We start from the raw sequence: 101,245 nt of genomic DNA, 5'->3' as shown, positions 1-101,245 counted from the left end.
TAAACATCTGAGATTCTGATTGGTATTTGCTATCATCTAAAATACTCCCATTCCACTACTAAATACAGACTGTGTGTGCCTGGTACAGAACGAGGCAGTGGAATAAAAAAAATATAGGTTCCCTGTGTGTTTTGTAATAGTCAGCTTTTGGAGGGGGAATACACACAAAGTATATATAAGTATTAACCATAATGCAGTCAAGCATTGTTCTTATATTTGAGAAAAGTTAGAAAATATATAAAATCAACGTGGGATGAAGAAATATTATCCATTTAGAATTGTAATTTGGAAGATTAAAAAAAAAAAAATCAAATTTCCAGTGGTTACTTAACACCAGACATAAACAAAGGACATAAACAACACTGACAATCAAATCACAATCACAATCACGCGGCACGGTGGACGACTGAGCGTCAGCCTCACAGTTCTGAGGACCCGGGTTCAATCCCCGGCCCCGCCTGTGTGGAGTTTGCATGTTCTCCCCGTGCCTGCGTGGGTTTTCTTCGGGCACTCCGGTTTCCTCCCACATCCCAAAAACATGCATTAATTGGAGACTTTAAATTGCCCGTAGGTGTGACTGTGAATGCGAATGGTTGTTTGTTTGTATGTGCCCTGCGATTGGCTGGCGACCTGTTCAGGGTGTACCCCACCTCTCGCCCGAAGATAGCTGGGATAGGCTCCAGCACGCCCGCGACCCTAGTGAGGAGAAGCGGAACAGAAGATAAATGAATGAATGAATGAACTCTTTAATACAGTCGGCACGTGCAACAAGGACCCAGAGCTCGTCACGGAACATGTGTCATTTGTTTAAAGAGGACGACATTTCTGAAGTACCGTGCACTTTTGATCTGTTTATTTCCGGTACAAGCGGAAGTGGATCCAAGGGGCTTGTGTAGGTGACCGAATGGCAGCCAGCTGAAGTATTTTGAAAATATCCCAGCACAGACAACCGGACTAAACAAATTAAAGTGCATACTATATAAAGGATACCATGGGCGCTCACCTGGTCAGGCGGTATATTACCGAGACCGACACCGAACCGGACCCGGCGAAGAAATTCGAGTTCGAGCCCCAGTTTGGGTTTCCTGAGAGGAAAGAGCGAGGTTTGTAGGAAGAATTGGTGTGTCATTTTTGTAATTCGATGGTGTCTGAAATTAGCGCACCTATATTCGCATGTACAGACGTATTCTCGCGATAGCTATTCAGCTCGGAAAGGGCCACAGGTGATTAATAAATTAAATCATATTGTATAACAATCCCCAGATAACAAATAGCAGAGGTGTGGACTTGAGTCACGTGACTTGGACCCGAGTCAGACTGGAGTCATGAATTTGATGACTTTAGACTCACAAGATGTGCAACTCGACTTGGACTTGAACAGCAATGACTTGTGACTTGGACTCAAGCCCACTTGAAAAGACTTGCCATTTTTACCAACGTATTGAGATACCTACACTTTGCAACTTTTTCTCTATAGCTCAGCATTCCAAAGCAGTGTGGTGTTCTCAAGAATCAGTATTGTATTTCTTTTTTTTATTCACTTTATTTACCAATCAGCACACAGCTAGCATCTATTTGACATAAAGCAACATTCTTCTTTGTGTCTTTTTCTTCTTTGCCTGTTAGTTATGTAATATTTTCATGTAGTGCCCCATAGTGTTCTGACTGAGATACCACAGTTTGATACAATTGTCTTTACAACAAGATGACAAACTTGTGTTCCATTTTTAATACTCACAAGAAATAGTGTTGATTATCCAAAAGAAGAAAACAATTGGTCGTTCATTATTAAGTGAAAGGTCTCATTTTCTCGTTTATTTATAAATGCTCTTTAACCAGGCAAAAATATATTTTAGGCGACTACTTGATTATTTAATAGAATTGTGAGTAGGATACTTGATTACTAATTGCAGCACCACTGGATGGAAATTCTCATTTGTGACAGGTCTGTTTAATGTCACCTCAGAAATAAAGTGCGGAAAAGTCATAGCCTGTTGTATAATATTTCATAGAATATCCCTCCCCCCACCTTGACTTTTGGCTTTGAAGGGGCAAAATCTTTGTTCAGCAACCTAGTTTTCTAATAACGGTTCAGTGGACTTGTTTTCAAATTTGTTTTGATAAATGAATATGGATTTTAAAAGATATGAAATATATAAATATATAAATTAAATATATAAGTATATCCATCCATCCATCCATCCATCCATCCTACCGTCCTACTTTTCAAGTGCGCAAAAGTATTGGAACATGTGACTGATGGGTGTTTCTAGTTGCTCAGGTGTTGCTTAAACGTTAGTGCTTGTTTTTGCCTTTGGGTTTCACCTGTGAAAACTGCATTTGCTGTTAAGCAAACATGAAGACCAGACAGCTGTCTATGAGAGAAAAGCAAACCATTTTGAAGCTGAGAGAAGAGGGAAAATTGATCAGAGCTATTGCACCAACATTGGGCATTGCCAATACAACAATTTGCAAAAGAAATTACTGGTGTACTGAGCAACAGACATCGAATAGGTTGGCCGAGGGTATCAACAGCAGTTTATGACAGGAAGAGAAGCAACAAGTCAATGACCCAAAACACACTGCCAACATAAAGGACTTCATCGGGGGGGAAAAATGGAAAGCCCTTTTACCTATGTAAAATGCATTTTTACAATGGATAATTTTGCTTCTACCCATATGCTGAAAACATGAAGTATTATCTGTATTTTGTTAGTTTTTTTCCTAATTATTCTGAAGTTAAGCACTTTATTTGAACACGTAATACTTTCTTTTTATTTACTTGCTCTTATTTTGAAATTCACAGCCGTGCTTTTATTTCGTAAATGAGAAAACACACAGTTGTGCTCATGTTTGATTACCCTGGCAGAATTTGTAAGATGGGTACAATTCTTTCAAGAAAACAAGGGCCAGGCGAAACAAATTTAGTTTTATTTTAATGGGATTCAAATTAAACTGTTAAGCATTTCAGAAAAGCATTATCATCAAACAAAACATTACCATTGTAGGGTATATTAGTCAAATAAAAATGTAATTAATTTAGGAGAAAAGAATAAGCCGGAGGCGACGCTTGCGTTACTTCCAGTTTACCGTCATTTTAAGTTTAATTGTTGAAATCAAACAGATTTTACCTATTAAAGGGGGCCCACGTCACTTTTTACCTCTAGATGGCGGCATACATTTATAAAATGGGCAAGTTCTTGTTTCATTTCCCCCTATACCCATGTATAATGTGCACCATTGATTTTTGACATTTTTTGGGAGGGCTAAAAATGCGTATTATACACAAGAAATTACAGTACTTTGTTGTTAAAATGACTCAACTCGAAACTCAAAGTGTAGGACTTGCGACTTGACTCAGGACTTGAGGGTAAAGACTTGAGACTTACTTGTGACTTGCAAAGGAATGACTTGGTCCCACCTCTGACAAATAGTATATAAATAGTTACTAAGCATGATAAATAATATTAAATACATAGTTAATATACATGTTCTGTTTTATTAACCAGCATCATAGTCCTGAAATAATAAATTTTTAAAATCTCAGCCAAACCACAACATTTCTCAGCATTAAGTTTAGCCACTAGCTTGTAGTGTTGGGAAGATTACTTTGGAAATATTAGTTACCCTGTTAAAAATGTAATAGTAGTATAACTATTTCAATTACTTTGACCATAACTAATCAAATGTCATTAATTTTGATTACTTTTCTTCATTTTGAGTGAATGCTTCAACAGGGCACTTGGATTTTTTTTCATAATCTCATACATGCAATTGTGTACTCCCCAACATTGCTTGTACATTCCTACTACATTAAAGAAGACTGATATTCTTGTCCCCATTGCAGAGATGGTTGCAACCCAGGAGCAGTTGAACCTGGCCCAGCTGCCTCTGGAGCAGAGGGACTATTGTGCTCATCACCTCCTCAAGCTTATGAAGTGCAAAAGGGACAACTGGCCAAACTTCCTTGCCTGCAAACATGAGAGACATGACTGGGACTACTGTGAACACCAGGAGTAAGTGTTTACCCCAAGAGTTAGTGTTTTGTGAATGGTCATTCTTGCTTTATAGAATATATTTGATTGACCAAAAAGGGAACGGTTTGATTATAGTGGAGTTTGTCTGTTATTTGTCAACACTAATTTACCCAAAACATGATCAGTTCTAATCAGAACTAGATTATGATTTTAGAGGGCCGATGTAATACCAATTATTAGTAGTAGAGGAGGCCAATAACTGACATATGAAGCCGATATTCAGTTGCAGTAAAAGGGAAAATATTGGTGTGAACCTTTTGAATAATACAAACTCCCAACACTTTGTTTAAATACCTTTTAAGCATATGTTTATTAAACAATTTTTCCGATTTGCAGCATGTTAGATAGGGCTGCACGATTATGGCCAAAATAATCATGACTATTTTGATCAATATTGTAATCACGATTATTTATCACAACTACTCCACATGTAAGCATCTCTAATTGCTTAGCTATCGTGTCATGCAGTCGCAAGGCATCGAAATAAGTGATTTGGTGATACAGTACACTTGTCACATAGGTCTGGTGGAACCACGTTCTCACAAAAAGTAACCCACTTTGAACAACAAAATAACAGGCCAATAAATGTGTTTAGAGATATACCTGTAAATATAAAATAATACCCGTCTACACAGGACGCCGCGTCTGAACCGGAGTCTCTTCTTCAGGGTTGAAAACAGAATTGGCAAAATGTGGATTAATCCATAGAAATGTGTTTTTAATGTAAATGCTTAAGCTTTGTATTTCAGGCAAAATGTGTATTTCATGTATTTGTTTTCGTCTCTAGCTATGTGATGCGGATGAAGGAGTATGAGAGGGAGAGGAGGCTCCAGCTGAGGAAGAAGAGACTTGAGGCCCAGGCTGAAGCTGCATAATAAAGCACATCTGTTTCCTCATCTCTGTATATAATTTACAATTTACACTGTTTCACATTAAACAGTGCTGCTTAATAACGTATCACAGTCTTCGCTAATTTTTTGGGGTAATGTCAAGCATTTGGGATTTCACATTGCCAATAGCGTTACCCTGCTCCCTTGGATTAACATGAAAGGTTTTTTTTGTGGATTGCGATCCCATTTTGGATGGGTCGCAGATAGCTAGTAAAAACGCGCACGTATTCAGTCATTTTTTTTCGGTACAGTACAGAGGTGTACCAGGTTCTCAAATGGAACATATTAGGTAAGTGACAGGAAATATCACTTGCTTGCGCTCTAGCCATTTGATTACTCCGTAAACAACCACATGTAGCTCAATCTCTGGCTAGTGGACGTCGTGGCTAGCAATATGCTTTTGGAGGTAGGTCATCCCCATTTGAAATGGTGTTTAAAAATATGTTGCACATCTTTTCAGTGGCTATTAAAAAAAAAAAAATAATCTTTAACTTTGATAGAAGTGAGTCACGACTTTACAACAATGGGAAAATGCGGGTCCCAGGGTGACAACAGTTGAGAACCAACTGGAAGCCTCTCTTCAATGCAAGACAAATGAAAGTTTGCATAGAGTTTGCTAAAAAAAAAAAAAAAAAACACCTGAAGGACTCCAAGATTGTGAGAAATAAGATTCTCTGGTCTGATGAGACCAAGATAAATCTTTCTGGCCTTAATTCTAAGCGGTATATGTGGAGAAAACCAGGCACTGCTCATCACCTGTCCAATGCAGTCCCAACAGTGAACCATGGTGGTAGCAGCATCATGACGAGGGAGTGTTTTTCGGCTGCAGGGACAGGAAAAGATGAATGCGGCCAAATACAGGGATATCCTGGACGAGAACCTTCTCCAGAGTGCTCAGGACCTCAGACTGGGCCGAATGTTCACCTTAAAAAAAGACAATGGCCCTAAGCACACAGCTAAAGTACCGAAGGAGTGGCTTCAGAACAACTCCGTGACTGATTTTGAATGGCCCAGCCAGAACCCTGACTTAAACCCAATTGAGCATTTCTGGAGAGACCTGAAAATGGCTGTCCAATGTTCACGATCCAACCTGACAGAACTGGAGAGGGTCTCCAAATCCAGGTGTGAAAAACTTGTTGCATCATTCCCAAAAAGACTCATGTCTGTATTAGCTCAAAAGGGTGCTGCTACTAAATACTGAGCAAAGGGTCTGAATACTTATGGCTCTGATATTTCTGTTTTTCTTTTTAAATCTGCAACAATTTCAACAATTCTGTCAATATGGAGTGCGGTGTGTACATTGAGGAAAAAAATGAATTTCAATGATTTTAGCTAATGGCTGCAATATAACAAAGAGTGAAACATTTAAGGGGGTCTGAATACTTTCCGTACCCACTGTATATGTGATTCCCACTATTTAAGGTGCCGAAAGTAACTTTTTTTAGTTGCAGCCACTTATAGCCTGAAGTCTGGAATGCATAGACATGAGCAAATGCTGGATTTCATCCCTGGTGATGATCTGCCAGGCCTCTACTGAAACTTTCTTCACTTCCTGCTTGTTCTTGAGGGATTTTCCCTTCAATTTTCTCCTCAGCAGGTGAACTGCATGCTTAGCCGGATTCAGGTCGATGATTAATTAACATTCCATTTTTTTGCCTTAAAAGATGAGTTCTGAAGCGTTTAAATGAATATTGAGCAGATAATATTGGCCAAAACCCTTCAGAATTCATCCTGCTGCTGAGCAGCAGTCACTTTGTTTTGGCAAATATTTTTATGACAGAATAAGTAAGGAATCAATCTTGTCTTAGTGGGTTTTTATTGCAAGAAACAAATCTTTTCAAAGAGAGGAAAAAGTCATGAGTCGTCATGATTTGTTACTCCTTAGTGAAGCGGAAGAAAAAAAAAATCACCTTCGTTATACATAAGTGCTGCGATTGGCTGGCAACCAGTTCAGGGTGTACCCCGCCTCCTGCCCAATGATAGCTGGGATAGGCTACAGCACGCCCGCGACCCTTGTGAGGATAAGCGGCTCAGAGAATGGATGGAGGGATGTATATACATAAGTGAGAGAGACTGAGAAGAAAAGAAAAATACACCCCTCATTCCCACACAATTAGCTTCGTCCAGCTGCACTCTTTATGGGAATGGGTGCATGCAGTGGATGAGAACGGAAGATAAAAACAGTGTGTAGTGAAAACAATCAATGACACACAAAGTACTGTGCTAAGAGCTATGGAACCATAAAATACATAAAGGTTATGTAAAACTAATATTTGATATATATGAAACAAATTTTCTTAATCAATAACACCATACCTACAGTGAAGCATGGTGGTGGTAGCATCATACCTCCAATCAATACAAGGGAACTAGTTCACTCACACCCATTCACACTCAGAGAGAGGAGACAGTCCACAGGTACAGTGTTGTGTGTAAGGAGCAAGACTGAAACAAGTCTTTGTGCTTCCACCATGTGATGTTGGTGACTGTTTTGTTCAGTCATGTTAAACTTCTCCGACTGTTGATGCTGCTGATGTGCCAAAATCTTGCGAAACAATTGCACTTAACGTGCTCTTATACTCATGTTACACCTCTGTTTGCATACTATGTCTATTCCTGTAAAATTCCGACTTCATTCTTGTAAAATTCCAACTTTAATCCCATAATTAGTATTTCTCTCTCTCTCTCTCTCTCTCTCTCTCTTCAGCCCTGCCCTAATACACTGTAGCAAAAAATCATGAAGCTTTGCTCTTTTGTTTCATGACAGGGACATGCTTAAGTCATTCTGTCAAATGTTTTCTAGCACTAACATTCCAGACAGACTAAAAAAACTGCCATAGGTTTGGTTCCTTTTAATTAATAAATTACCTTTTCAGATGAATGGATGTGAACAGCAATTTATAAATTTCTGAACATCAAAACAAAAATCCGACCTGTATGAATGCTATACTGTATGCCATTCAGCGCACATGGGCTCATTAGAAAGTCAGAACATCTCTGGAGATGCAAAATAATTCAAATAGCCAGGCATAATTGCATGGTTTGTTTAGCATGTTAAATAAAGAAAAAAATTAAAGCCAGTGATGTATTAAACATTTAGCATCATAGCGATGAAGGAAAAAATGGTTTAGGAAGGAAGCCAGCAGTCATGTTTTCAGTCAGTGGGGTTCCAGTGTAGAATTGGGAGTGAAACAAAGGGAGTTGATGCTCTTTTAAGGTTTGGGTAGAGAGGGAGGTTGCTACAATCAATGGAAGCTGATTTGGATGAAGGAGCGCCCATGAATGTGGTCTTCTAGAGGACAAATGGCAGGATGGGCGATCGGAGAGGGGGGTAATCACGGAATTCCTTCAGGTAGCTGCGATGCTTTCCTTTGGCCCACACGGTCATCTGAATGAAACCCACCAAGGTGAAGAAAGCCACGGGCAGACACTGAGTCATCAGCGTGAAGCCGAGCCAAGAGCCCAACTGCAAGAAGAGGAGGACCGTGGAAATTATTCTCTTTGTTGTATCACCATTATTATTAAGCATTCTAGAATACACTAGACTCTGACTTGAGTTAACAGTATAACAAATAAAACACACAACCTCGTAAGTGTAGTTGGGGCAAGAGACCAGCAGGAAGATCCAGGTAAAGGGATTCTTTGTTGGATAGGGTATCTTCCTGGTCTTGGAGCCTGAATACAAGGGTAGTGAGATGAAAGAACTATTTAATAGATGTGTTAAAAACATTTGTACAGTTACATCCAAAAGTATTTTATAATACAATAAATTTTATAGTAACACCTGTTAAATCTCAACATGTCCATATTAAATTTAAATAGGTGAATTAAATGAATTCATGTGACTTAACTTATTTTCAAACTTGTACCTTTTATTCATTATATATTTTAAGTAGATTTGATGAAGATGTCGTTTGTTCAATTTAATTTAATTTACACTTTTTGATTGAGAACTGGCGGCACGATGGGCGACTGGTTAGAGCGTCAGCCTCACAGTTCTGAGGTGCGGGGTTCAATCCCCGGCCCCGCCTGTGTGGAGTTTGCATGTTCTCCCCGTGCCTGCGTGGGTTTTCTCCGGGCACTCCGGTTTCCTCCCATATCCCAAAAACATGCATTAATTGGAGACTCTAAATTGCCCATAGGTGTGAATGTGAGTGCGAATGGTTGTTTGTATGTGCCCTGCGATTGGCTGGCAACCAGTTCAGGGTGTACCCCGCCTCGTGCCCTATGATAGCTGGGATAGACTCCATCATGCCCGAGACCCAAGTGAGGAGAAGCGGCTTAGAAAATGGATGAATGGATGATTGAGAACTTGCCCAGCTGTTCATTTCGGATACAGAAGATGAGGACTTTTGATGGATTTGTGGATGAGGATTGATAAAAAAAAAACGTGAATATATTGTTAAATACTTCAAAAAAATACAACCGATCTCAGTTTTGCTCCCGCTGCCTTTTTAAAAACATTGTTTTAGAAGTGCATGCATGCTACTGTATGTTTTAAGCTAGCGTATGTTTTTCCATGCCTGCGCCCAATAATACGGTGCGCCTTATGTATGTGTTAAATACAGAAATAGACCCCGTAACTGAGACTGCGCCTTTTAATACGGTGCGCCCTCTGGTTGTGAAAATACTGTAATGGGAAACATTCAAATCTAATAGGATATGTTTATGTTGCAGTGTTTACAAAAGATGGGACATTGATTGTGTGCTTTTTTTCTCGCCTGTTTATTAATTGTGCCAACACATGAACCACTTCTTGAAGCAGCGAGGCTTCATACGTCATCAGTGATGTCATTTGCCTAAAACGAATCATGCTTCGATACGCCCTTCATTATATACTTGCTGGATTTCTTGACAGGTTTGGAAGCATCGGCACAATTTGTCCCATCACTAATAATTAGCGGGAATAGAGCCCATCAAATATCCACAGACATACATTCAAGTTGTTGTCAAAATAGTCACTTTTCTACTGGGTGCTCAGGTGGGACAGCAGTGTGTGTACCTGGCGGACGGAGGTTGCGGAGCGCGATGTGGATGGAAAAGTTTCCAATTTGACAGAACTGAGGAAGAGAACGTCACTGATCAAAAACATACTATTGCTTAGGATGTCATACAGTGAGTGGAAGGATTCTTACCAGAAATAAGATAAGGGCCAGTCTGATCTGTTGCTCACCATAAACTGTAACAATAATTCACACAAACATGGGGAATAAAGTTCCAAGGAGACATGTTTGGAACTACAGTGTGTGCACACTCACTTGGTGGTGTATATAGCGGGTGATTGATGTAATAGGCCATCCATGCTGCAAAGCCCCAGTAGTATGTACAATTCTGAAAAGATGGCACTCTTTTAGTAGCGCTAAATCATGTCCCTCAACTTTGACTGGGCAAAGAATTCAGTGCATGGTAAAATGACTGCGCAAGAATGGTAGCATCAGTCTCACCTTGAAGATGTTGCGCAGTGGCATGGTACCATGAGAGAAGCGATGGACAAACAGTGTCTCCAGCAGCCTCTTGACGAAGTGGAAAGAGTGACACATGCAGGCCAGACTGGGAAAAGCAAAAGCTCTGGGTTAGCCGCTTATTAAAAAGCAGATGTGGCTCATGGCCCTATTGTCATGGCAACATAAAGCCTCAGCCATTCATATCATGTTCCCAGATGTCTACTGGTTACATTTTTATAGCCAAACATATTTGTTTTGTGGAACCAATTAGCTAAATGGCGAGCTAAGTGGTTCGGAAAATGGATGGATGGATGGTGTCACTGCACTGGAAAAATAACAACCTTCTCAAAAAAAGGTTTTAAAAAAATTCTAAAAACAAGACATTTTGTCTCTAAAATAAGTGAAAAAACTATAATGAATTTACTTTCTGTCTTGCTGAAATTGTAGACAAAAAAGTCCAAACTGTCTTAACTGGGGCGGTGTGGTGCAGAGGGTAAGCGTACACTCTGCAACCCGAGGGTAGCTTGTTCGTATCTCCCTGGACAAGACACTTAACCCACATTGCCTACGAATGAATATGGCTGGATGTTTGGTGGTGGTCAGATGGGGCGTAGGTGCTGAATGGCAGCCCCGGGGCAGCTGTGGCTACACAAGTAGCTTACCACCACTACGGTGTGACTGAGGAGTGACTAAATAATGCATCCATCCATCCATCCATTTTCTGAGCCGCTTCTCCTCACTAGGGTCGCGGGCGTGCTGGAGCCTATCCCAGCTGTCATCGGGCAGGAGGCGGGGTACACCCTGAACTGGTTGCCAGCCAATCGCAGGGCACATACAAACAAACAACCATTCGCACTCACAGTCACATAAGCAGAGTAAGATGTTTTTACTAGAAATAAGATATATTCACTTAAGATAGTGTGTGCGTATTTCTGATATATTTCCCGAGACACTTACTGTACTACCCAGTGTTTACTGGTGGTAAAATCATATTTGGGAGCGTAGATGAAGGGAACCCTGAAGTAGAACATCAGGTAAATAACAAGAGGCCCTGTGTACTCTGTCAGGAAGACCTGAAAGTCACAATAAGTCACATCACAGTGCACAGCGTAACTAAGCAAGCATGTATAATAAGATTAGGACCGTAGTTTGTGGTGTATTTAGCTTTTAAACTATTAAACCATACATTTTATGGAGGTGGGCGTAATTATTCACATCTTTTCGCTATTCACAACAGGGCTTGGTTTCTTTTACTGGTCTTAAAAAAAATCCCTCTCTCTGCTTTCCTTCTGTCCTGTCCCATCTTCCTCAGTAATGAGTCTCAGAGAGATTGGCCAACATTACCATTTAAGTCAGCCTGCTTGCTGTTACTCCCTCTTTAACTGGCTAATTTTAACAAACCTTTTATCTCTATGCAGATTACACTGAACAGACGCTCCCCCAACTCCCAAAAGAGTCAAAACATGAACTGTAAAATCATTGCTCAACTCCACTGTAACATTAAATGATGATGAAATTAGCTGCTCAGGTAGAATGTATTTCGGGAACCTTGACGAGTGGTTCCGTGTACAGTAGAGAGCAGAACCTGTACTTGCCGTGACCCAGCTGATTTGAGCCCCCAGGTCTCGGAAGTAAAACGTTGCTGTGGTTCCCACAGGAAGCTGCTGTAGAACATCCTCATCCTTTAGAGATTTCCCCTCTGAAACACACACACTGTTACTTAACACACACTACACTATAGAAAGAAATACACTTCCCCCGCTATAATGTGGTTCATCATTCATGCCCCAGCTATATTGCAGATGATTTCTAAGCGATCGTTAATGAGTTTTCACAGTATTATTAGTATTTTTGCTCCAACTTGCATGCCCCACACCACGTATGGAATCATTCTTTTGGAATACAAACTCTGTGTCTTTGTGTGTGCGTGCGTGCGTTACACACACACACACACACACACACAGAGTCTCCCTGAGCGTGCTTTAAACTGTTTAATGACACCCCAAGTGTTGTCTACTGTAAAACTAAACAAGCAAGAAAAATAATTACATACATTGTACATTTTAAAGGTCCCATATTTTGGCTATTTAGACCTCCATACATTGACTCTCTAACATGGACTTAGTATAAAAGTGTCAATTTCATTTAAAAAAAACACCTTGGTTTTGTCATACGAGTGTCCAGAAAAGGGCCTCTGACAGCTATTGCTGTTTGACCTAATTTTGTATCCGCTTTGTCCATATTTGGCTAAGACCGCCCCCTTTCCCCTGATTGGTTGCCTCCGTGCAAAAGACCCACTTGTGAGAGCACGCATGTTGTTATGTTGACAGCGCTGGCTCAGGAGTGGAGAGGCAGGCGGAGATATTCGCTAGTGACGAAGATTAGATCAAAAAATGATTTCAGATCTCTCGGCAAAAAAAAAAAACTCAAGAATGCATGGACGATTTTAATTCATATTTCACATGTTTACTGAGACACCATAGAGCCAGTATTACATCCCAAATACGAGAAAACGTCGGTCGGGTAAAATATGGTACCTTTAAGACAAATGATCGTTTTCGAAATCGCCAGCTTAATGATAATAGTCAATGGAAAACCCCATTGACGGGCAAGCTAGAATTAGCATTAGATCACTGGGGGGGGGGGGGGGGTGATTTACCTTCAAATAACGAACATTTATACACAAACTCCGTGGTAACACATACAGGCAGGTAATATAACAATACTCACATGCATATGTTCTTCCAAATCTGTGAAAAACGAGTTAATGTTTTATCGCGACGTTCTTCTTTTCTTTTTTAAGCTTGCTGCAAATGTGTAGCTCCATGCATGCATTACACCACACTGCCCCTAAGAGGCCGAGGCACGCACAGCAGGAACAGCAGATATTGTCATTTTTTTCCCCCCTGACTGTCTGACATGAAATCAGACAAACATTTTCCTGTTTTAGGTCAATTAGGATGACCAAAATTATTCATATTTGCCAAATGCTGAATAGTTATTGTTTTTTATGTTGTTTTTTTTTTGGTCTATTGGGAGACCAAGGCCAAAACTGTATTATTGTGCCAGTTATTAGTAAAATTGCATTTATGGCTATGACTGCTATAAGCTGCCAACCTATAGAAATTCACTTCCAGAACAATTTGTTTGAATTTCAATATTTTTAAAATTATGTCAAGAATATCACAGTGGGACAGTTATTGCAGTATATTATGTAATATGCTAAACAGAATTCTACATACTGTTCAACTGCGCAATATGATCATTGGTCTGGAATCGTAATAGTTAATAAATTATGGCTTCAATCGACTTCTTCAAAATTCTTCTGTTGCATGGTATTTTGGGATTTCATGTATTACTGCTGAAACGATGCAAATTTCCCCATTGTGGGACTTATAAAGGCTAGCTTATCTTACATTATTAATTAAATTAATATACAGTGCGGCGGGACAGCGGACGACTGGTTAGCACACCTGCCTCAAAGTTCTGAGGACCGGAGTTCAAATCCCCACCTGTGTGGAGTTTGCATGTTCTCCCCTTGCCTGCATGGGTTTTCTCTGGGTACTCCGGTTTCCTCCCACATCTCAAAAACATGCAGGGTAGGCACGATGAACGGCCTTGGATGAACATTTTAATGTTTAATTACACAAGGTTTTATGATCGTTGGTTTGATGTGTCAGTTTTACAGTAAACTTCAACTGGAAGTGACAAATAAACAGCTTGAAACAAGCTACAGAGTGAGAACAGGTGCGAAAGAATGCTTTAAAAGTGTTTTCATAGATTTTAATGCGTTTAATACGTGTGGGAGAGGTTCTGTAAAACTACAAAAAAAATATTTTTATATGGTCGGCCTATACAGTGGACCCCTGCTATTCGTAGGGCATAGATACCGGGCTGGACCACGAATATAATTGATGCTCATTATCACTGCATTGAATTTAATTTTATTTTTTTTAATTAAGCGGAGTAATAAATGAATAAGCAGGGATAAACCGCCAATAAGCATTTTGCCCCCCCCCCCCTCCAAAAAAAAAGAAAAAGAAAAACAAAACTAAAAAAATACAAATTTGAAAACAAAAGTAAGCAATTTTTTTTTTACATGAAAAAAAATTCCGGGAATACAGCGACTGAGTATAAGTATATAACACAGCACCATTTTTTTCACTAAACATACTTCCTAAGGTGCTATTGACCTGGAAATTTCACAAGATGTTGGGAACAACCCAAGTAATCCATACATACAAAGAAAGTAGAACAAATAAGATCAGAAATTAAGTTGTGTCTAAAAATGTGAAATGACACGGGGAAAAAGTATTGAACACATGAAGAAAGGGAGGTGCAAAAAGGGATGGAAAGCCAAGACAACAGCTAAACTCTATTATTAATCAAACAGCCATCCAGGCCCTTGTCAGTGCAAATGAATATTAGCTGTTTCAGTCCTAATTGATGGCCTACAAAAAGGTCTCATGGGCAAGGTGTGAGTCCAGACGCATCTCATGATGGGTAAGAGCAGAGAGCTGTCTCAAGACCATTGCAAACTAATTGTTGCATAACATAATGATTTCATTGGTTACAGACGCATAGCTAAGCTTCTGGTTGGGGCTATAACATGTAGACTTCACACCCATCTGGTCGGCCTGATCGGTATCGGCTGATAATTACCATTTTATGCTGATCGGCTTTCATGTCATAATTCGGCAATCCAATCAATGACGTCATCGATCGGCTCCGCAAAAGACATTTACTCCGCGTCGCCGTCAAGTATGAATCCAAAAACTAGTTTATTTTAGCCTTGTTCCATGTCTTATGGCGTAATGGGCCAAAATCACACCAGAGCAATGTATGCGACTAGTTTCTCCATATAGGAGGAGTCTTGAAGCTGTCGTTGCAAACAAAGGCTTTTGTACAAAGTATTAAATAAATACCAGTTGGTGTGTTCACTACTTTTCCCTGTGTCATTTCACATTATTAGACACAAATTAATTTTATATCTTATTTGTTCTACTTTCTTTGTATGTATGGATTACTTGGGTTGTTCCCAAAATCTGGTGAAATTTGCATGTCAATAGCACCTTTGAAAATCTATTTGAGAAAAATGGTGACGTGTTACATACTTATTTCAGCCGTTGTATGTGAATCCGGGGTTGCCGAACCGCGATTATACAAGGGTCCACCGTATTGAAGATTTTCACCAATTGTGGGTGAGTCTGGAACATATCCCCCCGACAAACGGGGGTTCACTGTAGACTGCATTGACGATGAGATTACATTGATGAAGCCATATAAACGACTTACTGGGGTCGAGGCGAATGGACTGTCTGGCTGGGTACCACTGAGGATCTAAAACAGACAGACAATGTGAATATTTGCTTGCTCTTAATTAATAAAATTAATAAAAGCAATAGCAAGAACACTCACGGCTCTTGTGGAACATAGACTTGATCTCCCCAATGGTGGCATTTGGTTCCACCTACAAATAACACCATGACAAATAATTGACGCAAACATACAAAGGAACAGACAACAAACCAGTTTTCCATTCATGACAGTGATTAGAGGTAAATTTAGCTCTGGCTGTGCCCACACACACCCCGTCGATGTGAGCAAGCCAACAGCTGGTATTCGGGTTTCAAGGATCCTAAAGCCACAGACAGCCAAAGCACACGGCATCATGCCAGGCCTTACGGGAACCAGCCTGACGAAATATGAACCCAACAATACAGTAGACGCATACACAAACACACAAATTGGGGATGACTATACACAAACTAATGGCCATACTGTGAATTGATGTTGCCATATTCCAGCAAAAAAAAGTAAAGCAAGCAATAAATCTACTGTCTCTACACAATAAATAATATCCAGACATACTAGTTCATTAATCAGTTTGGTGTTAAAGCATTTTCTCACCCCGAATCTTTGAATTCATAGCAAAACATTCTGAACCATCATATGCCTACAACATGGTGGAAGAAGATCCTTTTTTGTTCTCATCTATCTTCAGTATCTTATTGCATGCCATCATGACAGCTACAACATATGTTTCTGGGGACTCCGTGAAGTTTCATCACTCGTCTCTATCCTTACTCTATACTGCCTTGGCATGGGACCAGATGACCCTGTATCAGTTAATTAAACTGAATTGATTGTGTACATTAGAATTCGACTTACTTAATCATAAACTATTTAAAAAAAACTAATAATACTGCCAATCTAAAGAAAGTAGAGCTGATTTGAGTATTACATCTACTCAAAAGGTTGGCTTTTCCATGTTGGCTGAACTTGCAGACCCATCTCAGTAGCCCGGCTTTGAAAGACTAACCAGCTCCAATTCTGTCCAGGTCTTTCTGAATACCCCGCGCCATTTTCAGCAGGATGATATCAATTAAAAATATGCCCCTTTAACATTATGTGCATACAACCCCCGCACAACTATCTGGGCCACATTAGGTGCTCAGATCAGGGCTTTGTCCTATAAACCCTGACTAGACATGATAAACCATTTAAAGAAACAATCCCCTACCATTGTAACCCCCACCCTTTCCACAACCCCAATTCCAATGAAGGTGGGACGTTGTGTTAAACATAAATAAAAACAGAATACAATGATTTGCAAATCATGTTTGACCTATATTTAATTGAATAAACTACAAAGAGAAGATATTTAATGTTCAAACTGATAAACTTTATTGTTTTTAGCAAATAATCATTAACTTAGAATTTTATGGCTGCAACACATTCCAAAAAAGCTGGGACAGGTGCCAAGAAAGACTGAGAAAGTTGAGGAATGCTCATCCAACACCTGTTTGGAACATTCCACAGGTGAACAGGCTAATTGGGAACAGGTGGGTGCCATGATTGGGTATAGAAGCAGCTTCCCTGAATTGCTCAGTCATTCGGAAGCAAAGATGGGGCGAGGTTCACCTCCTTGTGAACAAGTGCGTGAGAAAATGGTCGAACAGTTTAAGGACAATGTTCCTAAACGTACAATTGCGAATTTAGGGATTTCATCATCTACGGTCCATAATATCATCAAAAGGTTCAGAGAATCTGGAGAAATCACTGCATGTAAGCAAGCGGCAAGGCCGAAAAGCAACATTGAATGCCCGTGACCTTCGATCCCTCAGGCGGCACTGCATCAAAAACCGACATCATTGTGTAAAGGATATCACCACATGGGATCAGGAACACTTCAAAAAACCAATGTCAGTAAATACGGTTTGGCGCTACATCCGTAAGTGCAAGGTGAAACTCTACTATGCAAAGCAAAAGCCATTTATCAACAACACCCAGAAATGCCGCCGGCTTCTCTGGGCCCGAGCTCATCTAAGATGGACTGATGAAAAGTGTTCTGTGGTCCGACGAGTCCACATTTCAAATTGTTTTGGGAAATTGCGGACGTCGTGTCCTCCGGGCCAAAGAGGAAAAGAACCATCCGGACTGTTATGGACGCAAAGTTCAAAAGCCAGGATCTGTGATGGAATGGGGCTGTGTTAGTGCCAATGGCATGGGTAACTTACACATCTGTGAAGGCACCATTAATGCTGAAAGGTACATACAGGTTTTGGAGAAACATATGCTCCCATCCAAGCAACGTCTTTTTCATGGACGCCCCTACTTATTTCAGCAAGACTATGGCAAACCATATTCTGCACGTCTTACAACAGCCTGGCTTTGTAGTAAAAGCGTCTGGGTACTAGACTGGCCTGTCTCCCATTGAAAATGTGTGGCGCATTATCAGAATCAGAATCATCTTTATTTGCCAAGTATGTCCAAAACACACAAGGAATTTGTCTCCGGTAGTTGGAGCCGCTCTAGTACAACAGACAGTCAATTTACAGAACACTTTGGAGACAAAGACATTGACGAAAAACAATTGTGCAAAAAGATGCAGAGTCCTCTAGCACTTAGAGCAGTTCGAATGACTAATATTGCAATAGTCCGGTGCAATGACCATTGTGCAAGGGGCGCTGAGACTTCAAGGAGTGTATGCGGTTTCAAGTGACGAGTAGTGCGATAATCTGGGACAATGTTGGTTGTGCAAATGTTACAGATACTCCTCAATCAGTGTGCAAATGGAGCAGATGCTACTCTGGCATGAGTGGCCAGTATATGCAAATAGTGCAGCATGGCGAGACAACTACAGTGAGTGCACGAGTAATACATAATTGGCCCCACAGAAATGTGACAACGAACTCAAGTAAAAAAATTGCCAGCTTGTTGTAATGGAATTATAGGTTAGGTGTTTAAGAAGTTTATCGCAAGAGGGAAGAAGCTGTTGGAATGTCTACTAGTTCTAGTTTGCATTGATCGGTAGCGCCTACCTGAGGGAAGGAGCTGGAAGAGCTGGTGACCGGGGTGCGGAGGGTCCGAGAGGATTTTGCACGCCCTTGTCTTAGTTCTGGCAGCGTGCAAGTCCTCAAGGGTGGGTAGGGGGGTGCCGACAATCCTTTCAGCAGTTTTGATTGTCCGTTGCAGTCGGAGTTTGTCCTTTTTTGTAGCAGCACCAAACCAGACTGTGATGGAAGAACACAGGACTGATTCGATGACCGCTGTGTAGAACTGTCTCAGCAGCTCCGGTGGCAGGCCGTGCTTTCTCAGAAGCCGCAGGAAGTACATCCTCTGCTGGGCCTTTTTGAGGACGGAGTTGATGTTGGTCGCCCACTTCAGGTCCTGAGAGATTGTAATTCCCAGGAACTTGAAGGTCTCGACAGTTGACACAAAGCAGCTGGACAACGTGAGGGGCAGCTGTGGCGAAGGATGCCTCCTGAAGTCCACGATCATCTCTACAGTCTTGAGCGTGTTCAGCTCCAGGTTGTGTCGGCCCCACCACAGCTCCAGCCGCTCCACTTCCTGTCGAAATGCAGACTCATCACCGTCCTTGATGAGGCCGATGACAGTGGTGTCATCTGCAAACTTCAGGAGTTTGACAGTCGGGTTCGCTGAGGTGCAGTCGTTCGTGTAGAGAGAGAAGAGCAGCGGAGAGAGGACACAACCTTGGGGCGCCCCAGTGCTGATGCTGCTTGTGGATGAGGTGGCCTCCCCCAGCCTGACCTGCTGTGTCCTGCCTGTCAGAAAGCTGTAAATCCACTGGCAGATGGCAGGTGAGACGCTGAGCTGGAGAAGCTTGGATGAAAGGACTTCAGGGATGATAGTGTTGAACACTGAGCTGAAGTCCACGAACAGGATCCTCGCGTAGGTCCCTGCACTGTCGAGGTGTTCTAGGATGAAGTGCAGTCCCATGTTGACTGCATCATCCGCAGACTTGTTCGCTTGGTAGGCAAACTGCAGGGGGTCCAGCAGGGGAACTGTGACACTCTTGAGGTGGTCCAGCACGAGACGTTCAAAGGACTTCATGACCACAGATGTCAAAGCGACAGGCCTGTAGTCATTCAGACCCGAGATTGCAGGTTTCTTGGGGACTGGAATAATGGTGGAGCGTTTGAAACAGGATGGAACTTCGCACAGTTCCAGAGATCTATTGAAGATCTGAGTGAAGACTGGAGCGAGCTGGACTTTGAGGCAGGATGGGGACACATGGTCCGGGCCTGCCGCTTTGTTAATCTTTTGTTGTTTGAAGATGCGTCTCACATCCTGTTCATGGATGGTTAACGCAGAAGTCAGAGGTGTGGTTGTGGTCACGGGTGCGGCCGGGTGGGTGTGTGGTGTGAAAGTGTCCTTTTCAAATCTGCAGTAGAAGGTATTCAAGTCGTTGGCTAGTGTGCTATTGTTCTCAGCTTGGGGGGATCGTCGCTTGTAATTAGTCAGCGATTGGAATGCATGCCAGACTGATTTAGAGTCGTTTGCGCTAAACTGTTTTTCCAACTTTGCTGCATAGTTTCTCTTTGCAATGTTAATTTCTTTAGTCAGCTGGTTTCTAGCTCGATTATACAGTCCCCGCTCTGAAATGCGTCCTTCTTAGCTTGGCGAAGCTGCTTAAGTTTAGCAGTGAACCACGGCTTGTTGTTGTTGAATGTGCGAAATGATTTTGTTGGTACACAAACCTCTTCACAGAAACTGATATAGGATGTAACCGTGTCTGTATATTCATCCAGGCTGCCAGCTGAATTTTCAAAGACAGTCTGTGCAGTCTAAACAGCTTTGAAGTTCCATCTTGGCTTCATTTGTCCACTTTTTCACTGTTTTCACTGTAGGCTTCGCGCATTTAAGTTCTTGCCTGTACGTCGGTATTAAGTGAATTAAGCAGTGATCAGACGAGCCCAGGGCTGCACGAGGAATAGCACGTTTTTTACCGTAGTGTAGCAGTCGTCTAAAGTATTATTTTCCCTGGTAGGACAGTCGATGTGCTGCTTGTATTTAGGGAGTTCGTGGTTGAGTTTAGCTTTGTTAAAGTCCCCGAGAATAATGAGGGGTGAGTCCGGGTGTTTTTTTTTCAATTTCGTTGACTTGTTCGGCGAGCGTTCGCAGTGCGGCGTTCGTGTTAGCTTGAGGCGTAAAATACGACAACGGAGACCCCGGACTGTTGAACAGCTGAAGCTGTACATCAAGCAAAAATGGGAAAGAATTCCACCTACAAAGCTTCAACAATTAGTGTCCTCAGTTCCCAAACGTTTATTGAATGTTGTTAAAAGAAAAGGTGATGTAACACAGTGGTAAACATGACCCTGTCCCAGCTTTTTTGGAACGTGTTGCAGCCATAAAATTCTAAGTTAATGATTATTTGCTAAAAACAATAGTTTATCAGTTTGAACATTAAATATCTTGTCTTTGTAGTGTATTCAATTAAACATAGGTTGAACATGATTTGCGAATCATTGTATTCTGTTTTTATTTATGTTTAACACAACGTCCCAACTTCATTGGAATTGGGGTTGTAGTTTAAATACATATAGGTACAACCCTCTCCTTGAGCCGTCACCTTATCGTGGTGGAGGGGTTTGTGTGTCCCAATGATCCTAGGAGCTAAGTTATCTGGGGCTTCACGCCCCTGGTAGGGTCACCAATGGCAAACGGGTCCTAGGTGAGGGAAACAAACAAAATATATGGATCTAGTTTTCCCTTGCCCGGACGCAGGTAACCGGGGCCCCCGTCTGGAGCCAGGCCTGGAGGTGGTTATTTTTGCCTATGCACCAGAGTACCCACCCTTTTTGGAGTCCTTAGAGGGGGTGCTGGAGAGCGCTCCCGCTGGGGACTCCATCGTTCTGCTGGGGGACTTCAATGCTCACGTGGGCAATGACAGTCAGAACTGGCTGGAAGGGCGTGATTGGGAGGAACGGCCCCCCGGGTGCTTGAACATGGTGTTCGTTATGGACAATCCGTGGTGAGCACAGAAGTCCAATAAAAGAACACCATGTTCAAGCATAAGGGTGTCCACACGTGCACTTGGCACCAGGACACCCTAGGTCGCCGTTCGATGATCGACTTTGTGGTCGTGTCATCAGACTTGCGGCCGCATGTCTTGGACACTCGGGTGAAGAGAGGGGGGGAGCTGTCAACTGATCACCACCTGGTGGTGAGTTGGCTCCAATGGTGGGGGAAGATGCCGGTCCGGCGTGGCAGGCCCAAACGTATTGTGAGGGTCTGCTGGGAAAGCCTGGCAGAATCGCGTGTCATTAGTAGTTTCAACTCCCACCTCTGGCAGAACTTCACCCACATCCTGGGGAAGGCGGGGGATATTGAGTCAGAGTAGACCATGTTCCGCGCCTCTATTGCCGAGGCGGCCGACCGAAGCTGTGGTCGTAAGGTAGTCTGTGCCTGTCGTGGCGGCAAACCCCGAACCCATTGGTGGACACCAGCGGTGAGGGATGCCGTCAAGCTGAAGAAGGAGTCCTATCGGGCCTTTTTGGACTGTGGGAATCCTGAGGCAGCTGATAGGTACCGGCTGGCCAAGCGGAATGCGGCTTTGGTGGTCACTGAGGCAAAAACCCGGGCGTGGGAGGAGTTCGGTGAGGCCATGGAGAACGACTTCCGGACCGCTTCGAGGAAATTCTGGTCCACCATCCGGCGTCTCAGGAGGGGAAAGCAGTGCATCATCAACACCATGTATAGTGGGGATGGGGCGCTGCTGACCTCGACTCAAGACGTAAATCGGTGGGGAGAATACTTCGAAGACCTCCTCAATTCCACCGACACGCCTTGCATGAGGAAGCAGAGTCTGGGGTATTTGAGGCGGGCTCTCCTATCTCTGGGGTTGAGGTCACCGAGGTAGTTAAAAAGCTTTTTTTATTCTGTTTGAAATTATTCCAATTGAAGATCTCAGGTGAACAGAATTGTTTTTGCAAATTTACACGATTTACATAAATTATTTCTCTACTAGGAAAATCCATGGAATTCCGCAGATCTGCGGATTTTTTCACAGTCCTGAACCATTCGCACTCACATTCACACCTACGGGCAATTTAGAGTCTTCAATTAACCTACCATGCATGTTTTTGGGATGTGGGAAGAAATCGGAGTACCCGGAGAAAACCCACGCAGGCACAGGGAGAACAAGCAAACTCCACACAGGCGAGGCCGGATTTGAACCCGGGTCCTCAGAACTGTGAGGCAGATGTGCTAACCAGTTGTTCGCTTTGCCGCCTGGACACAAATTAATTTGGAAGAAAAAAAATAAGAATAATAATTTTCTGTAGTTCTGACTTAACTACTGCGTTAGGATAGATTAGTGATAGACTACGGCATGTCCTGACATGTGTACAAATTTGGGCTATGTGGGTGCCGTAAACCGAGGAAGACCCAATGTATATTGAATCTGAACTTCTCAACATTGTGGATATCATCACCATGTGGCCGGACCTCCAAGCAGGCAGAGTTGGGTCACGTGTGAAGGTATGGGTTTACAGTTGCTCACTCTCTGACGGGAACTGAGGCAGCTTCACTACAGTATGTTCTCGAAAAGGTTCGACTCTCACTGACACAGTGGAATATTTTTACATTACAGAGGACCACCTCAGTTGTGTCATTTGCGTGCAAAAAGCATTAAAATACACAGGCCATGCAAACAATTATTTATGCACAGTGTTATTGGAGTGTTGTTGCTCACCTTGTCCAGGAAGCACAGCTTGTCCTTGGTCTTCGCATCAAGTATCTCCACCTCAAAGAAAACAACAGCCTTTTTAGCTTTTTTAGCAGGTTTGCGTTTGACCGGTGCTGGGGCCAGTACAGGTGCAGCCGCTGCACCGTTAGCTGGCTTTTTACCAATGGCGGCCTCGAGCGCGAGGGCATCCATGTCAACGGTCCACCTTCAGGACTCACTTTATTCCCTTCTCCCCACCACCCAAGTGTAAAACCAGAACCACTCTGAGCCCAAGAGGAGAGGTGCTGCACTCAGCAATGGAAATAAATCTGTCTCCTCCATGCTTGGTGCTGTGGCAGCCCCTCCCTCCTGCTCCTCTAACTCATCCAACCACCCCGTCCCTCCCTTGCTAGCTGCCCCAGTCTCATTCCTTCACTTCTGGCCAACGGGTTATTTTAACTGCCAGCCAACCCCTATTGAGTGGACATGTGTGCGCATAGTTACAGATTCAGAATGGCCATCTGCAAACATCTTGTTTAGGGAAACTTCTCGAGCAGGCACATGATTATGGAGTTAATTTGATTATGCAATGTACACTCCCCACACTCAACTCTACAATAAACAACACTCTAACACCACTCAGTCTAGTCTACAGCTAAGTGATCAGAAGGGAGAGGTGTTATGACAACCAACACCGTTCGACCCCATCTCTTCCTCTCCCTGCAGCTAAATATAAAATTTACTGCTAACTCTGCACAACCCCCTTGCCATGACCCCCTCATACGTCTATGTGGTGATGTCATTAGATTGGCACTGCCATTTGTGTCTAAAAAACACCTGACTTCTTCAACAGGTTCTGTTGGTTGACTGGTGGCTTCAAACCCTCTTTTCCTATCTTTCAGTCACACACAGAGGCAATTGCACTTTCCTGCCACCCAAGGGTGATAATACCACAGATTCTCCTAACTAAGTTAGGGCATTCCCCCCTTGATGAAGCCCACCACTGCCTCTCCACCCTCTAATGGTCAACAGTTGCTCATACAGTTGCCATTTCTCAATGAAAGACAGTTACACCTTGCAACATGGAGCTTCAGCTCAGACGTGTTTACTGTCAAGTATAAACTTGTCAATGAAAGTCGGATTTTAACGTGCAAGGGTATCGTCACATCATTCACAAAGTTAATAATAAAAACTACAATGGTACTCAGTAGAGTACGGATATCTGGCATGGTTGACCCGACAAAAGTGACAAATCATGGAGCACCATATTGTCCATCTATTTAGTTAGCACTAGGCTACTTTCTGTGTTATGGAAAATAATGTAAAATGTTACGACTATACGGACTAGATTACATGTACATTCTGAGGAATGTGTGAATGATTCCATTGTGGTTTTAACGGCAAAAGTGAGAAAGTAAATTCCTCAAAGGAGAAATAAAATTTGCTCTTTCATGAATAATGTTCCATTTTACGCTATTTAAGTCGAGTTTTTAGGGCAAGTGATACGGTTTGAAACATCATGGCAATTTTGGTGCTTCGACTTGGACAACCCCTCGGAATTTCGGCCTGTACAAGGTTAGTGGTGGATATTTTAACTGAAACCTCTCAGCCAATCGGAGAACGGGTTCTCCAAGTAGCAGACAAAACTAAAGGGTCGGGGAGATATGTTGAGAAATAATGAAGTTATAGTGTTTTACTCTAATTTGAAGCCACTTTTTGACTGGATTATCTATAGGCCATATCCCACAAAAACATTGCCCCATCCATCCATCCATCCATTTTCTGAGCCGCTTCTCCTCACTAGGGTCGCGGGCGTGCTGGAGCCTATCCCAGCTGTCATCGGGCAGGAGGCGGGGTACACCCTGAACTGGTTGCCAGCCAATCGCAGGGCACATAGAAACAAACAACCATTCGCGCTCACAGTCATGCCTACGGGCAATTTAGAGTCTCCAATTAATGCATGTTTTTGGGATGTGGGAGGAAACCGGAGTGCCCGGAGAAAACCCACACAGGCACGGGGAGAACATGCAAACTCCACACAGGCGGGGCCGGGGATTGAACCCGGGTCCTCAGAACTGTGAGGCTGACGCTCTAACCAGTCGTCCACCGTGCCGCCAACATTGCCCCAAAAGGCTTTTTTTTCCTATACAAAAAAAACCCAACAAATTTCTTTGGAACCCATTGTCTGATTGTATTGGGCTCAGTTTGAAGTGACCAACCACACTTAGCAATTTGACAGACAGTCATCTATCTTGTCATGTTGCTAATAAAATATATTAGGTATAGCCACACCAGACTACCATTAGCATTGGCGAAGGGATGGCAGTTTCAACATAGAAAATGAAAAATGACAAAAAATGAATTCCGCTTTAGCTTTTCTATCTGGATTCACACAAGATTTTAATGGACTCTTCCTTGACACATTTGCCTCCACTCCATAAATCCATTTTTCTATACCCCTTATCATAACCAGGGGTGTGGTGAGCTGTAGCTTATCCCAGCTGACTTCGGATGAAAGGCACACTCGACCCTGGACTGGTCGTCAGTCAGTCACAGGGCACATACAGTATACACAGACAACCATTAACTCTCACATTTATACCATTGCTGAGTGGGAACCACGCTGCCTGCACCTAAGTTAGGCGAAATTGCTTCATAGTTTTTATAAAAAATACTGTTCCTCTCTCTTTTGCGCCTGATGGAGGTAGTCATACTGTTAAGTCACTAACACATTTTATATATAATATTTTGCATTTATTTTGGTCATATTTTTGTCCAACAGCTTTTCTACGATTACTTCAATTGCTTGTTTTATTAATTAGACAGGATCTACTTTATATTGAAGAAAAGCATTTCAAATGGCAGCATAAGGGGGATATGGCCCTGTGATACTGTTCTCCAAGCCAAGCATCCAAGCATACCCATGGCCACTTTAGACCCCCCACACCCTCTCATCCTTGTCTATATAAAGGTTCAACTTAATAGCAACAGGCTGTCTCGCTAAGGCACGATGAGCTGAGGGTGAAGCGAGGAGAATTGAATCCAACAGCTCTTGGTACGGTGAACACAAGCAAAGATTGACTCATTTGCCAGAACCCTCTGCCTCGGAAGTTGCAAGGTAAGATGCTTATTGTCAAATATAGGCAACCATTAGACACTGTTGATCTATAGTGTAAGGGAGAGGAGAAGGGATGATATCACCCACTATAGCGGTCTGGGATACATTTTACAAAACAAGAATACAGTACCTACAAGGAAATTTAATTAATTTATCGTTCAGTATTATGTAGAATTGATTGCTTTCTGTTTTATCAACGGGGCAAAATGGAGTGTACTAATTAACTTCCACCAGCAGAGGTGCTGTTAATTCACTCTCAACTAGAAGGACAACATGGAGTCAGCTTTAAGTAGTTCTGCTCAGTACAACAATGAGATCAAAACAGGAGTTTAGAGAAAGATTCGCCATGAAATAATACTAGAAAAAAATGACGATAGTTCATTTCCATCATAGTACTTTAAGCAAAATTCACCACATAGTCCTTTTTGCTTCACGGAAGTTTATATTGCGTATCCCTGTTTTCAACAAGAAGTACAGCATGCGACATTTTGCACTTACTTTGTCCTAAATTGTGAAGGGTAACAAACTTAATGATCTGCACTGTACCAATTTTGGCACCCCTGCTCTTGTGACTAATTACAACCTTAAACTGAATTTAAATCAGTTGGGGTGAAACAGTCAATCCAGGGCAAGTAAACTGTATGTAACGGTATGTATCACTGCCCGGTGTTGACACGTGCATGGATGTCGGCACATAGGGTTGTTTCATGTGTTCAGTGAATGTAAACACAGTGATATTGGCTGTGCATCACTTGTACATGGACAAAATTGGATCGGCACTAAATTTGAATTTGTCATTTGCACCATTGTAAATCCATCCAAGGGATCTGGATGTGTTCTGTTGTTGTCCTACTGCATGCTGACTGTGACGCACTCCGCTTTATCCACGATTTACGCAGTTGATGAATAACCATTGTGCCTATGGGTTGTACTGACTCCTTGACTAGTTGATTTGTTGACTTTACTACTGACGATGTTCAGAGCGTGATGTTGACTAAATGCTAATCATGTATTTTTGGCTTGAAGAGGAAGCAGAAATGCGTACAGCAAAAGATGAGTGCAATGAATATTATTAACTTCTTCTACTATCTCCTTGATTGATTTGTTTTCTTTTTCTGAATGCTTGGCTTTGATAAGTGTGGGAAAACCAATAAACAGGGAAGCTCAAGCAAGACTTTGAACTACTTTTCGGTCCACACTATCAAATTGGAAGGAGAGCAGGGAATTATTCTACCACACACAAAGAGATTTGTGATTATTTGCAAACACCACAAATGCCCACCATGCAGAACACACTCCTGTGGTGGGCCGAGAACAAGAACAGGTTTCCCTCTTTGGCCAAGTTGTGCAAACGTTACCTGGCTGTCCCAGCGGCAAGCACACCGAGCAAGAGGATTTTTCTCTCTGGTTGAAAATGTCATCATGCCACCGAGGGTGAGCATTCATTCAGCCCGCACCAATGCAATGTACAGTCAGTACGGAAAGAATACACTCTTTTTTATATTGCAGCCATTTGCTTTTTATATTGCAGCCATTTCATTTTTTCCAACATTAATGTACACACAGCACCCCATATTGACAAAAAAGAAACGGAATTGTTGAAATTTAGCGGCACGGTGGACGACTGGTTAGAGCGTCAGCCTCACAGTTCTGAGGACCCGGGTTCAATGTCCGGCCCCGCCTGTGTGGAGTTTGCATGTTCTCCCCGTGCCTGCGTGGGTTTTCTCCGGGTACTCCGGTTTCCTCCCACATCCCAAAAACATGCATGAATTGGAGACTCTAAATTGCCCGTAGGCATGACTGTGAGCGCGAATGGTTGTTTGTTCCTATGTGCCCTGCGATTGGCTGGCAACCAGTTCAGGGTGTACCCCGCCTCCTGCCCGATGACAGCTGGGATAGGCTCCAGCACGCCCGCGACCCTCATGAGGAGAAGCGGCTCAGAAAATGGATGGATGGATGTTGAAATGTATTAAAAAATAAAAATTGAAATATCACACAGCCATAAGTATTCAGACCCTTTGGCTCAGTATTTAGTAGAAGCACCCTTTTGGGCTAATACGGCCATGAGTCTTTTTGGGAATTATGCAAGTTTTTCACACCTGGATTTGAGAATCATCTGCCAATCCTCCTTGGAGATCCTCTCCAGTTCTGTCAGGCTGGATGGTGAATGTTGGTGGTCAGCCATTTTCAGGTCTTTCAATAGATGCTCAATTGGGTTTAAGTCAGGGCTCTGGCTGGGCCATTATAAAACAGTCACTGAATTGTTCTGAAGCCAGTCCTTCGGTATTTTAGCTGTGTGCTTAGAGTCATTGTCTTTTTTGAAGGTGAACCTTCGGCCCAGTCTGAGGTTCTGAGCACTCTGGAGAAGGTTTTTGTCCAGGATATCCCTGTACTTGGCCGCATTCATCTTTTCTTCAATTGCAACCAGTCTCCCTGTCCCTGCAGCTGAAAAACACCCCCACAGCATGATGCTGCCACCACCATGCTTCACTGTTGGGACTGTATTGGACAGGTGATGAGCAGTGCCAGGTTTTCTACACACATGCCACTTAGAATTAAGCCCAACAATTTCTATATTGGTCTCATCAGACCAGAGAATCTTATTTCTCACCATCTTGGAGTCCTTCAGGTGTTTTTTAGCAAACTTGCACTGAGAAGACGCTTCCGTCGGGCCACTCTGCCATTAAGCACCGACTGGTGGAGGGCTGCAGTAATGGTTGACTTTCTAGAACTTTCTCCCATCTCCCGAATGCGTCTCTGGAGCTCAGCCACAGTGATCTTTGGGTTCTTCTTTACCTCTCTCACCAAGGCTCTTCTCCCCCGATTGTTCAGTTTAGCCGGACGGCCAGCTCAAGGAAGGGTTCACATCGTCCCAGTGGGCTCCATAATCCATTTCAGGATTATGGAGGCCACTGTGCTCTTAGGAACCTTAAGTGCAGCAGACATTTTTTTGTAACCTTGGCCAGATCTGTACCTTGCCACAATTTTGTCTCTGAGCTCTTCAGGCAGTTCCTTTGACCTCATGATTCTCATTTTCTCTGACATGCACTGTGACCTGTAAGGTCTTATATAGACAGGTGTGTGGCTTTCCTAATCAAGTCCAATCAGTATAATCAAACACAGCTTGACTCCAATGAAGGTGTAGAACCATTTTAACGATGATCAGAAGAAATGGACAGCACCTCAGTTAAATATGAGTGTCACAGCAAAGGGTCTGAATACTTATGGCTGTGTGGTATTTCAGTTTTTCTTTTTTAATAAATCAGCAAAAATTTCAACAATTACGTTTTTTTCTGGGGTGTTGTGTGCATCCATCCATCCATTTTCTGAGCCGCTTCTCCTCACTAGGGTCGTGGGCGTGCTGGAGCCTATCCCAGCTATCATCGGGCAGGAGGCAGGGTACACACTGAACTGGTTGCCAGCCAATCGCAGGCCACATACAAACAAATAACCATTCGCACTCATATTCACACCTACGGGCAATTTAGAGTCACCAATTCATGCATGTTTTTGGGATGTGGGAGGAAACCGGAGTGCCCGGAGAAAACCCACGCAGGCACGGGGAGAACATGCAAACTCCACACAGGCGGGCCCGGAGATTGAACCCCGTTCCTCAGAACTGTGAGGCAGACGCTCTAACCAGTCGGCCACCCTGCCGCGTTGTGTGTACATTAATGAGGGAAAAAATGAACTTAAATGAATTTAACAAATGGCTGCAATATAACAAAGTGTGAAAAATTTAAGGGGGTCTGAAAACTTTCCGTACCCACTGTATGTTCTGTGTATATTTAGTGTATGAGCTGTCCATTGTCACTGAATACTGTATATATTGCAAAGCATACCCTTTCTCCTGTGATTTATTTATTTTTTTTAGATTACAGTAGGCTACTGAAAAAATATCAAATATCATCAACGAGTCGATGTCGACTCCACTTTCATTACATGAGTGTTGACTTAAAAAAAAAAACAACTCATGCAAACCCTAGCGCCTACACACCCCTCGATGGAAACATAAACTATATGACGGTTTACTGTTCAAAACCACTGAAAGCTGAATTGAACTGTTCTGCTTGGTGGAATTGTGGTTAATTGTCCCCAGTAAAGGACACTAACAATAATAATAAGCTTAAAAATAACAATAAATTAAAAATCCATATTGGTGTCATTTCACTAGTTGAGATGCTTAATTTAAGGTTTTATACTGCATTTGCTTTGACAACAACTGTAATGAAGACAAATACTATACTGCTACATGTAATAAATTATTTAATAAAATCCATAACGAAAATCTTTTTATTGTCAATTGCAGGGCACATATAAACAAACAAGCATTCACACTCACATTCATACCTACGGGCAATTAACCTACCGTGCATGTTTTGGGGACGTGGGAGGAAACCGGAGTACCCGGAGAAAACCCACGCAGTCACAGGGAGAACGTGCAAACTCCACACAGGCGAGGCCGGATTTGAACCCGGGTCCTCAGAACTGTGAGGCAGATTTGCTAACCAGTAATTCACCATTCCACCGCAACCCATACATTGGATCTTATTTGTATATACAGCTCAGGTGTCTAATGTGATGATAACACATGAATGCATACGTTCATTAACCACAGATATTAGTCCTCAGTCTGCTCATCAAATGTTCTGTTTCTCCCAGGATTAACATTATCGTGAGCATCGTTAGATTTGATGATTGCACGTGCTCCCTTGACTTGTTTGTGTCCTGTTGTTACATTCCCCTCTCAGGTTCATGTCAGGAGACTGCTTCAATCCTGTCTGAAGGTATTTGGGTCTTTTGGAACTCAATGAGACATAGTTCCCTCTTTCTGTATTTGCATTGTTTTAGGCTGTGTTTTTCGCATTATCAAATACGTGAATGTCATCTTTATTTACAGAGACGTGGGTATTCTTCTGCACTGGACCATGAAGAGGGACCGTTGAAACGGGACTGTTTTATCAACTGGATTATTGAGTAATAACGTGATAAGCAGCGCCATGAGTCATTCCAGCCAGAAATGGCAGTGATGCAGCGCATGGTGCTAATCATAAATGTATGTCCTCAGATTACAAATAAGTGTAGTTACAGAAAAGCGACAGGTTGTTCTTCAAACTTCGACGAACCTGTTAATGAGAGGGTGCATTCAACAATACAACCGCATATGTCCGCATACGCTTAGCCACAAAGCTTCGGTCACGGCAGCCGGTCGGTGTAAATTGCGTCGTGCTGTACAATGCTAACTCTTGTATTATCACATATGTACATTTGACGGAGTGTTGGCTGCGATAAATTCACACAAAACATTCGCCAGCCGTTACACTGGCCAAGTCTTTGTAACCTCCATTGCCGACCGAGCGCTTCTTGGTCACAACTCACCTCGTAGTGCTTCATTTTGTTAGTCCTTTCCTTGGTATCTCAAATGATTGACACAGCAACCTCCAATCAGAGAACTAGTACCGCTGAGCAAAACATAGCCAGGCTAACTATGCTCCTTAGCCAATCATCTTTTGCATTAGTCGGAGAAATACGCCCACAGTATCTGCAGCCTAGCAAATAGGACTTGAGTAAATTGTGAGGTCCTTGTCAATAGAAATACAGTATCTACAATTGTGCTAATAAATGTACATGCCCTGGCAAAATATGTGAAATATTGGCAATTTTGGCTGAAGATATGACTAATATGATGACTGAATGGGGACTATCTCATTATTTTTTTATTGCTATGTTTTGTGTTGTGCTATTCTGAAATGCATCATTATAGCTTAATTTGAATGCCATTGAAAATAAAATAAACGTGTTTCGCCAAATCACACATGATCTTTTAAGAAGGGTACATATTTTTCAAATTCTGACAGGGCGTGTAAACGTATGAGCGCAACTGTACGTCGTATGTTGAAGCCAAAATAGTAGATTGCATGCAGGGGTAGATTTACACATTATCCCAAGTGATAAAGCACGAATATCATCGAGGCCTATTGTGTTATTTTTGGTTTAAAACTGTAAAACAAATGTACTAAACTAATTTGTAGTGAAAGAACAACAGTAAAGTGCAATGACAAATCAATTTAGGGATATGCAAAATAACTTCAAATGTACAAAAAAAAGTGTTTTCAATCAAATAAATAATACAATGTCATGCAAATACTTTAAAAATGATGCAACTGAACAAAGGTACCTGAAATCAGGTGGCAAAAAGTGCTTATAAAGCAATATAAAGTTTATAATAAGGTTTTAAAACTGTGTTTAAAAAAATTTGAAAAATCAAAATTTACCTTAATCCAAGCGTTTAACTTTTTTTTTTTTTTTTTTGCTCTTTTCTTCCTCATTACAGTTGACTGTTAATTGCTGTTAATTTGCAGTTGCTTAGTTCACTAATGCCTACTCTGGTCACAAAATTAGCTAACACATAAATATTATATGATACAAGAGAGAGAAAAAAGATGCCCCTTTAAAGATAATAATGATCAGTTTTGATGAGCACAGGGAGGTATTTATCTAAAAATATGTTGTTGGTGGTGCTTAGACTCGCACTGTATCAAACAGAGAGATGTATCTCATACAGTAGTGTGCCAGTTTTTTTTTTTTTTTCAAACTCAAGGCCCGGGGGGCCCGATCTGGCCCGCCATATCATTTTTCTGTGGCCAACTCACTAAAGCAAATAAAGCGTGTCTATTTCATGTTTCTTGCTAAATGGATTTGGGTTTTTTTCATGTTGGCAGAAAAACTACCAAAATTGCAGTGACAATTCAAATAATTCATGCAGAAATCCAGAAACATGCACTTGTTATGTAAATTATAGCTGACTACAGGCAAATGCAACTGTAGTTGTAATAAGATAAGCACATTTATTTATATAGCGCATTTCATACACAAGGTAACTCAATGTGCTTTACATGATTAAAAGCATTTAAAAACAAAGAAAAAAAAGTAAAAAGTGAAAGTGATTCCAAAGTATTGTTTAAAATACCAAAACAGCTCTGGAGCCCCCCCAAATTACTTTTTTCTCTTGTCCCTTTGTCTTGATGACCAACTTTAAAATCAGATATAACTAATAAAATAAGTTTTACTAGGGTCACAAGCGTGCTGGAGCCTATCCCAGCTATCTTCGAGCGAGAGGTGGGGTACACCCTGAACTGGTCGCCAGCCAAATGGAGTGCACATAGAAACAAACAACCATTCGCACTCACAATCACAACTATGGGCAATTTAGTCTTCAATTAACCTCCCATGCATGTTTTTGGGATGTGGGAAGAAACCGGAGTACCCGGAGAAACCCCACTGAGGCACGGGGAGAACATGCAAACTCCACACAGGGGAGGCTGGGATTTGAACCCCGGTCCTCAGAACTGTGAGGCAGACGTGCTAACCAGTTGTCCACTGTGCCTCCATATTAAAATCAAATGAGTAATACAATCAAATTTTGTGGCACGCGATTGAGTGGTTGGCACATCCGCTTCATGGTTCGGAGATTGGGTCTTTGAATCTGGGCTAGCCCTAACCCCTTCCTTTATGGAGTGTGCATGTTCGTCCCGTGCTTGTGTGTGTTTTCTTCGGGTAGGCCTACACCAGTTTGCTAGCTGGCGACTAATTCAGGGTGAAGCAGGCTCTGCGGAAAGTCAACTGGGATAGGCTCCAGCTCACCTGTGACCCTACAGTGAGGGAGGATAAGTGGTGCAGCAAAATTAACGGATGGATCAAATTTACCTGTATAAAATTTTTAGGCTAGAAGATGGATGGATGGATGGATACATTTTTATTTTTTTCAGGTGCATGAGTATCTGTAACAGTGTTGACAAATAAAGTATTGCATAAGAAGTGTACATTTGATGGATGAGATGGACATTATACAATGGGTCAATTGTCCTCCAATAAAATTCAAAATCTCTCTCTCTGTCTCTCTCTCTCTCTCTGTGTTTCTCTCTCTCTCTTTCTCTCTCGCCTCGGAACTTGTGGCTCAATTTATTGACATGCCTCACTAGTGTGCAAAAATCTGGGCCACACCTTACTGAAACAAATGTTCGAGCGCTTTACTTTGTCGTTAGGTTGAGAAAGAAAAACTTTTCTAGCGGGTTGCATATGTGTGTGTTTTTTTTTTTTTTTTTTTTTTTTACAGCTTATTCAAGTCATAACCGGCACACTCTACTTTAAAAATAGTTTGTTTTTTGGGGAGACTAAAAAGGGAATAGTGCGATAGTGTACGAGAATATTTCTGACTGTAGTTGAAGGCATCACGGGGTGACGCGTTAGGGGGCGTGGTTTATCTCAGACTCCGGACTCGCCACCGCGTAGATTGTACTGGCTTGTTATGGAAGTCTCTGGAAGTTTCCATACGGTTTATATTGACTCTGTGTCGGGCGTGTCGCAGATTTGAAACGGGGCATAGAACGAGGACTCAAGACTTTTCAAACAGTTTTGCATTTAAAACGACTAACTGTCTGACTGCCGGCCGGCCGGGCGGGCGGGCAGGATGGGGAAAGACTACTACGACATTTTGGGAATTAAGAAAGACTCCTCTGAGGACGACATAAAGAAAGCTTATCGTAAGCAAGCGCTACGCTACCATCCGGACAAGAACAAGTCGCCGGGAGCTGAGGACAAATTTAAGGAAATCGCGGAAGCTTACGATGTCCTGAGCGACCCGAAGAAAAAGGACATTTACGACCGCTTTGGAGAAGAAGGTAAGCTTGTTTTCATTTGGCAGCAGTGCTCGATGGATTTTAAATGAGCAAGGCTATTCTTTGAGCCGGTGGCAGGCAAAATCGGTAGCAGCATTCCGACGTCGTCCCGTGTGCACTCGGTTCAAGTTCGGCCGTCAAACTTTGGGTCTGGGCCTGGAAACCAGCCTATCTGAGTCCTTACTTGTGTCTTGAGAATTCGACTTCTTAGCTGATCTTGTGCAAATAATATTCAGATGCCAAACGTCAGAGCGACGTGGCTTCCTATTTTAATTCAAGCGTCATGCTGTTGAACTTTTACCAATTTAAAATCTTGTCCTCTAAGACGGGAATGTGGGACATTAATATACATAGCAGAATACATCATTAAAATCATTCTAACGGATTCTTATTGTTATCAATTTATGACCCGAGAAACATGTTCGCGGGGCCATGTTATGTTACCGTGGAAACGTCATACGTAGTAAGGTCCCTGTGGACTGGATATAACGTTTCCCCAAATGTAAGACTTAATGTAATTTCCTTTATATGACATATATATATAAAAAAAAATATTGGCCAGTACCTTTTTTATTTTTTTTTCTAGTGACTTCTGGAGTTCAACAGTGGAACTAGTTTACAAATGCTAAGTCAGTGTTGCCAACACAATTACCAAGCTAATGTCTTTTTTTTTTTTCAAAATTTTTATTCAAATTTAATAAACAGTCATCGTGAGCCGCATCATTTTCACATTGTTTTCCATATGACAAGCAAGAAGCTCAGTGGAAGGCAATCACGGAGTCAATCGCGCTGTACATTTCCAAAGATATGATGCCCGTTTATACGTTGCAAAGTCACTGAGTTATCAACGTGGGAAACATTTGACCCGAGCTATATGCTTTCAAGCCACCAATAATTTTCAGTTTGTCTGCCCCACCTACACAACTGTACCTGAGAGAATCGGATTGGGTGTGGTGTTATCTTCAAAAGCAGACAAATGGGACAGCTGAGCCATGCAGTCTGGCAGCTCATTTCATTACATTCAATGTTTGAACACTGAACACATGATCGTTTTTACATAAAGTATGTTTTGTTAGGGACATTTTTTTCTTATTTAGCCTTATTTTCACATCTATAAAGAAAACATTTGTTTATACTGTCTTTGTAGATGTTGATGCGAAGAAGTAAAACTAATTAAAATCAGATTTTTGTCAAAAAAAAAATCTGAAATCTTATTTGAAGGCTATTTTACCCAGCCCTACTTAATTATTGTACTTGTAGCAGAAGTTGACCAGGTATTTCCCTTTTTGACAATTTAGCAGGGTGAATGTCTGTATGTACATGCAAGGGATATCCTTGCTGTAGAATAATATTGTTTCTAATGGTAGGGTCTTTATGCAGTGGACTTTAAGTTTGAGGACATTCAAACCAGCAGAATCATTTTTTTTCCAGTTTTTTTTTTTTGGGGGGGGGGGGCGCAACATTTTAAGATTTTAACCCTGATAGATGTAAGGCAAGCATGTGTCATCAGACTTATTTGGTCACTTCAGTTTGCGAGATTATACTTTATGGTCACTTTTGATGGATGAACTTTTGATGAAAAATTTAAGTGTGGGAAAGCAGATATTTTTGTTGTATTTGAAGTCTTTCTCTTTCCGCATTGTGACTTAGATATTATGTCTACAACCAGCAAACATGTTTCTAAGCACCAGATTTATGACTATTAATTCCAAGTTGAGAATTAAAACAGACAAAAATAGATATTATGTAATAAATTAATTCAAGAAGAATTGTGCATTCTCAGGTAGCACAGAATTTTTTTTTTTCAAAAGTACATGATCACAGTTTTACCATTCATATTTAATTATTTTTTTCCCCCCTCTTACATTCAGGTCTGAAAGGAGGCGGTCCCTCGGGTGGTGGCGGTGGTCCAGGCAACTTCAGCTACACCTTCCAAGGTGACCCACATGTCATCTTTTCAGAGTTTTTCGGTGGACGAAATCCTTTTGAGCAATTCTTTGGTGGGCGCAATGGCGGCATGGATGAGGATATGGACACTGACGATGCTTTTGCCTGCTTTGGAATGGGAGGTGGCGGCTTTCCCCGCTCCTTCAGCTCTGGTATGGGAGGGTTTGGCGGTCACAGTAGTGTTGTGAAGAAACAACAAGACCCCCCTGTGATCCATGAGCTGAGGGTGACCTTAGAAGAAGTGCTGTCTGGTTGCACAAAGAAAATGAAGATTTCTCGCAAAAGGGTGAATCCTGACGGCCGAACGCTGAGAAGAGAGGATAAAATCCTGGAGGTGCAGATAAAGAAGGGATGGAAGGAAGGCACTAAAATCACATTTCCCAAAGAGGGGGATGAAACCCCGACCAACATTCCAGCTGATGTGGTCTTCGTGTTAAAGGACAAACCACATGCTGTGTTCAAGCGTGACAACTCTGACATCATTTACATAGCCAGGATCTCACTCAGAGATGTAAGTTCAATCTCAGTACACCTTTTCAATGTGTGGAACACCCAAATGTGGGAAGTCTATTCTTGATATGTGTAACTTACTTGGATGTTTCTTCTTTCATCAGGCCTTATGTGGCTGCACAATCAACGCACCTACATTGGAAGGACGAGTCGTCACGGTGACAGCAACAGATGTGGTGCAGCCTGGGATGAAGAGGCGCATCAGTGGCGAGGGGCTGCCTTATCCCAAGCGCCCCGATCGTCGCGGTGACCTCATTGTGGAATATGAGGTCAAGTTCCCTGAGCGGCTCAGTCAAAGCGCTCGGGACACCATCGCCCAGGTTCTGCCTCGGTCGTGAACAAGCCGAACTGGACTTAAGCCCCCCCCCCCAATAGTTCCTTAAGCTGCCAATTGTATTTTATTTTTTGTATTTCACCACTTGGGAGACAATGTTGTGTACTGTTGTCACACCATACATATGGGACGTAATTCCCAGTCACCCATATTGTAAATGCCACATTTGAAACTGTAAGCTATTACAGGCTACATTGTAAATACAGTATAGCCAATATTGTTTGGTGTTAAATGTAATGAGTAAGATTATATTTTTCTGAAATATTTGTTTATAAGGGGACTGGAGCTAAAGCACTGTGTTAACAGCAATAAAAATTGAGAGGATTCGATTGTTTATTATGTAGTTATGTTGTTGACAAGTGAGCTGCACGCAGTGAGATTTTTTACTCACATGCAAGACCTTTCAGCCGTTGCAGTGCAGTCGGAAATAGACGGGCCTTAAACAAGATTAAAAGATAAGACAAACATTTGCGCCTTTGTTTAATAATTTGGCTTCACCCTCTGTGACAACAATAAACTCAGTCATTTGGTTCCAACAATAGCATCTTTGAAATAATAACAGTTTGCAACTTCTGAAACTGTGAAAACAAAACTATTGATTCATAAGACACTTTTCTAATTCAAGTTGGGTTAAATTAAGTAGTTAACAGTTATATTGACGAGCCAACAAATATTTGCACATTAATTTAAAGGGTTATGTAATTCCCTCCTATAATTAATAATGGTGAATAGTTGACAGAATGTGTTACTCCGAGAGTTGTACTTATTTGTTTGAAACATTCATTTAAAGGTGTACATTACAAATGACATTTTCTAAAAAAAAAATTTAAACTGATATCCATATGTAATGACAGTCAGTACCCACGCTTCATTTTAAAATTACAAAAACGTTTGCATACTGCATCACATCACAATCCCTTCTGCAGGCAAATACACAGTATCTTTTGTCTGTTCAAAGAGAAGCTTTGTTGAACATGCACCATATGCCCAAACAGCCATTAATCTCAACAAAAATCCCTGACTGTTTGAAGACTGACAGTTTGACAATTTGTACAAGGGCATTTGCCGTTTAGTTTACAGTACCTTGGCCACGTTCTGTTAAATACCAGTCATAAGAAGGGTTTTCTGTACCTCTCTGGCACAGGTGTCAAAGTCAACGCCCAGATCTGGCACGCCACATAATTTTATGTGGCCCGCGGAAGCAAATCATCAACTTCCATGCGTCTTGCTGAAATCTGTACCAACATTTCAAATTGTCATATGTAATAAATGTAAAAAAATATATAAAAATATAGACTATAATAATACTTAGATATTGCAAACATTCTTTCGTTACTAAATTCCTTTTTACTGTAACTTGAACAATAATTCAACAAATTATCCTTGACTTCTGATTTCAAAACTTGTTATCCATCAGTTAGTTTGTGTCGAACCTATATAATGAAGTGATTCAATGTTTATGTGGGTTCACAGTCATAACAGCCCTCTGAGGGAAACCATAACTACAATATGGCCCATTACAAACATTGATTTCACACCCCTGCGCTATGGAGTGGGCAGACCACCTTTATGACCCTTTAATTAACTTATAATGTAAGTTTACAGACATTTAAGGGCTTTCTAGTACAATATTCCATTCTTTCACCATCCTCTAAATTTGAACTTGTCATCAATGTAAGTCCCTAGCACCTGATGCCAGGGAGGACTTGACCAATAAAAGCTCTTCCTTGTTGGACATTCATGATAAAAATAAGTCTGTAAGTGACTATTAAGATAGTCACAAGGAACGAGTATGTAACGATGTTTTCCAAGAATAACCTCTGATACCCGTGACACAGTCATCAGACTTCTGTCTGAGGCCTTCCAGCCTCTTGTGCTGGTGATGTACCAAGGCACACATCCTTCTGCAACAACAATAGCTGCAAACATTTTGAGGCTGGGAGACAGTCATGAGTCGCCCGAACAACATATGGGAGGGGGAGAGGCACTCCAACGACTCCTACCGTATATGCTTTGCCTTACACACCACTAAGTAGAAAACACAATCAAATCTTTGTAGGTTTTCTTCCAGGCACTCATGTTTTATGGTAGTGCATAATCAGGTGATGAATGTGAAGCACTGGAGCTCTTGGACTACATCTTTGGGTTACCATTGTTTGATAAAGGATGGACATTCTTCATGTTGTCTTGTTTTGCTGCTTTTCAGGTGAGTTTTGAATTTAGTGTAATATGAAACTTATCACAAATGAAAGACACATTAGTTTTGTTTATCATATTTCAAATATTGTGAGTTGTTGTGTTGTGTTTAAAGCAATTGCTCTTCATTCAGATTTATTTACGTCAGTTCTGATTCTGATTCTGGAGTGATAAACTATAAGATATAATTGTAAGATCCATCAGTGAGATTTACTTCAGCATTTAGGACAGCTAGCACATAATTTGAGCTCTATAATTGAAAGGATCCAAACAATTGGAATAAAGTTATAATTGGTACCGTCTGGTAAAATAGAGCCGTTCAAGGCAGCTAGCTGACTAACAGGAGATGAGTTTCTTTGAAGTTTCACTTATAACAGCATTATTTACCAAGCATGTGCATGTCTTGTGAAATCTTTACTGGGGTTCTCTAACTGCAAACTTTAGACAATGAGTGGTATTTTGACGCAATGAAAGCAGCCACAACCTATTTGTGTTGTATTGATACAATGGTACTGTTTAAAAAAGACAACAGCAAATTTCAACAGCATTTCTCCAAACAAAACAATGTAATGTTTTATGGTATTATTGTTATTTGTCATAAAAAGAGGCACGATGGATGTGCTTTGAATTGTTATAAAAACACCAAGAGACTTTATGCATATATAACTGGATAGTTTATAAAACAGCAAAAGACCTAATGCATATATTATTTGTCAATTTGGTGAGCTTCTCAAAAAAAACCAGGTGAAGATACTTATTGGAGACCTCTGCTTTACAAAGAATAAGTGAATCAAAATACATGCTGCTAGAGCTGAGTATCCTCAAATGACTTAATCTAAGACCCTTTCTAATTATATTAGATGATATATGATTTGGGCGGCACGGTGGGCGACTGGTTAGAGCGTCAGCCTCACAGTTCTGAGGACCCGGGTTCAATCCCCGGTCCCGCCTGTGTGGAGTTTGCATGTTCTCCCCGTGCCTGCGTGGGTTTTCTCCGGGCACTCTGGTTTCCTCCCACATCCCAAAAACATGCATTAATTGGAGACTCTAAAATTGTCCGTAGGTGTGAATGTGAGTGTGAATGGTTATTTGTTTGAATGTGCCCTGCAATTGGCTGGCAACCAGTTCAGGGTTTACCCCGCCTCCTGCCCGATGATACCTGGGATAGGCTCCAGCACGCCCGCGACCCTAGTGAGGAGAAGCGGCTCAGAAAATGGATGGCTATATGATTTGTAAAACATTATATGGGGCTTTTTAATTTGATTTTAAATTTTTAATACAATATGCACACGCAGTGAAAGCATATATTGTTGTCTTAAAGTGTCAGCACTTCGTCCTGGATCTCCCCCCTCTGCAAGCCTGCAGACACATGCAGAAAATGTTCCGTCCAGCACTGTGACATGGCATGCAGCATCAACAATGCCCACCACAGAGGAGCAGATCGATCAGAGACTCTCAGGTTCCTATCATAAGTTCCTCCTACAATAATTTACACATTGAAATGGACGGATGGGTCAAGAATAATACTTTTTATGCAAGCTTGTTCACTTTTTTATTTTTTTTGTATTGTTTGTATCAGCAATATCATCTCAAGAGCACATCTGAAAGAACACAATGGAACAAAGATATTAGTTAGTTGATAACAGTATACAATAACAAAAGTAAATAACACTATGACGGCTCTTTATGTACACAGAGTTTATATGTTCTTCTCCCTGTGCTTGTGTGGGTGTACCAAACATTTGAGCATTCCAAAAACGTGCATGTTGTAAACTCTGAATTGCCCATGTGTGTGAATGTAAGTGTAAATTATTGTCTATTTGTTCAGGTCTGTGTACCCCACCTCTCACCCTAATTCAACTGGATTAGGCTTCAGCTCACCCGTGAACCTCAATAGGCGGTCAAAAACAGACCATCTTTAGTTCTCATTCAAAAGTCAGTCAAAGTCATTCAAAAAGTCATTCAAAAATATCATGGCTCTCCCTGGTGATTGAAGAAGGTCAAAAAGCTCACTAAAATAAGATCGGCTGCAGCAATAAAACTTTCGAGAATTAATTCTATCTGGCAAGTGATATGCCCATTCCAAGAGTGTGCATTCTTACAAAAGACATGTACACAGAAAAGACGTAGTTGTTGTAGAGAATAGAAATGTAAAAATGTGTGCAATCTAATCAATAGAAAATGACATTGTAAATTACTGACGGCTATATTTGTCCTTTTTTGTTGTACAGTCGAATTTTGTTTTAAGGAGTGCCACCACCGTGGTGGAATAGTTCAGTGTTTCCCAACCTTTGTAGATCCAAGGCACATACAATCCCCAATTCTACTGAAGTTGGGACTTTGTGTAAAATTTAAATAGAAACAGAATACAGTGATTTGCCTGTCCTTTTCGACCTATATTTAACTAAATACACAAGACAAGATATTTGATGTTCAAACTGATGAACATTTTTGTTTTTTTGCAAATACTCTCATTTTGAATTTGATCCCTGCAACACGTTCCAAAAAAAGCTGGTACAGGGGCAACAAAAGACTGGGAAAGTAGAGGAATGCTCAAAAACATCTGTTTGGAACATTACACAAGTAAACAGGTTAATTGGAAACAGGTGAATGTCATGATTGGGTATGAAAGGAGCATACCCAAAAGGCTCAGTTGTTCATAAGCAAGGATGGCGTGAGGTTCATCAGTTTGTGAACAACTGCGTGAAGAAATAGTCCAACAATTTAAGAACATTTCTCAACGTGTAATTACAAGGAATTTAGGGATTTCATCATCTATGGGCCATAATATCATCAAAAGACGAAGAGGATCTGGTGAAATCCCTGCACATAAGCGGCAAGGCCTAAAACCAACATGGAATGACCGTGATCTTGGATGCCTGCATTAAAAACCGGCATCATTGTGTAAAGATATTGCTATGTGGCTCAGAAATACTTCAGACAACTATTGTCACTTAGCACAGTTTATTGAGACATCTACAACTGCAAGTTAAAAATGCTACCATGCAGAGCGAAAGCCATAATATCAACAACACCGAGAAGCGCCGGCGGCTTCTTTGGGCATGAGTTCATCTGAGATGGACTGATGCAAAGTGGAAAAGTGTGCTGTGGTCGGACAAGTCCAAATTTCAAATTGTTTTTGGAAATCATGGATGTCGTGTCCTCCGTGCCAAAAACGAAAAGGACCATCCGGCTTATTATCAGTGCAAAGTTCAAAAGCCAGCATCTGTGATGGTATGGGGGTTTGTTAGTGCCCATGGCGTGGGTAACTTGCACATCTGTGAAGGCACCATTAATGCTGAAAGGTACATCCAACTTTTGGAGCAACATATGCTGTCATCCAAACGACGTCTATTTCAGGGACGTCTCTGCTTATTTCAGCAAGACATTGCCAAACCACGTTCTGCGCTTGTTACAACAACGTGGCTTCGTAGTAAAAGAGTGCAAGTACTACACTGGGCTGCCAGCAGTCCAGACGTGTCTCCATTGAAAATGTGTGGCACATTATGAAGAGGAAAATACGACAAAGGAGACCCCGGACTGTTGAGCAACTGCTGTACTGTACATAAAGTAACAACGGGAAAGAAAGAAAGAATTCCACCTACAGAACCTTCAGGGCGGTATGGCTCAGGTGGTAGAGTGGTCATCTTTCAACCCAAAGATTGTGGGTTCGATCCTCGGTTCCAAGTCTTCTTGAGCGAGATACTGAACCCCCAGTTGCTCCTGATGCTGCGCCATCAGGAGGTGAATGAGGAGACTGTGTTAAAGTGGTAAACACAGTGGTAAACATGGCCCTATCTCAACTTTTTGGGAACATGTTGCAGGCAACAAAATTCAAAATGAGTGAATATTTGTCCAAACAAAAAAACAAGTTTATGAGCTTGAACATTAACTATATATAACCCCCCCCCCCCCCCCCCCCCCCCCACCCCTACCCCCTAACATGCATGGTAGATTGATTGAAGACTCTGAATTGCCCGTAGGTGTGAATGTGATTGTGAAGGGTTGTTTGTTTAAATGTGCTGTGATTGGCTGGTGACCAGTTCAGGGTGTACCTCGTCTCTCGTCCAAAAGATAGCTGGGAGAAGCTCCAGCACGCCCACGACCCTAGTGATGATAAACGGTCCGGAAAATGGATGGATGGACAACATCCCAACTTTATTGGAATTGGGGTCTGTATTTTACATTTGAAAAATCTCATGGCACACCACCAAACAAAAATGTCACAAAACGTATATATCGTATATAAGGAATCCTTGCAGCTCCAAAAACATCACTTTTCAGGAAAACAAAAAAATGACGTTTGTCGAGCCATAACATTGCATCGTCAAAAAGAGAAAGCCATTTTCAACACTTTAGATTGGTCAGAAATTTGTAAAAATAACAGACCCGCATGGAGACTGACCAATGCTATCAATTTATTTAAAAAAATAGGAAATTGACCAAATAGTAGGTTTCCACTTGACAGTGATGATATACAGTGCTGAAATAATGATAATCTCATTTTAACTCACTCACAAATTTACTTGGTGTGGAATCTGGGCCGATACCTACAGTATAATTGTGTTTTATGAATAGAAACAGGTGTTTAAACGGGTAATTGTGCCTTGATTGTTAATTGGAGAATTTAATTGTTCTATACCCATATATAGATGAACAAAGATACATGATTTTTATTTGAATAATAATTTTCCAGCCGATTCAGTGGAATTGAATCGTTTCCCACGGCACACCTTATGATCTCTCACAGCACAGTGAGTTCTCTAGTTTCTTCCCCCATTTCAAAAACATGCATGAATACTCTAAATCAGTGGTTCTCAAACTTTTTACATCCAGTACCACTTAAAAAAATACTTGGCTCTCCAAGTACCACCATAATGACCACCATATATTATAATACAAGTAAGTACCGTAGTAGGACTCAGTGTTCATCAAAAGCGAGGTGAAAAAATAGGAAAATAAAAAACTTTTTAAGTAACAACTCCATTCAAATGGGTTGCACATCGAGGTTAAATAAAAATTGTAACTGAATAAACATGATAAAAGATTAAATGCAAATGGATTGTCCCTCGAAGTTCAATACAACTGAACTGTACTTAACAAATGTACAAAAAAAAGTCACTCGTCACAAGCCACTGTATTACTGTATATAATTCAATGTTTGAACATTTAATTGAGTTATTATTTCACATGCCACTAGTGGTACTTGTACCACACTTTGAGAACCACTGCTCTAAATTGTCCATTTGGTTACATTTGAGTGTGAATGCTTGTTTATATACAGCATATTTGATCTGCGGTTGACTAGTTACCAGTTCACCCCAGTCAGCTGGGGTAGACCTCTAGCTCACCTGTGTTGCTTTTGTAATGTTGCGCCTGACTTCCAACTACATTTTCCGTTTGTTACAAACTCTATTCTTGCTTACTCGCGCTGTAATGTTTGCAGACACCACTGTGGTCGTCATAGTGTCAGTTAGCCTGGCTCTTCTGGTTTGTGCGGTCATCCCGCTGATGTTCTATGGAAACTGGAGGAGTAGTGCAGGTTGGACACACACAAGTTTAACACACGCCGTGTTACAAAACGGCATCCCATCCATGTTCAGCCTTGCCATTTGTTTCTTTCAGAAGCCCAGAGCAGACCCGATCCAAACAAAGAGGATGTGAGTGTGAATTTGAAACAAAAACAATTTGCCATACACACAGTGATGTTTACACAATGTTTACTTAAAGATGTCTCTTACTTGTACACAGGTTGAGGGAACTTCCCCAGTAAACCTGCACTGTGTCCAATCAGGGGACGGCCTATAGACCAAGGTGCTGAATCCTTTTCTGTTTGCTACATCTTCTAGTCAGCCAGCCAAATCCCCCAAATCTTGACTGTTTTGTTGGTTTGTCTTTGCTCAGCACAGGTTATGAAAATGAAATGACAACGCTTATTTGTGATGAATACTTCCGTGTTCAGACATGAACTAGAAATGACTTGATTTTATGTGATGTAATTTAGTGTGTGAAAGAAATTAAAAGTTGCAGCACAACACGGTGGAAATTTTTGCGTGTGAAGGTCAAGCAGGGCCATCCCCGAAGAAATCCACCAGGTGTTGATATGTTTTTTATATCGTGATTATGTTCAGTGGCAGCACCCTGTGCAATTCACATAGTTTGCTCTCCAACCCACGCCCCGCTGGCCGATCGTCAACTGGGAAAAAGGGGCAACAGAGGTGCATCGCACAGGTAAACTTTCGGTCAAGGACTCAACCGCCACTGATCGGCGGTCATAGCTGCCGGAGAAATTACTGTCCCAAAACTGTGCGCCCTGTGTGACGCTCCAACACACATAGTGCCTGATTAGATTATTATATTTCTTACTGGGGTTGAGGGCAAAAATTACTTTATCTCAATTTTCCACACAGACCTGTGTCATGACCAGGAAAAATAATCAAAGGAATGCCATTGAGTGCTATTAGTTCTGTAGTGATCTACACAGATGACTTTTTCATAATAGTTGGAGGATAAACTAGCGTACCATGCAACACGTTTTTCAGAATTTCCCTCTGTGTCATGAACGGAACAGAGGACAGGACCCAAAATGCACGACTCCAATACAAATGGACAGAGAGGTTTAATAAACGAGCAGAGGTCGGTACACAGGCAGGCAATCCGAAAAGGCAACAGTAACCAAAAAAAAACGTGAGGATTTCAACGTACAGGAGCACCCAACTGAACTTGGCATCGTCAAACCGTACATGTTTGAGCCGCAGACAGTGACGACGACGAGCAGCCAAGTAGCAGCTGTACACCAGAAAAAGAGAGCGGCCACTGGCTTGATGTGACGGTATGTCAAAAGCATGTCTTTTTATACAGTAATGCCACCCCAGGGGTGTCAATATATTTGAGCACGACTATATGTATTATATATTCATATATGTCTCGGTGACACGGCACAAACTTTTACATAGTGTGCTGTATTCCTATATATTGTGTGCCCCTTGCTCGAGTTGCGTTATAACACGCCACACACACAATCTTTGCCGTGTGTCTATTGGCTTGTCATATAGGGAAAAGTCCAGACGACAGTACTGAAAAGTACTGCGTGGGTCTTTTTTTCCTACTCCCCAGTGCAAAGTAACCATAATAGAGTCGTAGGTATACACAAGGAAATGCTCACCTCTTGTCGACGCCGCTTCGCTGCTGCACCGTGGCGGCTGCGAGATTTAGTTCCTTTGCTGGTGGTGGAGGTCCCGATGGCCGTAGGAAAAATAGTTGGCACCGCAGCAGGTTTCAGCCTCCGCCTCTGTATCCGATGCTTTCTGCTAAGTCTTACTCAAAACATGCCAGTTCGAAGTGATTAGCACAGTTTTAATGCTTGTCAGGCACCCATAGCTGACCACGTTTCTTCCCCTGTCGATTGACTTTGCCTATCCACTGGTCACGTATTCCTTTTTCACACAACGCCGAATGAACAGGCTGTTTGGCTGTGTGACGTCACAGCGAAAGAACGAGACGAAGACCGGAAGGCGCGGGATGCAAAAAGCACAAGGCGCATTCTGCATCATATTTATCAATTTAACTGCAGTATATCTGCCATATAATCACCTCGAAATGGCAGATGTAGTTTGTAAAGGGGTTCTAGAGTTATCAAGAAAAAAATTAAAATCCTCTGGCCTTTAAGACAGTCAAGTGCATTGCCTTGGATGCACTGGTAGGTGATGAGAGCAATTTTAAAAGGGGTTCTGGAAGTCGATTGCGGTTTTGGAGAAGTGGTGTGTTCCTATTTACCAACTCTAATCAAGATATGTGCAGCACTATTTTGTATAAAGATCTCATTGGTTTATTGTTGATTTAGGGTTTTACAAGGTTACCCAACATATTCGCAATTCACTAATTCACTACTCACGAATTCACATATTCGCAGATTTCTTTTGGGAACCTATCCACCGTTATTCCCTGAAAAACTCACTTGTTGCCAGTTTTTGTACTCAGGATAAAGCCTTGTCAAATGTAACTATTGCTTTGGCGCCATCTTGTGGCATCCTGGTGCAAAGGCACTATGTGAAACTGAGGGACCGAGCTTCATTTAGACTGCCCCCCTGTCTAATAGAAAAGTAGTGCTTTGCCTCCATCTCTTGCTATCTATTAACAATCGTCAACCTTTTCAGGAGGAGCGTCATTACTACTAGGCTCCAGCACACCCAGATGTTTGATGCTATTGTTGCTTGACCAATCCCCAGATACCACACAATACTGCCTCCTGGCGGCTGTGAGATGATGTTGCTGCGTTGTGTGATGCTACATTCAAACCAGACGCGAAGCGGACTTTCGCCTCACTTCCCTCCAACGAGTTTGATCCCAGGTGTTATTTATACACTGTTATTTATAGACACTGAACACACATTCACTTCATTTGCGCTACATTTTATGCTCCTCCCAACATTTGGGCATACGATAGCCCTACGACACAAAAATGAAAGGTCTAGCACGTTTGATTTTTGGGATATCTTCCATGTAGTGTGACATATCAACGAAAACTCTCTGACAGCGCACCTTGAGGTCGACTAATAGGATTGCGTGGTGTGACCAGCGCATCGCCTCCCGTGCTCGCCGTTGTCAACAACTCAACATACTTAGTCGCTGTTGTCAACATTTATTCACGCGCAGAAACCAATGTTTACCGAACCTTTAGAGCATGAGTCGACAGAAGGTCAGCAAGTTTACTAACAAACATGAGTGCTAGCACTAGCTTGCTAAGCTACAGAATGTTTTGTTGCCTGCTTGCGATCTGTATTGTATTAAAAGTATATGAACATACCTCAAGCAATCCTTGAATGGAGAGCCCAAAAAGTGCTCCCCCGAGCAGGGGTGAGGCACAGTGGACAACTGGTTAGCACATCTGCCTCACAGTTCTGGAGACCCGGGTTCCAATCCGGCCTCGCCTGTGTGGAGTTTGACCGGAGACCAGACCAGCACAGTTGTGTCAGGACACAGCCCCGCGCCCGCCTCATCATGCCTCGTGCCAGCCACCCAGGGGACCCTGAATGAGATGTGATATGTCCGCCTTCTCTTTTTAATAGGTTGTTCTTCCTCTGGTGCTGCGGTTTCCTAAACCAGCGCTGCAAATGCCTTCTTAACCCATTTGAGTTTAACCACAGTTGTTTGCGTTCACCATTCAAATAAAAAAACAAACATATCTCCATCTATCACAATCCTGTTTACTTTGCTTCAAGCATTCAATACTGTGAATATAAGGTGTCCTGTTTTGTTGTTTTTATTCATGGCAAGTGCATTTTCAATGTCTCCCTATAGAGTTGTCATAGGAACCAGAGAGAAATGCTTTTGACAAGTTGAAACCCCAAAGAAGTAAATTAATTTAGGGCTATGACAACTTACAATAGCAGATGTGATGAAACTATAACCCTTGGGCCTGCGAGCAGTATAGGGATTGCTTTTGAGCAATCTGATTAGAGGCTTAGAAAATGCTTTGAGGCAATAAAATAGCATTTCTGTATATCTCCTCCATTCAATATTTTGGCTGGAACAGTATTATGACACAAAGGAAATGTAAGCCTACTGAAATTGAGGGATATTACTTAACAAAATCTGTAGGACAGACTGCACCATTATATATGGGCCAATCGAGGGCGCCATAAACCTAAAACAAAAAAAAAAAGTATTTTGGAACATGTCTCTTCATAACTGCACACAGCAGCTTCATAAAGTGTGGTCGAACATTGCATAAAATAACAATATTGGTGACTTACTCATTTCATCTCTAACAAAAGCAACAGCGCATCAAACTTCAACATAATTTCCAATGTTCCCCCCAAATCCAGTAACAAATAAGTTAGAATGTTTATAACGTTTAAACACAAACCCAGGGCAAGATTTGTGTACAATGCCATAATAATTACGACAGTTGTAGCTAATTGTATTTCTTTTGTGAAACCTAAAAAGCAGCACTCACACTTTAAGTATATCTTTTGTTTTCATGTAGTTTCTCAGCAGGTGTTTTTCAGGGAAGATGCATTTTTCGGGTTGGAGGTATAGCTTGATGGCTAACTGCACAATGCAGTGGTGATAGAAATGGGCGAAGCTATAAATACGAAGTAACTCACAATTCCGATGAATAGCCATAGATGGCGCTCGTTAAATATACAGTAGTAGCCGGGGAGGGCCGACTCTTGCTGTGCGTGTGAATCTGTTTTAGCCCCGCCCCATAAATCATTCAAGCACTTCCTCATTCAGTTAATGATCCAGCCCTGAGGTTCACGGTCACTCAGCACGTTCACTGAAGGACGTTGCGTTGTTGTTGTTGTTGTCATGTAAAGTAAAGTAAAAAACACTAACGTCCAGATTTCCAACACAATGTCAAACAGGATGAAATTACATTAACATTGAAGAGGAACTACAGTTTACAAGGCTAAACCAGAAGTTCTCTATGGTCACCAGTCAGAACTGGATCCAACATCAACAGCAGCACGGTGTCACAAAACTCATACAATCTATGAAAATATCAAAAGCAAAGCAAAGCAAATTTATTTATATAGCGCATTTCATACAGAAGGTAAGTCAATGTTTTTTACATGATTAAAAGCATTGAAAAACAAAGAAAAACAAAAAGCTTATAAACATTTAAAACGAAGAGGGAAAAAAATACAATTAAAACAGTGTACAGTGCAAGAAATATCATTTAAAAGTGGAAATGCTCTAATAAGCATGGAAAAAAAGAAGAGTTTTTAACCTGGACTTAAACAAACTTAAAACACTTGGGGCTGACGTTACTTATGTTGGCAACTTATTCCATTTGTGTGCAGCATAATAGCTAAATGCCGCTTCACCATGTTTGCTTTGGACTCTGTGCTCCACTATTTGACCTGAGTCTGTCGATCTCAGAGCCATACTGGGTTTATATTCCATTAGCATTTCATTCATGTATTCAGGACCTAAACGGTTTAGTGATTTATAGACCAGTAGCAGAACTTTAAAATCTATTCTAAAGCTGACTGGAAGCCAGTGCAAATACTTTAGAATTGGAGTAATATACTCTGACCTATTTTTTCTGGTCAGAACCCGAGCTGCAGCATTCTGAATGAGCTGCAGCTGTTTAATGCTCTTTTTAGGGAGTCCAGTCAGAAGACCATTACAATAGTCAAGTCTACTTGAGATAAAACATGGATGAGCTTCTCCTGGTCCGCTCGACACATGCAAGCCTTCACTCTGGATATGTTCTTCAGATGGTAGAAGGAATCCATCCATTTTCTGAGCCGCTTCTCCTCACTAGGGTCGCGGGCGTGCTGGAGCCTATCCCAGCTATCATCGGGCAGGAGGCGGGGTACACCCTGAACTGGTTGCCAGCCAATCGCAGGGCACAACCAAACTAACAACCATTCGCACGCACAGTCACACCTACGGGCAATTTAGAGTCTTCAATTAATGCATGTTTTTGGGATGTGGGAGGAAACTGGAGTGCCCGGAGAAAACCCACGCAGGCACGGGGAGAACATGCAAACTCCACACAGGCGGGGCCGGGGATTGAACCCGGGTCCTCAGAACTGTGAGGCTGACGGTCTAACCAGTCGTCCACCGTGCCGCTGGTAGAAGGCAGTTTTAGTAATTGATTTGATATGAGTGTTGAAAGTCAGGTCGGAATCTATCAGAACACCAAGGTTTCGGACTTGGTCTTTGGTTTTTAAAGAGAGTGACTCCAGGTATTTACTAACAACATTCCTCTTTTTTTTATTGCCAAAAAACAATTATCTCAGTTTTATTGTGGTTTAATTGAGGAAAATGTTGGCTCATCCGGTTATTTATCTGTTTTAGACAGTGAAACAACACCTCAATTGAACTGTAGTCATCTGGAGACACTGCTAGATATAATTGTGTCATCTGCATAGCTATGATAGTCAAAATTAAAGTTCTGAAGAAGTTGACCCAAGGGTAGCATATACAGACTGAACAGGAGGGGTCCAAGAACTGACCGCTGAGGGACCCCAAAGGTCATTGCCATTTGATGAGATTGAACACTTCCAATGTTACAAAATAACTCCAAAAATATCAGGATAATCAGTATAATATCAGTTCTTCTCGCGTTTCTGCATTGTCAACTGCAAATGCTCAAGAAGGATGTATCACAAAGTTGTCACTTGAAAAAAAGATATTGACTTTTGACAAAGCTCACAAATATACAAAAATGACAAGACAAAGTATCAGCATCTCCAAATATATCCTGCCATGATTCCACTCAATCTAGATCACATTAGTTTGGTGTAGCTATATCAGAAACTAAGTAGGATGGAAAGATACTTATGGTCATGTTCAGTTACCTGTACAAACTATATTGTAAAATTAAAAATACATTTTCCTCTAAATAACAGGAGGCTGGTCTAGGTTCTGCCCTTTCCATTTAAGTATTTTTTCCAAATCCAAAATAGCTGTTTGATAGCTGTTGCACTAAAAATTATTCACTGAAGATGCTAACATCAGCTCCCAGTTTTCATGCATTGCTAAAACTTTTCTTTTTGCTATGTTTGTGAAGCACATGAATCTGAATTTCTTCAAAGTTCTTCATTTATTGTAAGTGTTTCTAAATGACTATACACAGAACATGTTTTCACAAAAACAGGCATTCAATTTGAAACTGAAACAGACTACTTTCACTTCTGCAAATCTACATTGCAGTTGACTTGCTGTGGATTAACTTTAAAGTAATGTGAAATCTACTAGCTAATAGACCAGGGATACATTATAATATAAACAATGACTGAACTAGTGAAGTTACTGACAGTATACCAGTTCACTTGCCTTACTTATGTGCAGGCAGCATTATCAATCAATCAATCAATCAATCAATCGATCAATCATCAATCAATCAATCTAGTACTAATCTGCTGGGTAAAAGGAGTTCTGAGAGATAGGAAGGCCCAACACCATTAAGACATTTAAAAACCAGTAAAAGAACCTTAAAATCAATCCTAAAACATGGGGAGCCAATGCAGTGATTTTAAAATTGGTGTAAAGTGCTCCCGCCTTCTCGTCTTCGTCAGGACACGTGCTGCCGAATTCTGTAGTAACTGAAAACTTGAAATACTCTTTTTAGGAAGACCAGAAAACAGGGCATGACAGTAATCAATACAATTAGTCATAAAAGTGTACATTAACCATTTTTTTGTAAAAGCTTTAATGTGAGAGATAAAAGTGAGCTCAGAGTCTAAATAACACCCAGGTTTTTCACTTGAGGTGAGAGATTTAAAGATAGTGCTCATACTTTCGTTAAAAGTTTCTTTCTCTGGGCCTCAGGACTGATGACTAAAACTTTAAAGTTTTATCCTGGTTAAGGCGGAGAAAGTTCTCTGCCATACAGGATTTGACGTCTAATATACAGTTAATAAAAGTAACCATTGAACTGGTGTAATCAGGAGACACAGAGATGTACTGGTGCATATCATCAGTGTAGCTACAGTAGGGAAGTTCACTGCGTGCCTCCTGATGACACTGCCTGGATGGAGCATGTACAAACTGAACAATAAAGAGCGTAAAATTGAATCCTGAGGAACACCACATGTTACTTCATAGACCTTTGGAGCCGGTATCTAAACTTATCAGAAAGGTTCTCTTAGTGAGGTATGATTAAAAAAACAAAACATTTGTGTACAGCACCAGAGAGGTGCCAGACTGGTACTTTTCAACAATATTTAAATAAGCAAAAAAGTTGTTGTGTTGAATAAAAACGACCTTTTTTATTTTAGTTTTATACCGGTTGGTCGTTGTGAATGTTGTTCAAATCTAAATTGCCATTTCTCAGAAGGGGCCTTACCACTGCTGCTTTTTTTTTTTTTTTTTTTTTTAATGAATGAATTTCCCTGTCCTTCTTCTAAACATATACATTCTTGCTTCATCTTCTTTGTCAAATCCATCTATCCATACATTTCCTTTGCCGCTTATCCTCACTAGGGTCGCGGGCGTGCTGGAGCCCATCCCAGCTATCTTCGGGCGAGAGGGGGGGTACACCCTGAACTGGTCGCCAGCCAATCGCAGGGCACTCGAAACAAACAACCATTCGCGCTCACAGTCATACCTACGGGCAATTTAGAGTCTCCAATTAATGCATGTTTTGTGACAGGTCTGTTTAATGTCACTTCAGAAATAAAGTGAAAAAAATAAGTCATAGCATTTTCACAGAGTATGCGAAAACCTACTATCAATTGGTTTTGAATGGGCAATAAACTAACCTGGTTGTGACCCATATCATACCAAGTATGTGAACATACCTCAAGCAATCCGTGAATGAACATCCTCTCCCGAGCATCGATGATTTAGAGTTGTCAATTAACCTACCATGCATGTTTTTGGGATGTGGGAGGAAACTGGAGTCCCCAGAGAAAACCCATCCAGGCACGGGGAGAACATGCAAACTCCACACAGGCGAACTGTGAGGCGGATGTGCTAACCAGTTGGTCACCGTGCCGGCTCCTTGTTGAATATACATTTCAAAAAAGAAAACTTCCAATAGCACTGGTAGGGAGATGACGCTCAATGCTCTTTTTCTCACTCGAGCCCCTGTCCCTCAAAATGTCTGCGCATGTCCCTGGTCCCTGGTCCAAAAGATGTAGCCTCACTTTGGAGAGAACTTTGTCAAGGATCCATAAGCCATGTGGCCTCACTGCGGTGAGAACTGTCAAGAATCTCAGCTTTAACCACAGCAAAACTGGTTGGTGTTTAATGGTGGAAAATAACATTTTGGGGTTGCATTGTTATAGAATTTTAGTTGGTTGCAGAATATTTGATAATTCACAGTGGTTCTATTTTTCTTCAATTTTTTCTCTGCCAAGCTGCAGCTCCTTTTTAGTGTCTTTACTTCTTCCGTTCTCCATGAAGGGTTTGTTTTTGTTAATAACTTTTTAGTTTTTACTGGCGCAAACAAGTCCAAGCTTGCCAGAATCGACCATTAAAACACAGGGCGAACAATGGGAAGGGGACATTCGTTCAAAACATTAGTGAAGTTCGCAGCTACTTCAGACGTGAGAGTGTTTTGACACAGTTCGCACAGAGTGACATTGTGAAAATGCGTGTGAACGGTTGTCTGTCTCTATATGTGAGCTGTGATTGACTGGAGTCCAGTCCAGGGTTTAGTCTGCCTTACGCCCAAAGTCAGCTGGGAAGTCAAACCTTCTGGGTCCGGAGACCTTCTACATGGGTGAAAATTTTCCAAGGAGCCCTGTAAAAAACTAATGTCAACTAAACAAACTGTACCCTAACTGCCAAAGGAATTATTTATTTATTTAATCTTTCAACCTAAATATAGTATTAATATTTTAGCAGTGTAGCCATTTTGGGCTTAACCACACTTGGCATGTTTACATTTTTTTTCCATTATCAGTAGCTAGAAAAATGCTGCATGCTAAGTGATTCAAGATTAAAGTGACTGATGCTAGGGTGACAGAATTATGTCACATATAAGAGCTTTTAATTGACCTAAAACAAATTTAAAGAGTAGATTTTTTCATTGTTTGTTTTCTTGTTGTGCTGGTCCCCATAAGTAGGTATGCACTTTTTTAAAAATGACATGACCGAAATTTCACTGACCGAAAGAACAAAATTGCGGATACAAGTGGCCGAAATTAGTTTCCTCTGCAGGGTGTCCGGTCGGTCCCTTAGAGATAGGCTAAGAAGCTCAGCTGAGACACGGTTCAGTTCCTAACAACCCTTAACAGGATCAGCGGTGTGGGAGATGGATGGACGTATGAACAGGCCATGAGCAGCTAAGCAAATCCAAAAAGTAATTGAACAATGCCTCCATCCATCCATTTTCTTTACCACTTATCTTGTTCAGGGTGGTGGAAAGCACGGAGCCTATCCCAGCTAAGTCAATCACAGCGCACATACAGCCTTTCACTCTCACATTCACACCACCACTGGGGGGGAAGTGAACATACACTGTCTGCACGTAAGTCGGGCGAATGGAATGAACCGTTGAATGAGCAATGCAAACAGGCGACAACCACTACATGCGAGACTTTTTATTTTATTTTATTTTTTTAATAAATAACAAACTGCAACACACCTCAAGTACAGCATTGGTTTTACTTTGCAATATGTATCTTATATTTAATGCATTGTTGTGATTCAATTGCAAAAACAGTCAGTGTGCGAAAATTAGTCTCCAAGTTCTTATAATGCTGTTTTGTGACTAATTCTTTTTGTTGCCTATAAATCTTGCATGCTGCCATTCGCCTTTTCCTGATTTTATCAAAAAGAATCCTTGATCCAAATATTATAATCTTCAGCTCTCTCACCTTGACAGTTGTTTCCTGAAGTGGCCTTTGTATTCCACATCGTAGCCTACAGGGGCTAAATGTAATCAGGCAAGACATGTCATCTATCTATCCATCTATCCATCTACCCATCCATCTATCCAATCATCCATCGATTGTTTTAGCCAAGAAAGTCCCCAAACTGGTAAAGATAGTCCTCAATTTCACCCGCTTCTGCAAAGTGGTTTTGAAAAAGATCACTAGTTAGCAAACTGCTAAACATACTAGAACTTGCTGACTTTGTCTATGCTCCCTGAATAAAACTTTCTTGGTATGTGAAGTTTTTTTGCTTTTGTTTGGTTTTTTAAACACAACCCTTTTGGAGTCCATCAAGAAGACCTGATTTCACTTTCAGGTGGGGAGCATTAGATTTGGACAAAGTGGCTCCTGAAAGAGGAAGAGGGGGAGCACATGGAAATAAAAGGACATGCTTCCTCAGTCCTGCATGAGATAACTCAGCACACAGACTCAAAGAAGACTGAAAGTGATGGGAGCATCTTCAATAATCATAATGCTACATATTCAAGGTAGGTTGCATACGCTGCTTATCTTTAAAGAACAGTACATTGGTTTAAACTGTTTATCAAAACACAATAACCCAACATTAACACTACCGCATTTATTTTGATGGGCAGCGCAGCTGTGATCAGTTTGAAAACCAAAGTTCTGGTTGGTTTTGAAGGTCAGAGCCTTGAAATGAGATGCACCTATCCAAATGGCGGGCAAAGGAACGCCAAGTTCTTCTCCCCAGTTGATGACAACATGCCCTCCAATCACCTGATAAGGACTGAAGAACACAATCAGTGGGTGGAAGAAGGAAGATTTTCTCTTTTTGATAACACCAGTGGAGCCTTTTTCATTGTCAGGATGGATAATCTCCTTCCAAAGGACAGTGGCATCTACAGGTGTGGGGTGGATGGTTACCTCAGCTCAAATCATAGCAACTTCATCCAATTAAATGTTTCCACAGGTAAAGTATATAGCACACATCTATATTATGTCCCATTTCCTGGGGTACACAGTATACAGTATGTGGCGAAAACTCCGCAAAGCATGCGATAGAAAACAGACATCCAACAATCTTGGTCATAAGTGTGTTTGTTTGTCTGACCGCCTTGTGGCAAAATTTTATTTTAGCAACCAGGGGCATTAGCTGCTAAGTATGAGACAGTAGATGAAAATGAAAGGCCATTATTTTGAAGCAATACATGTATAACAGTGATGTCTGTCATATGTGCCACTTAGCTCCATGACCATACACCTCTATATGTACATTTATTTTGACATTTAGGCTATCTTTCTTTTTTAGTAAACGGAACACTGGTCACTTCAAAAACCAACATTGTGGAAAGTAAGTAATGGAGACATAACAGAACTAGTGCTGTTGTTACTGTAAGTTTATACATGTTATTAAGATGCATGCTAAGTGTCAATATGTTCAAAATATATGACTTTTCACTGCCAATTAAGAGTTTCACTTCATTCATTTACAGTATTTAAGTTTTTGGAACCAAGAATGTGGAAATTCACTACATTGCTGATTAAGTTGAGCAGACAAGAGTCCAATTAGCAGCGGTGTGGACTCGAGTCATGAATTTGATGACTTTAGACTCGACTTGACAATATGTTGAAAGACTTGCAACTCGACTTGGACAGCTATGACTCGTGACTTCACTTGGACTTGAACCCATTGACTTGAAAAGACAAAAGCTACTTTGACCAAAGCACTAAGAAACCAGCACCTTGTAGCTTTCTCTTACTGTGGCTAAATGTAAAACTTACTATTTTACTGCAGAAAAATATGATAAGTTATACCATAATGCTAAATTCTTAATGTCTGTTTGTTAAGTCAAAGTGTACCACACCATCATTGCTAATGTGACATTAATTCTCATTATCTTTTAACCGTTAACACCCTGCTGGGCACACGCTGGGAGGGGAATTGACCAAGAGGTAATTTTTTCCACACACTACCTCAAGTAATGGTTTCATTAAAGGAAAAAGAAAAAACAAAAGTGTACAACATAAATCAACGATAAATGTGACATCTAAATAAGGTATACATTCCAAGAAGCAGTGTTAACATACACAGAAACGACTACGACATTTAACGTAACAATAAGGACGTTAATTAGTGCAACAACGTCAAAAATCCACATTGCATTGTTGGAATCGTGTGGCTTGATGTCACATTTGCTTGTTTTCGTTAGCATTAGCAGCTAGCTTTTTGAGCGATCACGCAAATAGTTACACGGCGGGCCAGCCGTGCGCTGTCTGGGCTTCCTTTATATTGCAGTCTGGTTTAGTCAGTGTAGTGTTCTCAAGAATCAGTCTTGTACTGTATTTCTTTTTTAATTGACTTTATTTACCTTTATCGAGCAGCACACAGCTCTAGCATCTATTCTACATGAAATACATTCTTCTTCGTGTCCTTTTTTTTGTGCCTCTTTTTGCCTCCCAGTGCTCGGACTGAGATACCACAGTTGGATAAAATTTTACCTTTATAACAAGATGACAAACTCTTGTGAGTTTGTGCCAAGTTTAATTGCTCTTTAACCAAGCAAAAACATATTTTATCCTTATACTTGATTAGAGTGTTCCCTCGCTATATTGCGGTTCACCTATTGCAGATTCGATCCATTACAGATTTTTTTCTTCATATTTATATATAATAATTTACCGGATGGTAGGATTTTGAGTGATGTAATTTTTTGTTGTAAAATGAACATTTCCTAGCCTTCTTCTTCTTCTTCTTCTTCTTTTCCTTTCGGCTTGTCCCGTTAGGGGTCGCCACAGAACATTGCCGGGCCTAAAACATAAAAACTGTAAAAACAACAAAAAAAATGGAGCAAGCGAGAACAAAGGGAAAAAATTCATTACAACACACATTACAAGGAATAAAATGTAAATCGTGTAAAATACTACTGTGCATTAATCTATGTTTAGAAATTTAAAAGGTGTTTAAGAGTAAAGAAAGTGTTTATAAGAGTTTGGTAGAGTGGTAGAGGTTAAAAGGAGTGTCGGGAAGATTAATAAGAGTCTGGAGAGGTTCATACAGCTTTAAAATATGTATAAATAATTTTAAAAAATGTGGTCAATACTTTACTTCGCATAGTTCACCTATTGTGGGGGTGGTCCGGAATCTAACCCTCACAATAAACGAGGGATTACTGTATTCCAATAGAATCATCAATAGAATGCTCGATTACTAATTGCAGCACTACTGGATGCAAATTCTTATTTGTGACAGGTCTGTTTAATGTCACTTCAGAAATAAACTGAGAAAAAGTAACTCATAGTATAGCATTTAAAGAGAATAACTGAAAATCTACGATCAATCGGTTTTGAAGGGGCCATAAACTAAGCCCCTCCCCCTTGACGATTGAAAAATGTTTTTTGATCAGTCCCCTAGTTTTCTTTTAAAGTTCAATGCACTTGTTTATCATTTTTGGGGATAAATAAATATGGATTTTCAACTATATTCAAAGCATAAATGCACTATATAATATATAAATTCATTCATTCATTTTCCGTACCGCTTATCCTCACCGGGGTCGTGGGCGTGCTGGAGCCTATGCCAGATGTCTTCGGGCGAGAGGCAGGGTACACCCTAAACTGGTCCGACAGCCAATCGCAGGGCACATATAAACAAACAATAATTCGCACTCACATTCACACATATGGGCAATTTAGAGTTTTCAATCAACCTACCACGCATGTTTTTGCAATGTGGGGGGAAACCGCAGTACCCGGAGAAAACCCACGCAGGCATGGTGAGAACATTCAAACTCCACACAGGCAAGTCCGGATTTGAACCCGGGTCCTCCAAACTGTGAGGCAGATGTGCTAACCAGTCATCCACTGTTCCACCTAATATATACGTACACATGACTTAAATATAATTATTATATATATTCAAATATATTTTTATTTTCTTGGTAAAATGACTCGAAAGGACACGAAGCTCAAAGTGTAGGACTTGCGACTTGACTCGAGACTTGCATGTCTGGGCTTGAGACGCGACTCGGGACTTGCCTATCTCGACTTGGGACTTGACTCGGGACTTGAGGGCAAAGACTTGATACTTGTTGACGAGCAAAGCAATGGCTTGGTCCCACCTTGGTTAATTAGCCTAGCTGAAACCTCCTGTATGTGTGAATGAGTCCAAGCAGGCAAAACATGAGTTGTTGTTCTTTCTCGCAGAGCTTAACCCAGTGCTGTTTGTGGCTGCAGTGATGTGTACAGTTGCCATATGTGTGTGTCTATACACAGTCATTTTGCTTCTAACTATGAAACCACAGCGGATCATCCCACGACAGAATAGAGAGGTTTGTTCACAGTGAAAAGACACAACACAACACTTAGTTTTAGCTCACTAAAATAGGGGTGTCCAAACTTTGGTTCAGGGGTCATTCAGTGCATGTTTCTTATTGGCCTGCTGAATACTCTCATACAAAAATAAAAAATAAAACAATGCAACAAAAATTGAACAAGAGATCAACTATTTTCTTTTTATTTTTGTATGTACAAAATACATACAATTTTTAATCTAAATTGCAAATATGTTTAATTGTTTAGCATATCTTAATCTAGTGCATAATTAACTGTTTTTTAGCACGTTTGATAAACACAAGGTGAAGTACGCCCCCTTATTCTTTCGATTTTTCTGTATGTGGCCATCAGTGGAAAGGTTTTGACATCCCTGCTCTAAAATATGTGCTCATCCAACAGATGTCATCTGACTATGAGACCATGATGCCCGGTGTTATGAGTGAGGGTCACTCTGGGGGCTCAAGTCTGGAGTGTATTGCTCATTCAGATGTACCCAAAGACCTGACAGTGGAGCAACAAGAATGTGCAGGCACCCTCAAACTCAGTGAATACCTCGACTTAGATCTCAATCAAGTGGAGGAGCATGTCTATTATAGTCTCCATGGAAAGAAAAGCCCGAAGCACAAACACCTGGCCACTGAAGACTGTTCAGTCTCCAAATCTTAGGAAGTTGATAAAAAAATGCAAGTTCAAATTCAGCTTAAGTCTTCCATCATGGATTTTTGATTGCCGACTTTGTGGATGGTTTCAGTCACTGATGGTGTAGTGGTACACTCGCCTGACTTTGGTGCAGGCAGCATGGGTTCAGTTCCCACTCAATAACGGTGTGAATGTGAGTGTGAATGGTTGTCTGTGGCTATATGTGCCCTGCGACTGACTGGCGACCAGTTAAGGGTGTCGTCTGCCTTTTGCCCGAGGTCAACTGGGATAGGCTCCCGCGCCCCGCGACCCTAGTTAGGATAAGCGGTGTTGAAAATGGATGGATGGATGGATGGGTGGGTGGTTTCAATGATGAGGACTACTGTATTGTTTTGATTGCTTTTCATAATGCTGTGAACTTTGGGAATTATTCCATAGTTTTGGACTTAAAAACGATGTCTGCCAAAAAAAATTAACCCCAAAATAGACTCAGTAGTAATTTTAGCTTCATTTTCTGATGAAATATTTGATTTTCAGCCAGATTTTGGACCGCCCACGTTTTGCCTGTAACAACCTGTCACTGAACTACTATGTATTCTGTGGTGTAGTTTTTTCCTATATTGAAAGTCTGTATGTTTTTGTAGACAATAACAAGTGAAAATTGTGATAGTGATGTCATCCCACATGAGGTAAGTGCTTGCAGATTAATTTCTGCATATATAAATGTGTTTCGTCATCTTAATGTGGTATTGATTGCATCATAAATGCCTCTAAAACGTTTGAAAAGCGATAGATGATGTGACACAGCATTTGCTTTTATGAACTTTTTGTATGATCAGTGGTGTCACGTAACTGTGGACTTTGATGGGCACAGCTGGCCATTATGTTTGTACTATTTTATCAGGCTTGCATGCTTGAAAAGATTTTTTGGACAATGACATTAGGCACTTGCTTTTGTGATATTAAACGCTTTTTGTATGATCAGGGGCTCGGCTGCCCGCGACTTTGATGTGCTTGGATGGGCAATACGACGTGTCCGTACCATTTAAATCAATGATGCAAGATAAAGCGTTTGGAAACTCAAGCAAGTTGACTTTTTTTTTTTTCGAGAAAAGTTGGCATTTTTTAAGTGGGGGTTTCTGCCTGACAGTGACGATATCCAAAATATGACTAAATACTTTTACTTTATAGTATAGTACATTCCTTTGTCCACTCTGGCTATGCTGTGAATTTGGTCTCTGCTTCTGTTGCCATTGACGCGAGTCGTGTCAATTTTGGCAATGAGTAAGGGGTGTTCCAAGTGCAATTACTTATTTACCAATTGTTCCAAAAGCGATTGATAATATTGCAAATGACTGCTCAAGGAAATAAAATTTTTTTCTTGAGCAAAAAATATATAACATCTCAGGGCTTTGATTGCAACTGCACTGTAATGTTTGTCTTAAAAAATGTTTCGCCTATCATCAGACCATTCTTTATCAGTTAACTTACTGTTACACGTCCTTCCCATGTGGGTTTCGGAGGGAGATGTTGACAGAAGAAGTGGGGCCTTCACAAAGAGGAACCAAGCAAGGACAGATAACCACAATTGATAAAAATACAGAAGAAAAAAAGAGGGACAAGAGACTAAAAGTAAAAATGAACCTATGAGAGCATGGAGATACTTTTCCTCTTGATGGCCTTTTCTATGCAAGGTGAGAAAGAGTTTACTTCAGTTGTTTTTTGTTAATTTTCTGTATTGTCACCCCCATATAAATGTTATTTTGTTTATTTCTTCTATTACTTATCAAAATAAGTAATAGAAGTTGTTTCTGTTTCGGTGTTCGGTGCAGGGCGAGCAAACAAGAAGGCTGAAGTCACCGGAATATCTGGGGAGGACATTACAATAACATGCTCTTGCAACAACTACACAATTGATAATGCCAAATATTTCTGCAAGAGAAACTGTAGATATGACGAGGATGTCCTAATAAATAGCAGGGGAAACAACTGGTATTCAAATCAGAAATACAGCATAGTAGACATGAGAAATATGTTCAATGTTACAATCTTTCAGCTGACAAAGGAGGATGCTGGTACCTACTGGTGTGAATGGGAAAGATTTGGTCTGGATATGTACAAAAAAGTTGTCCTGACTGTCAGACAAGGTGAATGGAAAAAGAACTGTACACTCATTACGACCTTTTTCAGTACCTCTGCACCAAGGGAAGTCAAACCTTCTACATGGGTGAAAATTTTCCAAGGAGCCCTGTAAAAAACTAATGTCAACTAAACAAACTGTAACTACAATGCGTTACCCTAACTGCCAAAGGAATTATTTAATTATTTAATGTTTCAACATAAATATAGTATTAATATTTTAGCAGTGTAGCCATTTTGGGCTTAACCCCACTTGGCATGTTTAATTTTTTTTTCCATTATCAGTAGCTAGAGAAATGCTGCATGCTAAGTGATTCAAGATTAAAGTGACTGATGCTAGGGTGACAGAATTATGTCACATATAAGAGCTTTTAATTGACCTAAAACAAATTTAAAGAGTAGATTTTTTTATTGTTTGTTTTCTTGGTGTGCTGGTCCCCATAAGTAGGTATGCACTTTTAAAAAATGACATGACAATAATTTATTGAAAATTTCACTGACCGAAAGAACAAGATCGCGGATACAAGTGGCCGAAATTAGTTTCCTCTGCAGGGTGTCCGGTCGGTCCCTTAGAGAAAGGCTAAGAAGCTCGGTCACCTGGGTGAGGCTCAGAGTCAAGCTGCTGCTCCTTCACATCGAGAGGAATCAGATGAGGTGGCTCGGGCATCTGGATAGAATGCCTCCTGGACGCCTCTCTGATGAGGTGTTCTGGCCACGTCCCACCGGGAGGAGGGGGATGGCCTAGGACACGCTGAAGAAACTACATCTCTCGGCTGGCCTGGGAACGTCTCGGGACCCCCTAGGAAGAGCTGGACGAAGTGGCTAGGGAGATGGGAAGCTCCCACACCCGCGGTCAGACCTCAGATAAGCGGAAGAAAATGGATGGATGGATACAATTTGAAATAATGTAAATGTGTTTTTTTCACAGGAAAGGAAAAGGGAAAAACCCTAACCTATGCAACCGCTTCCAAAGAAAAGCTGAAATCATCTGGGGCCCTCCCCTCATCTGCGGCTCAGAGGCAGGATACTAGCAACAATGGTGACTCACTGAATCCCGCAGACAGTCTCCACTATTCCACTATGAACCACAACAACCACATTGAGAACAGCAGGGTTTATAATCAGCCTAAAAATGTGACATACTCCACCATTAAACTCACAGATGTATCGGCAGTGTAATGCAATATCTGAAAAATATCTGAAAAAAGGCAAACTATAGTGTTGTGTTCTAATATCAATGAGACACAGGGGTGGGATTAAATAACATTTCTTCACGCCACTCCTTTTCGGGCAAAGTGGTGTTTCCATGTTTGCCGTTTTTGTTTTGTTAGTTTTTTTGTTAGTTTTTTTTTGTCTTACTTTGCTATTCATACAATTTTGTAAACAAGATCTTGGATAGGCTCCAGTGAGGATAAGCGATAAAGAAAATGGATGGATGGATGGATCAGTATTTATGCTAACACTGTGAAAAGAAACTTGCTCACCTGCCCAAAATAAAATAAATAAAAACACAGAACACACTGCCAGTCTGATGCAATCTTATGACAAGTCACAACTGCATTCCATATTGTCATGGATGAGTGTTTAATAAGGAAACCGGAGTGCCCGGAGAAAACCCATGCAGGCATGGGGAGAACAAGCAAACTCCACACAGGCGGGGCGGGGGATGGAACCCCGGATCTCAGAACTGCGAGGCAAACGCTCTAACCAGTTGTCCAGCGTGCTGTGGGTTGTTGTATTCACAGTATGAATATCACAGCACTTATTGACTCTGGAGCTGACAACTGGACTTTTCTATCGTTAAAACATTGAATTGTCCTTTCTTGAAATTGGATGTTCCTAAGGAGGTTACTGACCTTGATGGGCGTCCTCTGGCAGTGGTCACTCATCATACCGATACCTTATCTCTTCGACTGTTGGGCAATCACCACTAAGCCATACGCTTGAAGACTGTTGGGCAATCACCACTAAGCCATACGCTTGAATGTGATGTCCTCACATTGTGCACCGGTAGTTTTAGGTCTCCCATGGTTGAAACTTTAAATTATTTTTTTTGTCCTTCGTCATGCTAACTGCCTTCGGTCCGCGGATCTTGTCAGTCGCCTTCTAACGAGCTGCGATTAATTTGGCCAGTGAGTAGCATGATTTTCAAAAGGTCTTTAGCAAGTAAGGCTCAGTCTCTTCCGCCACACTGCTCATTCGATTGCGTGATTGACCTTATACCGGGGTCACCATTACTTAGTGCTAAATTGTACCATGTGTCTCAACCTGAACAAAGAAGTCGTAATTTATTTTGACAGTTCATAATAACAATGTCATACTTGTATAATAAAATAAACACGTATTTTATTTTATTTTGCTCCTGTTTCTGTTTCAACTTCTGATTCACAGCAAGGGTCACATCCTTATTTTAAAATACCATGCAAATGTTCAGTTAAGTGCTTAAAAGAGAAGCTGGTACTTGTTTTTAAGAACAGTCAAGATGGTGGAGAATAAAACAGATCCATCTCATATGACAAAATAAATAGCTATCAATTTTGAAGAGGAATGGCAACATTAAAAGTGTCCATCTGCATAATGACAGGTAAAATAGTTTTTTCTATCATTAGTTTATGAATGTTTTTGTTGTTGATAAATCAAATTGTCCATTTTTGCAATGCCATCGTTAACTGTTTTCTTAGCCACAGTGTTTATACTGACAGTGACAGAAGGCCAAACTGGTTGTCAGGCAAGCACTGATATAGGTGAGTACAATTAAACAATATAAAGCATCATGAAAAGTCCAGCATGATTTGGTTAAGTCTAGATGATTTTAAACAAGAGATATACTGTATTTAAGAATAGTCACTGATGGTGTAGTGGTTCACTGATTTCCGTGCAGGTGCATGTAGTTCCCACTTGGGGATGGTGTGAAACTGAGTTTAAATAATGGTCTCTATATTAAATTATATCCCTATTCCTGAGATTGACTGGCAACCAGTACAGGGTGTTGTGTTGATAAGCTTATTTGTAATTTTTTTTTGCAGTCAATAATTGTATGAATTTCTTTTAGGAAAACCATAAAATGTATTCTAACCTTTCCAGGTGAACTCAATTTTATGACACTATAAGGTCTGAGATCTGTTCAATTATAGATAGTCATTAAACAGTCCTTTTCATCATGCTCTTTACATTTTGATATCATGAGGTGAAGACCAACCATACGTCGCTATAGCTAGCCTTCAAACAGGATGTTCTCAGATCTTAGTGTCACAGCGGGTTGCAACAGAGATAGCGGATGTCTTTTGGAAATTTTTATGGATCAAACACCGGATTTTAAAACTTTGGGAATTAACTATAACCGAGTGGAGTCATAGTCAATGACCTCTTAAATGTTCTTCTGGATTAATGGAGTAAAGTAACAGACACAATCTAACATCTTGGAGAAAGTCAGTTATACACTGTAGTTTCAAAGACCAACTCCATACTTTCTTCCATTTTTACTTCCTGTCGAAGTTATGGCCAGGAGTCTAAATGCTTGGTTCTATGCAATGTGTATGTATCTTTTTGGCACAGGGACAGCATTTATGTGGATTTGCTTTTTCTTTTTCTTTTTTTTTTTTAGACTGGGAAGACATCAAAGCAACTGTAATAAAAAAACATGTTGGGGAAGCTGTCCAAATCCAGTGCTCTTACCCATTCAACTATGACAAGGATGATAATTTTTTGTGCAAGGGAGATAATCCTGTCAGTTGCAATAGGATGAGACACAAAACCAAAGTGTTGAGAGTAAATGAAAGAAAAAAGCATTTTTCGGTGCGCATCCATGACCTGAGCAAAACGGACTCTGGAACATATTGGTGCAGCTCTAATACAACCTGGAAGCAAAGTGAATACGCTAAAGTGCAACTTCACGTTGGTAAGTATCAGTGACATATTCTCAAACATGGTGTTTATTGTTGTCCTCACAGAGCGACAGACAGTTTTAACCTTGTCCTTTGCTTCCTTTGTGGTCACTACTATATGTGTAATGTTTATACAACTTTTTGCAGTGATCACCATCTATCTGTGGCAAAACCTCTCACTAATATTGGTCAATCATTGCTGAGGTCGCCAAAATCGAGAGTCAGACTAGGACATCGATGAGCCAATGTCAGGCGTATGACTCTCGTCAGCAGTCTGGGCACAGCCTTTAATCATTCTTCTTCAAATGTTCTCCTTGTATTTCAGTGTGTTTTTTAAAATTAATTTATTTATTTTTGGGGGGAGTAGCACTCACTCTTTGAAATGGGGAGACAACGAAAACTACGAGCTGCTGAGACAGTTTGAAATTAGTCATTCATGGGCAATTTTCAATAAATAAGCATTTTTTGCTTGGTTTGTTGTGTTAAGATGTAACCATAACAAAACAAAAACAAACATTCTCAAAACTAGAAATGCATAGATGCAATGTAACCCACCAGGCATCCTCCAATTGTTAATAATGCTGACTATGCAATCCAACTATTTTGAAAAATGTGCTTTTACAGAGACAATACAATTTTGATTGACAGTATCAAACAGGAATTCATTTAACAATGTTAATTCTCTAAATGTAGTTTGCAGTGGTCTACACATTTGTAAAAAAAAATAAAATAAAAAATAGGCAGAGACTGATGCGCCAGACGGACTACTACAAATCCATCCTGGGTTTCCCTTGGTGGGATACAACGATCACATTCCCAGTATAGGTGTATCCAATTTCGGAATGTATAGTTTATGAGAATGTTATAGTTTATACAAGGAAAGGCATTCCCAGGCCAGCCGAGAGACGTAGTCTCTCCAGCCTGTCCTGGGTTATCACCGTGGTCTCCTCCCGGTGGGATGTGTCCGGAATACCTCACCAGGGAGGCGTCCAGTCGACATCCTAAACAGATGACCAAGCCACCTCATCTGGTTCCTCTCAATGCGGAGGAGCAGTGTCTCTACTCTGAGCCCCTTCGGCTTAGCTTCTTCCCCACAACGGACCGATACAAAGTCTGCATCATCATCATCATCGATCCGCCTGTTGATCTCCCTTTCCATTCTTCCCTCACTCGTGAACAAGGTGCCAAGATATTTGAACTCCTCCACTTGGGGCAGGATCTCATCCCCGATCTGGAGAGGGCATTCCACCCTTTTCCGACTCAGGTCCATGGTCTCACATTTGGAGGTGTTGATTCTCAGCCCAGCCGCTTCACACTCGGCTGCGAACCGCTCCAGTTAGAGTTGGAGATCACGGCTTGATGAAGCCAACAGAAGCACATCATCTGCAAAAACCATGGGACACGGTTGAAAGCCTTCTCCAAGTCCAAAAAACACATTTAGACTGGTTGGGCAAACTCCCATGCACGACCCTGCCGAAGATGTAGAGCAGGTCCACTGTTCCACGGCCATGACGAAAACCACAGTGCTCCTCCTGAATCTGAGATATGACTTCCCGACGGACCCTCCTCTCCAGCACCCCTGAATAGACCTTACCAGGGAGGTTGAGGAATGTGATCCCCTGTAGTTGGAACACACCCTCCGGTGGTTGGATGGTACTGTATTTATAATATACAAACTAAGAGATATTGTAATGTCGTTGGGTTTGCACAACTGATGGATATTCTAAAGTCAAAACCTTGTGCACTCTTTTCTCTTCTGAATAGATCTACTACAGCAGTCATTTAAGTTTTCAGATCAAATGACCAAAACCAGGAGTTAAGACGAAAGATATGTGATAATTCAAGCAAAGAAATAGTTGGTTATCCATCCATCCATCCATTTTCTTTTACCGCTTATCCACACTAGGGTTGCGGACTGCTGGAGCCTATCCCAGCTATCTTTGGGCGGGAGGCGGGGTACACCCTGAACCAGTCGCCAGCCAATCGCAGGGCACATAGAAACAAACAACCATTCGCGCTCACATTCACACCTACGGGCAATTTAGAGTCTTAAATCAACTTACCACGCATGTTTTTGGGATGTGGGAGGAAACCGGAGTGCCCAGAGAAAACCCACCCAGGCACGGGGAGAACATGCAAACTCCACACAGGTCCCGGTCCCCAGAACTGTGAGGCAGATGTGCTAACCAGTCGGCCACCGTGTCGGCTTAATTGGTTATAGAAGGGGACAAAAACTCTTGATTGTACTGTACATTGATCAAACTGCTATACTTGAGAGTGTGTTTACATTTGGATTCCCTTGAGGTAAATTGTTATATGTGCATGTGTGTATTACTAATGCAGATGAAGACACCAAGAGTAGAAAATCAAGCCATCCCACCGTGCATGTGACCGTTGCAACTGTGACAATGACACCACAATTATCTATGTTGTCTTCAGCGACAACACCATCAACACACAGTGTGGTCAAAGGTATTGTTTTATAGACTACACATGCACGCATGCATGCTTGCATGCACTCCAGTTTATACATACACTGATACAGTCACCTCCTATTCCTGTGTTTTCTTTTCCTTTCGGCTTGTCCCGTTCAGGGTTGCCACAACATGTCATCCTTTTCCATGTAAGCCTATCGCCTGCATCTTCCTCTCTAACACCAACTGTCCTCATGTCATCCCTCACTACATCGATCAACCTCCTCTTTGGTCTTCCTCCAGCTCTCTTGCCCGGCAGCTCCATCCTCATCACCCTTCTACCAATATACTCACTATCTCTCCTCTGGACGTATCCAAACCATCAATGTCTGCTCTCTCTAACTTTGTCTCAAATCCTATCCAACCTGGTCAGTCCGAGTGAGAACCTCAAAATCTTTATTTCTGCCACCTGCAGCTCTGCTTCCTGTTGTCTCTTCAGTGCCACTGTCTCTAATCCGTACATCATGGCTGGCCTCACCACTGTCTTATAAACCTTGCCCTTCATCCTAGCAGACAGTCTTCTGTTGCATAACACACCTGACACCTTCACCCACCCTTTCCAACCTGCTTGGACTTGTTTCTTCACTTTCTTACCACACTCACCATTGCTCTGGATTGTTGACCACAAGTAATAAAGTCCTCCACCCTCACTATCCTCCCTGTAGTCTCACTCTTCCCCCTCGACCGCTCTCATTCATGTACATATATTCTGTTTTACTTCGGCTAATCTTCATTCCTCTCCTTTCCAGTGCAAGCGCCCACCTTTCTAACTGTTCCTCCACCTGCTCCCTGCTTTCACTGCAGATCACAATGTCATCTGCAAACATCATGGTCCATGGGGATTCTGGTATAACCTCGCCTGTCAGCCTATCCATCACCACTGCAAACAGGAAGGGGCTCAGGGCTGATCCCTTATGCGGTCCCACTTCCACCTTAAACTCTTGTCACCTACAGCACACCTCACCACTGTTCTGCTGTCCTCATACGTGTCCTGTTCCAACTATATTCTCTAGCATGCCAGACTTTCTCATGGAGTACCACAGTTTCTTTTTGGGTACCCTGTCATGGGCTTTCTCTAAATCTACAAAGACACGATGCAGTTCCTTCTGACCTTCTCTGTACTTCTCCATCAACACCCTAAAATAATGCATCTGCGGTACTCTTTCTAGGCATGAAACTACACTGTTGCTTGCAAATACTCACTTCTGTCCTGAATCTAGCGTCCACTACTCTTTTCCATAACTTCTTTCCTATTTCTGTGTCTAATTACAGATATCAATGTGGCTGTTCTGGTGTGTCCCATATTATTGGCAGTAGTTGTGCTCGCATTTCTTGTGTTTAGATACACAATCACCTGGAAACAAGGTGAGGTCAGCATTTGGCTTAAACACAAGTGGTTAGCACATCTGTTTCAAAGTTCAAAGTTTCGGGATTCAAAGCTCAGCTCCTGTGAATGTGAGTGTGAATGGTAGTTTGTCTATGTGCCCTGCAAGGGGCTGGCGAGTACCCTGCCTCTCGCCCAAAGTCAGCTGGGATAGGCTCCAGCCCACTGCGCTGCAGACAATGGATGAAGGGATTCTGTAATAATTTAAAAATCAAATAATGGTCATTATATTTCTGCATTGATGGAGTTGTGGTACATGCTAGTGACTTGCATGCATCTGGCATGGGTTAAATTCCCAGCCAATTCAACAACACCCAGCCACTGGAAATCTGGAGTGCCTATCCTGAACCCAGATAACATGGGCGGGTTCTGTCAGGAAGGGCATCGTTATTATCATTGGATCAATACAATCAGACAGCAAATGTTTTAAATTACTATTTTGATGTGATGTGCTACAGGAGGATCATCAGTGCAGGGGGCACACAATGCAACCAACAATGAGGTTTGTTCTGTGTGTTTCTGACTGTTTCCTTCCTTTCTACAGTTAAAGGCATCACCCACTTTCCTTGTGTACAATAGGGAGATCCTGCCGTTCATCTGTATGAGGAGGTACAGATGCAGTCCCTCTCAGGACATGCCATTGTCAGCCCTCCAGCAGACCTGGTACACTATTCCAGTGTTAGTTTCCTGCAAGACTCAAGCAGCATCTTAACAGCGCAAACTTTACACCCTGAGACTGAAGAGAATAGCTCCTCCTCCTCTATCGGTGGAATTCAGTTTAGCATCCCTCCAGTGGAAAATATGATCTACTCCACTGTAAAAAAACCTATGGGGCTGTGAAATCGCCAGCCTTTTACTTTGTAATACTTTGTCTTGAACTAACTTCCCCCAATTTTGTATTTTTTATTTTTTTTGCAAATGGGCAAAAAAAGCGCAGTTCTCTAGTGTTTAGCACATTTGCCTCGCAGTTCTATGATTCTGGGTTCGAATCGCAGCTCTGTCTGCCTGTGTTTACGTATCTCCCTGTACGTGCGTCGGTTTTCTCCAGGTACTCGAGCTTCCTCACACATTAAAAAAAAAAAAAGCATGCATGTTCAGTTAATAGAAGATTCTAAATTGTCTAGAAGGGTGAATGTAAGTGTGAATGGTTGTCTAAATGTGCCCTGAGATTGGCTGGCAACCAGTTCAGGTTTTTACCCTACCTCTCACCCAAAGTAAGCTGGGACAGCTCAGCTCACCTGTGACCCTAATGAGGAGCTATAGAAAATGGATGAATTCGTTTTTTTCCCCTAAGATAGAGTCCGAATGAAATTGCACAAAAGGCCAAAAACTTTGGTGATATTGAGTATAATGAATACACTACATACGTACATACAGTTTAGTGTATTGAAAGTTCTCCATATACCTTTTCAATGGCATCTACAGTAAATTAGAGGACATCAGAATAATCAGAGATACTGTGCTGATGATATAATGTTGGAATATTTAATCAATACATGTGGCTTTTAGGTTTTTTTGTGTGCATTGTGAAATGTGTATGAAGTGTTTACATTGAAGCTCACGGTTTCCCGACCTTTATGAAGTCAAAGGCACCCATTTAAATTAGAAATATTTCACAGCACAGCACTAAACAAAAATGTCACGAAATGTATGAATACTAAACTAATTATATGGTCTCAATTTACTCACAAATTTGCTTCCTCAGTGTAAAATTTGTACCTCTGTAATTGAACACAAAGCTGATAGACCCATAAGAAGCCATGTCATATTCTGTTGTATGAACAAACTGTTGGATACACGGGTTTATTGAACTTCTGCCATCTAATGGCAGAACATTTAATTGTTCTGCCTGTCCTCTTCGCTGCTGGCATGGATAGATCAACAAAGATGTACTGTGTAATTGATCGATGACAATAGATGTTGATGTCATGATGTGCCTTTTACATTTTTTTTAAAAATTGTTTATGTTTGTCTGTATGTTGCTTGTGTTCCATGACTACTTGTTGTCCTGGACCAGGACACTTTTGTGAAGGAGATTTTTAATCTCAATGAGGCTTTTCTGCTTAAACAATAATAAAAAAACAAAAACAAAAAAAAAGATGAATAATAACCGGATAATTACTTTTTCACACAGGGCCAGGCAGGTTTGAATAGTTTTTTCCCCCCCATAAATAAAATCACCAGTTAAAAACGGCATTTCCTGTTTACTTGGGTTATCTTTGTTTTACAGTTACATTTATTAGATGATCTTCAACATTAAATGTGGGAAACTGTAGAAATATAAGAATTTGATGTGGGTAAACGCTGCTCTACTTACACTGTACAGTATTCGTTGTCTGGTCTTTTTCCGCCCTCTGATGGCTGAACTGTGAACACCTGTGAGAAATTTGATCAATGCTAAAACGTGAGCTCGTCTGACGTCTTTCCTTTAACTCAGTCGACGTCATCTTGCACAGAATAACGGCCACCTGATGCTTATTTGGTTTTTGCACAACCCTGTCTTTTGAGGCCAACTTTAAACTCGTGTGACATCGCTTGCTCGCCAATGACCGTCCATATTGCTATTAAAACGTATCTTGGACTATGTGTGTGGATATTGAGTGACGGCCCAGGCGACCAATGAGAGGGTCGAGTAGTGCCGGGAGCGGGGCTTGCTGTGTGTCGTCTGACCGGATGATGACAGAAGTTTTCAGTCAATGTGGCTGCAGTACTTCGTTGTTCATCCTGCTCCTTATTGTATTGCAGCTGGGACGTATCAACATTTGATCTTTCCTCCTTTTCCTGGGGAAGGAAAAGTCAATAAAACATTGCTATTTGACTGACCGCAGTTCCATCTGGAACTTTGGATAAGCGACCCGTCGGCCTTCCATTTGACAGTGTAGACAGCCACTTCGAGCCCGCTGGGCGGACCGGGTTGTCAGCACCGGGGTGCCACCATGGGAAACCGGGGGATGGAAGACCTCATTCCCCTCATCAACAAGCTCCAAGACGCCTTCAGCTCCATCGGCCAGAGTTGCAACTTGGAGCTGCCCCAAATAGCGGTCGTCGGCGGCCAGAGCGCGGGGAAGAGCTCGGTTCTGGAGAACTTCGTTGGCAGGTTGTACTGTTTATGTGAACTTTGGAATGTGAATGTGACACTTATGAAGTCAAATATTTTCCGTTGGTTTGTCACTTATGCCTTGTTTAAAAGTTGGCAATTAGGCGCTTTCCCGCGGTGGTTTCTTTTCATTTGGGAAGATGAGCTATTCACCATCAACAATTGCGCTTTTTACGCAAGAAAATATGTGTACGTATTGAAGACAAACACCCGAGGTTAAATGAGCTAGAACAAATATACCCGAATATAAACTCAACCGAAATATTTATTGTCTGATCTCTTTCAGCTTCAGCGAATCTGTCAAACATTAACGAAGTCACATCCTCAAGAACGCTACCCCGAGGCTGTAAATACATATTTTATTGGCCGTGCACTATATAGGTCAGGTCAATGTTTGACTTTAAGTGGTAGACAAATAGATACGCCTAGACCTGGAGGTTTGTGTTTTCTGGATCAATAGATTAATGATCATAAATGGGCAGAACCGCGCTTGAGTCTTTCAGGATACCAACACTGCGGAATTTGTGAGCTTTTTCGGTGTGACTGACAGAATCTTAATGAGGTCCCCCTCCGGATAAATAACAAGAAACCAACTGTTAGACCATCATTGGTCATGCAGCCACAAAGACTTTCTTCAAGCAATTATTGTTCACATAAACTCAGAAAATCTGACGCGTGTTAGTTTCATGATGTTGTCATTCGTTGCGATGGGGAAAATTTGGCCATGCCTTCCTTTCCCCTTTTGCCTTTTGTCTGTAGGTCCCAAGCGGTTCCTGGGGGAGACAGTAGGGCCATTGATGTGCTGATGTGAGGGGTCATCAGTGATGTCACCAGCTGCACTGGCATGTGTACATGACACACTCTCGAGCAGATAGTCACAAAGGGTGCTGATCTATTTTCATGTCTGTTAAAGAGCCTACTAATGAAGCTGTTGATATTCTTTACTTAGTTTGACACTTTGAGTGACTTTTTGAGTCTCAAGAACCTGAAATTGACTAATCTGTTTTCCCCAAGTGTTTCTTTTCTTTGTTTCCCCTTGTGCATTGGTTCATAGTCTTAGAGTAGTTGTAAAATACCAAATATCGTGTGATTGTGAAGTATTTGCCAACTTTGCAGGGTGCACGAGCGAGAAGTCCTTGCCGGATACACACACTTGCCAAATGTGGTGATTTTTCCATGGATGTGAAATGAATTATATACCTTGGAGCTCAGACTATCATAGTGCGTGATGTTTCACGAGATGCTTGGATATCTCTTATGACTTCCACAAAACTCAGAGAAGATCAAAGATTTTAACTAAACACAAAACTTCTTGGTGTATAGATAATTAATGCATGGGTTTGTGGTTTGGTTCGGAGGTTCTTCTGTAGTTGTCTTTAATTATTGCTCCGAGGCTTCCCTACAGTTGTGAAGTCTAATTAACATATAAGCCAGTGATACAGAGATCAAGCATTTCTTGACAAGCTGACCTCAGTGAAGTCATTGTATTACAATGTTAATCTGTTTAAGATAATACATACTACTGTACTTGCTTTCAAAGAAGCCTCTTGTCTTGTGCATCACTGGACAGTTTTATGTCTTGAAACCACTTATTGTATTATTCTGCACAAAAGGTGTTGACTGGTAATGCAGTCTAGTTCATGAGTGTTACTTTGTTCATCCAAGTTCTCTTCTGGTAATTAAAGGCTACACTAGAATTATATTGGTTATTTTCCATTTGATTGTGCTTGTTTTGGCTGGATGTGTTTCAACTGTTATAATAATGTTCTAGGTCCAGTTTTTGTTAGCTTTTTCACATTTGACTTTCAGTCACTGTTCAATCTACTATGACTTCACTGTGAATTTTCCCATTCAATATTTCTATTTTCATAGCTGGGATAGGCTCCAGCAGCCCGCGACCCTAGTGAGGATAAGTGGTAAAGAAAATGGATGGATGGATATTTTTCTAGTTGTCTTTTTTAACAGACCTTTCAGTCATTTCATGTAAAGATACGGTTTCAGCATTCATAAACAGTCACAGAATTTGTTTGGTGCTTTCGCAAGTAATAGGAAGTACTGAGGACGGAAGATGGGATTCATTGTTGTGTAACTTCCTAAATGCACCGTCAGCATTGGATAACAGGCAACATGGGTGTGAGTGGTTGCTCGTGTGTGTGTCTGTATGTATGTGTGTGTGTGTGTGTGTGTGTGTGTGTGTGTCTGTCAGATCTGCTAACCTGCTAACAATGTGCTGTGGAACAGACTTGACCAAAATATTGAATTTATTTTATATTAGCCAAATTGGGGCAGCAGTACCTCATCTGCAAGGAATCGAGCTTTGGAATCGGAGCGTCGCGGTCAAACCCTGCTGGGGACAACATATAAAATGACTAGTTGTTGGAGTGATGGAAGCCAGCTTCCTGACTACTATCGAGGTGCCATTGCGCAAGGCACGGAACCCATCATCTACGTAGCTCAGGAGGTGCAACACTGTTTGCACGCCACTTTCACGATGACATCTCTCCTTGTGTGCTTGCATGTATAAGATTTGGTTCACTGTGGGGTTTGTAACACAGATGTACAGCAGAGTGTCAGTTGATTCTAATAGCATGATAAAAATGAAAAATTGATTTTAGCATGTTTCACTATATACAGTATATGATCATTTTGTTCTCTATATATTATTACATAAAATGCACTTTCTATGTCAATTGGAAGATATTACATTAACATTTGTATGGTTTTTGCTGTGGTGTCAATGCGTCATTAATTTGTATTGTTATTTTGACACTTTGTGTAATCATATTTTGCTGAGAGTATCGAATCAGTCTGGCTCTCATAATGACAGATTCGTTGCCGAGAGTGATGTGTCATCACTGACCTGGAAATAATCACAAGTCTATTGAATTCTATTCTATTCTATTGAGTTTCCATTCTGATGGATGTATGTGTATGTGCACAAAAGGAAATAGAAAGATGTCTTCCCTTCTCTTTTGCAGAACGGTTATTAAGGTTAAAAGCTGAACCTTTCCCTTTCGCGTATGATGTATTTTTTGTGAAGAGGACAGAGGTCACAGGTTTTGTGTATTTTTAACAGTATTTGAGATCCCACCATGGACCCAAAAGATTATCTGCTCCTTCAATTTACACAAAATTTATGGCATTCTTTGTAAAAGAGAGGAAGGGTTGATAAAACTAATTACCAACTTCTGCACTAGGTTGAGTATGCATACAGTACCCTTTACTCCAACTGTGTTTTCATACACAAAATTTCATACACAAAATTCAATGTCTGGTTGGCTACATTGTCTGGTAGTGTACTACCATAAATTATTAATGAATGAATGTCTACTGTAACATTTTGAAGATTCAGTATGAGATACAGTTGTGTTTCGTTTGTCATTTGTGTGTGTGTTAAACATCCCTTGTGTCTCCCCCGCAGAGACTTCTTGCCCAGAGGGTCTGGTATCGTCACCCGTCGTCCTCTTATCTTGCAACTTGTTAACAACAAAGCAGGCAAGTAGAATATGCACAGCATAGGCATAAGCAAATGTATGTACTTATTCCTATAAACAAAACTTTAATCTGTATTTCTTTAAATAGTGGCCTCCGCTGTAATAAGATGTCTCAATTAGTTCCTCACTCAGATACCTTTGCTTTTCCCTTCAAGGGAAAAACAGGTGTTGACGGTAATTCCTTTCACTTGTACTAATACCCCCATTCAAGTAGACTCTGTAAACACTAGCTCAGTTCATTGACGGACCCTGTTGTCCAGACTAGTGGTCGACTAGTCAACACATCAGCTTTACCACTCTGCAATGATGGTTACAGCTCGAAGTTGATTAATCGCTAATCACGTGTTTTGGCATGAACATGGACGCCTCACTGCAATTACCAGTTGGTGGGTTCGTGCAGCAAGTTAGCAGTGGTGCCTCAAGCAGACAATGAAAGGAAGACAGGCGGTGGTCGATCAATAACCTCTTTTATTGTAAAAATGAACACTTAATAGCACCAAAGAAAACATTCAATTGGTGTTTCTCTCAATCGTCAGCCATTATCCCGCAGACACACGGTCACAATCTTCTTCCTCCTTCCACTGGCCCCACCCTGCGACTCACTTATTCAGTTACAAATCTTAGACACACTTCATGGTCTCTCAGCCAGTTAGATTTTTCTTATAAAACTTTTACAACTATCCACGTAACACTATTGCAGATTTGCTGCAATACATTATTGTTCTGTATTCCCTCGTCCTGTAATTTAAAAAATATATATATACTATAATTACGGACCGTTATGTACCGTAGGGAGTAGCGAACCTGCAGTTGAGTTATGAGAATTGGTGTGAGTTTAACAATTTCCAACTGTCTGTGAGCCCATGGAGGTGTCCAAATGTGATTGGATGAGCAAGTGTCTGATTGTGACTGGATTAATGAGTTGCAGGTGGGACCTCCGCACCTGAGAATGGCAGGGAGAGTGAGTGAGCGAGCTTGTATCAGCCAGTTGAAAACTGAAAGAAAATCCATGATGTCACTGAATAACGGAAGTCGATTCAACTATTATCAATTTTTGCATCGACTACAAAAAAATCTGTAGTCCTTCAACCAATAGTTCACAGATGTACTGAGAAACGTTAACTGCTTAGTCCATCAGCACTCCCTAGCTCCAAAACAGTGGCACCCACCAATGTACATTAAAAGTCTTTCAGACAAATTAAAAGTGTGAAGTGTATACTTTAGTAATCGGTGTATATTATTTCATCAAGTATCATTATTTAAGCAGTGTTTGGTACTGGTAGGTGTGGGTTTTCTCTGCGTAGTCAGGCTTCCTTTCACATTCCAAAGACTTGCATAGTAGATCTACATGATCTCAGAATCATCAGAATCATCTTTATTTGCCAAGTATGTCCAAAAAACAGACAAAGAATTTGTCTCCGGTAGTTGGAGCCGCTCTTAGTACGACAACAGACAGTCAATTGACAGATAACACTTTTGAGACATAAAGACATTGAGAAAAACAGTCACTGAGCAATAAAGGATTGCTAGTTATCTGGTAATGCCGGTACAATTTTAATTTTATTTTTTGACAATTGTGCAAAAAGATGCACAGTCCTCTATACCTGTATGTGCCCTGCTATTGGCTTACCTCCAGAATCGGTGTTCCTGATTAATCTTTTCTCTCCTCAGCATCATACCATTTCTTATTTTCTCCATGCAGAGTATGCAGAGTTCCTGCACTGTAAGGGCCGTAAATTTGTGGACTTTGATGAAGTCCGTCAGGAGATTGAAGCAGAAACTGACCGGCTCACTGGATCCAACAAGGGCATTTCACCCATTCCAATCAACCTCCGAGTCTACTCTCCTAACGGTGAGGAAAATACACACACATAAAACACAAAGGTTTCCCTGCCATCTTGCTGCAAGTTTCTTTTTCCCCTCGGTTAATACCACTCAGTGTTAAACCTGACCCTGATTGACCTGCCGGGGATGACCAAGGTGGCAGTTGGAGACCAGCCTGTAGACATCGAACACCAGATCAGAGACATGCTGTTACAGTTCATCACCAAGGAGAGCTGCCTCATTCTGGCCGTCACTCCGGGTAATACGGACCTGGCCAACTCTGATGCCCTCAAGATTGCCAAGGAAGTGGATCCTCAGGGTAGGACAATGTTTGTTCTTTTGAATTTGTCAGGCTTGTAGCTTCTACACTTTAAAACAATGAAAAAATGCCCATGTCTTTATGTTTAAAGGTCAGATGACAAAGATGTTATGGGATTAGTTAAAATTAATATTTGCATTGTTTATATGTTATGTACACATAACTTCCATCAAGTTGTCAACTATAGTTTAGATAAAAATGAGGTTTTTATTACACGTATTGAGCACTTCCCGAACATACGCGAAGCTCGAGACACCGGGGTGTGGTTACTCTATCCACCGCAAGGGCTACCGGAAGTGACGTTGCAATTGACAAACACAGCGCGCTTCACTCTATACGCAATGGCTAGAAACGTGTTGGAATATGAGGAGGAGGAGCAGAGTTACGACATACAGGAGTACCCAACTGAACTTGGCATCGTCAAACCGTACATGTTTGAGCCGATCAGGAGGTCGGAACATGACAGTGACGAGCAGCCAAGTAGCAGCTGTACAACAGAAAAAGAGAGTGGCTACTGGCTCGATATGACGGTATGTCAAAAGCATGTCTTTTTATACAGTCATGGCTTGAAATAATGGCACACAACACCGAATGAACAGGCTGTTTGGCTCGTGTTACGTCACAGCGCCGGATAGAGCCGAAAACCGGAAGGGGCATTCCGAATGATATTTAGCAATTTAACTGCTGTATATCCGCTATATAATCACTTTGAAATGGGAGATGTGGTTTGTAAAAGGATTCTAGAGTTATCAATAAAAAAAATTTACATCTTTGTCTTCTGACCTTTAAGCTATTTTCACTTTTCTTTCTTCCTGAAAAACCATTAGAAGCAATATAATTTGTATTAATTACAATTTCCTGTCTTACTTAATAGCTATACGTATCTATTAACCATTTTAATAACAATACTTACATTATATAAGTGAATTCAAAATAATGACAATGGTATTTTTCATCCTTATTACATGAGGCCTTGTATTATTTTCTTCTGATTTTCTAAAATGTAATGCAAGCCTCATGCACACACTTTAGCCTAGCTTGCAGCAGTTGCTCCATAATTGGATGAATTGGTATGAAAATTGCACCCATTTCTGTCATTATAAGTTGAGTAAAGGTTGAAAATCTTCTTTAATTTGTTCAGTGTCAGGTCATAAATGTGTTTATGACAAAATGCATTTTCAGAACAAATGAGCCTTGCATCAGCCTCACTGGTTGTAGTGTTAAAAAGCTATTGTTAGGACGTAAGCCGGTCAACCTAAGGTACATTTAGCATGGATCGAATGTAATACTTTTAATTTTTATTGTGTATGTTGATGTTAGGCGGCACGGTGGACGACTGGTTAGAGCGTCAGCCTCACAGTTCTGAGGACCCGGGTTCAATCCCCGGCCCCGCCTGTGTGGAGTTTGCATGTTCTCCCCGTGCCTGCGTGGGTTTTCTCCGGGCACTCCGGTTTCCTCCCACATCCCAAAAACATGCATTAATTGGAGACTCTAAATTGCCCGTAGGCATGACTGTGAGCGTGAATGGTTGTTTGTTTCTATGTGCCCTGCGATTGGCTGGCAACCAGTTCAGGGTGTACCCCGCCTCCTGCCCGATGACAGCTGGGATAGGCTCCAGCACGCCCGTGACCCAAGTGAGGAGAAGCGGCTCAGAAAATGGATGGATGTTGATGTTAGCGGCAACACGGTGACCGACTGGTTAGCACATCTGCCTCACAGTTCTGAGAACCGGGTTCAAATCTGGCATCGCCTGTGTGGAGTTTCTCCGGGTACTCAGGTTTCCTGCCCCATCCCAAAAACATGCATGGTAAGTTGATTGAAGAGTCTAAATTGCCCATAGGTGTGAATGTGAGTGCGAGTGGTTGTTTGTTTATATGTGCCCTGCAATTGGCTGGCGACCAGTTCAGGGTGTACCCTGCCTCTCGCTTGAAGATAGTTGGAATAGGGTCCATCATGTCCGTGACGCTAGGGAGGATAAGTGGTACAGAAAATGGATTGCTGTTGATGTTTGCATGTAGCTCAGTGCAAATCTTGTCCTCCTACATTTTCATTGCTTACATGTAGCGACAGATCAATTGTTTAAACTTGTTAAATTAGTGTCAACATTAGAATCCTGTTGCATCAGTGAAGAATTGGGGTGCCATTTTTGGTAGTGACACATTTGCCTTCAGGTCTGCGGACTATTGGAGTGATTACCAAGCTGGACTTGATGGATGAGGGGACTGATGCTCGAGACATTCTGGAAAACAAACTGCTTCCTCTCCGCAGGGGTGAGACCACACACACACACACGCTTACATTCAACAAATACACACTATTACGACCACTGTTTATTGTGCACCTATTTTTTTTAACAGAATGACCCTAAGAAAATGTCAGTCTTTTGTCAGTTTAATGCATTTAGAGCAGGGGTGGGCAAACATTTTGGCTCAGGGGCTACATTGACTTTTAAAATTTGACAGGTGGGCCAAGCCAGGACCAGATGCTTACATCACCCCTCCCCCCTCAGGGAACAGTGTTGTTTTGTTGATCACCTTTTTTGCCAGTGCAGCGAAGTCTGGTGTTAGTTTTGTTGTGGCAATTATCAGAACATATCTGAGGTGTTCATCACTCAGCTGGGATCTGTAGGATGTTTTATTGGTGTTCATCACACTAAAAGTCTGTTCACACACATATGTAGAGACAAACACTCCCACCATCCTCTGTGCCACCTTCCGGATTTTGGGAAATTTGTCTGCGCTAAATGAAGCATAAAACTCATCCAGTTTGAGAGTTGAACTTCTCTCTTAAGACATTATCACATTGGAGATCAATCAGTTCCATCTGCAGCTCCCGTGGCGCTGTTTCAGGGTCTTGTGTGACTGAATTTTGGATGGCTGTTTGTCAGATAAAGGTGTTTTCCTGGGCCTGCAAGCTAGATTTTAACTGCTGGGCCATAGCCATCAGTTCCTGCATTGTTTGGCTATTAGCATAATCAGCATGCTTGGTAGAAAAGGGACAGCTGATGTTATATTCCTCTAAAACCGCAATGGTTTCTTAACAAATTAGACATACAGCCTTTAACCGGACTTCAGTGAAAAAGTATTTAGTATTCCATTCTATATTAAACACTCGGCACTCACTGTTGACTTTTCTTTTCTTTGGCCCACTCATGGTTGAAGATGGGTTCAGAGCAGTAGCAGAGTAAAAATTGCCAAAGTCAAATCAATGTGTCACTGTACCTACTGCGCTACCTGGTGGAACCACTCGGCATTACAGGACAAGGTCAAAGTAATGTAGTCCTAATTTTGATATGTTTTGGGCGATTCTGTACCAATCTTTGGTGGGCCGGATTGAAATGATCAATGGGCCTGATGTGGCCCGCGGGCCATAGTTTGCCCACCCCTGATTTAGCGCCTCATTCACCATCATTCCCATCAAGTAAAACACCCGTTTGATATCACAGCAGTGTAGAATGTTCTGTCCTATATTCTGTATAGGTTACATTGGGGTGGTGAACCGCAGTCAGAAGGACATCGATGGGAAGAAAGACATTCGTGCTGCATTGGCTGCTGAGCGCAAGTTCTTCTTGTCCCATCCTGCATACAGACACTTTGCTGAGCGCATGGGCACGCCACACCTGCAGAAGACACTGAATCAGGTCAGACATACACCTAGCCAGAGCTACTGGGTCTTATGACATTTGAACTACAAATCTTACTACTTTAAAGGACATCCAGTATTCATTATATAATTGTTTGACATCCATCCATACATTTTCGATAAACACTTGATGGCACAGTTTTCAGTTTAATTTACTTAAACATTGTAGACCATATAAGATATATAAATACGCCTTATTGCTTACTACTGCCGCCTCTAACCGTGTTAGTGGGGCACTGATCTTACCAAAAGACACTTTATTAAAACCCCACCTGTGCCTAGACGTTGGGGTTCACCGTTTAGGTTGGGGAGAATGCTGACTGACTGCAGTTTGCGTCTATACACAAAACAGCTCAGAGTACCCACCCTTTTTGGAGCCCTTGGAGAGGGTGCTGGAGAGCAGGCCAACTCTTGGCACATGGATACCTGGGCCACAATTCAATAATTGTCGGACTTGCGACTGCATGTCTTGGACAGTCATGTGAAAAGCCGGGTGGAGCTGTCAACTGACATTGTGGTGTTTTAGCTTGAATGGTGGAAGAGAATTGCTGTCAGGCAGACCCTCACAATAGGTTTGAGTCTACTGGGAATGTCTGGAAGAGTCCCTGTCAAAAGCACTTTCAACTCCCATCTCCAGCAAACTTTGACCACGTCATGGCAAAAGAGGGTAACGTTAAGTCCAAGTGGGTCATGTTCCGTGCTTCCATTGCTGCGATGGCTGACCAGCGCTGTGGCCGTAAGGTGGTCAGTGCCTGTCATGGCGTTAATCCATGAAACTGTTGGTGGACAGTAACGGCGATGGATGCCATCAAACTGAAGAATGAGTCCTGTCAGGCCTATTTGGCTTGTGGGACACTGGAGGAAGCTGATGGGTACCAGCAAGTCAACTGGAATGTACGTAGCTTTCGGTTTTCAGTTGATCTACGTTCCCACCCTCACCTACAGTTACGAGCTGTTGGTAGCAGAGATGTGGACTCGAGTCACATGACTTGGACTTGAATCAGACTCAAGTCATGAATTTGATGACGTTTGACTCAATATGTTAAATGACTTGTAAATCGACATGGACTTGAACAGCAGTGACTTGTGACTTCACTTGGACTTGAACCCACTGACTTGAAAAGAATTGCTACTTTGACCAAAGCACTCAGAAGCCAACACTTTGTAGCTTTCTCTATCTATAGCTATATGTGCAATTTACTGCTTTACTACAGGAAAATATAAGTGACAACTTAATGCTAAATAAGCTATACATTCTTTGTGTCCTTTTCTTCACCTCTTTTTGATGTGATATTTTACATAGTGCCCCCGAGAGTTCCAAATGAGATTACACAGTTGGATAAAAATTATACCTTTATAACAAGATTACAAACTTGTGTTCCTCTTTTTTTTTTTTTTTTTTAAATTAATGGCTTTTGTTTTTTTTATACTCACAGGAAATTAAATCTATTCATATTTGTGTTTGAAATTGCCTCACGAGAAATGTTTGTAGACAATAAAATGCAGTTTCATGCTCTATGCTCTATGCTTTCATGCTCTATGCTCAATGTGAATTTAAGAAAAAGAGGAAACCAATTGGTCATTCATTATTAAGTGAAATTTCTCATTTTCTCTTGTGTATTCATAATTGCTCTTCAACCAAGCAAAAATATATTTTATCGTATACTTGATTATTCCGATATTGTCAGTAGAATAATCGATTACGAATTGCAGCACTACTGGATGCTTATTTGTGACAGGTCTGTTTAATGTCACTTCAGAAATAAAGTGTTTTCACAGAGTATGCGAAAACCTACTATCAATTGGTATTGAATGGGCAATAAACTAACCTGGTTGTGACCCATATCATATTAAAAGTATGTGAACATACCTCAAGTAATCCGTGAATGAACATCCTCTCCCGAGCATCGATGATTTAGAGTTGTCAATTAACCTACCATGCATGTTTTTGGGATGTGGGAGGAAACCGGAGTGCCCGGAGAAAACCCACGCAGGCACGGGGAGAACATGCAAACTCCACACAGGTGGGGCCGGGGATTGAACCCCGCTCCTCAGAACTGTGAGGCAGACGCTCTTAACCAGTCGACCACCGTGCCGCCAGTGTAAATCTCAGAATCTGTATGCCTGTGCCCCGATCAAAGTCACCAAAATCGGATTAGACCAGCTACACCAAGATTTAGACGTGGTCTCAGCAGGCGTATGTTTAGATCTACTTTCTGCAACAACATTGTCACTCCACCAGGAGCATTTCAAAGGACACACCCTCGCTGCGCCGGAAGGCCCAGCTCGGCGTGGACTGGTCTGTCAATTTGTTAAAGCCTTGGGCTTGCACAAAAATCATGATATGTCAGGGTTTGGGGCCCGCCGCAAATGTGCCGTCGACAGAAATAGAGCCCTTAACGTACATGTGATGACACTCATAGTTTTACTAAGTAGCTGTTTGTTGTAGTTTGATTTTCCTCACTTCTCATGTTCTTCTCTCAACACCTCTTCTTGCTGTTCCTTCTTTTGGAATAAACTTGTGATGTGCGCTAAGGTCTTGCACGAGTTGCTGTTGTGTTGTGTAATGTCATCCATGGTTGACCTGTGAGGCATATCCCCCTCCAAAAATGGCTGAATTTCCTGACCATAGGGGTGGTTGAGTTTAGAGAGTATTGCATTTAGATTAAATTTTGTAAGAATTTAGCTTTATTCAGCTAGCCTATTACATCATTGTAATAAGGTTAAATAAACAAATAATAAATAATACAGTATTAAACTATGTGTTTTTTTTTTCTTTTCCTCCAGCAACTTACCAATCACATCCGTGATACCCTGCCAGGGTTACGCAGTAAGCTGCAAAGCCAGCTACTCTCCCTGGAGAAAGAGGTGGAAGAATACAAAAACTTTCGTCCTGATGATCCTGCTCGCAAAACCAAAGCCTTGCTTCAGTCAGTACATGCGTGCACACACACACACACGCGCAAACTCAACACTCAAACTCAACAATATATTGAAAAACTCTACTACACTGCCTCACATGCAGGATGGTGCAGCAGTTTGGCGTGGACTTTGAGAAATGCATCGAAGGCTCAGGGGATCAGGTGGACACCTCCAACTTATCTGGAGGAGCAAAGATCAACCGCATTTTTCATGAGCGTTTTCCTTTTGAGCTGGTGAAGGTGACTATCGTTAGAATGTTCACTGTCATTTAGATATTAGGTAGCAACATATCAAGTGCTCGCCATTTTTGATGAATTTCCTACAAAAATATGGAATGAGTACTTCAGAAGCCTCTAAAATCCTCCATAAGAAATAAATTCCCCCCAAAAAATTTATTACTAAAGTACAGCACTCGACCTATTCTACTTCCCACACTGCTTTTATCATGAATAATGTCCCATTTATGCTATTTAAGTTGAGTTTTTAGGGCAAGTAATAATAATAATAATAATGAATTTTATTTGTATTGTACTTCACATTCATAGATCTGAAAGTGTAACATGGGGTAAAATTAAAAGTGGAACTAAAAACACATTTAGCAAAATATATATACTGTATTTTTAAATATATGTCTTGAGGTAACATTTAAAAGGATAGTCTCTGGGGCCTGCAGATGGTCCGGGAGGGTGTTCCATAGCCCCTGAGCTGCAGAGGAGAATGCCTATGGTACGAAGCTTGGTTCTGGGGGCTTGTAAAGTGTTCGTGGCTGCTGAACGGAGGTGCGTGAGGGAGTCTGGAGTGGTTAGGATTTCCTTTCGGTACTGAGGGGCATGTCCATGAATGCAGTGGTGGATGAGAAGGAGACCTTGTACTAAATCCTGAGTGGTATAGGGAGCCAGTGCAGGGATTTCAGGATGGGGGTGATGTGGTCATATTTGCGCACCCTCATCAGGATCCTGGCCGTGCTGTTCAAATGACACCTTTTGAAATGACAACTTGAAGAACCCCTTGGAATTTCCGCCCGTAAAAGCTTACTGGTGGATATTTTGAAGTGAAACTGATACAAAAAACACAATTTCGCTGGAATCCATCATCATCATTTTCGAAATTCATGGTGCAATGTACTTAGGTTGCAGAGGCCATTCCAAACAGACTAAGCATTTTGACAGACTGTCATTTTTGAGAAATCTTGTCACGTTGCAGTATTAAAACTGATAATGGCTGATTACTGCTATCTGGCATATATCACAAGCATTCAGCTTGCAATGATTTATAAATTGTTCCTTCTTTTTATGAAATATTTCAGCCTTTTCTTCCCTGTGTCTTAGATGGAGTTTGATGAGAAGGAGCTGAGGAAAGAGATTAGTTATGCTATCAAAAACATCCATGGAGTCAGGCAAGTTGGACCAGCCTGTACACATAAACTTAAACACTTTGCCTCCTTCTGCTAGCTTGTGTCTGAGCTATCTCCCTTGTTCGTCAGTCTTATAACACCTATCCAATTCTTCATGTCCCTACTCATTGTGCTGTCCTGTTGTTCTAATTTGATCTGTTTTAGTTCCCTGGCTTATTTTCCAATTAAGTGTCCCCCATGTGTGCCTCCTGTCTTCCTGCTCCATGTCTGTCCCATCTGTATGTCCTTCAGGACAGGCCTGTTCACCCCAGACATGGCGTTTGAGGCCATAGTGAAAAAGCAGATCATTAAGCTGAAAGAACCGTGTCTGAAATGCATCGACATGGTCATCCAGGAGCTCATCAACACAGTCAGGCAGTGCACTAATAAGGTATCACTGCATGGTCCCTGCCATGCTTGTACACCAGAGCGTGGTCAACTGCAGTGCTGCTCGGAACATTTGTTTTTTGTTTGTTTTTTCCCAGCTCCAACAATATTTTTATGCAGCTACACATATTTTCACTCCATTTTCACATGAGCATTAAAGGGGATATATTTAGGAAGTGTGACTTATTAATAATTGGGTCTCCGGAGGGCCTACTCACTCAACAAGTATGAAATTAAGAAAACTGGAATTTTTTTGTTGTTATCTACGTATTTTTGAAAATGTCTTTTTTGAGCGACATGCTCTGAATTTTTGCCTTGCCAGTGCATGAAGTACGTCCTCTACGGGTAAAAATGCTGTCTTTTTTTCTACAGTCTGGGCTGTGGGCTCCGCTTTCGCCGCTTTCAACCTGGTTGTCATGTTAAAAAAAGGTGTGCTCAGCATCGGTTTCGTAGTAGAGGGGGTTCATACACCAAAATCTTTCTTAGTTGTGGAAAAAAAATCATGTTTTCTTTAAAACGGTAAAGTTAATTTGCTTATGCACGTACAGTATGTTAAAGTCCAAGCTGCACTGTGGTTCACTGCAGTGGTGTCTCTGTGAAGCTGTGTGGTCAAAAACAGATCTTTACTGTACGTGTTCCTGTACCGGCTCGTAAGAAAACAAGCTGCAGGCTTTTTTTTTTTTTTTTTTTTTTTTTAAACTTAAAAACTTTGTGGCCTTACTTGAACTGTGACAATATTTACTTTGTGCTCTCATAGTACACTCAAGCTCTACCACTACGCTTTGTGCAAACTTGGTGAGACAAATCAAGAAAGAGACCATACAGTCTGTGACCATGCATTTCATGTCTGGTGAATATAATCACCTCACACATGTTGTTTGTTCGTTGTTTATTTCTCAATGTCAGTTTTTTTGTGGTTTCATAGCAGGTAGTGTTTTTTTCAGGCTTTCTTTTTTAAAAACAGTTTCCTGCTATAAACTATGCACTGTTAAGAGTTAATCATCTGTAATCCTGAGGGAAAGTTGTTATGCATTTCACTTTATTGTTAAAAATACACTATTTGGACAAAACTTATTGGTCAAATGAAGACTAAAGATTCAGAGGCAATGAAGTGGTCTACTTCGATTAAATAATGAATGAAGGTGTACCCCCACTTCATTTTTTCATACTTGTAGTAAACCTGCAGCTTGTTTAATTTGTCCAGAACATGAAGCAGAACTAACTAAAATGTTGCTTTCCCCCCCCCCCCCCCCCCTTTTTGTCAGTCTTCCTCAATGGCATCACAATTTACTCCTCAAATATGGGTTTTCCTTTCTTTGCTACCCTTCTCTACCACCTTTCTACACAATACTACACTACCTCATCTTCCATTAATTGTCCAACTCCCATGATGCATCACCACAGGACAGGCCTGTTCACTCCAGACTTGGCGTTTGAAGCTATAGTGAAAAAGCAGATCATTAAGCTGAAAGACCCCTGTCTGAAATGTGTCGACCTCGTCGTTACCGAGCTTGTCACCCTGATCAGGAAGTGCACTGAAAAGGTAAACAGGAGAAGTAGCGAGATGGAGTGACGGGTGAATAGAAGGAAATCCGTGAACAATGCACAGGAGAAAAGAACTAATGTGTTGCTGTCTATTGCTGTTAATGATTACAGGCTTACATCGCCACCCATCTCATCATGTGATTCCCTCTTTAAATTTAAGAACCCCTCTGATCCTGGACCTTGACCAGCCCTCTTCCCCCCCATCAGCACTAAGAGCAGTGATTTTAACAACCCCTCACTCACTCATTAAACCAATTTCCCATGGCACAGTAAAAAATATCACAACTTAGAAAAGGGAGCCTGTCTTGTCAGCAGAGAATTTTGATCTACAGTTTAATATTCCCTGTTCCTCAGACCATTTTTCCATTCTCACACCAGCTCTTTGCACTCATTTTTTTCCAAGTATCTCATTGATGTTTTGGCTTATGCTACTTTAATATAGTGGAACCTCCAAGATTGAACATAATCCGTTGTAGGTAAATTTTTAGTTTTCCAATAGTGAATAATGGAATTAGAAATGATCTGTTCCAAGGTCCTCAAAAAGGATTATTTATTATTTTATTATATTTATATATATTATTATTTATTGATTATATACTATATTATTGAAAATGTTGTTTTGACATTTGATTGAAAGTCTAACTTGGAGGTACCACTGTTGTCACTTGGCATATCTTACTCTGGCTTCATGTATTTGTTAATAATGCTCATTGGAATGTCTGTGCTAGTGTGAATCAGTGCTTCTATGCTGACATGTGCTTACAGCGTTGCGTATTTTGTATCATTGCGGTACCCGCAGCAGAGTTTGTTCTTTTTTTTTTTTTTTTTTTTTTGTCTGTAGCTTGGATCATATCCTCGCCTTAGAGAAGAGACCGAGCGAATCGTCACCACCTACATCAGAGAGAGAGACAGCAAGACTAAAGACCAGGTCAGTGTGTGTGTGTATGTTGCAGCTTTGTGTAATTAGAAGGTCTATAGGAAATATGTCATATTTTTCCCATCAGGTGCTCCTGTTAATTGACATTGAACTATCCTACATCAACACAAATCATGAGGACTTCATTGGATTTGCCAAGTGAGATACTATTTCTGGTTCAATAGGATCAGTAAATGTTTCTTTTTTTCCAGCTGCACTCTAGTTGTTTTTTTCCGCTTGCTTTGATTAAAGTAGCATGCTCAATAACAATAATGAATTAAAGGATCTTAAGTTGTTTGTACAGCTGTATGATAAAGATACACTCACCAGCTACTTCATTAAGTTAACTAGCTCACTGTATTGCAATCCATTTCAAAGAGATATGGCCATCTGCAGTCCCCTTAACAATACATCTTACACCCACTGTACACATTCATGATAAATACTGTAATAAAGGATAAATAAAGCCTTAATACAGCATGAAGAAAATTATTTAGTTGCTCCAAAACGCTATTTAATTTCACTATTGCACTGTAATTACTCACATATTGAAAGTGCATCTTACCGTATATACTGTAGCCCATTGGTTAGTTAAACTAAACTCCTGATCTTGCAGTGCCCAGCAGCGGACGGCTGCAAATGCGACTAAGAAGAGAGTCATGCCTAACCAGGTAATTGCTTAACATAGCTTTTTTTGTTTTGTTTTAACGTCTTGGCCAGTGTGTGGTTGTCTGTCACAGTTGTCTTTTGATGATTCCCATTAATACATGTATGATTCTTGTAAAGTGTCGACCATCCTTTTGAAATTTTGTGATGCTGGGGGGAAGTGAAAGATCATTCGTAGATGATCATTGTCGTGTGTGTGTGTGTGTTTGGGCTGCACGATTTTGGAAAAGAATTACACTGCAATTTATTTATTTTTTAATTTTTTAAAAACCGGTGATATATACTGTATTGCGACGTGAAATAATACAGGATCAAATTTGGGAAAGTTCATTTTGTACGCGAACTAGTTCAAGGTTTATGTCATCGTTCCAAAAATGAACTAGTTTAGTTCATAGTTAATAATTTAAAATTTGGTCATAGTTCTGTTTTTTTTTTCAGTATGTTGCTGGTGGGCTATTCCCCTCTAACTACTGGCATTTCATTTCCCCATTGTTGCCACCCATTCAGTACACATTAGTAGACAATATGAGGAAAAAAATTGCTTGAATGCTGTTTTTTTTTAAATGGGGGGGTAAAAAGCATGCAACACTATGACAGGAACGATGGTGAAAGGACATTGATAACTGCATTCCTAGCAGTTCTGGCTGACTTTATTAACAAAATAATTTATCTTCTCTTATATTGCAAAACAAAATAAATGACTTTGGTGCGGGCACCGTGGGTTCAGTTCCCACTCAGTGACGGTGCGAATGTGAGTGTGAATGGTTGTCCATGTCTATATGTGCCTGCGAGTGACTGGTGATCAGTCCAGGGTGTAGTCCGCCTTTCGCCCGAAGTCAGCTGGGATAGGCTCCAGCGCCCCGCAACCAGGATAAGCGGTGTTGAAAATGGATGGATGATGGATAATCCAATTTTACAATTATGCACTGTAACAAACAACATATTCACTCCCATTTACACAGTGTCCCTGAACACACCTCACACACTCACAGCTGCCTCATGCCTGCCTAGTTTCATTCTGAAAAGTAAAATAGGAAACGCAGCAGTCGCATATTCTTTCTAGTAGCATGTTCAAACAGGTCCCTCTCCTGGTTACTTTTAATATTACAGTTGGTTCACTGCATATTCCCGAACACCACCATCGCAGCAGACCCTGCATGTGACTATTGCGCACGTGTACATCGCCATGACGATGCTCAAACTAAATATCGTGCAGCCCTAGTGTGTATTTGTATTTTTTGTTTGTTCGTAGGCTCTTAACTTGCATAGTTGTTTATTTATTTATTTATATTTTTATTTTTTAGAATTTCTCAGGATTGTTTTTGATAGTTGGGTGTTTTCTTTGTTATTTTTGTATTTTCTTGTGGTTTGTGTGTATTTGTAAAGTATTTGTGTCTCATGCACAGGTTATCCGTCGAGGCTGGTTGACAATCAACATTAGCATCATGAAGGGAGGCTCCAAGGACTACTGGTTCGTCCTCACTGCAGAGTCTCTTTCCTGGTACAAAGATGAGGAGGTAAGGAAGGGACAATGCTTTATTTATTTATTGTTTTAATTGGCTGTCCTTTTATCTACCAGGCACATTTGCATGACATTTGTATTGCTCTTAATGCAAGCGTTTTTTTTCTTAAAAAATATAAAATGTTGTACACAATCTCCTACCAATACTAACTGCAACTGACAGTATTAACAGCCAATTGCCTCCAGCTCGTGTACATCCCTATTGAGATGGTCAATGCTCAAATGTATCTGGAGCGAATATTACTAATTGTCAGAAACTGTTAAATGTTAGTGCTGCAACTATATGCTCATGGTCACATTATTACATGCACCTGCACAATCGGTTGATAACTGATACAAGTGATGTGTCATAAATTCTGCCTTTGCAAAGATAATAACATTCAGTTTTGATCAAAACCTTTAAGAGAGGTATGAAGTATTATTTAGGCTACTTTATTTAGCCACACAAGTGTGGCAAAAATACATAGAACCACTCATGACGCAGTGCCTGTTGTGTCATGTTACTCATGCGTTAGGGATCATGAGCATTACTATTTTAACACTACCTGTCTTCTTAGTGTTAAAGTCTGGAAGTGAAACTGGTTTCAAAGGATTGTGTTTTCAAGCTCCATCATTACAATTGTCCTTTAAGAAAAAAAAAAGGTTTCATCAATAGCAAATAAGTTTTTCCCACGCATTTGTCTGAAGATAACACAACATAGATCACATTGCACTGTTATGGCTGAACTCTGAAGTGCAATTTGAGTGCATTCATTTATGACCCACCAGCGATTTTACACAGTAAAAGTAAGTAAGTGGCTGGTTGCATGTTGTGTCATTAATCAGGAGAAGGAGAAAAAGTACATGTTGCCTCTTGACAACCTGAAGCTACGAGATGTGGAGAAGGGATTCATGTCCAGCAAACATGTCTTTGCCATATTCAACACTGAGCAGAGGTGAGTGCAATGCTGCCAACGACTGGTCCTTTCGACCTTTTGAACGTGTGTGTGGGTGTGTCACACAGGAACGTGTACAAAGACCTGCGGCAGATCGAGCTGGCGTGTGACACTCAGGAGGATGTCGACAGCTGGAAAGCCTCGTTCCTCAGAGCTGGTGTTTACCCAGAGAAAGACCAGGTATTGACATTTTAAAATAGGTCATGTGCAAACATAGCTGACAGATATTTGAAGATACACACAGTAATGTGACGATTACAGTTTTGGCTACGTTAGACTTGTTGGACAACATTTTGATGATGGTTAAAGTAGGCTAGGATTTACATTGGGTAACTGTTTTCATGAGCACTAGCCAATATTCCCTTTTTTTACATACAGGACATAGAGGTCCACGACTAAGCACTCATCTGGGTCCAAGTATTAACCCTGTTGTTGCATTATGGGTCAAATTGACCAGTTTGAGATCCGTATTTTAAAATCAATGACAATATTTTTAACGTGTAAAAAAAAAAAAAAAAAAAAAAAAAAAAAACCTTTTCTGCTAGCCTTATTTTGATTACAGTTAGTACCTTGACTTATGAGTGTAATTCAATCTCTGACCGAGCTTGGTAATACATTTTCTTGTATATCAAACAAATGATCCCAGTTAAAATGAACTGATGTACTGTTAATCCATTCCAGCCCCGATAACCACAATATTTTAATTGTTTTTTTAATAAAGAAAATAACACTGTTTCGTATAATAAAAGAGAATGAAAAGAAAACAAACATTTTATTGAGTAATTTTGTCCTGCAGTATTTGCATGTTGCATGTGCCTTTTGAGAGGACGGGCCTAGTGAGTAACATCAGGTGCTGAAGTCAGTCGGGTTGACTCGTTATTTCAGTGTGAGCGTCTGCTCGTTGTGAGTGTTCTCATTTTGTATTTACGTGTTTGATTGTGACAACTGTATATAAAGAAGGGTGGCGTGGCGCAGAGGGTACGCCCTGCAACCAGAGGGTCGCCGGTTGGTATCCCCGTCTGAGCGCATGTCGTCATTGTGTCCCTGGGCAAGACACATAACCCGCATTGCCTACGGATGAATGCGATCGGATGTTTGGTGGTGTTCGGAGGGGCCGTGGGCACAGAGTGGCAGCCACGCTTCCGTGTAGTAGGTTCACCACTGTTCTATGTTTTTGCCATTTGTGGATAATGGCTCTCACTTTGGTTCACTGGAGTCCCAAAGCTTTAGAAATGGCTTTATAACCTTTTCCACAGTGATAGATCTCAATTACTTTCTTTCTCATTTGTCCTGAATTTATTTAGATCTCAGCATGGTGTCTAGCTTTTGAGGATCTTTTGGTCTGCTTCACTTTGTCAGGCAGGAACTATTGAAGTGATTTCTTGATTGAGAACAGGTGTGGCAGTATCAGGCCTGGGAGGGGCAATCACTTTTTCACACAGGGCCATTTTCTCCCTTAATAAAAAAAAAACATTTAAAAATGCATTTTGTGTTGACTTGTGTTGTCTTTGGCTAATATTTAAATTTGTTTGATATTGGGAAACATTTAAAAAAAGATATCAGGAAGGGGATAAACACTTCTTCACACCACTGTGTGTGTGTGTGTGTGTGTGTGTGTGTGTGTGTGTCTGTGTGTGTGAGATATATACACACACTTACACACCACTGTATATATACAGTCTATCTATCTATCTATCTATCTATCTATCTATCTATCTATCTATCTATCTATCTATCTATCTATTTATCTATACAACCCCAATTCCAATGAAGTTGGGACATTGTGTTAAACTGAGGACACTAATTGTTGAAGCTTTGTAGGTGGAATTATTTCCCATTCTTGCTTGATGTACAGCTTCAGCTGTTCAACAGTTCAGGGTCTGCGTTGTCGTATTTTACGCTTCATAATGCGCCACACATTTTCAATGGGAGACAGTCTGGACTGCAGGCAGGCCAGTCTAGTACCTGCACTCTTTTACTACGAAGCCACACTGTTGTAACACATGCAGAATGTGGTTTGGCTTTGTCTTGCTGAAATAAGCAGGGGCGTCCATGAAAAAGACGTTGCTTGGATGGGAGCATATGTTTCTCCAAAACCTGTATGTACCTTTCAGCATTAATAGTGCATTCACAGATGTGTAAGTTACCCATGCCATTGGCACTAACACAGCCCCATACCATCACAGATGCTGGCTTTTGAACTTTGCGGCCATAACAGTCCGGATGGTTATTTTCCTCTTTGGCCCGGAGGACACGACATCCACAATTTCCAATACCAATTTGAAATGTGGAGTCGTCGGACCACAGAACACTTTTCCACTTTTCATCAGTCCATCTTAGATGAGCTCTGGCCCAGAGAAGCCGGCAGCATTTCTGGGTATTGTTGATAAATGGCTTTTGCTTTGCATAGTAGAGTTTCACCTTGCACTTACGGATGTAGCGCCAAACCGTATTTACTGACATTGGTTTTCTGAAGTGTTCCTGAGCCCAGGTGGTGATATCCTTTCCACATTGATGTCCGTTTTTGATGCAGTGCCGCCTGAGGTATCGAAGGTCACGGGCATTCAATGTTGCTTTTCGGCCTTGCCGCTTGCTTATATGCAGTGATTTCTCCAGATTCTCTGAACATTTTGATGATATTATGGACCGTAGATAATGAAATCCCTAAATTCCTTGAAATTGTACGTTGAGGAACATTGCCCTTAAACTGTTCGACAATTTTCTCACGCACTTGTTCACAAGGAGGTGAACCTCACCCCATCTTTGCTTGTGAATGACTGAGCAATTCAGGGAAGCTCCTTTTCTACCCAATCATGACACCCACCTGTTCTCAATTAGCCTGTTCATCTGTGGGATGTTCCAAACAGGTGTTTGATGAGCATTACTCAACTTTCTCAGTCTTTTTTGCCACCTGTCCCAGCTTTTTTGGAATGTGTTGCAGCATAAAATTCTAAGTTAATGATTATTTGCTAAAAACAATCAAGTTGATCAGTTTGAACATTAAATATATTGTCTTTGTAGTGTATTCAATTAAATATAGGTTGAACATGATTTGCAAATCATTGTGTTCTATTTTTATTTATGTTAAACACAACGTCCCAACTTCATTGGAATTGGGGTTGTATATATCTATCTATACACACACACACACACACACACACATGCATAATTACTGTACTGACAGGCCACTCTGCCAAAATGAAGCCATTACTCCAAAAGAAACAAAACACGCAGATTATTGTTTGCAAATGCACACAGGGACAAAGACATTAATTTTGGGGGACATGTACTGTGGTCTGACAAAACAAAAATGTAACTGTTTGACCATAACCTTTCACTGCTCAGTGACTGTCCGTAGTGTTTTTTTTTTAATTTTTTTTTTTATGTTTTATGTCTCAAAAGTATTTTTTGTCAAAATTGCTTTCTGTTGTCGTACTAGAGCGGCTCCAGCTACCGGAGACAAATTCCTCGTCAGTTTTTGACATCCTTGGCAAATAAAGATGATTCTGATTCTGATATGTGAGCTTCGTTACATTTCGCTGGATTGCTGGATTCTCATGGACTCTGCTACTGGAGCAAATAGGGATGGAACCTTGTTCGTCAAACACATTAACAGAGATACATTCTGGCCTGTCTCCCTTTCCCTCCAGCCCGACAATGAAGATGCGATGATTCCAGGCGACACCGTGTCTATGGACCCACAGTTGGAGCGGCAGGTGGAGACCATCCGCAACCTGGTGGACTCCTACATCAGCATTGTCAACAAGTCCATCAGGGACCTCATGCCCAAGACCATTATGCACCTCATGATTAACAGCGTAGGTTTTGCTTTTTTTTATTTTTATTGGCGCCTGTGGAGTATGTCAGGATCTCTTTGTTTCTGCTTGTTTTGTTTTTACTGGCCTATCGGTATTAAACATATTGACTAGCTCAGCAATTAAGAAATAAAGGGACACATACCGTATGCACTTTGGTGGGGACTAAAAGTGTAATTATTGAACCTGGGGGGGAAATTACAGGCCACTGTGTTCTTTAATATGACACACTGATCATGTACATGTTTATCAAGAGTCCTGTAATAGGTGGAGGACACTATATTTGAGTGATTTGTCAGGTTTTTGTGATACATCATTTCTAAACTTTTTCCATTAAAGTGACCTATACAACCTGTACAACTCAACTGAAAAAAAGAAATCTTTTTGAGAGTGCAAGTAAAAATAAATTGTAAATAATAAATTAATATGCTATTTGACTTTCAGGCAAAGGACTTCATCCACTCTGAGCTGCTGGCTTACCTATACTCAGCTGGGGACCAGAGTAGCCTGATGGAGGAGTCTGCTGAGCAGGCTCAGAGGAGAGATGAGCTGCTCAGGATGTACCATGCTCTGAAGGAATCTCTGGTCATTATTGGTGACATCAGTACCACCACTGTTTCAACACCTGTCCCTCCACCCGTAGACGACACCTGGATCAAAGAGTCTCGGTAACAAGCATGAATAGAATGTGTGGTTCACTAGCTTGAGGGTTATCATTAGTAAAATTGGAAAAAATAAATCTTACCTAAATGTGTAAGGTAATTCATAGCAATTATTATACTTACTAAATTTGCTATCAAACATCTATATCATTGTTCCCCAACCTTCTTTGCACCGCGGACCCGTTAGGGAGTCTGCATTTTTCTCCCGGACCCGCTGTGAAAAATGCATATGTTTTTATATATATATATATATATATATATATATATATATATATATATATATATATATATATATATGTGTATATATATATATATATATATATATATATATATATATATATATATACACACACACACACACATATATGCACACGCTTGCCTCTCTTCTGCTTACTCCTTCGCCGTTCGTGGTGCGTCCACTGAGGGCGCGATGTAGGATTGGGGGTCGGAGTTGTTGTAGGCAGCCAGACCAGACTGCTTCTCAGTGAGAGTAGACTTTGAATTCCACCATTCGCACTCACATTCACACCTATGGGCAATTCAGAGTCTTCAATTAACCTACCATGCATTATTTTGGGCGGGGGCGGGGCGAAACCAGAGTACCCAGAGAAAACACACGCAGGCACGGGGAGAACACGCAAACTCCACACAGGCGAGGCCGGACCTGAACCCGGGTCCTCAGAGCTGCGTGACAGATGTGCTAACAAGTCGACCACCGTGCTGCCTATTATCATAACTATATTATTATTACTATTACTTTGTGAGGTCTGCAGTATCAGAAGATATCAGATGAACTCCTGATCGTAAAATCGGCACTTATTTGAGAGGAGGTATTGTCAGTACGACGCACCTGGTAATGAACTGAGGCCCGTACGCTATTTGAGGAAATGTGAAATTTAAAAATCAATGTTTTCTTACTCTGAACTGCAAAAATATGCCCATCACTTTTGCAAAAATGACTTAAGTTTCCCAACTGAACTGAGATGTTGGTCTATCTCAGTCCTGCAGCAACCTGGCCTACCTCTGCGACAGCGCCCCCTCCAAACCGACCCCCGGCAGTCAGGGGACCCACGCCCGTTCCAGCCCCACCCCTGAACCCCTCACCGGCATTCGGTGCTCCACCAGTGCCTACTCGACCTGGACCACCACCCGCCCAGTCTGGTTTTGATCCAAACGTTCCACTGATTCCCTCCAGACCGGCACGTGTGCCTCCTGCGCTGCCACCAGGCATCCCAAGGTAAGCAACAACAGCAGCCACATTTTTAGCAAGTACAGTTTACTTCAAGATATCGATTGGTGCATCATCCCCATAAAGAGTGTGACATCATACCACTACAAAACAAACAGGTTTTTAACTGACACTTTATTACAAGAAGACAAGCATACAAGTTTGAGAAAAGCCACCTTCAGTTGTCTTCCAATTTGAACCTGGAAGTAGTAATTTTTTGACCACCAATCAACAGATAATGCACTGTGTCTACCATCACTCCAGGTCGTTTATTTTGATGCATTTCCTAATTTATGACAGTGGAACCACTCCTACTTGTGCTAAACCATACTTCTTGGTGGAAATGGAGCTAACGATGCTCTTTTTTTTACGGTGTGGGCTAAGTAATGGGAAAGTCAAAGGTGGCGGTGTTTCTGGTGCTTTGGGGATCATGGTGCATGACTAGCTGATGATGTTTTTCCTTGCATGTTTCTCCCCCCACCCCTCCACCCGCCCTATTCTACCTCACTTCTGTCATCCTGCAGCAGAAGACCCCCGGCTGCTCCCAACAGACCTACCATCATACGTCCTTCAGAACCCTCTCTGCTTGACTAGAAGCACGCACACACACACACAATATGGAAACACATTTCCTTTCGTTTACACTTTTATATTTTCAGTTTATTATCTGCAGTTAATAGACATACTGTATCCATTTTGACTGTGTCGTTGATTCTTGAACGTGCGCAATGACTTTTGACATTATGCAAAGGCTTAATTGTGATGAGTCTTTCGGTTTAAGAAACGTCAAACTTTACATATAGTGTTTTATGTTAAATTTATTTTATTATGATAGAAAATTCCTTTTTAAGGTAATCATTAAGTGATTTCTACATGCTGTTCTCTCAAAAATCTTACACGCTATGCCCTTCAATATGTAAGTAGCACTTCTTGATGAGTCATTTCTCTGCTTTGTTTGGCAGATCTACAAAATTATAATTTAGGTCACCCTACAGTGGACCATTTTAGTAGTTGTTCCTTAATATTCTTGCACAATTACTTCCATAATCTAGTTCAGCATCATAAATATGACTTGAGTTTTTAAGTTTTTATTATATCCATCCCGCACCAGTTTTCAACCTATGATGAAGTTTCATCCTGCCTTGAGTTTGTGCATCATGATTATCACATCAAAAGCCATAAATATCCTTTTTTGAGGAAAAATGCCTGCCTTAAATGATGCCCTTAATAAAAAAAAATGGAGGATATACTATTGCTTTATTTCTTTTAGCCATACCTTTCTGTGTTTTTCATCTCTTTTTGCATGCTAATTAGTCTTGTGCGCAGTATGATAGCATGCTCACTTATGTACTGTAGGCTTTACACAGCAGTTCAGCTCAGGTGAGATTATCCAATTTACATTAGAGTCAAGTGGCAACATCTGTGCAGTGAAGGCTTGTTACATTTTTGGGGAATGTGTTGCTGTGGTAAATACAGTTGCTAGGAGCAACAGAATAAAGACAGTGCAGCTTGGAGCTATTCATAGAGCTGGAATGACAAACTAAAAGGTATGCAACTGAAGTTTTACTGGTGTTGTATTGTATTTGCTTCCC

General features: G+C 41.2%; 5 protein-coding genes and 1 long non-coding RNA gene across 16 annotated transcripts; 5 read left to right on the top strand and 1 right to left on the bottom strand.

Moving 5' to 3' along the window:
* Positions 1-846: 846 nt before the first annotated feature.
* Positions 847-4,994, top strand: ndufb7 (NADH:ubiquinone oxidoreductase subunit B7). The gene is made up of 3 exons (XM_061769512.1): positions 847-1,103; positions 3,848-4,016; positions 4,825-4,994. The coding sequence occupies exons 1-3, from the start codon at positions 992-994 to the stop codon at positions 4,910-4,912; spliced, it is 369 nt and encodes a 122-aa protein (XP_061625496.1). The 5' UTR covers positions 847-991; the 3' UTR covers positions 4,913-4,994.
* A 1,732-nt stretch (positions 4,995-6,726) lies between these two features.
* Positions 6,727-32,101, bottom strand: tecrb (trans-2,3-enoyl-CoA reductase b). Of its 2 annotated transcripts, XM_061769515.1 has the most exons (12): positions 31,845-32,101; positions 23,375-23,425; positions 15,790-15,841; positions 15,667-15,711; positions 11,967-12,070; positions 11,329-11,444; positions 10,372-10,477; positions 10,186-10,258; positions 10,063-10,106; positions 9,930-9,987; positions 8,514-8,602; positions 6,727-8,393 (listed from the first exon to the last, which is right to left on the bottom strand). In XM_061769515.1, exons 1-12 carry the CDS (start codon positions 31,857-31,859, stop codon positions 8,220-8,222), a joined length of 927 nt encoding a protein of 308 aa, XP_061625499.1. In that variant the 5' UTR covers positions 31,860-32,101; the 3' UTR covers positions 6,727-8,219. The 2 variants fall into 2 exon arrangements, with proteins under 2 accessions (XP_061625499.1, XP_061625498.1); XM_061769514.1 differs by lacking the exon at positions 31,845-32,101 and having other exon boundaries at positions 23,375-23,705.
* LOC133476311 (uncharacterized) lies at positions 26,346-31,504 on the top strand. The gene is made up of 3 exons (XR_009788019.1): positions 26,346-26,465; positions 31,217-31,252; positions 31,366-31,504. It is a non-coding gene; the product is annotated as an uncharacterized LOC133476311 (long non-coding RNA).
* Positions 32,102-34,730: 2,629 nt separating the features above from the next.
* Positions 34,731-38,268, top strand: dnajb1b (DnaJ heat shock protein family (Hsp40) member B1b). The gene is made up of 3 exons (XM_061769516.1): positions 34,731-35,146; positions 37,015-37,601; positions 37,705-38,268. Exons 1-3 carry the CDS (start codon positions 34,936-34,938, stop codon positions 37,936-37,938), a joined length of 1,032 nt encoding a protein of 343 aa, XP_061625500.1. The 5' UTR covers positions 34,731-34,935; the 3' UTR covers positions 37,939-38,268.
* Positions 38,269-56,818: 18,550 nt separating this feature from the next.
* On the top strand, positions 56,819-73,263 carry LOC133476304 (CMRF35-like molecule 2). 7 transcript variants are annotated; one of them, XM_061769504.1, is made up of 7 exons: positions 65,921-66,128; positions 66,226-66,288; positions 67,149-67,442; positions 69,772-69,900; positions 71,175-71,267; positions 71,745-71,788; positions 71,866-73,263. In XM_061769504.1, the coding sequence occupies exons 1-7, from the start codon at positions 66,092-66,094 to the stop codon at positions 72,124-72,126; spliced, it is 921 nt and encodes a 306-aa protein (XP_061625488.1). In that variant the 5' UTR covers positions 65,921-66,091; the 3' UTR covers positions 72,127-73,263. The 7 variants fall into 7 exon arrangements, 6 of the variants coding, with proteins under 6 accessions (XP_061625493.1, XP_061625488.1, XP_061625489.1 ...); XR_009788017.1 differs by lacking the exons at positions 65,921-66,128; positions 66,226-66,288; positions 67,149-67,442; ... (2 more) ...; positions 71,745-71,788; positions 71,866-73,263 and adding exons at positions 56,819-56,961; positions 57,070-57,404; positions 57,744-57,785; ... (1 more) ...; positions 61,166-63,099; positions 64,473-65,880; XM_061769509.1 differs by lacking the exons at positions 65,921-66,128; positions 66,226-66,288; positions 67,149-67,442 and adding exons at positions 63,675-64,396; positions 64,473-64,583.
* A 686-nt stretch (positions 73,264-73,949) lies between these two features.
* Positions 73,950-100,902, top strand: LOC133476303 (dynamin-2-like). Of its 4 annotated transcripts, none has more exons than XM_061769502.1 (20): positions 73,950-74,383; positions 77,805-77,878; positions 79,580-79,729; positions 79,817-80,020; positions 82,192-82,290; positions 83,500-83,660; positions 86,450-86,592; positions 86,688-86,823; positions 87,913-87,980; positions 89,769-89,907; positions 90,751-90,837; positions 90,914-90,984; positions 91,442-91,496; positions 92,898-93,008; positions 93,839-93,948; positions 94,017-94,128; positions 97,599-97,766; positions 98,208-98,431; positions 99,426-99,662; positions 100,181-100,902. In XM_061769502.1, exons 1-20 carry the CDS (start codon positions 74,223-74,225, stop codon positions 100,245-100,247), a joined length of 2,577 nt encoding a protein of 858 aa, XP_061625486.1. In that variant the 5' UTR covers positions 73,950-74,222; the 3' UTR covers positions 100,248-100,902. The 4 variants fall into 4 exon arrangements, with proteins under 4 accessions (XP_061625486.1, XP_061625485.1, XP_061625487.1 ...); XM_061769501.1 differs by having other exon boundaries at positions 73,952-74,383; positions 100,178-100,902; XM_061769503.1 differs by lacking the exon at positions 89,769-89,907 and adding an exon at positions 88,230-88,368 and having other exon boundaries at positions 73,952-74,383.
* Positions 100,903-101,245: the final 343 nt, after the last annotated feature.

The sequence above is a fragment of the Phyllopteryx taeniolatus genome, chromosome 4 (assembly GCF_024500385.1).
Source record: "Phyllopteryx taeniolatus isolate TA_2022b chromosome 4, UOR_Ptae_1.2, whole genome shotgun sequence".
Lineage (NCBI taxonomy): Eukaryota > Metazoa > Chordata > Actinopteri > Syngnathiformes > Syngnathidae > Phyllopteryx > Phyllopteryx taeniolatus.
Note: the sequence above shows the minus strand (reverse complement) of the source record. Positions and strands in the feature narration are given on the sequence as shown.

Coding starts and splice junctions, on each gene's coding strand:
- dnajb1b (XM_061769516.1), top strand. CDS start 34,936: ATGGGGAAAGACTACTACGACATTTTGGGAATTAAGAAAGACTCCTCT. Junction 35,147..37,014: donor CGACCGCTTTGGAGAAGAAG/GTAAGCTTGTTT, acceptor TCTTACATTCAG/GTCTGAAAGGAGGCGGTCCC. Junction 37,602..37,704: donor CCAGGATCTCACTCAGAGAT/GTAAGTTCAATC, acceptor TTCTTTCATCAG/GCCTTATGTGGCTGCACAAT.
- ndufb7 (XM_061769512.1), top strand. CDS start 992: ATGGGCGCTCACCTGGTCAGGCGGTATATTACCGAGACCGACACCGAA. Junction 1,104..3,847: donor TCCTGAGAGGAAAGAGCGAG/GTTTGTAGGAAG, acceptor TCCCCATTGCAG/AGATGGTTGCAACCCAGGAG. Junction 4,017..4,824: donor GACTACTGTGAACACCAGGA/GTAAGTGTTTAC, acceptor TTTCGTCTCTAG/CTATGTGATGCGGATGAAGG.
- tecrb (XM_061769514.1), bottom strand. CDS start 23,560: ATGGATGCCCTCGCGCTCGAGGCCGCCATTGGTAAAAAGCCAGCTAAC. Junction 15,842..23,374: donor AGCTGTGCTTCCTGGACAAG/GTGAGCAACAAC, acceptor TGTTATTTGTAG/GTGGAACCAAATGCCACCAT. Junction 10,478..11,328: donor AGTAAACACTGGGTAGTACA/GTAAGTGTCTCG, acceptor TGCTTTTCCCAG/TCTGGCCTGCATGTGTCACT.
- LOC133476303 (XM_061769501.1), top strand. CDS start 74,223: ATGGGAAACCGGGGGATGGAAGACCTCATTCCCCTCATCAACAAGCTC. Junction 86,593..86,687: donor AAAACCAAAGCCTTGCTTCA/GTCAGTACATGC, acceptor CCTCACATGCAG/GATGGTGCAGCAGTTTGGCG. Junction 93,949..94,016: donor ATATTCAACACTGAGCAGAG/GTGAGTGCAATG, acceptor TGTGTCACACAG/GAACGTGTACAAAGACCTGC.
- LOC133476304 (XM_061769504.1), top strand. CDS start 66,092: ATGGCAACATTAAAAGTGTCCATCTGCATAATGACAG. Junction 66,289..67,148: donor TCAGGCAAGCACTGATATAG/GTGAGTACAATT, acceptor TTTTTTTTTTAG/ACTGGGAAGACATCAAAGCA. Junction 67,443..69,771: donor TAAAGTGCAACTTCACGTTG/GTAAGTATCAGT, acceptor TTACTAATGCAG/ATGAAGACACCAAGAGTAGA.